The sequence below is a fragment of the Salvelinus fontinalis genome, chromosome 26, assembly GCF_029448725.1.
Source record: "Salvelinus fontinalis isolate EN_2023a chromosome 26, ASM2944872v1, whole genome shotgun sequence".
NCBI lineage: Eukaryota > Metazoa > Chordata > Actinopteri > Salmoniformes > Salmonidae > Salvelinus > Salvelinus fontinalis.
In genome coordinates this window covers 35,010,123-35,154,301 of record NC_074690.1, presented here as the reverse complement: position 1 = coordinate 35,154,301, position 144,179 = coordinate 35,010,123, and the positions used below count along the sequence as shown (strand labels likewise).

Genomic DNA, 144,179 nt, shown 5'->3' with positions numbered 1-144,179 from the left:
TGTTCCTCGACGTTTCCACTTCACAATAACAGGACTTATAGTTGACCGGGGCAGCTCTAGCAAGGCAGAAATTTGACGAATTGACTTGTTGGAAAGGTGGAATCCTATGACGGTGCCACGTTGAAAGTCACTGAGTTATTCAGTAAGGTCATTCTACTGCCTTTGTTTTATGGAGATTGCATGGCTGTGTGCTTGATTTTATACACCTGTCAGAAATGGGTTTGGCTGAATCCACTAACTTGAAGGGGTGTCCACATACTTTTGTATATATAGTGCATATTATCCATGTCCTTGTTCAGCCACGACATAGGATATTACAGTTCTTTAGGTCCTGTTGATATGATAGTCCCAAACAGAGCTTGTCCAGTTTGTTGTCCAGTGATTGAACATTCACCAATAGGGTAGAGGCGATTTACAGTGCATTCAGAAATATTGATACCCCTTGACTTATTCCACATTTTGTTATGCTACACCCATCTACACACAATACCCCTTAATGACGAAGTGAAAACATGTTTTTAGAATTTTTTGCAAATTTATTGAAAATTAAATACAGAAATATATTTGACATACCTATTCACACCCCTTTGCTATGAGCTCAGGTCCATCCAATTTCCTTTGATCATCCTTGAGTTGTCACTGCAACCTTCTGTGGCCAATTCAATTGTTTTGACATTAATTAGAAAGAAACACACCTTGTCCTTATAGGGTCCCTCAGATGACAGTGCATGTTAGTGCATAAACTATACCATGAAGTTCAAGGAACTGTCCGTAGATCCCCGAGTTAGAATTGTGATGATGTCATCTATAACCTTATGTTTTGCTTTATAAAGAGTTCATAAATTTGTCATAATGGAGGTTACATAACGACCAATGTCAAATGTGACATAACCCACTATGTCAAATATGACATAAACCTGTGCTTTATACTGGGTGGTATAAGCACCGCTTAATAAAGGCCTCATAGGTCATATTAAACAAAGCATTCATAACCCTGTCATGCAGCTTGGTAGAGCATTGCAATGCCAGGATATTGGGTTCGATTCCTGGGACCACCCATACGTAAAAATGTATTCACGCATGACTGTAGGTCATTTTGGATTAAAGCGTCTGTTAACCTGTCTAGGATGAGGGTGCCGCTAGCGGCACTCCCCCCCCACCCCCACTGAAAGGCAGAGCCGCGAAATTCAAAAAAAATATTTTTTAAAAATATTTTACTTTCACACATTAAAGTCCAATACAGCTAATGAAAGACACAGATCTTGTGAATCCAGCCAACATGTCCGATTTTTAAAATGTTTTACAGGGAAGACACAATATGTAAAGATGTAAATCTATTACCTAAAAACACATTAGCATAATCCACCATCTTTTATTTGTCCACCAACACCAGTAGCTATCACCAATTCGGCTAAACTAAGATATTTATAGCCCCTAACCAAGAAAAAAACTCATCAGATGACAGTCTGATAACATATTTATGGTATGGGATAGGTTTTGTTAGAAAAATGTGCATATTTCAGGTAGATGGCATAGGTTACAATTGCACCCACCGTCACAAATGGACTAGAATAACTACATAGAGCAACGTGTTTACCTCTTTACTAATCATCAAACATTTCGTAAAAATACACAGCATACACTAATCGAAAGACACAGATCCTGTGAATACAGACAATATTTCAGATTTTCTAAGTGTCTTACAGCGAAAACACAATAAATCGTTATATTAGCATAGCACATGTGCAAACATTACCCCAGCATTAATTCTAGCCAAAGTGAGCGATAACGTAAACATCGCCAAAATATATTATTTTTTTCACTAACCTTCTCAGAATTCTTCAGATGACACCCCTGTAACATCACATTACAACATGCATATACAGTTTGTTCGAAAATGTGCATATTTAGCCACCAAAATCATGGTTAGACAATGGGGAAAGTAGCCCAGCTGGTGAGAAAATGTCCGTGCGCCATATTAGACAGTGATCTACTCGTATACATAAATACTCATAAACGTGACTAAAAAATATAGGGTGGACAGCGATTGATAGACAATTTAATTCTTAATACAATCGCGGAATTACATTTTTTAAATTATCCTTACTTTTCAATACAGTTTGCGCCAAGCGAAGCTACGTCAAAAAACATGGCGTCCTAAGCCACTAACATTTTTCGACAGAAACACGATTTATCATAATAAAAATTTCCTACTTTGAGCTGTTCTTCCATCAGTATCTTGGGCAAAGGATCCTTTCTTGGGTCTAATCGTCTTTTGGTGGAAAGCTGTCCTCTTGCCATGTGGAAATGCCAACTGCGTTCAGCATGAACTGGAAGCGTGCCCAGCGATTCACAGCGTTTCAGAAATAAATGTCCCAAAATCGCACTAAACGGATATAAATTACTATAAAACGCTTTAAATTAACTACCTTATGATGTTTTTAACTCCTATAACGAGTCTTAACATGACCGGAGAAAGATTACTCCCAACACTAATGCTTGGAACAGGTGCGGGTCGGTGTCCTCCACGCGCATGACGCAGCTCCAAAAGACTTACTAGCTACAGGGTTTTTTAATTTATAGTGCCTGTGAACGCGCAATCGACCCCATTCAAATCGTCATCACGTAAAGGCATCCAGGGGAAGACGTAAGCAGTGTCCGTATACTCATAGGAATAACATTGGCTTTAAAACTGACTCCAGAACAGTGGCCAAAATTTCTGAAATCTGACTCAATGTCAGGGAAATTGCTGTAGAATGGGTTCTGTTCCACTTAGAGACAAAATTTCAACTCCTATAGAAACTATAGACTGTTTTCTATCCAATAATAATAATAATATGCATATTGTACGATCAAGAATTTTGTAGGAAGCCGTTTCAAAAATTACACGATTACCATAAATAGTGACAACAGCGCCCCCAGCCTCAACAGGTTAATTGTATATATTACATTTCACTCAAAATATTTCTAGGACGGCCAAATCGCTTTCCCTTACTGGACCTGACCTCAACTTTCCCCCAAATGCTATGCTACAGGATGACACACATGCCAAAGTGCAGTCATGCAGAGCAAAAAACATTGGTAGGACATTTTTCAAATGCATTTGTATTTTTTGCCTACTTTTTCTTTTCCAAAATTCCATTGTATTGGTTTTGTTTTTCCAGGTTTCGGATTTCCCCAAATTGTTTGTTTTCTATCGTTATTTTCATAGTTTTTGCTAGAAAAACAACATAGGATTTTCTGTGTTCACAACATCGCTTAAACCACACCAGGGGATGACTTTTGAGGTCTGGAAAAAATCTAATAAACTTACATTTTTTTGTGTAGTCGCCCTTTAAATTAGTGAGAATGCCCTGCACTTTTATTTGGTTAGCTGGTTTTCTTTAGTGCAATAAGTGCACATGATTCAACCACCAATGAAATGGGTGGAGTAAAATGCCAGCAACACCCTGTATTAGTCAGAGCCCCATAAAATGACACCATATATACATTCTACAGACCCTGATGAGTATTCCGTACAATACTTTTACTGCGGCACCCAGAATAGTTCTTGCTCTAAGGCAATATGTAGTGTATCCCGTATACAGTGATTCGAATAACGGGCATTTATATTAACTGTCACGGCTCTTGTCGGAATGCATGGACCAAAACGCAGTAAGTCCATGGTAAGTCAAAAAGAAAGGAGGACCAAGGCACTCTTCATGTAATTTTTTTTAAAACCGCCGCGTTTCGGCTGCATGGCCTTCGTCAGGGAGTACGATGAAGCGTGGTAAGTGTTCATGATGTTATATTAATCAAAAAACACTCGAACAAAATAACAAAGAGAAAAAAATGAAAAAACGTTCTGTCAGGTGCTAAACTGAAAATAACTACCCACAAAACCCACATGAAAAAGGACAACTTATATATGATCCCCAATCAGAGACAACGATAGACAGCTACCTCTGATTGGGAACCACACCAACATAGAAATAAAGAAACTAGAATGCCCACCCTAGTCACACCCTGGCCTAACCAAAATAGAGAATAAAAAGCTCTCTATGGCCAGGGCGTGACATTAACACCAAAAATTTAATGCGAATGTCACTTAAATATAAACAAATATGAACCACTGTTAATGTTAGATTACATACCGTAGCTACAGTTGAAGTCGGAAGTTTACATAGACTTAAGTTGGAGTCATTAAAACTAGTTTTTCAACCACTCCACAAATTTCTTGTTAACAAACTATAGTTTTGGCAAATCGGTTAGGACATCTACTTTGTTGTTGACATAAGTAATTTTCCCAAAAATTCTTTACAGACAAATTATTTCACTTGTAATTCACTGTATCACAATTCCAGTGGGTCAGAAACTTACATACACTAAGTTGACTGTGCCTTTAAACAGCTTGGAAAAATCCTGAAAATGATGTCATGGCATTAGAAGCTTCTGATAGCCTAATTGAAATCATTTGAATAAATTGTAGGTGTACCTGTGGATGTATTTCAAGGTCTACCTTCAAACTCAGTGCCTCTTTGCTTGACATCATGGGAAAATCAAGAGAAATCAGCCAAGAGACTCAGAAAAAAAAATGTAAAAAAATTGTAGACCTCCACAAGTCTGATTCATCCTTGGGAGCAATTTCCAAATGCCTGAAGGTACCCCGTTCATCTGTACAAACAATGGTACGCAAGCATAAACACCATGGGACCACGCAGCTGTCATACCGCTCAGGAAGGAGACGCGTTCTGTCTCCTAGAGATGAAGGTACGTTGGTGCAAAAAGTGCAAATCAATCCCAGAACAACAGCAAAGGACCCTGTGAAGATGCTGGAGGAAACAGGTACAAAAACATCTATATCCACAGTAAAATGAGTCCTATATCGACATAACCTGAAAGGCCGCTCAGCAAGGAAAAAGCCACTGCTCCAAAACCGCCATAAAAAAGCCAGTTTGCAACTGCACATGGGGACAAAGATCGTACTTTTTGGAGAAATGTCCTCTGGTCTGATGAAACCAAAATAGAACTGTTTGGCCATAATGACCATCATTATGTTTGGAGGAAAAAGGGGTACGCTTGCAAGCTGAAGAACACCATCCCAACTGTGAAGCACGGGGGTGGCAGCATCATGTTGTGGGGTGCTTTGCTGCAGGAGGGACTGGTGCACTTCACAAAGTAGATGGCGTCATGAGGAAGGGAAAATGACGTGGACTTATTGAAACAACATCTCAAGACATCAGTCAGGAAGTTAAAGCTTGGTCGCAAATGGGTCTTCTACATCGACAATGACCCCAAGCATACTTCCAAAGTTGTGGCAAAATGGCTTAAGGACAACAAAGTCAAGGTATTGGAGTGGCCATCGCAAAGCCCTGATCTCAATCCTATAGAAAATGTGTGGGCAGAACTGAAAAAGAATGTGCGAGCCAGGAGGCCTACAAACCTGACTCAGTTACACCAGCTCTGTCAGGAGGAATGGGCCAAATTCACCCAACTTATTGTGGGAGGCTTGTGGAAGGCTACCCAAAACGTGTGACCCAAGTAAAACTATTTAAAGGCAATGCTACCAAATACTAATTGAGTGTATGTAAACTTCTGACCCACTGGGAATGTGATGAAAGAAAGAAAATCTTAAATAAATCATTCTATGTACTATTATTCTGACATTTCACATTCTTAAAATAAAGTGGTGATCCTAACTGACCTAAGACAGGGAATTTTTACTACTAGGATTAAATGTCAGGAATTGTGAAAAACTGAGTTTAAATGTATTTGGCTAAGGTGTATGTAAACTTCCGACTTCAACTGTACATAACAATAAAGAGGATATATACAGAGAGTAGGGTACCGAGTCAATATGTGGGGATACACGTTAATCTAGGTCATTTGTAAGTGACTATGCATAGATAATAAACAGCGAGTAGCAGCAGTGTAAAAACAAAGGAGGGGGGTCAATGTAAATAGTACGGGTGGCCATTTGATTAATTGTTCAGCAGTCTTATGGCTTGGGGGTAGAAGCTATTAAGGAGCCTTTTGGTCCTAGACTTGGCGCTCCGGTACCGCTTGCCGTGCCGTAGCTGAGAGAATAGTCGAGTGACTGGAGTCTTTGACAATTTTTGGGCCTTCCTCTGACACCACCTAGTATATAGGTCCTGGATGTCAGGAAGCTAAGCCCCAGTGACGTACTGGGCCGTGCGCACAACCTTCTGTAGCGCCTTCCGGTCAGATGCTGAGCAGTTGCCATACCAGGCGGTAATGCAACCGGTCAGGATGCTCTCAATGGTGCAGCTGTAGAACCTTTTGAGGATCTAGGGACCCATGCCAAATCTTTTCAGTCTCCTGAGGGGGAAAAGGTGTTGTTTTACTCTCTTCACAACTGTCTTGTTTTGTTAGGACCATGACAGTTTGTTCGTGATGTGGACACAAAGGAACTTGAAACTCTCGACCCGCTCCACTTCAGTCCCATTGATGTTAATGGGGGCCTGTTCGGCCCTCATTTTCCTATAGCCCACAATCAGCTCCTTTGTCTTGCTCACATTGAGACAGAGGTTGTTGTTCTGGCACCACACTGCCAGGTCTCTGACCTCTTCCCTATAGGCTGTCTCATCGTTGTCCATGAAAAGGCCTACCACTGTTGTGTCATCAGCAAACTTAATGAAGGTGCTGGAGTCGTGCCTGGCCACGTAGTCGTGGGTGAACAGGGTGTACAGGATGGGACTAAGCATGCACCCCTGAGGGGCCCCCGTGTTGAGGATCAGCATGGCAGATGTGTTGTTTTCTACCCTCACCACCTGGGGTTGGCCCGTCAGGAAGTCCAGTATCCAGTTGCAAAGTGAGGTGTTTAGTCCCAGGGTCCTTAGCTTAGTGATGAGCTTTGTGGGCACTATGGTGTTGAACGCTGAGCTGCAGTCAATGAACAACATTATCACATAGGTGTTCCTTTTGTCCAGGTGGGAAAGGGCAGTGTGGATCTGTTGGGGTGGTATGTGGTATGCAAATTGGAGTGGGTCCAAAGTTTCTGCCCTGTTGGTGTTGATGTGAGCCATGACCAGCCTTTCAAAGCACTTCATGGCTAACAACGTGAGTGCTACGGGGCGGTAATCATTTAGGCACGTTACCTTGGGCACAGGGACTATGATGGTCTTTTTGAAACATGTAGGTATTAAAGAATCGGCCAGGGACAGGTTGAAAATGTCAGTGAAGACACTTGCCTGTTGGTCCGCCATGCTTTTAGTGCACGTCCTGATAATCCAACTGGCCCCTCGGCTTTGTGAATGTTTCCCTGTTTAAAAGTCTTGCTCACATCGGCTACGGAGAGCGTGATCACACAGTCTTCCGGAACAGCTGGTGCTCTCATGCATGCTTCAGTGTTTCTTGCCTCAAAGGGAGAATAAAAGGCATTTAGCTCGTTTGGTAGGTTCACGTCACTGGGCAGCTCGCGGCTGGGTTTCCCTTTGTAGTCGGTAATAGTTTTCAAGCCCTGCCACATACGACGAGCGTCAGAGCCGATGTAGTAGGATTCAATCTTAGTCCTGTATTGATGCTTTGCCTGTTTGATCGTTCGTCACAGTGCATAGCGGGATTTCTTATAAGCTTCCTAATTAGTGTTCTGCTCCTTGAATGCGGCAGCTCTAGCCTTCAGCTCGGTGCAGCTGTTGCCTGTAATCCATGGCTTCTAGTTGGGAAATGTATGTACCGTCAGTGTGGAGACGACGTCGTAGATGCACTTATTGATGAAGCCGGTGACTGAGGTGGTATACTCCTCAATGCCATTGAATGAATTCCGGAACATATTCCAGTCTGTGCTAGCAAAACAGTCCTGTAACGTAGCATCCGCGTCATCTGACCACTTCTGCATTGAGCGAATCACAGGTACTTCCTGCTTTAGGTTTAGCTTGTAAGCAGGAATCAGGATAGAATTATGGTCAGATTTGCCAAATGGAGGATGAGGGAAAGCTTTGTATATGTCTCTGTGTGTGGAGTAAAGGTGGTCTAGAGTATTTTTTACCTCTGGTTGCACATGTGACATGCCGGTAGAAATGAAGTAAAACGGATTTAAGTTTGCCTGCATTAAAGTCCCCGGCCACTAAGAGAGCTGCTTCTGGATGAGCATTTTCTTGTTTGCTTATGGCATTATACAGCTCGTTGAGCGCGGTCTTAGTTCCAGTATCTGTTTGTGGTGGTAAATAGACGGCTATGAATAATATTGATGTGAACTCTCTTGGTAGATAGTGGTTTACAGCTTATCATGAGGCATTCTACCTCAGGCGTTCTACCTCAGGTAATATCACGAGAAGTCTTTAATATTAGACATCGCACAACAGCAGTTATTTACAAATAGACGCACACCCCCGCCTCTCATCTTACCAGATGTAGCTGCTCTGTCCTGCCAAAAAACGTGCGTGGTCAGCTCATGGCACTCTGCCAGAGCCCTGACTCAAAGAGCCCTCATTCCCCCCTCCTTCACAGTAGAAGCATCAAACATGGTTCTAAAGACTGTTGACATCTAGTGGAAGCCTTAGGACGTGCAAAATGACCAATATCCCACTGTGTATTCGATAGGCGATGAGTTGAAAAACTACAAACCTCAGATTTCCCACTTCCTGGTTGGATTTTTTCTCAGGTTTTTGCCTGCCATACTCACAGACATCATTCAAACAGTTTTAGAAATGTTCTATCCAAATCTACTAATAATATGCATATATTAGCAACTGGGTCTGAGTAGCTGGTAGTTTACTCTGGGCACCTTATTCATCCAAGCTACTCAATACTGCCCCCAGCCATAAGAAGTTAAGTATCACAAGTAAATGTAATTGCTAAAATTTAATTAAGTATCAAAAGTAAAAGTATACATTTCAAATTCCTTATATTAAGAAAACCAGACGGCACCATAAAAGCTCCAACACTCAGACTCATTTATAAATGAAGCATCTGTTTAGTGAGTCCGCCAGATCAGGCAGTAGGGCTGACCAAGGATGTTCCCTTGATAAGTGTGTGAATTAGATCATTTTCCTTTCCTGCTAAGTCTTCCAAATGTAACGAGTACTTTTGGGTGTCAGGGAAAATGTATGGAGTAAAACATACATTATTGTCTTTAGGAATATAGTAAAGTAAAAAGTGTCAAAAATGTAAATAGTAAAGTACAGATACCCCAAACTACTTAAGTAGTGCTTTTAAGTATTTTTTACTTAGGTTCTTTACACAACTGCTCCTTTCAAAAGTACTGGCTGAAATTATACAAAACTTCCGGAGAATCTTTTTAACTGTGTGTTCTTTGGTCAACAGATGGCTGAGACAAGGACTGCCAGACCCTCAGACAAAAGAGCACAGTCAGTGCAAATTAAGTCAGCACATACAAATCCGTTGATGGAAAGCTACAGGTGGAAATCTTCAAATTCCTCTGAGTACACATCATTGACAAACTGAAATGGTCCACCCACACAGACAGTGTGGTGAAGAAGGGGCAACAGCGCCTTTTCAACCTCAGTAGGCTGAAGAAATGTAGCTTGGCACCAAAAATCCTCACAAACTTTTACAGATGCACAATTGAGAGCATCCTGTCGGGCTGCATCACTGCCTAGTATGGCAACTGCACCACTCGCAACCGCAGGACCCTCCAGAGGGTGGTGTGGTCTGCCCAATACATCACCGGGGGCAAACTACCCTGCTCTCCAGGACACCTACAGCACCCGATGTCACAGGAAAATCAAAAAGATCATCAAGGACAACAACCACCCGAGCTAATGCCTATTCACCCCGTTATCATCCAGATGGCGAGGTCAGTACAGGTGCGTCAAAGCTGGGACCGAGAGATTCAAAAACAGCTTCTATCTCAAGGCCATCAGACTGTTAAACAGCCATCACTAGCACCTTAGAGGCTGCTGCCCTATATACATAGACTTGGAATCACTGGCCACTTTAATAATGGAACACTAGTCACTTTAATAATGTTTACATATTTTGCATTACTCATCTCATCTGTATATACCTTATTATATTCTATTCTACTGTATTTTAGTCTATGCTGCTCTGACATTGCTCGTCCAAATATTTATATATTTTTAATTCCATTCCTTTACTTTAGATTTGTGTGTATTGTGTGTGCTGTTGTGAAATTGTTAGATATTACTTGTTAGATATTACTGCACTGTTGGAGCAGAAACACAAGCATTTCGCTATACCCGCAATGACATCTGCTAAACATGTGTATGTTTAATACAATTTGATTTGATTTCAGCAGGTTCATTGAACAGCTATCTACACATTTATGGGGAATTGAAGTCACAGCAGTTTAGCTAACTATCCCCTCAGGTGCTAAATGTCACGTTCCTGACCTGTTTTCTGGTGTTTTTTATGTGTGTGATGGTCAGGGCGTGAGTTTTGGGTGGGCAGTCTATGTTTTCCGTTTCTATGTTGGTTTTGGGTTGCCTGGTATGGCTCTTGATTAGAGGCAGGTGTTTTGCGTTTTCCTCTAATTGAGAGTCATATTTAGGTAGGGTGTTCTCACTGTTTGTTTGTGGGTGATTGTTACCTGTCTCTGTGTTTGTGTTCTGCACCAGATAGGTCTGTATCGGTTTTGCACATTTGTTATTTTGTAGGTTGTTTGTAGTGTTTCACTTGTGTTTGTATTAAACATGTTTAACACTAGCCGCGCTGCATTTTGGTCCTCTCCTTCACCCCTGGAAGAAAACCTTTACACTAAAGATCACATCACGTTACAGATCTTCATCATGCACTGTACTGTATTTGCCCAAATGAGCCAACAATTGGAAAAGATCCACTCAATTAATTGTTTTAATCAATCTTAGTCGCTAATAGCAGATGGTAATGATGGCACTCCATCCCTGTGGTTTGGTAGATATTACTTCAGAAAATATTATTATTCATATTCTTGGTAATTGCCTGGGTTGCATGGGCAGGTGTAATTATATTGATAGAGGAACCAGCAGCCTAGTTAGTTGGATTTGGAGTAGCAACAGTTGAGATGGAGTATTTGTTCAGGTACAAATATGGTGGAATTTTTTATAAAACGTTTACACAGTTCCTAAAGAAACTAATTGTACAATAATAAACTTGGCCAATAGCAAAAGATTCGGCCTAGCAATAGAAATAGATAGGCCGCCAATATATAACTCACACATCTGAGTGCCTTCAGAAACTATTTATACCCCTTGACTTATTCCACATTTTGTTGTGTATCAGCCTGAATTAAGATTTTTTTGCAAATGTATTGAAAAAGAAATACTGAATTATCTCATTTACATAAATATTCACAGGGCGGCAGGTAGCCTAGTGGTTAGAGTGTTGGCCCAGCAACCGAAAGCTTGCTAGATTGAATTCCCGAGCTGACAAGATAAAAATCTGTTGTTCTGCCCCTGAACAAGCAGTTAACCCACTGTTCCTAGGCTGTCATTGTAAATAAGAATTTGTTCTTTACTGACCTGCCTAGTTAAAATAAAGGTAAAATAAATTCACACACCTGAGTCAATACATGTTAGAATCATCTTTGGCAGTGATTACTGCTGTGCCTTTCTCTGGGTAAGAATATTTGTATTCTCTATAGTGTTCCCTCTTTTCACTCTGTCATTTAGGTTCGTAGTGTGGAGTAACTACAATGTCGCTGATCCATCCTCAGTTTTCTATCACAGCCATTGGTGAAAATTCCTGATTGGTTTCCTTTATCTCCGGCAACTGAGTTAGGAAGGACGCCTGTGTCTTTGTAGTGACTGGGTGTATTGATACATCATCCAAAGTGTAAGTTACTTCACCATGCTCAAAGGGATATTCAATGTCTGCTTCTTTTCAAGGCATTGTAAAACCTCCCTGGTCTTTGTGGTTGAATCTGTTTGAAATTCACTGCTCAACTGAAGGACCTTACAGATAATTGTATGCGTGGGGTAGAGAGATGAGGTAGTCATTTGAAAATCATATTAAACACTATTATTGCACACATGGTGAGTCAATGCAACTGATGATGTGACTTGTTAAGCACATTTTTACTCCTAAACTTGTTTAGTCTTGACATAACAAAGGGGTTGAATACTTATTGACTTATACACTAAAACACAATTCCACTTTGAAATTATGGTGTATTGTGTGGCCAGTGACACAAAATTACAATTTATTCAATTTTAAATTCAGGCTGTAACACAACAACATTTTGAAAAAGTCAATGGGTGTGGATACTTTCTGAAGGCACTGTATCTGGCAGAACTAGTATAAATGTTACCTGAACAAGCAGCCCTCCCTGAACGATGAAAACGGGCATCTTGAAAATGTACAAACATGTATGCACTCACTACTGTAAGTTGCTCTGGATAAGAGTGTCTGCTAAATTACTAAAATGTAAATAAAAAGATGTGCCGTAACCTGGCATAATTTTTCAATCGGGGTTGGTTGTGTCACAGTGCAAATTACTCCCAATCTAAATGGTATAATGTATATTCATTTTAAGGTTAAAATGTGTGAACTATTTGAAAGAACTCATCCACCTGGTCAATTCATGTCAGCATGTCAACATTGAGGTGAGGGGAATTTGTGGTTTTCATAGGTGAAAGCGAAAAAAAAAGATATATTGGTATTTTCTTTGTAAATGTTTGAATTATGTGAGTATCAATTAATAATGATGTGTGTTGAAAATAGGAAATGGAGAGCTATATTTCAAACCATTTGGTCAGGGAGGTGAACAAGAACCCAATGGTCACTCTGACAGAGCTCCAGAGTTCCTTATCGCTGCAGCACTCCACCAATCAGGCCTTTATGGTAGAATGGCCAGATGGAAGCCACTCCTCAGTAAAAAGCACATGACAGCCCACTTGGAGTTTGCCAAAAGGCACCTAAAGGACTCTCAGACCATGGGAAACAAGATTCTCTGGTCTGATGAAAAATAGACTGAACTCTTTGGCCTGAATGCCAAGTGTCATGTCTGGAGGAAACCTGGCACGTTCCCTAGGGTGAAGCATAGTGGTGGCAGCATCATGATGTGGGGATGTTTTTCAGTGGCAGGGACTGGGAGAATAGTCAGGATCAAGGCAAAGAAGAACAGAGCAAAGTACAGAGAGATTCTTGATGATCATCTGCTCCAGAGCGCCCAGGACCTCAAACTCGGGTGAAGGTTCACCTTCCAACAGGACAACGACCCTAAGCACACAGCCAAGACAACACAGGAGTGGCTTCGGGTCAATGTCTGAATGTCCTTGAGTGGCCCAGCAAGAGCCCGGTCTTGAACCCGATCGAACATCTCTGGAGAGACCTGAAAATAGCTGTGCAGTGATGCTCCCCATCCAACCTGACAGAGCTTGAGAGGATCTGCAGAGAAGAATGGAGAAACTCCCAAAATACAGCTGTGCCAAGCTTGTAGCGTCATACCCAAGAAGACTCGAGTCTGTAATCGCTGCCGAAGGTGCTTTAACAAAGTACTGAGTAAAGGGTCTGAATGCTTATGTAAATGTACTATTTCAGGTATTTACATTTTTCAGACATTTGCAGAAATTTCTAAAAACCTGTTTTTGCTTTGTCTTAATGGGGTATTGTGTGTAGATTGATTAAGGGAAAAACGATTTAATCAATTTTAGAATAAGGCTGTAACGTAACAAAGTGTGGAAGAAGTCAAGAGGTCTAAATACTTTCCGAATGCTCTGTACCCGTTGATTCTCGAAGAATATACCTTAGAAATGCCTCATGAGCTTAGTTCAACTGTCTAACCCTATCAGAACCCAAAATATAAGCTTGTTGTACTCCACTGTTTGTAAACAATGCAATTGTAAACAAACACGGAATAGCCTCAAAATATGGTTAAAGGGGTACTGAACTTCCTTATTTAGCCTCTCTTTCAATTCTCCTCATTAGGAAATTTGACTGAAAATGAGATTTGGGTCTTGATGGCATACTTTGATGTGGGTGTCACGCCCTGACCTTAGTTATCTATGTTTTCTTTATTATTTTGGTGGGTATGCTTCTTTTGTATTGTCTAGGGTTTTTGTATGTCTAGGGGTGTTCGTAAGTCTTGGCATATGGAGGTCTATGGTGGTCTGAATTGGTTCCCAATCAGAGGCAGCTGTTTATCGTTGTCTCTGATTGGGGATCATATTTAGGTTGCCATTTCCCTTGGGTATTTGTGGGTTCTTGTCTATGTGTAGTTGCCTGTTCAGCACTCTTTGTATAGCTTCACGGTCCGTTTTGTTGTTTTGTTCAGTGTTCATTCTAATAAAATAAGAATGTACGCATACCACGCTGCGCCTTGGTCTCCTCCCTACGACGGCCGTGACAGTGGGTGTCTCTTGTGTGTGTGTTCGAACCTTTGTACTTTCACTCTGCCAAAACAGTACACAGTTACAGTCACCCACCTTTCTAGATAACTTGAAACAATCTAACCAGGTCTTGTGTCTGGAAGTAGTCTATAAGCTAGCCAACTTATTTTGCCAGTTAGCTTCTGCCGGCCGGTGTGCATCAGTAGCAAAATTGTTTTGACTTTGGATAGCCTATCTCTGGGTCTAGTCAGTGTAATTTATTGACAGTTCCTATGTAAATGGGACATTTTCATGTTTCACATCTTTTAGTTCTCGTTAGATGCTTTCAATATTCATATATGAATTTCTACAATTCATAGTTGGTTTGAGGTTTTTAAGTCATAGAAATTTTGAGCTATTGACATTTTAAAACATTGTCCCATGTAGAGTACATTGTATAATTTGAACCCTAATTGGCCCCATAGGGATATCGGGTCGCATGCAGCTGTGTTCACGAATTGATGATTACTTGGGTGCTGCCAGCTGTGGGCATGTGGGTAGGATTGAAATAAACTCAACCCAAAGAAAACTAATTTCTTTAGTATGTACCCTTCATTCTGTGACATACCATTTTTTCCTAATTCTCATAAATCTCAGTTTTTGGACGAGACAAAATGATCTTATTTACACTTTCTAGTACTTTTTGATTATACAATAAATGTTTCTGACTAATATCACATAAGTGGTTTTCCATCAGAGAAGTTGTCTATTGCCTTCAGTTGCTCTTTAAACATGATTTGATGTCATTCACAATTTGTTTAGTGTGATTACAACATTTAGGTGGGTCTCGAGTCTCTAATCATGGTTTGTTCGTCTGTATGTTGTTACAAGACAAAAATCTTACAACCTTATATAATGTCCCACTTTGTAGCTCTACAATGTGACCTATTGAAACAGTTTCTAGTGAGATTCTTCCACTGGTGTAGTAGTAATGGATTGTATTACAAAATCAAACCCTAATCCTTAAACCCAGATTAGTTTATCCACTTCAGCTGCTCACCACTAGAGTTATTAATCACTCTGAAACACACACACACACACACACACACACACACACACACACACACACACACACACACACACACACACACACACACACACACACACACACACACACACACACACACACACACACACACACACACACACACACACACACACACACACACACACACACAAACACTGGAGGCTAAAAAATTGTGTGCTGGACTTTGGAATGTAGTCTTTGGCAGAATGTCCCAAGACCAGCTGATCACTGAGTGGTAGGTGAAAGCTGGGAGAAATGGGAGAGAACTATTTGGCCTCACCAGTTCTGATGGTCCCATTACACTAGAGCTTATTTTTTTCCCAAGGATTTACTGTCTCTGCTATTACTTTCTGTTAGCTCTGCTCTGCTCCATGTCTGAGATAACAATGTTTATTTCCGTTTTTTAGAAGCCAGTTAGATCAGATTCTGATTCCTGACAGAGAGTACATGGCGGCATGAGGACATGCATTTTTCTACAGTTATAATCTCAGTCTTTTGGTTGATCTTTTCTCATCTTTTATTTGTCCCTCTCTGTCTATGATACAATTGAGCTTTCTTTCATTGAGAAGTAAGTGATTCAGATTTGAGGAAAATGTGAAATATGGGTTGGTTGTGACATAGACCATGGAAGATCTGCCTCTCTTTTTGGATTATGACATCTCCTGACATGATTTCAGCATCAACATGAATGCTGCACATATTTTGTTACTTCTGATACTGTTGTATGTGAGTATTTCAACACTTTCTTAACTTAACTTTCCTGGGAGTTAAGAAATATTGTGTGTATTTCAAGACTTACACTTTATTTGAAATTAAGCTTTTACCTTGACTGAAGGAGTACAAAAATGCCTTGGAATTATTTGACCCTTCTTCATTGCATTCCATTCCTCCTACCTTAAGATTCTAAATTGCTAAACACACATACAGTACTTGAAAACAAACCAGGTACATGTTGAAGGACCACATGGATCACCATCTGACAATTCACTGCCTGACCCTCTACTTCAGAGTAAGATCTTCTACTTCAGAATGTGACTTTAATTTCCATGTCCTTAGTTTATCTATTCTACCTGCATGGCATGCAATTCTGTTTGAGTTTGGAGAAGTATACTTTTGTGAGACAGCATGCTGTCCAGATATTATTAAACGAAACCCAACTTCATGTTTGAATCAGATCGAAATTGAATATACGTTATAGACCTACATACATGTATGGGTTTAATTCTTACTAATTATGAAATGTTTTAAAGAACTGTAACTTACAGTAACTATAACATACAGTAACATATGCAAACCTCACAATGATTGCGCTATCACGGACACGTGCAGATACACACACACACAAACACACGCACGTCATGGAAAATAAAATTAAAGTGTTCCCTAAGGAACTGTGTGGGAAGGTTTTCTAGAATTTATGGGGCATATCGTGGACATTTCCTACATCATTTTGCAGGTGGAGTAGAATATTTTTTAAAAGGGGACATTTTTCCAATGCACTTTTAAAGTACAGGTCCAATCAGCTCCTTGTTCATAAAATTATTTTGTGGGCTTCAGCTGAAAAGGTAAATATTATAATTAGATAACATAAGTGAAACCTGTGCATGGCTAATTAGTCTTTAACAGTGTGTTCCAGATCCAGGTAATGATTTAAAATGTAGTGAAACCATTATGAAACGCTAGTGCAAACCGTATCTAAAAATACAACATTGCCTTTTCTTTTCTTGACACTTTTGACAGCAGCAGCAGAGTCAATTGAGCATTCTAATTGGGATAGCTGTGCTGTTTCTTGCAATCCCTTAAAACCTCTTAAAGATCCGCCCCTTTTTTAAAAATGTTTGTCTAAAATGACATACCCAAATCTAACTGCCTGAAGCAAGGATATGCATATTCTTGATAAAATTTGAAAGGAAACACTTTGAAGTTTGTGGAAATGTGAAATGAAGGTAGGAGAATATAGCACATTAGATCTGGTAAAAGCTAATACAAAGAAAAAACAATTGTTTTTTGTACCATCATCTTTGAAATGCAAGAGAAAGGCCATAATGTATTATTCCAGCCTAGGTGCAATTTAGATTTTGGCCACTAGGTGGCAGTAGTGTATGTGCAAAGTTTTAGACTGATCCAATGAACCATTGTATTTCTGTACAAAAGTTTGTATCAAGACTGCCCGAATGTGCCTAATTGGTTTATTAATAACTTTTCAAGTTCATAAATGTGCACTCTCCTCAAACAATAGCATGGTATTCTATCACTGTAATAGCTACTGTAAATTGGACAGTGCAGTTAGATTAACAAGAATTGAAGCTTTCTGCTAATACCAGATATGTCTATGTCTGGGAAATGTTCTTGTTACTTACAACCTCATGCCAATCGCATTGGCCTATGTTAGCTCAACTGTCCCGTGTGGGGCCCACTAATCCTGAAGAAGTGTTAATGTGACAAAGAAAGACTGTAAACTATGATGACTCAACTACGTGTGAAACAGCCCTGGCCTGCACTGTAGTAGACCCTGTAGACAGAGTCTTTAGAATGGCTTCCTCCTCCACTACCCCCCAGAGGTCTCATTCTAACCCCAGAGGAACTCCGCAGCTGCCCTCCTACCATCAGCTTCCTCTGTGCCCCAGCCTGTCCTGTCCCCCGCTCCCTCCAAAAAGGCCATTCATCGTACAGGACACAGCTGGCCCTCCAGCTATAAAATTAGGGCTTCCCTTGCCCACTGTCTTATCTGAGCATTAGGTCAGTGCCTGTCAAAGAGGGATGGATAGAGGAGAGGTTGATGTTGCTTTGGCACAAACACAAATGCAACCATCTGTAATTGCTGCCACAGTTGTCACACTGTCATATCTGACCACCATTGGTCAGAGATCAGGGTTGGGGAGTAACAGATTACATGTAATCCGTCACATGTAAGCGATTACAAAAAAACAGTAACTGTAATACGTTACGTTACCAGCAAAAATATTGTAATCAGATTAGATACTTTTGAAAAAGTAGATGATTACTTTGAGGACTACTTTTAAATTCCGAAAGGATGCTTGCGGAAAAAAATCTTTGGCTCTTCTCTGTTCTCAATGACATTCAAATCAGCAGTGAAAAAGGTGCAAGTTTAAGTTTGTTCCACCTGAGCGAGTCTGACCACAAGTCAGAGACCACTATGATGACACACCAAATTGGTTTGATGGATCACAGGAACAGAGCAGGAGTAAGCTACAGTCCAAGCTATGTCTTCCAATTGTGCGACTGCTGTTGGCATCAAAAGATTATCCAACTTGAATAAATGCTTGGAGGTAAGGATGACAGCAGTGGTGTAGTCTACAGCGATACAGATATCACTTATTAATGATATTTACATAGTGCATTGATGTGAATCTCACTGCTGCTCTCTCATTCAGCTATCTGCGCCTTACGGATTGTGGTTGTTGTGGATGCCTGTTCACAAATCTAAAGGTGTATTTGAACCCAATAATGGTTGAATTCAAGAAGTTTAACCCTTGTGTTGTGTTCATGTTTTTGTTATTCACCCAATGTTTGTGGGCCGTAACAATTTCCGTAAAAATACTTAATACTTAAATGTTGACTTATATTAATTACAAGCAATATAGACAGCATACATGGTTAATATTTGCCATTTACCTCTGCGAGATCACATTTATCAATAAATAAAATCAAGACATGGGTGGAATATTTCATGTTTATCTTGAACAAATATAAATGAAACAAGGTTTTCATCACTATTGATGTTTATTGCTTTGCATTGAACAAATTGGAAGGACACATTTTACATACATTATTTTATGGAAATTATAAATGAGCCCCATGTAACATAAATTAAGGCTGGTTTACAAACAACATGAGGGACGGTGTTTCACTGTGTGTGTTACAAATGTATTTCTTCCACTTGATGCATGTGTACTCTGTATTCCTGTCCTTCTTGGGTCAACATTTTACTAACATCTCACTGACTCAGTCACATATATAAACTCAGCAAAAAAAGAAACGCCCCTTTTTCAGGACCCTGTTTTTCAAAGATAATTTGTAAAAATCCAAAGAACTTCACAGATCTTTATTGTAAAGGGTTTATTAAACACTGTTTCCCATGCATGTTTAATGAACCATAAACAATGAATCAACATGCACCTGTGGAACGGTCGTTAAGACACTAACAGCTTACAGATGGTAGGCAATTATAAGGTCACAGTTATGAAAACTTAGGACACTAAAAAGAAAGATGCCCAGGGTCCCTGCTCATCTGCGTGAACGTGCCTTAGGCCTGCTGCAAGGAGGCATGAGGACTGCCAGGGCAATAAATTGCAATGTCCATACTGTGAGACGCCTAAGACAGCGCTACAGGGAGACAGGATGGACAGGTAATCATCCTCGCAGTGGCAGACGATGTGTAACAACACCTGCACAGGATCGGTACATCCTAACATCACACCTGCGGGACAGGTACAGGATGGCAACAACAATTGCCCGAGTTACACCAAAAACGCAGTGCTCAGACTGTCCGCAATAGGCTGAGAGAGGCTGGACTGAGGGCGTGTAGGCCTGTTGTAAGGAAGGTCCTCACCAGACATCACCGGCAACTACTTCCCCTATGGGCACAAACCCACCGTAGCTGGACCAGACAGGACTGGCAAAAAGTGCTCTTCACTGACGAGTCGCGGTTTTGTCTCACCAGGGGTGATGGTCAGATTCGTGTTAATCGTCGAAGGTATGAGCGTTACACTGAGGCCTGTACTCTGGAGCAGGATCGATTTGGAGGTAGAGGGTCCATCATGGTCTGGGGCGGTGTGTCACAGCATCATCGGTCTGAGTTTGTTGTCATTGCAGGCAATCTCAACGCTGTGCGTTACAGGGAAGACATCCTCCTCCCTCATGTGGTACCCTTCCTGCAGGCTCATCCTGACATGAGCCTGCAGGAAAACAATGCCACCAGCCATACTGCTCGTTCTGTGCGTGTTTTCCTGCAAGACAGGAATGTCAGTGTTCTGCTATGGCCAGCGAAGATCCAGGATCTCAATCCCATTGAGCACGTCTGGGACCTGTTGGATCATAGGGTGAGGACTAGGGCCATTCCCCCCAGAAATGTCCAGGAACTTGCAGGTGCCTTGATGGAAGAGTGGAGTAACATCTCACAGCAAGAACAGGCAAATCTGGTGCAGTCCATGAGGAGGAGATGCACTGCAGTACTTAATGCAGCTTGTGGCCACACCAGATACTGACAGTTACTTTTGATTTTGATCCCACCCTTTGTTCAGGGACACATTATTCCATTTCTGTCAGTCACATGTCTGTGGAACTTGTTCAGTTTATGTCTCAGTTGTTGAATCTTGTTATGTTCATACAAATATGTACACATGTTAAGTTTGCTGAAAATAAATGCAGTTGACAGTGAGAGGACATTTCTTTTGTTGCTGAGTTTAGTTACTTACAGCAGGCCAAGGTAGGAGAGTCAGACACACACACATGCAATATCACTCACACTTACTTCCGGTATTGGAGTTGTTGGTTCTGTGTATCGGTCGGATGGGGCACCAGCATCCTCCTCCTGAATCCAACTCACGATGGATGCAGAAGCTGGGGTTCTTGAGATTTGTTGCCTCCTCTGGATTTGAGGTCTAACCAATCCCTTGCCCAGCTCCTCAAGAAAGAGCCGTCTTCTCTGGAGCTTCCCTCTGTTCCAGTCTGGGTTCAACACCCTCCAGATGACAAAGGTGATGTACGCCGAGATGTCCAAGATGAGATGTCACCAGATTGTCTAAATTGTCCACCCCTCATTTTGTGAAATTGTAATCCATTATGATTTCTGTTTTTTGTGTTCCTGGCCACAGATTATCCCATCCCTATGCATCATACTCATGAGTACTACATTTTTGCCTTTCTTTGGCACGTAGGTCACTAGGGACATGTCGGGCGTGAACACAAACTTAGACGAATTGATAGGCCTGTTCCGTGTATTCAACAGCTGAGGTGGGAGCTCTGGCTTGTTTTTGATACTGTTCATACCATCTTCAGCTTACTCTTGAGGAGCTCCTGTCCCAGCTTGTGCGAAGTTAAAAAGTTATTGCATGTGACGTTGTAACCCCGGAGTCCCTGTGTCACGTCCAGGATAACCCGCATCCCTTGGTTCTTCTCAGGGGCTCCTCCATCTGGCTTTCCCGTATACACTTGCAAGTTCCACTCATATGATGAAGCAGCATCACAGGCAGCCCAGATCTTGATTCCATATTTTGCGGGTTTAGACGGTATGTAGTGCCTGAAGGGGCAGCAGCCCCTAAATGGCATAATGTGCGCATCAAAAGAAACGTTGGGCCCAGGGTTGTAAAACAGGGGAAGGCGGTCCACCCACTCCCATACTGACCTGATTGCAGCTACTGTAGCTTGTCTCTCTGCCGCCGAGCTGGTCTAGTGTCTCAGTTATCGAAGAGGATTATCCTGGAAATCATGTGGAAGTTTTCAAGAGACATTGTTGCACGGAAAAGTTATCTGCCAGTTTCCGCATCTCACAGGGATTCTGTAGATTCCCCATTGGATCTGAATACACCAGCAAGGATAAGAACACCAAAGTATGCATGTAAATGAGTTTGGTCCATCTCCTTCCATGTCTCTCCAAAAACAAGCCTTCCCTCCAAATTAGTGCAGTCCAGAATGATTTTCTGGAGTTGAAAAGAAGACGTTATGTCCTGCACATGAGTAACCGCCATCCACGTCGGCCATGGTTGCATCTTTATCACATTGGCAGCCATGCGGGGTGGCTCATTACTTGGGCAAGAAGACCATTCAATTTCACAATTGTTTGACATCCATATTTCTCCTCCTGCAGGCTGTTGATAAGCTGGTTGCTGATGGGTTGGTCCTGGGACTGGCTGCTGACGGGCTGGTCCTCGGGTCAATCTCAACCTCTTCTTCCAACTCACTGTCAGACTCCAAATTTACAGAGACATGATCCTCATATTTTGAAAATTCTTAATCTTCCAAAGTGGAAGACGTCCTTCCACACTAGCCTCTCTCTCTAAGGCCCTCTGAGCAGAGATAATTTTTGAATATTGATTGATTGTGGTAAGGAGCCACACATGTAAAGATATTTATGTGTTGTGTCCATCCCCCAATTTGCACCTGCCTGGTGTAGAGTGTGGGAAAATACAGCCTTTTTAAAATTTTTACAATGTGTCAAAATAATGTATCAAAATAATTTATTGTAATCTTATTTGTGCAGGTTCCCGCAAGACATTGAGTAGCTTCACATACTACAAAGGGTAAAGACTGCAAGAAAAGCAGGAGACAGGCAGACAGGCAGGGAGACAGACCGGTTCTTGGTGCTATGTTGAAACAGCAGGCTCAGTGAGGAGGAAGACAGAGTGAGGCACACAGCAAACCTTTTTGTTTCATTTTTACTTGTTTTCACCTACACACTCACTTTTCCACACTTTTATTACTCTTGGGTCCAGTGGACCCGAACACCACATATGTAAAATAAATGTGTAGGGGGGATTCATAGTGTGCACTCAATGAAAATGTGTTATTTGACATGTTCTACACAGAAAATGAGTCTCAGGTTGAATAAATAATTCATTGTATAATTTTTCTTTTAGTAAACATTGAAAAGCAGGAGTCATTGCATTACATGGGGACAGGAGGGACACCACTGCTTAATTAACCTTCAGGCCTAACTATCCTTACGGAAAAACACATGATTTCATATGTGGATAATCACATTACTTCACAGGTGATGCCCTGCATAACAAATTGTCCTTAGGATGTCACCGGAATGTCACACAATAGTCGCAGTGTTTTCAACATACATTTTTACATATGTAACATGATAACATTGCGTATGTTCAAGACAAAAATCTAAATTGGATTTGTCACATGCGCCGAAAACAACTGGTTTAGACTTTACGGATAAATGATTGCTTATGAGCCCTTTCTAACAATGTAGTTTAAAAATAAAATATATATTAACACAAGAGGAATAAAATAAAATATATATTAACACAAGAGGAATAAAATTAAATATATATTAACACAAGAGGAATAAAATAAAATATATATTAACACAAGAGGAATAAAATAAAATACACAAGAATAGAGCTACAGTATATACAGGGCATACCAGTACCATATCAATGTGGAGAGGTTTTGAGGGATTTTAGGTAAATATGTACAAGAAGGCAAGATAAAATGAGTAGGCATCAGGATAGATAATAATAAGAGTCAAATAAAGAACAGAGCAGCAAATGATGAGTGTAAAAGTGTGTCAGTCTGCATTATGTGAGTCCAAATGGGTTGATGTGGTTTGTATATATAGTCTAATGAGTGTTGCATGTATGTTTATACAATAATTTTTATTCAACATGTCCTCACCTGGGATTTGAACAAACAACCTATCGGTTCACTGCATTCTGATCTTCCTGCTATGCCACCACGTCTGTGACAATGACTGATTTCACCTGTATTCTACACTGGACTTCAAAGTAAACGCCAGCCTTGTTAAAAATACCCTCAAGAAAAAGTATTATATTTATTTATCATAGTGATTCAGGAGTAACATTAAAACAGAATAATATCCCCCACCAAGTTTAGACATCTATACAGAAAACCCTCAATTTTCTGAAATAACTAAATTAAATCAATGAGAGAATAGTCAGATTAACTGATGACTAAAATATCAGTGCAGATATCACTCTTTTGCTAATTGCAAATCAAATCAAATCTAATTTTATTGGTCACATACATATGGTTAGTAGATGTTAATGCGAGTGTAGCGAAATGCTTGTGCTTCTAGTTCCGACCGTGCAATAATATCTAACACGTAATCTAACAATTTCACAGCAACTACCTTATACACACAAGTGTAAAGAAATTATTAAGAATATGTACATACCTGTATAAATATATGGATGAGCGATGGCCGAACGGCATGGGCAAGATGCAGTAGATGGTATAGTATATAGTAGATGGTATAGTACAGTATATACATATGAGATGAGTAATGTAGGGTATGTAAACATTATATAAGTGGCTTTGTTTAAGTGACTAGTGATACATTTATTACATCCAAATGTTAAATATAAAAGTGTCTAGAGATTGCAGAAGCCACTCAATGTTAGTGATGGCTGTTTTCTGATGGCCTTGAGATAGAAGCTGTTTTTCAGTCTCTCGGTCCTAGCTTTGATGTACCTGTACTGACCTCGCCTTCTGGATGATAACGGGGTGAAAAGGCAGTGGCTCGGGTGGTTGTTCTCCTTGATGATCTTTTTGGCCTTCCTGAGACATCAGGTGGTGTAGATGTCCTGGAGGGCATGTAGCTTGCCCACAGTGATGCGTTGTGCAGACCTCACTACCCTCTGGAGAGCCTTACGGTTGTGGGTGGAGCAGTTGCCGTACCAGGTGGTGATACAGCCTGACAGGATGCTCTCGATTGTGCATCTGTAAAAGTTGAGGGTTTATGGTGACAAGCAACATTTCTTCAGCCTCCTGAGGTTGAAGAGGCTCTGTTGCGCCTTCTTCACCATGCTGTCGGTGTGGGTGGACCATTTCAGTTTGTCCGTGATGTGTACGCAGAGGAACTTAAAACTTTCCACCTTCTCCACTACTGTCCCGTCAATGTGGATAGGGGGGTGCTCCCTCTGCTGTTTCCTGAAGTCCACAATCATCTCCTCTGTTGTTGATGTTGAGTGTGAGGTTATTTTCCTGACACCACACTCCGAGGGCCCTCACCTCCTCCCTGTAGGCCGTCTCGTCGTTGTTGGTAATCAAGCGTACCACTGTAGTGTCGTCTGCAAACTTGATGATTGAGTTGGAGACGTGCATGGCCACGCAGTCATGGGTGAACAGGGAGTACAGGAAAGGGCTGAGAACATACCCTTGTGGGGCCCCGGTGTTGAGGATCAGCAGGGTGGAGATGTTGTTTCCTACCCTCACCACCTGGGGGCGGCCCGTCAAATTCCAGGACCCAGTTGCACAGGGCGGGGTCGAGACCCAGGGTCTCGAGCTTAATGACGAGTTTGGAGGGTACTATGGTGTTAAATGCTGAGCTGTAGTCGATGAACAGCATTCTTACATAGGTATTCCTCTTGTCCAGATGGGTTAGGGCAGTGTGCAGCGTGGTTGCGATTGCGTTGTCTGTGGACCTCTTGGGACGGTAAGCAAATTGGAGTGGGTCTAGGGTGTCAGGTAGGGTGGAGGTGATATGATCCTTGACTAGTCTCTCAAGCACTTCATGATGACGGAAGTCAGTGCTACGGGACGATTGTCGTTTAGCTCAATTACCTTAGATTTGTTGGGAACAGGAACAATGGTGGCCCTCTTGAAGCATGTGGGAACAGCAGACTGGGATAGGGATTGATTGAATATGTTTGTAAACACACCAGCCAGCTGGTCTGCGCATGCTCTGAGGACGCGGCTAGGGATGCCGTCTGGGCCGGCAGCCTTGCGAGGCTTAGCATGTTTAAATGTTTACTCACGTTGGCTGCGGTGAAGGAGATTCCGCAGGTTTTGGTAGTAGGCCGTGTCAGTGGCACTGTATTGTCCTCAAAGCGAGCAAAGAAGTTGTTTAGTTTGTCTGGGAGCAAGACATCGGTGTCCGCGACGGGGCTGGTTTTCTTTTTGTCGTCCGTGATTGACTGTAGACCCTGCCACATACGTGTCGTGTCTGAGCCGTTGAATTGTGACTATACTTTGTCTCTATACTGACGCTAAGCTTGTTTGATTGCCTTGCGGAGGGAATAGCTACACTGTTTGTATTCGGTCATGTTTCTGGTCGCCTTGCCATGATTAAAAGCAGTGGTTCGCGCTTTCAGTTTTGCACGAATGCTGCCATCAATCCATGGTTTCTGGTTGGGGAAGGATTTAATAGTGGGTACCACATCACCAATGCACTTGCTAATAAACTCGCTCACTTCGTAAATTCAGAGAACGTAAATTCAAATCCCATTTGGGGTTATATTGAATGGTCAGAACTAAGTGATAAAGATTTTAACACTCTTTTAGGTGAACAGCGTACCACTTACCTTAATTCCCCCATACCATATCAATACTTCCCTTACAAAAACACATGTGAAATCACATTTTCACATGTAAAATAGCTGTTTTCACATGTTGAACTGACATTTTCACATGTGAAAACAAGAGACGTGAAATTCACTGTTCATATGTTAAACCACTTTTTCACATGTGAGGAGAATAACATGTTTTCACCTCACATGTGAATTGCAGATTCACATGAAAGGTGCAGTTTGACATGAACATTTTTTATTTGCATTTTCACATTTGAAAATCTAACTCGCATGTGGAATTAGCATTTTCACGTGAAAATCAAAATTGCAGTTTTACTTGTGATAACGTCCAAATGAAAAGGTCCAAATGTCCACGTGTAGTTTCACATGTTGAAATTTTGCATCCCCATTTATTTCACATGTGCTCAAATGTTTTCACATGTGTAGTTTCTTGTCACCACATGTTGCTATTACACGTTGCCACATAAACATGTAAACTTCACATAAGTAAACTTCACACATCTGTTTGGTTATTTACCATGGCTAGGTATCTATCACAACTCAGGATATGACCCAGATGCAGACACAGGAGGCGGATAGTGCGATTCTCTGAATTTTTATTACAACAAAGGGCAGGACGAGGGCAGGCAGAGTTTCGTAATCCAAGGCAGAGTCAATTAGGGACAGAACGGCAGCCGGGCTCAGGGTCAGGACAGGCAGAAAGTTCAAACCGTGAAGACTAGAAAACAAAACATGAGAACAGGAGAAACGGGGAAAATGCTGGTAAAACCTGACATAAGACGAACGAGAAAACAGGAGACAAAGGGCTGTGAGACAGAGGTTTAATCCTAGACACATGGAAAGTGGGATGTATACGGCGGGTGCTGGGCAACAGAAGACGAACAGCAGTGGGGCTAAGGACATTAGAGATGGGGAAAAGGCCAATAAAGCGGGGTGAAAGTTTACGGGATTCCACCAGGAAGGGCAGATCCTGAGTGGAGAGCCATACACTCTGCCCGAGACGATAGTGGGGAGCTGGGGTCAGGTGGCGGGCTCTCTTCCAGGTACACCGACAGACGAACAACTGGGTGTATGTTGACCTCTTCATCTTGCTTATGGAAAAGTGGGGGGTGATAACCCACGGAGCACTCAAAAGGCGAGAGACCAGTGGCCGAGCAGGGAAATGTGTTCCGGGTGTACTCCACCCACACAAGTTGCTGGCTCCAGGTGGTGGGTTTGGCCGAGACGAGGCACCGAAGAGTTGACTCCAGGTCGAGATTGGCACGCTCCGACAGGCCGTTAGATTGAGGATGAAACCCGGAGAACATGCTGGCAGACAACCCAATGAGTGTGCAGAACGCCTTCCAGAACCGGGACAGGAACTGGAAGGCGTCGGAAGACGTGCTGTACCATGAGTTGGGCCGTCTCCTTGACTGAGGGTAACTTGGGAAGGGGGAGGAAATGGGCAACTTTGGAAAACCTATCTACCATTGTAAGGATGGTGGTGTTGCATCAGATGGAGAGAGACCAGTGACAAAGTCCAGGGACATATGGGACCAGGGGCGATGAGGAAGAGGGAGTGGTTGAAGGAAGCCGGCCGGAGCTTGCGGCGGAGTCTTATTCTGGGACGAATGCAGATACATCAGAAACCATAGCGGGCCAACAAAAAACGTTATCAGAGGAAGGCCAGGGTCCGGCAGGAGCCTGGATGATAGGTTAGCTTAGCGGAATGAGCCCATTCCAGGACCGGGAACAATCTGGGACACCCCCGGGGTCCGGCTGGGAATGCTGTGCTTTGCGGACCAGGCCCTCAATACCCCATATGAGTGTAGCTGCTAGACTGGAGGTAGGGAGTATTGTCTCTGGGTCAGATGTAATAGCAGCGGAGCTATGCAAGCGAGAGAGGGCGTTAGGCTTCACATTCTCGGACCCAGGGCAGTAGGAGATGGTGAAATTGAAACGAGTGAACAACAGAGCCCAGCGAGCCTGCCTTGAGTTGAGGTGCTTGGAGGTGCGGAGATATTCCAGATTCTTGTGGTCGGTCCACACTAGGAATGGATGTTCCGCCCCTTCTAGCCAGTCTCTCCATTCCTCCAGTGCCATCTTGATTGCAAGAAGTTCCCGGTTACAAATGTCATAGTTCCTTTCCGCGGGATTAAGACGATGGGAAAGGAAAGCGCAGGGATGCAGTTTTTGGTTCTCGGTAGAACGCTGGGACAGGACGGCCCCCACTCCAACATTCGAGGCATCAACCTCCACCACAAACTGACTGGACGGGTCCAGATGGGTTAAGATGGGGGCTGTAGTGAACCGATGCTTAAAATCCGAAAACACCCGGTCAGCAGCTGGGGATCACGTGAACGCAAGCTTGGGTGAGGTGAGTGCAGAGACGGAGGAAGCCAGGGTGCTGTAGCTCCGGATGAAGCGGCGGTAGAAATGAGTAAATCCCAGGAAACGTTGCAGCTGCACGTTGGGGACACTCCACCACCGTTTTCAACATGTCTGGATCCATCTGAATGTTCCTGGCAGCGATGACGTAATCCAGAAAGGAGATAGTGGAGCAATGAAATTCACACTTCTCCACCTTGACAAACAACTGGTTCTCCAGGAGGCACTGGAGGACATGTCGGACGTGGAGCATATGCTCCTAAACCAAACGGGAAAAGAGAAGGATGTCGTCAAGGTAGACAAACACGAACCGGTTCAACACGTCATTGACCAGAGCCTGGAACACCGCGGGAGCGTTGGTCAGTCTGAATAGCATAACCAGAAACTCGTAGTACCCGCTAGCTATGTCGGCTGTGTCTTCCATTTGTCTCCTTCCCGTATCCAAACAAGATGGTAGGCGTTCCGAAGGTCCAACTCTGAGAATATAGTCGCACCCTGGAGAGGCTCGAAAGCCGAGGAGTGGTAGCGGGTAACGGTTCTTTACCGTGATGTCATTAAGGCCCCTGTAGTCCATACACGGGTGCAGGGTCTTGTCCTTCTTCTTCACAAATAAGAAACCTGCACCGGCAGTGGACGAAAAAGGACAAATAAACCCTGCCCCCAGAGAGTCCTCAATGGTCTCCGGACCAGACAGGGAATAAAACCACCCCCGAGGCAGTGTAGTACCAGGGAGGAGGTCAATGGCACATTCATAGGGTCGATGTGGAGGAAGAGATGTGGTGCGGAGGTCCTAATACTCCGCAGGAACAGTGGAGAGATCAAAGTCTGCGCCGCCTTGAGGCAATGCACGTGGCAGGATAGAACCCCTAGCCCAGTTGGTCAGGGGAATGTGCCTCTGAAGTCCCTACAATCCCAAAACAAAGGGTGCATGAGGAGATTCAATGAGCAGGAACCGCATGGACTGTGATTCCTTGACACTCAAGTTGATAGGAATCGTACTGCAAGCGACCTTGACAATTGCTCTGGCGCCCATGGGAACGGAAAGGAGTTGTGTGGAGATACCCAGCTCCGACACCAGGGTAGTATCCATAAAGCTTTCGTCAGCACCAGAGGCCATGAGCACCTGAAGAGATTTAGACCGGTCACCCCACAACAGGATAGCATGGAGAGGAGTATGAGTAATGGGAGCTGGGAGACTCCCTGTATGGCTCTCTAGCATACTCGTACCTACTGATGAGCCGGCGCTTTTTACTGGACAGGTGGAAATGTAATGTCCTGAAGTTCCACAATACAGACAGCTTTTAGAGCTCAGTCTGCGTAAAGGATCCTCAGGGGACAATCTAGCCCTGCCCAGTTGCATGTGCGCCAGAGGCAAGTCAACAGTCCTCAATGATTTCTGAGGGAATGCAGGCGTTGGGGATGTACGGGGTTCTTCGGAGGCAAGGGGAAAACTGTGGACAGGCACGTCCCTCCCTACTGGGTTCCCATAGTTGCTCATCAATCCTTATGGTCAAGGCTATGAGAGAGTCAAGGTCCAAAGGCAGCTCCCAGGCTGCGAGCTTGTCCTTAATTCCCTCCGATTATGCATGAAGGAACATGTCGAACAGAGATTCTGGGTTCCAGGCCATCTCGGCGACTAAAGTGCGAAAGTCTACTGCGTAGTCTGCCACACTATGGGAGTCTTGACGCAGTTGAAGTAGCTTCTCTCCCAGACAACGGAAAGTCGGACATCTTCCTTACTTACCCTACAAAATCCTCCAGACTAAGGCAAACAGTGGATTGTTGTTCCCACAGCGCCGTAGTCCAGGCGAATGCCCGACCCGGACATCAGCGTTATAAGATACGCTATCGGTCCGAAGGAAACGAAGAAGGCTGCAGCTGGAAAATGAGGGAGCACGGGAAACTGCCTGCCGTTTCTCTCCCAGTCGGGCATTCTCTTCCCGGTCGGGCATTCGCCTGGACTACGGCGCTGTGGGAACAACAATGCACCGTTTGCCTTAGTCTGGAGGATTTTCTGGGGGAAGTAAGGAAGATGTCCGACTTTCGGCGTAGCACTACGGAGTTTCACAACGGCGTAGCACTACGGAGGAGGTAAGCAGGGTTCTCAGGAAGCAGGGGTAGGTTGGAGAGAAGCACCGTTGGTAGCTGGGTTACTGAGTCTGGGAGGTTTCCGTTGTGGCTTGCTGCCTAATAGATAGTCAGTGGAATTGTTCCAACGATATACTGACAGCATGGTCATGGTGTTCCGCCAAGGTGTGGAATCCTTCCATAAGGCTATGTAGTAACTCCTCATGTCTTCCAATGGTTGCTCCTTGTGAGGAGACAGCGTTGCAGAGCTGGTCCGAATCTGCTGGGTCAGTCATGGCCAGTTCGTACTATCATGACTCAGGATATGACCCAGATGCAAACACAGGAGGCAGATAATAAATATTCTGTGAATCGTACTATAACAAAATGGGCATGCAGAGGGTCGTAATCCAAGGCAGAGTCGGGGACAGAACGGCAGGCGGGCTCAGGGTCAGGACAGGCAGAAAGGTCAAAACCAGGAAGACGAAAACAAAACTTAAGAACAGGAGAAATGGGGAAAATGCTGGTAAGACCTGACATAACAAGACAAACAGAAAACGCAGGTATAAATACACACCTGGTGGGGGGTGGAGACAAGCACAAGGCAGGTGAAACAGATCAGTGTGTGACAGTATCACTTTGTTAACATTGTTCATGTAATAGCAGATTTGATGCCAGATTTGAAATAAACAAAAATAAGAATTCCGCATTTAGCTGATTAAAGAAGCCTATTTGCATCATTATTCAAATTGCTGACATTGCTCTCTAAAATACTTTTTTCTTCTTCCATCCAGCCCAGTACATTGTCTGAGCAGCTCTCCCAGCTCTCTCTGCTTGCACTTCTACAGAAATACTGTGAGGCTCTATCCACTCTCTACAATGTCACAGGTAATGTGAAATACGAATGAAAGTGAGGAACATAATGAGTGTTTGTTCTTTCCAGCCTGTTAATTACTTTATTTATTTATTGAAGAATTAGAGTGCTGCTCAGTCAGAGTACATACCAAAATGTAGCTTCATCATGCAACCAGACAAAAGTAACACTCATTTGTGTGCACAATGGGCTGATATTGAATGACAAGCACTGCTTAAGCCAAAGCAGATACAGTAACTGAACTAGAGGATGTGTATTGGCATAATTAATCACATCCACTTTCTCAGTCATACCCATTAAAACTTCTACTTCATCACAATCCCGGATCCGGGAGCACCCCCATCAGTAAAAAAGCTGACTAGCATAGCCTAGCATAGCATCACAAGTAAATACTAGCATCTAAATATCATTAAATCACAAGTCCAAGACACCAGATGAACGATACACATCTTGTGAATCCAGCCATCATTTCTGATTTTTAAATGTTTTACAGGGAAGACACAATATGTATTTCTATTAGCTAACCACGATAGCAAAAGACAACTTTTTTTTCACACCATTTTTTTCCTGCATAGGTAGCTATCACAATTTTGACCAAATAAAGATATAAATAGTCACTAACCAAGAAACAACTTCATCAGATGACAGTCTGATAACATATTTATTGTATAGCATATGTTCTGTTAGAAAAAATGTGCATATTTCAGGTATAAATCATAGTTTTACATTGCAGCCACCATCACAACTCTCACCAAAGCAACTAGAATAACTACAGAGACCAACGTGAATTGCCTAAATACTCATCATAAAACATTTATGAAAAATACACAGCATACAGCAAATGAAAGACAAAGATCTTGTGAATCCAGCCAATATTTCAGATTTTTTAAGTGTTTTACAGCGAAAACACAATATAGCATTATATTAGCTTACTACAATAGCCAACTACACAACAGCATTGATTCAAGCCAACAATAGCGATAACGAATAAACCAGCAAAAGATATAAATTTTTTCACTAACCTTCTCAAACTTCATCAGATGACAGTCCTATAACATCATATTACACAATACATAGAGTTTGTTAGAAAATGTGCATATTTAGCGGCAAAAATCGTGGTTATACAATATGAATAGTAGCCAAAATGCAAACAAAATGTCGGGAGAAATCTTGGGAGAGGCACCTAATCTAATCAGTAACTAATCATAAACTTGACTAAAAAATACAGGTTGGACAGCAAATTAAAGATACATTAGTTCTTAATGCAACCGCTGTGTTAGATTTTTAAAATTAACGTTACTACGACGTACAGCGTGCGTTAAAGCGAGACTGCACCGAAATTAATGGCGGAATAGTAGTTTCACATTTTTCAACAGAACAAGGAATTAACATCATAAATACTTCTTACTTTTTGATGTGCTTCCATCAGAATCTTGGGCAAGTTGTCCTTTGTCCAGAAGAATCGTTGCTCCGGTTGTAGATTGTCGCCTTCAACTTTGGAATTAGCAGTAAACATTAGCCATGTGGCCCAGACGTGTCCAACTCACTATAACGCAGCACAAATAAATATCCGAAAATCGCAATATACTGATATAAACTGATATAACTCGGTTTAAAATAACAATATTATGATGTCGTTAACACCTTTATCGAATAAAATCAGAGCCGGATATATCTAACTCCTATAACGAGAGCTTTCTAGAACGCCATCCTGAGGTCTGTCTTGCGTCATGGCGAAAGATGAAAAGACTGGACCCCACGTTCCAAAACCCTTTATATGGCCTCAGATCTGCCTAGCAACTCCATTCCAATTCTCCCTATTTGCTGACATCTAGAGGAAGGCGTATGCAGTGCATCTCGACCAATAGAAGACAAGCAGAACAGCCTGCCTTATTTCAGATTTCTCACTTCCTCACAGGAAAATTGCTCCAACTCAAGTTCTGTTTTACTCACAGATATAATTCAAACAGTTTTAGAAAGAAGAGTGTTTTCTATCCAATAGTAATAATAATATGCATATTGTACGAGCAATAATTGAGTACGAGGCAGTTTAAATTGGGAACAACATTTTTACAATGTGAAAACAGCACCCCTAAATTGAGCAGCACTTACTCCAAAGCATTGGATGTGTGAGGTTTTACATTCGACAAGCTCCATAATGATGTGAGGATACTCCAACAACTCTATTGTGTGATAAACACATTTTCTTTGAACAGCGGAAATAATAGGTGCAGCTGCAGCATTCTTTAAGGGAATAGTCTGGCTTCCTTGCACAACATGTAAGGGATAATCAACGAGGGGCTATGCGTTCTATGGAAAATAATGAACGATGTGGAAGGTGTGTTCTAAAGCTAGAATAGTTGCCATGGTAACCAAACAAACAGATTTGTTGGTTTAGCTAACCAAACCATCAGTCCAACATGCTATTGTCACGCCCTGACCATAGAGAGCCTGTTATTCTCTATGTTGGTTAGGTCGGGGTGTGACTAGAGTGGGTCATCTAGGTAATCATACATCTATGTTGGCCTGGTATGATTTCCAATCAGAGGCAGTTGTTTATCGTTGTCTCTGATTGGGGATCATATTTAGGCAGCCATTTCCCCTTTGTGCTTTGTGGGATCTTGTCTATGTATAGTTGCCTGTGAGCATTATTATTTAGCTTCAAGTTTAGTTTGTTCGTTTAAGTTTTCTATTCCAAAATAAAGGATGGAAACATACTACGCTGCATCTTGGTCTACTCCTTATAACGATCGTGACAGCTATTATGAAAAGCGAACTCAACAACACCAATACTGTTTTCAATTTGACTTTTGCTTTCACAAGCACCTCAAAACAAAACAGGTAAAAAGGAACTATAGCCATTGAATTCTACTGTGCAAAATAACCATGCGTTATAGGGAAATATACACTAGAATACCCTCCAAGCCAATCAGAAAGGAATATTCAACAATGCCACATAAGTTGTCATATTTTCCAATGTACAGTGCCTTCGGAAAGAATTCAGACCCCTTGACTTTTTCCAAATTTTGTTACGTTACAGCCTTCTAAAATGGATTAAATATATAAAATCCTCAGCAATCTACACACAATACCCCATAATGAAAAAGCGAAAAGAGGTTTTTAGACATTTTTGCACATGACAGCCCGCTTGGAGTTTGCCAAAAAGCACAAAGATTCTCAGACCATGAGAAACAAGATTCTCTGCTCTGATGAAACCAAGATTGAACTCTTTGGCCTTAATACCAAGCGTCACATCTGGAAGAAACCTGGCACCATCCCTACAGTGAAGCATGGTGGTGGCAGCATCATTTTTCAGCGGCAGGGACTGGGAGACTAGTAAGGATTGACGGAAAGATGAATGGAGAAAAGTACAGAGAGATCCTTGATGAAAACCTGTTGCAGAGTGCTCAGGACCTAAGACTGGGGTGAAGGTTCACCTTCAACAAAGGGCAGCAGTCTCTAAGGTTCAGGGCAGGGTGCTGGGCGAAGGCCGGCTAGTGGTGAGTGTTTAACAGTCCGATGGCCTGGCGATCGAAACTTTTATCAATCTCCCGGTCTCAGCTTTGAAAGTTATTTAGTTCAGTCACCTTCGCTTTCTTGGGTACAGGAAATGGTGGACATTTTAAAACAAGCGGAGACAACAGCCAGCTGGTCTGCACATACTCTTCGGACGTGGCTTGGGATGCTGTCTGGGTCGGCAGCTTTGCGAGGCTTAACATGCTTAATTGTCTTACTTACATTGGCCATGGAGATCGTGAACACACAGTCCGCCTGAACAGCGGGGGCCCACGTCTGCAGCTTGGTGTTGTTTTCCTTGAAGCAGGTGACGAAGGTGTTTAGCTTGTCCGGGAGCGAGAAGTCGGTGTCCGCAGCATGGCTGGCTTTCCCTTTATAATCCATTATTGTCTGGAGTCCCTGCCACATGCATCTCGTGTCTGAGCTGTAGAATCGTGACTCCACTTTGTCTCTGTACTATCGTTATGCCTCTGATTGCCTTTCGGGGTCATAGCTGGTCTTAGTGTACATGTCCATGTTCCCAGTTACCTTGCCGTCATTAAATGCAGTGGTTTGCACTAATGCTGACATTTATCCACAGTTTTTGGTTTGGATAAGTTCACATTTTACAATTCCCAGAGGCGACATGGAACATTTCCCAGTCCCCGTGATCAAAACAATCTTTAAGCATAGATTCCGATTGGTCAGACCAATGTTGAACAGTCCTTACCACAGGTGCTTCCTGCTTAAGTTTCTGCTTATAGGCGGAAAGAAGCAGGATGGAGGCATGATTTGAATTGCCCAAAGGAGTGCCTTGTAGCTGTCCCGGAAGGGATAGTAACAATGGTCAAGTGTGTTTTCTCTGCGTATAGCACAGGAGATATGTTGCTAGATTTCAGGAGCATTTTCTTCAGATTTCCTTTATTAAAGTCCCCAGCTACAATAAATGCTTTCTTAGGATATGCGGTTTACAGTTTGCACAAAGTCCAGTCCAGTAGTGCCTTGTGAGCGCTGTCGGCTTGGGGGGGGAATGTACACGGCAGTAACAATAATGTCAGGTGGTAATGCGGTTGACATTTGATGGTGAGGTATTCCAGATTGGGAGAACAAAAGGACTTGAGTTCCTGTACTTTGCCACACTCACACCATGAGTTATTAATCATGAGTCATACCCCTCTACCTCTGTTTCCCAGATAGTTCCTTCTTCCTGTCAGTGCAATGAACTGAGAACCACTCTGGCTGTATGGACAGGGACAATATGTCCAGAGAGAGCCATGATTCCGTAAACCAGAGTATGTTACAGTCCATTATGTCTCTCTGGAAGGAGAGCCTTGCCCTGAGTTTGTCTACTTTATTGTACAGGGACTGAATGTTAGCTTCTCTCAAATTACATGTGTTATGAAAGAACAATCTTTTTCCCTTCACATAGGGTGACCAAATATCCCAAATTGTGTGTCCCGCATTTTGGCCCTTTGTCTTGCAACCAAAAATGTAAGGGAAGACAAGTCTGTGATGGAGCATAGGTACAATTTATTGAAGTTACTTTTTGTTATTAAATAGAGACGGCTAGAAGGGCCATATTGGATTGTGTAGAAATGCAGGAAATTAGCATTAGATGCCCCCACTTGGTTTTAGAAGTGGGTGGGGACACCAGGGGGTCTGAGGGTCCTCCCCCAGATTTTTTTGGGGCATCTAAAGCTAATTTCCTGCATTTCTACACAATCCAATGCCACCAGTCTTCATGCTAGGCAAGAGATCATTGTTAAATATGTTTAAGTGATTGATAAGACTCAACTCGATCAAAGCCAGCCGAGCTGCCTGCACACCCGACCCCACCAGTCTAGTCAATACCTCAACTTTGTCCCCCATTTTTATTCCCAAGGGAAAGGTTTTGTAACAGAAGTAAAAAATACAAAGAAACACATAATGTATCAATATAACTAATCTCATAGGCCTAATTGTATTGTAGAGCTCTTTTTACTTGCACACAATATAGCTGGGTTGCCCCTTCCTGCCCCAAGGGGTCTACCCCCCTTCAGTGCCCCAACCCAACACATCCCACTCAGCTTTAGGATCTTGGTGAAACATTCATTATTGGTCATGGGTGTGTTATGCCATGGCCAGAGTGATAACAAAGAAGGACTGAAGACCTACAGGGCCAAGACTGAGCAGCCCAGCAGCTAGGGACTGCCTAAATAGTTCTCCCCTGACCTGGGCATGTTTTCAATACATTCCTTTTGTCATACTGCATTCCATATAATACATCCAGACCTTATGAAAGTTGCCCAGTATACCCTTAATCTTTTAATAAATCAAATCTAGTGATACACAACTTGACATTTCTGCATTGTGACATTGTGTGAGTATTATTTTTTTATTTAACTAGGCAAGTCAGTTAAGAACAAATTCTTATTTACAATGACGGCCTACCAAAGTTCTAATTAATGGCAATGTTTTTCTTAGATGCTTGGTTACACAGTTTTGTTTGATAACAGTCTCCAGTATCAACATTTAGAAGCAAGCAAAAACAAGGAGAAAGGATCATCTGTAGACATGCTGAGATCAAATACATATTCTACCAGAATCCAGCCAGCCTTCACAAGACCATAACATATGCAAATATGTCCCCTTTTGTGTTTTACACCTCAAGTGTCATGTTCCTGACCTGTTTTCCCTTGTTTTGTATTTATTTAGTATGGTCAGGGCGTGAGTTGGGTGGGTTGTCTATGTGTGATTTTCTATGTTGGGATTTTGTGTTCGGCCTGGTATGATTCTCAATCAGAGGCAGCTGTCAATCGTTGTCCCTGATTGAGAATCATACTTAGGCAGCCTGGCTTTCACGTGGTTTTTGTGGGTGTTTGTTGCCGTGTTAGTGTTTTTTCACCACACGGTACTGTTTCGGTTTTCTGCACATCGTTTATTGTTTTTGTATTTCAGTGTTCAGTTCGGTTTTAATAAATCATCATGAGCACTTACCACTCTGCATATTGGTCCAATGAGGAGGACGAAATAGACAATCGTAACATCAAGCAGAGGAATGACATTTCTGAGTGCATGATATTCAGTTTCACTGGCATATAGTACATTCTATAGATGGTCTTATACTGCAGTAATTTATGTCTGAGATTATATGAACATGACTGGGCATTCAAACACATCTGTATCCATTCATCATCAATAGCTTCTACCAGGTCTCCCTTGCATTTTTGTTTTACATGCTTTATGTTATCTGGAAAAGCGCCTATCAACCCTTGATAAGGTTTGCCAGACTACCTTAAAATAGTTTCCATCTTTGAAGCATCTGGCTTGTCCAGTGTTCGCTGCACTGAGAGAATAAAGTGTTGGATCTGCAAAAATGTACCTATGCTCCGTCACAGACTAGTCTTCCCTGGCTGGCTGACCCTGCTGAGACCCGTCAACATCTGATCCTCCGAAGTACATCCACCGGACCGTCGCGCCGCCACTTCTCACAACTGTGCCTGTTTAGTAAAGTTAGATCAAAGGTTAATGAATGTCTTGGAAGAACTCATGATTCATTCGTATTCTACATAACCAAATATAATAGTATGGTATAACATTACTATTAGACAAAAATATAACCTAATTTCCATTTGACAATGGTTAGTTGAATAGTAAAAAACAAAAAAGATCATGTAACGACAGCGTGCACCACTGGGCATAATGTGTTTGGACTGAAACTAAATACAGGAAGGCTATATAGTTTGTTAACACCACCTGTTCTAATTGGCTCAGGAAAAAGTAATTCAAGAATATCTATATCCATATTCCTATGAAATCCATTGACATCAAATGATTGGCATGCAGATGCAGTTTGGAAGTTTCACCGGTAAAATGTGTTTAATTATAATTTACGACTGACAGTGGCCTATTTTGAAATGACGTTTTCCTAACCTGGTGTTTGAGGGTATTAAAAATCTAACCTTTGAGACAATATGTGTGGGCATAGACAAACATTGCAATTGGAGGATTAATATCAATAGGCTACACTTGTGGGCAAAAACCACCGGTACAAATGATGAGAAATCATGACAGCGTTTCAATGTGTATTGCGCTCCAGTACTTGGGGTATTTTACATGTGGTCACCCTAGCTACAGAATATTTAATTATCACTCCTGCATCGAAGCAATTATTTGAAACAGTGAGAATACAGGAGCAGAAGCTACCTATCATGTCAAACTAACAGCTCCTGCTCCCTGCTTATTTCAGATCAAGTCTAAAAACGTAAGACCAGATGCATCATGAAAAAACTAAATCTTGCTTTCAGAGAGATTCTACCAGTAGATGTTCATTACAAAAGAGATTAAGGACTGTGAAGCAAACAATAAAGTAACATACGGCAGGAAATAAATAGAGCATTTTCCAATTATAGTATCTGACATTAAGCCAAGCGATACCAAACAAAGACAATAACTCCTTCAGCTGCTTCTTCTTCTTACTTCCTGCATGCTCCCACTCTTTTTTCCACAATCTGTTTTTCCAGTTCCTTGTGCCATTGCTCTGAGCAACACCTTACTGAGGGAGAGTCTACAGATTGCCCGGCAGACAGGGAACAGACTCAGTCTGTCATTCAGACAATTAAAGCAAATTTGTCTCTTTGAACCAGCACAAACAAGGTTGAACTGGGCTTGCAGAAATGACAGTCAGTGATTAAAATTAGGCCAGACAAGTTGACTTCAGAAGGAAGAATATATTGCTAATATATTTTGTTGTCCTCACTATTATGATGACATATAAAGAGTAACCAGGAAGACCTGTTATGAGGATAAAAAAAGTTACCAGAAAGTCAACACATTCAAGTCACCTGTTGTAGATTGTCCATCTGAAAATATGATGCTATGACCAAAAAAGACAACATAACAGGATGTGCTACAATCTCTCATATCACATCAGTTCTCATCTGGCAAAGCAAACCAGATCGAACTGCACTAATTCACATGCAGTCAATACTTATCAGCAAAAATACTGCATCAATAAGCAATTCTAGAGGTCCGATAGCTATCATCAGAGAGAAAGCTGCCAGCTTCAGTACATGAGTGGTGAAAGCCTTACTGTCAGATGGTGAGTGTAGCTGGTGCATGAAGTCAGGCGCAGGACAGCAGAATGAGTGAGCAACGTACTTTACTCAATAAGGCACAAGGTAACAATTACACTTAACCAAAACGGTAAAGATAACGCACAGGTGAACACAGCACCCATCAAAAAACAGCCATCAAAATAAACCTAACTGAACATAAAATCCCACACAACACCATGTGGGAAACAGAGGGTTTAAATACAGGAACAAATCATTATGAAATAGAAAACAGGTGTGTAAAAACAAAGACAAAACCAAAGGAAAAAGAAAAGTGGATCGGCGATGGCTAGTAGACCGGCGACGCCGAGCGCCGCCCGAACAGGGAGAGGCACCGACCTCGGTGGAAGTCGTGACACTTACAGGCCCGGTTGAGAGCCTTGGGGTCTCAAGACGACTCTGGGATCCATTGGTCTCCTATTTGCAAGTCTTTTGATCCACGTTGCAACCCTGATGTGATGTCCCTCATCTTCACTTCAAGACTTCTGAAACAGAAAGCCCAGGATGGGTTTACCTTTACCGTACTTCAGTAGGAACAAACATTTGTAGAAGGTAGGCTTCTAAAGGTACTGCTGTAAACTATGCCACCAAACACCATTAGAGCACAGATCATTAATATTTTATTGGACCTGCATAGCCTACATTAAGGATGCAAAGAAGTGATGACTGCAGGTCTAGCCTATGGTCCCAAAGTTTACAGACCAAAATCCTTTTGAGGCGACCGATGTTCAAAACTAATTATTTTTACTCCAACATGCTCTTGAAAAAGCAATCAAATGCATTGGTATTAGTTTAATTAAAAATGAAAGATAATTGTCTTATGCCACAGCCACTTTATTTTCTGTAAAGCCATATCAGTCAATATGCATAAAGTCTTCTTGATTCACTGTTTTGCATTCAGGGAATAACGCTGTCGAACTCAAATTAGTGCTCGCTTGGCAGTTAAATTACTCTCAAGGAAATGTCTAGGAAATAGCAGGCCATTATTAAGTCTCCCATGTAGTTAACTGATATGTGATGCCCCTACTGTGCAAACAATTGAGAGCGGAGTGTAAAGATTAAGCCAAAGTTCAGCATCATTAAGCCAAAGTTCAGCATCTTAAAGACTATCTTCTTTCTGAATTTTAAAGACTTCCTTTACAACCAGTCTGAACCTTCCACAGCAGAAGCACATGATATAGTATCAGAGTCAACATGTGATTACAGTCCCATCGGTCTATAAATTGGATGTGCAGTGAGCACAATTCTGTTCTTTACCGATTTGTTTACTTATCGGCTTCCTTCATCAGCCAAATGGAATATGGAGCGTAACATGTAAATTAATAATAATAATCATCATCATCATGGTGATAATGATACGCCAGTCTAATTCCATAGCTGGTAGGCTTTAAAAGATTAGCACAGAGTCCTGCTCTAGGGTAATACATTAAACTTTAGCCTCGCCCCGCTGCGTACAGAACGTCGGCATTTATCCCTTACTAAATCCCCTTTCTAGAATGCCCTTCTAGCCAATCAGAAATGAGTATTCAACAACGCTGTGGGCTAGATTTTGATAAAGGTCAGGAGTCTAATTGAACAAATAAACAGATCACTAGAGTCTGTGAGGACAGAATAGGGATACATACATGGGTATCACAGAAAGCATTGGAAAAAGTGTGGCTTTACAGGACATTTATCAAAAGCTATCAAAAACTATATCACGGTTATATCAAAAGTGACGTGTTAAAAAGTTTGTTTGAGGTACATTTTTCATACAATTTAATAACCGTTTTTTAAAATAATGTTATGGCCTGGGTATAGGCTATACCATTTACTTTATCAACCTCACAGCTTCTTCATCCACCAAAAAATAGATAGGCCAACTTTCCCTTTTTCCATCCAGATGGATAACATTATATTAGGGAATTCCTGCCATAACTCAGGGGTATGGAAAAGTTATTATGATAAATGTCTGACCAACTACTGTTAGAAAAAGTATCTCATTTGTGATTCGACATGGTCCCTTTGAGGATTCGACATGGTCCCTTTGAGGAGGTGCTGAGAGGAAACCCGACTGTAGGTACTTTAAAACCATTGTCCTCAATTTCCATTTGTAAAACACATTAGAAATGTTAAATGCTCTGTGTTTTGGATGTAGCCTACATACAGTGTGTATTTATATACTGTATTATCTAGGCTACATGCCACTGAAGGCTATTTAAAGCCACATTTTAGTCACTCAGCAAGTCTCAGATGTATGGCACGTTCTCACGTGCTAGTCACAACTAGGAAATGTTCAACTTGCTAACTGGTTGAACTTGGCACGTGTATAACTACAAACAGTTAGCATGTAGGACATTTCAAAGTTTCCTAGTTCCAACTAGCACGTAAACGTAGCAGTAGGCTATCTATAACCCGTTTTAATCTCCCTCTCTGTAGCTCTCTCCCTACCTACCTACAGAAAACAACAAATATTTTTACTTCAACATTTGAGGAAAAAAAATAAAACTATTGTTTCCAACCCTCATTGGTCTCAACAGTACATTGGATCAGTAGTTTGCTTACCAGATTGTTATTCTCAAAATTAGATATGTCTCAATAACTCACAACGGCTGCAAGAGACAGAACAGATGGACAGTTGTTAAATTAAGGTATTTTTGGTATTAATTTGACTCACTTTCACAATTTTTGTATAATGCCATAGCGGGATGATAAATGTGTGTAAATGAGGCTCGGTGTGTCAATCTGATTGTACAGGGAGGGGTGCGAGTAGGAGAGAGAGAGAAGCGCTCGAGCGCTTGGAGTCACTTCTGAGTGCACCAATTGGACGAGACGTTTTCCATGGGTTTGAAAGGGCACACTCTTTCATGCGTTTATAGCTTGGATGAAACACATGCACATACTGTAGTGGGCTTCGTGTAGGGAACCTCTTGGACTTCAATCCCAGTTTAAAATTATTTGATTTAACGTATCAATTAACCATGGATGCTACGATTTACCAAATCATCTTTGGGGAGTTTGGAGACCCAAACTGCAGTGTGATGGATTCATTTCAAGACAGTTTCTATGAAAACGCATCGTTCTCTTTGATGGATTTTGACGGTACGGTTTGGGGTGATTTTGACACGGTCATCAATGGTTAGGCTAATGCTATTTCTTGAGGACTTGGACGAATAATGATCATTATTTAAACGTCTTTTTATTTATTTAAAGGTTTGTATTGCAATGCCACAACGGATGAGATTGGAACATGTTGGCCAAAGAGCAACACCGGACGGATGGTGGAGAGACCCTGTCCCGAGTACATCAATGGGGTGAAGTACAACACAACAAGTAAGAAATTAAACCATTTAATTCTGTTAACGTTTTTTTCCCACCGTGTATGTTTATGGGGTTTGTCGCTGTCCATGCGTATTTGGTTGGCGATACTTTTCTGGTGGTAATGTTGCAGATCATAAATTAAGCAAAAACAGTTTAGAGTTATCTAAACTGCAATCGAAACCAATCTTCTAGTACTAGCTACAGTAATAATATCATATTTAGTTTGCGCGTGGGTTGCTGGAATAGAGTCAGAAGACTCGCGCACCATTTTTGCAAATGCGAATACATGCAGTTTTCTCCAATTGCTCTACCAAGATGTGTGATGATATAGTAACACATTTTTTTAACAGGAAACACTGTAATGAAATGAATTGTCATATACTCATCATTTTGTAATACACCCAGTATACATTTGAACGGAAATCTGAAATCAAATCCAGTGTAATTTGATCCAATTGATGTTATTTTTATATTGAATACTGAGTCAAGTTATGTCTACAATAACCATCCTGTTATGACACATGATCAACAATGTCAAAATAAGCAACACTATCTTTCCTCTCTGTTTTGGCTCTCTGACCTGCCCTGTGCTTTTGGTGGACTTGGTTTTCATCACCATACCTAACCTGCCAACATTCATTCATTCATTCATTCATTCATTCATTCATTCACCTTTCATTAATTTCTCAAGATAGATTACTACACATGGGCGAGCAGCAACACCCTGATTGATAATGTAGAGAAACACCTGTGTCACTCGATGCATCATTGTTCACATCCAGAAGAGTAGTTATTGATGAGAATCGCTAATTAAATAATAGTGACAAGATGTAATAATGAAAATAATAGATCACCGTTGATGGTGGAGCTGTCAACTCCAGAGATGGGCATAGAGATAGACATATTGTTTATTTATGAAGTCTGACAGGGCGATTTGAGATAACGAATGCAGAAAACAACATATTTGAACTGTACTTGTGCACGTGACAATAAAACTTAAAACTTGGATCTTATCTGTCATATGGTGACTGCCAATAACTTCAGATCAAAGTTGACAACAAATACAAAGTTCCCAATAGGCCTATTTCATTCATATTGAAATACATTTCATGTTTAAACAATTGAGCTCTATTTTGCAACTGTCTATACTTTTTCTCAATATGTAGCCTAACATGAGTGCAATGCATTGCCAAATCTGTGATTTAGTGTATTTTTATTGGGTAAGCATTGGTAATATACAGTGCATTCGGAAAGTTTTCAGACTCCACATTTTGTTACGTTACAGCCTTATTCTAAAATGGATAACATCAAATAAATCCCTTATCAATCTACACAGAAGTCCAACCCCATAATGACAAAGCGAAAACAGTTTTTTAGAAATGTTAATTAACAAATGTATAAAAATAAAAACAGAAATACCTTATTTACAAAAGTATTCAGACCCTTTGCTATGAGACTCGAAATTGAGCTCAGATGCATCCTGTTTCCATTTATCATCCTTGAGATGTTTATACAGCTTGATTGGAGTCCACCTGTGGTAAATTCAATTGATTGGACATGATTTGGAAAGGCACACCTTTCAATATAAGCTCCCACGTTTGAAAGTGCATGTCTTTCAAAAACCAAGCCATGAGGTCGAAGGAATTGTTCATAGAAGTCCAAGACAGGATTGTGTCAAGGCACAAATCTGGGGAAGGTTACCAAAAAATGTCTGCAGCATTGAAGGTCCCCAAAAACACAGGGGCCTCCATCATTCTTAAATGGAAAAAGTTTGGAACTACCAATACTCTTCCTAGAGCTGGCCTCCCAGCCAAACTGAGCAATCGAGGGAGAAGGGCCTTGGTCAGGGAGGTGACCAAGAACACGATGGTCACTCTGACAGAGCTCCAGTGTTCCTTTGTAGAGATGGGAGAACCTGCTAGATGGACAACCATCTCTGCAGCACTCCACCAATCAGGACTTTGTGGTAGAGCGGCCAGACGGAAGCCACTCCTCAGTAAAAGGCACATGACAGCCCACTTGGTGTTTACCAAAAGGCAACTAAAGACTCTCAGACCATGAGAAATAAGATTCTTTGGTCTGATGAAACCAAGATTGAACTCTTTGGACTGAATGCCAAGTGTCATGTCTGGACGAAACCTGGCACGATCCCTTCGGTGAAGCATGGTAGCGATAGCATCCTGCTGTGGGAATGTTTTTCAGCAGCAAGGACTGGGAGACTGGTCAGGATCAAGGGAAAGATGAACGGAGCAAAGTACAGAGATCCTTGATGCTCCAGAGTGCTCAAGACCTCATACTGAGGTGAACGTTCACATTCCAACAGGACAACAACCTAAGCATACAGCCAAGACAACACAGGAGTGGTTTCGGGACAAGTCTCTGAACTTCATTGAGTGGCCCAGCCAGAGCCCAGCAATGCTCCCCATCAAACCTGACAGAGCTTGAGAGGATCTGCAGAGAAGAATGGGAGAAACTAGTGTGCCAAACTTGGTGTGCCAAACTTGTAGTGTCATACTCAAGAAGACTTGAGGCTGTAATCGGTGCCAAAGGTGCTTCAACAAAGTACTGAGTAAATGGTCTGAATGCTTGTGTAATTGTGATACTTAAATTTTTTATTTTTCAAACATTTGCAAAAATGTTTAAAAAGCTGTTTTACTTTGTCATTATGGGGTATTGTGTGTATATTGATGAGGTAAAATACTATTTTATCCATTTTAGAATGGGACTGTAACACAACAAAATGTGGAAAAGGTCAAAGGGTCTGAAAACTTTCCGAATGCACTGTATCTCTTCACCATCCGACGGACGAAACTGCGTTTGGCGATTTCCAGAGCGCTACCGGCCCGAATGCATTGTACGAGCTGTAAAGTTTGGTGGATGAGGAATAATGGTCTGAGGCGGTTTTTCATTGTTCAGGCTCCTGAGTTCCAGTGAAGGGAAATCTTAACGCTACAGCATACGATGACAATTTAGACGATTTTGTGCTTCCAACTTTGTGGCAACAGTTTGGGGAAGGCCCTTTCGTGTTTCAAAATGACAATGCCCCCGTGCACAAAGCGAGATTTATAAAGAAATGGTTTGTTAAGATCGGTGTGGAAGAACTTGACTGGCCTGCACAGAGCCCTTATCTGAACCCCATCGAACACCTTTAAGATGAATTTGAACACTTACTGTGAGCCAGGCCTAATCGACCAAAATCTGTGAGAGACCTCATTAATGCTCTTGTCGTTGAATGGAAGCAAGTCCCCGCATCAATGTTCCAACTAGAGGTCGACCGATTAATCGGAATGTCCGAAAAAATAAAGGGAACACTTAAACAACACAATGTAACTCCAAGTCAATCACACTTCTGTGAAATCAAACTGTCCACTTAGGAAGCAACACTGATTGACAATAAATTTCACATGCTGTTGTGCAATTAGAATAGACAACAGGTGGAAATTATAGGCAATTAGCAAGACAACCCCAATAAAGGAGGGGTTCTGCAGGTGGTGACCACAGACCACTTCTCAGTTCCTATGCTTCCTGGCTGATGTTTTGGTCACTTTTGAATGCTGGCTGATGTTTTGGTCACTTTTGAATGCTGGCGGTGCTTTCACTCTAGTGGTAGCATGATACGGAGTCTACAACCCACACAAGTGGCTCAGGTAGTGCAGCTCATCCAGGATGGCACATCAATGCGAGCTGTGGCAAAAAGGTTTGCTGTGTCTGTCAGCGTAGTGTCCAGAGCATGGAGGCGCTACCAGGAGACAGGCCAGTACATCAGGAGACGTGGAGGAGGCTGTAGGAGGGCAACAATCCAGCAGCAGGACCGCTACCTCCGCCTTTGTGCAAGGAGGAGCAGGAGGAGCACTGCCAAAGCCCTGCAAAATGACTTCCAGCAGGCCACAAATGTGCATGTGTCTGCTCAAACGGTCAGAAACAGACTCCATGAGGGCCCGACGTCCACAGGTGGGGGTTGTGCTTACAGCCCAACACTGTGCAGGACGTTTGGCATTTGCCAGAGAACACCAAGATTGGCAAATTCGCCACTGGCGCCCTGTGCTCTTCACAGATGAAAGCAGGTTCACAATGAGCACGTAACAGAGTCTGGAGACGCCGGGGAGAACATTCTGCTGCCTGCAACATCCTCCAGCATGACCGGTTAGGCGGTGGGTCAGTCATGGTGTGGGGTGGCATTTCTTTGGGGGGCCGCACAGCCCTCCATGTGCTCGCCAGAGGTAGCCTGACTGCCATTAGGTACCGAGATGAGATCCTCAGACCCCTTGTGAGACCATATGCTGGTGCGGTTGGCCCTGGGTTTCTCCTAATGCAAGACAATGCTAGACCTCATGTGGCTGGAGTGTGTCAGCAGTTCCTGCAAGAGGAAGGCATTGATGCTATGGCGTGGCCCGCTCGTTCCCCAGACCTGAATCCAATTGAGCACATCTGGGACATCATGTCTCGCTCCATCCACCAACGCCAAGTTGCACCACAGACTGTCCAGGAGTTGGCGGATGCTTTAGTCCAGGTCTGGGAGGAGATCCCTCAGGAGACCATCCGCCACCTCATCAGGAGCATACCCAGGCATTGTAGGGAGGTCATACAGGCACGTGGAGGCCACACACACTACTGAGCCTCATTTTGACTTGTTTTAAGGACATTACATCAAAGTTGGATCAGCCTGTAGTGTGGTTTTCCACTTTAATTTTGAGTGTGACTCCAAATCCAGACCTCCATGGGTTGATAAATTTGATTTCCATTGATCAATTTTGTGTGATTTTGTTGTCAGCACATTCAACTATGTCAAGAAAAAAGTATTTAATAAGAATATTTCATTCATTCAGATCTAGGATGTGTTATTTTAGTGTTCCCTTTATTTTTTTGAGCAGTGTATATATAGATTTTTTACGCCTTTATTTAATCTTTATTTAACTAGGCAAGTCAGTTAAGAACACATTCTTATTTTCAATGACGGCCTAGGAACTGAGGCAGAACGACAGATTTTTAACCTTGTCGGCTCGGGGGATTCAATCTTGCAACCTTACAGTTAACTAGTCCAATGCTCTAACACCTGATTACATTGCACTCCACGAGGAGCCTTCCTGTTACGCGAATGCAGTAAGCTAAGGTAAGTTGCTAGCTAGCATTAAACTTATCTTATAAAAAACAATCAATCAATGACTGTCATTGCTCCAATGTGTACTTAACCATAAACATCAATGCCTTTCTTAAAATGAATACACAAGTATATATTCTTAAACCTGCATATTTAGCTAAAAGAAATCCAGGTTAGCAGGCAATATTAACCTGGTGAAATTGTGTAATTTCTCTTGCGTTTATTGCACGCAGAGTCAGGGTATATGCAATAGTTTGGGCCGCCTGGCTCTTTGCGAACTAATTTGCCAGAATTTTACGTAAAATTATGACATAACATTGAAGGTTGTGCAATGTAACAGAAATATTTAGACTCATGGATGCCACCCGTTAGATAAAATACGGAACGGAATGTACATTTTTTGTTTGAGGTGATAGTTTCCGGATAGTCGATGCTTTATAATTCCTGTAATAACTTGCGGCTGAACTTGAAAGGGGTTCCTTCGTTATTTTACCGTTCATGTCTTCCATAGAGAATGTCTTGATCTACTTCAAATAAGGTCTGTGTTTCGCGGAGGAGCAGACTGACAGGGGACCATGCAGACGAGCTCTGCTCATGTTATTTGAGACTAAATTGATTTTATTTATGTATTATATTAAGTTAAAATAAAAGTGTTCATTTTTCATTCAGTATTGTTGCAATTGTCATTATTACAAAAATGTGTGTGTGTGTATGATATATATATATATAAGTACATTATTTTTTAAATTCTTTTTTAAAATCTGCCGATTAATCGGTATTGGCTTTTTTGTCCTCCAATAATCGGTATCGGCGTTGAAAAATCGTAATCGGTCGACCTCTAGTTCCAACATCTAGTGGAAAGCCTTCCCAGAAGAGTGGAGGCTGTTACAGCAGCAAAGGGGGACCAACTCCATATTAATGCCCATGATTTTGGAATGAGATGTTCAATGAGCAGGTGTCCACATACTTTTTGTCATGTTGTTTTAATAGTCTACAGTATAGGCTATATAGGCCTATATCATTCAGTACTATTTATATCAATTTGACATTCATTCAGTTGAGTAAAAATGTTGCTTTTGTAAGCTAATGTCTGTAATTTTACCTCAATATCCACCGGGAAAAAAATATACATGCAACATACAAAGTGTTGGTGCCACGTTTCATGAGCTGAAATAAAAGATCCCAGAAATGTCCATACGCACAAAAAGCTTATTTCTCTCAAACGTTGTGCACATTTGTTTACATCCCTGTCAGTGAGCATTTCTCTGCTGCCAAGATAATCCATCCACCTGACAGGTGTGGCATATCAAGAAGCTGATTAAACAGCATGATCATTACACAGGTGCACCTTGTGCTGAGGACAATAAAAGGCCACTCTAAAATGTAAAGTTTTGTCACAAAACACAATGGCACAGATGTCTCAAGTTTTGAGGGAGCGTGCAGTTGGCATGCTGACTGCAGGAATGTCCACCAGAGCTGTTGCCAGATCATTTAATGTTAATTTCTCTACCATAAGCCGCTTCCAACGTCATTTTAGAGAAATAGGCAGTACGACCAACCGGCCTCACAACCACAGACCACGTGTAACCACTCCAGCCCAGGACCTCCACATCTGGCTTTTTTACCTGTGGTATCGCCTCAGAACAGACACCCTGACAGCTGATAAAACTGTGGCTTTGCACAACCGAAGAATTTCTGAACTGCCAAAAACTGCCTCAGGGAAGCTCATCTGCGTGCCCGTCGTCCTCACCAAGGCTGTTCCAGGCAGATGGCAGACTGCGTGTATGGCGTCGTGTGGGCGAGCGATTTACTGATGTCAACGTTATGAACAGAGTGTCCCATGGTGGTGGTGGGGTATGGGCAGGCATAAGCTACGGACAATGAACACAATTGGCAATTTGAATGCACGGAGAAACCATGACGAGATCCTGAGGCACATTGTTGTGCCATTCTTCTGCCTCCATCACCCCATGTTTCCGCATGATAATGCATGGCCCCATGTTGCAAGGATCTGTAAACATTTCCTGGAAGCTGAAAATGTCCCGGTTCTTCCATGGCCTGCATACTCACCAGACATGTCACCCATTGAGCATGTTTTGGACTGAGTAAAACCTTTGAAATTGTTGCATGTTACATTCATATTTTTGTTCAGAGTATTTCATGATGTGTTATAACATGTGCGCAATAAGGTGCCAAATCTTGATTTAGTGCATTATTATAGAGTAAGCATTATAATAACCAGCCTCAATATTTGCAGCCATAGGTGAGGATTTCTTTTTAGGAGCTGATCCGTCGTCAGTATTGTGGAATAATTCTAATCTTAAGGTACGATTTGAATGGAGAAAGCTGTTCCGAGAGCAGTGCTGGCTTTCTTTCGATCCTATCAGTATCAACACATGCCTGAACGACGCACTTGGCAAACATTCTCTCTGCGTGGTGTTTTGGAAAACGCATGTTACGTCTTCGGCCGTTGTAGGAAAGATGCATCTTTGAAACACTCATAAGCCTAAATTCCGTCGCTATCGGGAAACCGGGCCCAGTATATCTTGTTCTATCTCTGCAAGCTAATGTCTAAGTTTTGGATCTGCAGGTTAAATATCTTTGTGGTGTGCAGGAAACCAATATCTGAATCCAGTCCATCACATTAGCCCCTCTATTGAAATGAACACAATGGTGTTTTGGGAGTCGCTTGAAGTCGGTGCAACCAATCTGCTAACTTCTGTCTGTAGTGTCCGAACAGTTTAGGCAAGATTTGAATGGAATAAGCTCATGCGAGAGTAGTGCTGCTTTTCTTTCAATTATCTCAGTATCGACATGTGGTCTAACGATGCACTTAGCAAATGTTATTTCTACGTGCTTGTTTTGGAAACACTCATAAGCAACGATGCATCTGATAAAATTATCGTAATTTTTAAGTTAAATCCAACTGGGCAACAAGGCCCAGACCATTTCAATAATCAACAGATAATCAATAGATATTTGCTCGTCATTGAGATATAACTAGTCATCCCTGAATGTTTAGCTATGAGGAATATGTGTGTGAAATCCCAGGGGTCAGGATAATACATTTCTTTCCCACAGTGCTTCAGGGCATATACATAAAACATTTTTAAAAAGCAGCACACTGCAAAAGATACCACCAACATTTTAACTTGCAATCGCTGGTAATATTGACAGTTCATGTGTTAAATGAAATTGTATTCGTCACATACACATGGTTAGCAGATGTTAATGCGAGTGTAGTGAAATTCTTGTGCTTCTAGTTCAGACAATATAGTAATATCTAACAAGTAATCTAACAAATTCACAACAACTACCTTATACACACAACTGTAAAGGGATGAATAAGAATATGTACATAGAAATATTTTGGTTGAGCGATGGTAGATCGGCATAGGCAAGATGCAGTGACATCGCTCGTCACTTTTTTATGTCTCTTTTTGGTTTGGTCAGGGTGTGATTTGGGTGGGCATTCTATGTCCTTTATTTCTATGATTTGTGTTTCTATGTTCTGGCCGGGAATGGTTCTCAATCATGGACAGCTGTCTATCGTTGTCACTGATTGGGAATCATACTTAGGCAGCCTTTTCCCACCTGTGATTGTGGGTAGTTGACTTTGTTAGTGGCACTATAGCCCTCGGAAGCTTCACGGTCGTTTCTTTTGTTTCTTGTTTTGTTGGCGACATTCTATAATAAAAGGAAATGTACGCTCACCACGCTGCACTTTGGTCCACTTCTTTCGACGGCCGTGACAGAACTACCCACCACAAAAGGACCAAGCAGCGTGGCCAGGAGGAGCAGGGATCCTGGGCCCGGGAGAAGAGAGAGTGGAGAACATCTTGGACATGGAAGCAGGTTATGGCAGGGGACAAGACCCTACCATGGAAACAGGAGGAAGTAGCGAGGGAGGAACGACAACGATACCAGGAGTCACAGCAACAAAGCAGGCACGAGATGCAGCCCCCCCTCACATTTTTTTTGGGGGGGGGGAACGAGGAGATTGGCTGAGTCAGGTTGGAGATCTGAGCAAACTCCTCATGCTTACCGAAGGGAGCGTGGTACTGGTCAGGCACCATGTTATGCGGTGGAGCGCACGGTGTCTCCAGTGCGCGTTCACAGCCCGGTGTGCTACATTCCAGCTCCCCGCATCGGCCGGAGTAGAGTGGGCATCCAACCAGGACGGATGGTGCTGGGTCAGTGCATCTGGCCGCCAGTGCGTCTCTACGGCCCAGGATATCCTGCGCCGGCTCTGCGCACTGTGTCTCCGGTGCGCCTACACAGCCCAGTGTGTCCTGTGCTAGCGCCCCGCATTTGCCGGGCGAAAGTAACCATCCAGCCATGACGGGTTGTGCCAGCTCTGCGCTTGAGACCTCCAGTGCGCCTCCAAGGCCCAGTGTATCCGGTGCCCGCCCCATGCACCAGGCCTCCAGTGTGTCTCTCCAGCCCGGTGAGTCCTGTGCCTGCTTCAAGGACCAGGCCTCCTGTGTGTCTCCCCAGCCTGGTGAGTCCTGTGCCTGCTCCACGGACAAGGCCTCCTGTGTGTCTCCCCAGCCTGGTGACTCCTGTGCCTGCTGCACGAACGAAGCCTCCAGTGATGATCCATGGCACGAAGCCTCCAGTGATGATCCATGGCACGAAGCCTCCAGTGGTGATCCATGGCACGAAGCCTCCAGTGGTGATCCATGGCACGAAGCCTCCAGTGATGATCCATGGCGCGAAGCCTCCAGTGATGATCCATGGCGCGAAGCCTCCAGTGATGATCCATGGCACGAAGCCTCCAGCAATGATCCATGGCACGAAGCCTCCAGCAATGATCCATGGCACGGAGCCTCCAGCAACGGCCTCCAGTTCAGAGCCTCCAACGACGGTCTCCAGTCTGGAGCCTCCAGCGACGATCCCCAGTCCGGAGCCTACAGCGACGACCTTCAGTCCGGAGCCTCCAACGACGGTCTCCAGTCCGGAGCCTCCAGCGACGATCCCCAGTCCGGAGCCTCCAGCGACAGTCCCCAGTCCGGAGCCTCCAGCGACGGTCCCCAGTTCGGGGCCCACAACGAGGGTCCCCAGTCCGGGGCCGGCAGTGAGAGTCCCCAGTCCGGGGTCCGCAACGAGGGTCTCCAGTTCGGGGCCTGCAACGAGGGTCCCCAGTCCGGGGCCCGGAGCGAGGGTCCCCAGTCCGGGGCCCGGAACGAGGGTCCCCAGCCCGAGGCCCGCAACGAGGGTCCCCAGTCCGGGGCCCGCAACGAGGGTCCCCAGTCCGAGGCCCGCAACGAGGGTCCCCAGTCCGGGGCCCGCAACGAGGGTCCCCAGTCCGGGGCCCGCAACGAGGGTCCCCAGTCCGGGGCCCGCAACGAGGGTCCCCAGTCCGGGGCCCGCAACGAGGGTCCCCAGTCCGGGGCCCGCAACGAGGGTCCCCAGTCCGGGGCCCGCAACGAGGGTCCCCAGTCCGGGGTCGGCGACGAGGGTCCCCGCACCAGAGGGGCCACCAAAGTGGGGTGAGCCAGAGGTGGAGCGGGGTCCACGGCCCGCACCAGCGCCGCCACCGCGGATAGACGCCCACCCAGACCCTCCTCTATAGGTTCAGGTTTTGCAGCCGGAGTCCGCACCTTTGGGGGGTACTGTCACGCCCTGACCTTAGAGAGCCTTTTTTATGTCTCTTTTTGGTTTGGTCAGGGTGTGATTTGGGTGGGCATTCTATGTCCTTTATTTCTATGATTTGTGTTTCTATGTTTTCGCCGGGTGTGGTTCTCAATCAGGGACAGCTGTCTATCGTTGTTTCGGATTGGGAATCATACTTAGGCAGCCCTTTTTCCCACCTGTGATTGTGGGTAGTTGACTGTGTTAGTGGCACTATAGCCCTCGGAAGATTCACGGTCGTTTATTTTGTTTCTTATTTTGTTTATCGACATTTTATAATAAAAGGAAATGTACTCTCACCACGCTGCACTTTGGTCCACTTCTTTCGACGGCCGTGACAAGTGATACCTTTATTAATTCCATTTATTAAAGTGACCAGAGATTTGAGTCTGAATGTTGGCAGTAGCCTCTATGTTAATGATGGCTGTTTAACAGTCTGATGACCTTGAGATAGAAGCTGTTTTTCAGTCTCTTGAGCCCAGCTTTGATGCACCTGTACTGACCTCGCCTTCTGGATGATAGCGGGGTGAACAGGCAGTGGCTCGGGTGGTTGTTGTCCTTGATGATCTTTTTGGCCTTCCTGTGACATCGGGTGCTGTAGGTGTCCTGGTGGGCAGATAGTTTGCCCCCAGTGATGCGTTGTGCAGACCGCATCACCCTCTGGAGAGCCTTGCGGTTGAGGGCGGTGCAGTTGCCGTACCAGGCAGTGATACAGCCCGACAGGATGCTCTCGATTGTGCATCTGTAAAAGTTTGTGAGTGTTTTAGGTGACAAGCCACATTTCTTCAGCCTCCTGAGGTTGAAAAGGCACTGTTGCGCCTTCTTCACCACGCTGCCTGTGTGGGTGGACCATTTCAGTTTGCCCGTGTTGTGTATGCCGAGGAACTTCAAATGTTCCACCATCTCCACTACTGTCCCGTCGATGTGGAGGTGCTGCCTCTGCTGTTTCCTGAAGTCCACAATCATCTCCTTTGTTTTGTTGACATTGAGTGAGAGGTTATTTTCCTGACACCACACTCCGAGGGCCCTCACCTCGTCCATGTAGGCCGTCTCATCGTTTTCTTTTCATTTAACCTTTATTTAACTAGACAAGTCAGTTAAGAACAAATTATTATTTACAATGCGGGCATAGGAACAGTGGGTTAACTGCGTTGTTCAGGGGCAGAACGACAGATTTTTACATTGTCAGCTCAAGGATTCGATCTAGCAACCTTTTCGCTCTATTTTCCACCATAATTTGCAAATAAATTAATTAAAAATCCTACAATGTGATTTTCTGGATTTTTTTCCCTCCTTTTGTCTGTCATAGTTGAAGTGTACCTATGATGAAAATTACAGGCCTCTCTCATATTTTTAAGTGGGAGAACTTGCACAATTGGTAGCTGACTAAATACTTTTTTGCCCCACTGTATGCGTCAGTATTTCTGTTAGACGCATTGTGCAGACCAATAACAACTTCGACACTCCTAGGTGTTAACTTTATGTGAATGCACCCCGTTAACACACTTCTTATATAAGTGTACCTGGCTTTAAATAGGTCAACATTAAGCAAAAATTGCCATGATATAAACTATACATATTCTGTCACTGTAGACGCTCCATACACACATCTGGCATATGGAAGTCATAATGATTTCTATTCACTGAGAGAGTATCTCCTTGAGATTACAGTACTTTGAACAATATCAGACACGGAGTTACTGTAGGCCTGCATAGTCGAATTTGGGTTCAAATTCAGGTCATTGAATTGTTACGTGGAAGATTGAATCGAATCAAGTTTATTTGTCACATTCTTCTAAACAACAGGTTTAGACTAACAGTGAAATGCTTACTTGAATAGTAAGCCCGGCCTCACATAATGTATGCCCGGCCTCACATAATGCCAGGCCTCACATAATCCTTTCCAGTTCTAAAGACACTAGTGTGACTGTCAAGTCTTGAGTTTGACCTTATTGCACTCAAATGAACAGTTTAGTGGGCCCAATGCCAGGGTTACGTGAGTTGGTTTTGGCAACAATTTAACACAAATCAGATGTTTCCCTCGGCACACTGTACTGCACACGTACGGCACGGCACTGCTGTCCTTCCTTTACTTTCAAAATGTATAAATATTAATGTCAACTCTTTAAGAGGTTTATACATTTTTAAAATTCCTCTGTACCTTCCTTTCTGTGAGTATTCATCCAATTCCATGGCTGATTTAAAACACGCTTCACCTGGCTGTTTGGAAGGAGTTGTTGAGTGTGCTCAAAGGTCCTTCATTGTCTGTCCCTTGCGTGTCACAACCGTGTCATTCAGTAGCTGGTCAGCCTCTAGGGCACTGGATGTTCCCGTGACCTCTAGAGAGACAAATATATGAACACTTTGGTGTCACAATCGTGTGACCTCCCCCAGGAGCCCCATTTACTTTCAGACCACTCCTTTGTTGCCTCATGGGCTTTGTCAAATTCAGTGAAATCAAAACTGGAATGTGTGTAACTGATTAGTTAGAGTGAATAATTTTTCCTCTCCCCTGCCAAACCATCGTTCCACCCAACACTTTGCCCCATTTATTTGTGTCCAGTGAGGCAAAGAATCTGCTGTGTCTTAAAGGGTTCATACCTTTTTAAAGAGCAAATCCAAACTCTCAAGATTGTACCAATGAAGTGCTGCTCATGTCTTCAGCTGCTAGCAATTAAGAGTCAGCTTGAACAAAATGAGTTTTGATCATGGAAGTAAAAGTTCAGAAAACACATTTGCTCACCATTTAAAAATAAATAGAACAGGTTAAAGTATGAGAAATAACAGCATTTTGGCTCAGATACTGTCATCTAGCTAGCTAACATTAACTACATCGTTTTTTTTGTATGGATCGATGCTTGGAGTCAGAATATCGATATAAAAATCGGCAACAATAATATTGTGATACTCTACTGTAGTGATTTTTCCTCAATCCCTATTAATAACCTGGTATGCTAAATATTCAAGTCAATTACAATAATAATTTTTAGCATTTGGTATATTGCAAATGTGATGGAGACTTGTGTCCTCAAAAAACTGACTGGAATCTATAGTTTGCCATGCATTACATTTGAATTAATGTGAATTGATGTAAACCTACATTGGACCATTCTACCTCATAGGTACCAACAAGGCATGTCTCAATTGGGTGGCTGTTTAATCTTTTGCCACTGAAGCAAATGAGTTACTATAAATTTGACACTTAGTGTGACTGTACTCCAAATGTACCCTGTTCTCCTCTCTCTCCTTCCACTTGTCAGTGAGTAAATCCGGGTCGAGGTGTGTTGTAACACTTCACGGGCTTCCCTGGCCGCACAATCTGCTTTAAGGGACTGGCTGTCTAATCAGCACCAGTCTCCCTGTGCTGACCGCTGAACACGGAATTCTGAATACTTCCAGTTTCACTGTACTTAAACAGTAAACACTGAATACTAAACACTGCCACAGTCTCCATGTACATTAACACTGCCAGCACCCTGTACTTCAACACTGAACACTGACATAGTGAGTGCTGACAATCCACCGAAGTGTCAGGAATCCACAGGCTGATGAGGTTTACCAAATCCTCCTTCAGCACTCAGCAAACACGGAGATCTCCCAAATAATAGTATTACTCCTGGAGGAAGAAACTTTCATATACTAAATGAATCTTTTTTCTCCCCAATAATGAATGAAGAGATGCTAGTCTCAAATGAAATTATTTTCTGCGATTGTTTTTTATTTTTATCCCCAAATGTAATGGAGAAATCCTTTTGTGTTGCAAACAGAAATGAATGCATCTTTTATTAATGTCATTATAACAGATTTTGGACATAGGGGGGCAGGACCGAGTTTGGGAAAACCCATGATAAGACTATGCAATTAATTTGATAAAGTCTATTAAAAAGTACATCTGATAAGATAGTGTAAATAAGAATATGCAAGAGACTACAGTTGAGTTACACTAATAGGTCGTCGAGAAATGTTTGTGAATGGAATTCTAAATGCAAGTGTTATTTAATAACTTTGGAACATGAATGGATTCACATACAAGGCATACAGCTTTAGTTACAAACCATTAACAAGGTTTACAAGGCATTATTCTGAGCATGATCAGAGAGGGAGAGAGAGAGACAAAGAAACCGTGGCTTGAGCCAAGGCCCATAGCTCATTGGAACGGGAGAAACAAAGAAAGAGAGAGTGAGTATCTGACCACAGCAGTTCAGGAACAAAAGAGAGAGAGAGAGAGACAATGAACATAAGAGCCATTTACAACATCTGAGTTGTTTGGATTCAACATCTGGATTGTTGAAAAGTAGCATTGTAAAGTTATCCTCCAGTCAGATATCAGACCTGCAGACCTGTAAAGACAACAGAACCTCTGCTTCTCAGAGGTGTGACAATGAGGGTTGGAGAGATGATGAGACAGTCCTAAAACAACACAGAGGAATCCTTGCATACAGTTGATGAGAGTCGCTTCGGGGGCTGGGTCGCCCTACAGTCCTTGTTGCCAACTGAATAAAAAGTATAAAAAGCAGCATGCTAAGTATTAACTCTCTCAATAAACAATGTCCTCGACATAGACACATTGCCTAGACTGTCTGCTTTGCATCACCATTAGTGTGTTTTTATTGCCCTTGTGATTGTAGGATTATTTTATGCGAGTTATTCTTTTCTAAGCCACTGTTGGAATTTGAATGATAATTGATTATCTACCTTGCAACTACTTTGCTCTATTCTGATTGGTTAGATGTGTGTTAATTGTTGGAAGAGAACAGGAAGTAGGGTAGTTTATGCATGGATGTTTTAGTGGTCAGTTGATAATTACATCTACAAAAGAGTAATCAGTCTCGATCCAGTTTGTATCCACATAGAGAGTCATCCACCATTGAAATAACCCTCAAACTACACGGTGACAGCGGCAATGATATTTTTTGGTAGTTTGTGTTTTTTATGGTTATTTTCCATGGACATTGTGGATACCCTAACCAGCTAGCACACTGATAAAGGACTTGTCTGGACAGCTGGTAAGAGCTACAGTAACTACTAGCTTTTTCTGAGACCTTTTGAGGATTACTGGAGTTTTTTGTTTTCTGAACTTGTTGTTACTTTCTTGGAACAACATATCTGAAACTGAATCTCTGAACAATGCTAACAATAACCCCAAACCTCTGGCTAATGCTAATCAAGCTGGATCTTTGAACAATGCTAATGACTCTTTAGTCCCACAAATCTTCTCAGGGCGCCTGAAAGTTGACCTACCACCAGCTTTTCAGGGAGATGGCACTGAGTCGTTTGCTGGTCTCGTCACTTTGAAGTGACTGTGCAGACTATGTGAAATCTGCCATATATGGAGTTGGACCCTGTGCTAGCCTTCGTTTTTCCCACACATCTAGCTGATGCAACATTCATCTACTGAGACAGCCTTTCGCCAATGGTTCAGAAGACCTACTCCATTGTAAAGACGAAACTCTCTTCCATTTTTTCAGACACATGTAAACGCTTGCCCTAGGATCCTGGTAAGAACTTGGATGTGTACAGTGCTGACATCACTTCAGGATTTCTGGAGGTCTTCCCAAACTGTGACCACAAAGCACAGGAGGGGGAGAAGTTCTGCCACCTCGTGTACTGTTGTTCTGCGTTTTTGACACAAATATCAGACGTGCAGTACCTCTCCCCAGCTTCTCAACAACTTTGTAAATATGACTTGACCATGATTACGAACCATTCAATTTTACTCATAGGAGTTTAGCTTCTTCAATTTGTTCTATGGTCACACCCTTTATGCACAACTCCAGTTGAGGTTAATGTCTAAGAGAATTCTTTGAACCAAATACAATGCTTTTGGTTTTTAGATGAATTTAAGGCCAGTTTATTGTAAGACCCATTCTGACACTGACTGTAACTCAGCGAGTGCACTGACTGTAAGTGATGATGTGTAGAGTGTGCAATCATCAGCATACATAGTCATTTTAGCTTCTTGTAAAACAAGTAGCAAATTATTTGTAAAAATAGAGACGAGTAACGGCCCAAGGCAACTGGCCTAAGAGATACCGCACTGTACATATCTGATGTGAGAGAAGCTTCCTTTGAAGAATACCATGTGATGGCAGGTGATTTAAAGCCATAACGAGTTTTTTTCAATAACAAATCATGAACAATAACACCAGTCTGCACTGAAATCTAACAATACAGCTGTAACTATCATCATGTTTTCCATTTATTTTAGCCAATCATCAGTCATCTGAGGCAGTGCATTACAAGTTAAGTGTCCTTCCTATATGCATGCTGAAAATCAACAGTTAACGTGTTCTTTGAAAAATAGCAATGTATTTGTTTAAACACAATTTTCTCCACCGGTTTACTAAGAACAGGCAGAAAACAGATTGGGTGGCTGTTAGAGTCGACAAAGGGTGCTTCAGGGGGTTTCTAGGTAGTGGAATTACTTTAGCTTCCATCCACGCCTGTGGGGACACACTCCTTTAGGCTTTGGTTAAAGACATGGCAAATAGGGGTGGCAATACAGTCTGCTACCACTCTCAATAGTTTCTCATCTAGGTTGTATATACACCTGGTGGCTTATCATTATTGATGGATAACAATCGTTTTCCCACCTCTTCCACACAAATTGACCAAATTCAAAACAGCAATTTTTTTCATTATTAGATCTTCGATATGCAAATATGATGTTTCACTGTTCAATGTTGTCATTTCACTTTGCAGTTTCTTAAAGACTCGCTGTCTTTAAGGAGCAAACTTCAGCTAGTGCACCAGAGCTCCCTGTTGACACCCCGCAATAAAAAATGTTAAGTGACAAGATGGCTTCCACAGAAGGTGTTTTGGCTAACATTATTGGCATCCTTGAGGGAATTGAAGTGTCTGCACTTCTTGACACAGGATCGACCATTTCCATCATCAGTGAGGATTGCAGAACTTTACATCCAGCTCTGAAAAAGTTCCCCATGGAGACATCCTTTGTGCTCGCTCGCTCTGTCAATGGAAAATGTTTGGACATTCTTAGGACTTTGTCAGTAGTCATTCGCTTTGGGAAAGAACTACTCCAGTATGAGTTTTAAGTTGTCACAGGGGGCCACCATCCAGTGATACTGGTCTGAAATTTACTGTGACAGCACCATGCCCTACTGAATATCAGCAATGACTTCACCACTCGGGGCTCCCGGGTGGCGCAGCGGTCTACGGCACTGCATCTCAGTGTAAGAGGCATCATTGCATTCCCTGGTTCGAATCTAGGCTGCATCACATCTGGTTGTGAATGGGAGTCCCATAGGGCAGCGCACAATTGGCCTGGCCTAGCATCGTCCGGGGAAGGCCGTCATTGTAAATAAGAATTTGTCCTTAAATGACTTGCCTAGTTTAAAAACTTTTTTTTTTTTTAAATGGGTGGCTGTTCTTGTGGAACATGGAGCTCCCTCTACTCCCAAAAGGACATTGTTGCTGCTTGCTGCAATGTCTCAGTGCTGACTTCAATCCGGATTCCTGCTAGCAGTAAGAGCATCATCACAGCTATATATGGCTGCATCTCCTGTGCCAACGGACTATGTTGGTGTCCTCGTGCCCAACACAAACTGTGATGGTGTTGTGGCCCACACACTAAGCAAAGTTCAAAATGGCAGGACTGAGGTGCGTGTGGTGAACTCAACGGAGGACGACATTGAGCTACATTCTGGCCAACACCTGGGGCAGTTTCAACACCTTCATGCAGTTTCAAACAGCATCTCTTGAAACCTCAGTTGTGGAAGACATACTGTACCACATCACCTTCCCTGGATGATGCTGCACCTCCTGTGAAGATAGATGTGACTAACCTGTCTTCCGCTCAAGCGTAGTCCCCGAAATTGCTTCTCACAAGTATCAGAAGACCAGGGTCAAACAGGCATAATCAAACATCGTATTTGCACAGGCGGTGCAATGCCATCAAACAGCGTGCCTAGTGTGTGTCAACAAACTAAAGGCAAGAATTACAAAATCAAGTTGAAGGCAGAAAGTTACAGTCCTTGAGCATTCTCAATTTCAACAAAAATGCAACTTGACATCAATGTCAGGCACATTCCCTACAACCCAGGAGATCTTGTGTGGCTTAACAACCCTACGGCAGCACGTCTGAAGCTTTCACCACACTGGAAGGGTTCCTTTGAGGTAATGGAGTGCCTTGGATCTACAGAAGAGGAACCTGGTGTAAAATGCAGGATCAGGTACCTACTGGACCAATCTAAGTGATCCACTACAACCTTTTAAGGCCGTAAACATCACCTGTACCCTGACATGGAATGAATGAGCCTGTGGAACACTTCCTTGACCTCCAACCCTGACAGCCTTATGAGGTTCCTTACCCTTCAAGCCCTCAAGGCCCTGTGAGACACGGGAACGCTACTTACATGAGCCACCCCTGGAGCCGCCTGTGCCTCACAAGGCCCCTCGCCAGGACCCATCTGCCCGGCTCTGGCCATTGGACATTGACCAACCTGACCCCTCAGTAGGCCGGATGTCTACACCCCCAACCAGCAGAACTGGAGCAGTATTTTTAGGGAGGGGGTAAGAAATATAGGATTATTTTATGAGTTGTTTTCTAAGCCACTGTTATTAGTTCTAAAATATGGTGAATCAGTTTGAAATGATAGTTGATGATCTACCGAGCAACTACTTTGCTCTATTCTGATTGGTCAGATGTTTGTTAATGTTGGAAGAGAACAGGAAGTAGGGCTGCTCATGTATGGCCGTATCAGTGGTCAGTTGACGATTACATCTACAAAATAATAATTGGTCTCCATCCAGTTTGTATCCACATAGAAAGTCACCCATCCACCATTGAAAGAACCCTCACACCACATGATTGTAGTTTTAGGATGACATTGTTATAATCTCGATCATGTAGCCTATTGATATCTGAAAACAAAAAATATGTGTATGTCGGCTTGTTTCCTTGAATTAGAGGTTGTCTCAAATCAGCTATTGATTTCTTTGGGTTAACAGACAAATGATCTCTAGCGCCTGGACACAAAAAGATCTGAAAGGATTTGATATAGGTTCAAGCAATATGGTAATAGCCCCCTGATAGGCTAGGGGTTGTTTTTGGACAGTGTTGTCAGAAACAGTTGGTATCAATAATTTCCCCTTCTAAATCTACTCAGTGACTGAATTAAGAAATCCCAACATAAACATTGTTTAAAGGGACATGTGCCACCCACATTCTTCAAATTGATCTGCTAGTTAAAAAAGAAATATGACAGGGTTTATCTTAATAAGCTCGACAGTACAGTACATTCAAGACGATTAAATGACCTTGTCCAAGTATAGAATTTGTCTTTGAGGATTTAATCAAATATTTCTGCATTTTTCCCAAAGGTAATTTCAATCTGATTAATTGAATTAAATAAATGATTAAACAATAGTGCTGGTCAAGACCCCTTAGATAACATACATTACATTTTCATCTTCCAGATTTCCACATCTTTGACTTTGTCTTAGTTTCATGTGAAAGTATGGAGGCTTCTCTGAGAATGCTGCTCTCCAACTGGGAGGCTTCAATGGATTCTGGTGATACTTTGAGGCCATGATTTATTCAGGTCAATAACAGCTTGTTCATAATAAAATAATCCACCATATTTAAATTGCTCTCGGTGGAATGGCTAAATGAAAGTATTCCGACAGAGACGCTACACAAATAAATGAATTATTTACAAAGGAGGAAAAGGCAAGCAGTTATTTCTCAAGTGAATGCGTTGATAGAATAGATGGAACAGAAGCCTAGCAACGGAACATGTACTGTGGGTGTAAGACAAAGAATAGAGTAGAATTTTGACAATTATGGTAGACTCTGTTTCTATTGGAACTACTGATTACTTGGAACATCTCAGCTTTTGAATGGTCACCCATGGTGCTTGAGGCCTGGTAAACCTCCTAAAAAGTTTGTCCCAGATACGGACATAATCTCAGCTGTGGTCAACCCTGGCCCTGTGTTCGTTTCAAGCCCGAGGTGGGAGCTTTAGACAACACACATGAGGATATTTGAATCCTTGCCCAAGTGTAATCGTCTTTCTTAATGTGCTTTGGGAACATGAAGGGGAATGGGAAGCGTATAAGACACAGTTGTGAAACAGCTTAGTTTTGCCAAACACTTCTCCAGGCTCTCAAGGTTTGTCCATTTTTTTTTAGTGGCCATCACAAGGCAGGAACTTTGTAAAGATACGCTCCAGTACTTTCGTGACTAAGGAATTATGTTTTTTTAAACCTCTCGCTTTGGGCTGGATGTGTCAATGTGTAGTTCATATATGCATCATTTATGAGCGGAATTACTGTATTACCTCAATTAGCCACAGCATCCCTAGTTTGAAAGTGGCTTATCTTGAAGCTCTGTCGCTCCATTTTCCCTCCATTTCCCCCCCACGTGGGCCAGCCCCTAAGAATTTAAATTCTAACCAATGAGCTTCAGCCCCTTGCATTTGAGTGACACCTAGCAAGAGGCCTGCCAGCGTTATCCAATTAGGTTGCAGGGCCCAACGATTCAGTGGACATACCAGAGAGCGAGAGCAATGACGTGGTGAACATATCTCCACATACAGTACCAGTCAAATGTTTGGAGACACCTACTCATTCAAGGGTTTTTGTTTATTTTTTACTATATTCTACATTGCAGATAAATAGTGAAGACATCAAAACTATGAAATAATACATATGGAATCATGTTATAACCAAAAAAGTGTTAAACAAATCAAAATATATTTAATATTTGAGATTCTTCAAAGTAGCCACCCTTTGCCTTGATGACAGCTTTGCACAGTCTTGGCATTCTCTCAACCAGCTTCATGAGGTAGTCACCTGGAATGCATTTCAATTAACAGGTGTGCCTAGTTCATTTGTGGAATTTCCTTCCTTCCTTAATGCGTTTGAGCCAATCAGTTGTGTTGTGACAAGATAGGGGGGTGTACAGAAGATAGCCCTATTTGGTAAAAGATCAAGTCTATGTTATGGCAAGAACAGTCAAATATGCAAAGAGAAACAACAGTCCATCATCACCGAAGACACGCAGAGTAGGTTCCCACTGTGAAGCATAAAGGAGGAGGTGTGTTCATTTGGGTTGTGCTTTGATGGTGACACTGTCAGTGATGTATTTGAATGCAAGGCATACTTAAAAACTTCTTAGGGTGTCACGTTCCTGACCTGTTTTCCTTGTTTTTGTATGTGTTTAGTTGGTCAGGGCGTGAGTTGGGGTGGGCATTCTATGTTATGTGTTTCTATGTTTAGGTTCATTGTCTATTAGCCTGATATGGTTCTCAATCAGGGACAGGTGTATTATGTTTCCTCTGATTGAGAACCATATTAAAGTAGGTTGTTCACACTGTTTGTTTGTGGGTGATTGTTCCTGTGTCTGTGGCACCACACGGGACTGTTTCGTTTTCGTTCGTTTGGTTAGTCTGTTCGTGCGTTCTTCGTGTTTATGTAAGTTCACATGATCAGGTCTGTCTACGTCGTTTTGTTGTTTTGTAATCTATTCAAGTGTTCTTTTGTGTTTTCGTCTTGTTTAAATAAATTCATTATGTCTGCATACAACGCTGCGTTTTGGTCCGATCCCTACTCCTTCTCCTCATCCGAGGAGGAGGAATATGACAAACGTTACATAGGGATAGGAGTCCCGCTAGCGGGAAAACCTCAGATGAAACTGGAGGGCGTGCAATTCAAATAGATAATCATAAATATTATGGATTTTAAACATTTATGTACATATGTGTCTTATATCGGCTGAAAGCTTAAATTCTTGTTCATCTAACCGCACTGTTCGATTTACAGTAGCTTTTACAGCAAAAACATGCCATGCGATTGTTTGAGGACGGCGCCCCACATCAAAATATTTTTCCACCAGCACAGGTTTCATACATTCACAAATAAGGATTAAATATTCACTGACTTTTTGAAAATGTTCCTCTGGTTTGTCATCCAAAAGGTCCCAGCTATAACATATAGTGTCATTTCATTCGATAAAATCCTTCTTTATCCCAAAAAGTCAATTTAGTTGGCGCCATCGATTTCAGTAATCTACTCGTTCAACATGCAGAGAAAGGATTTCCGACAATCTACCCCTAAACTTTGTTTCAACAAGTCAAAATACGTTTCTATTCACTCCTCAGATACTATGATATTTCTTACGGAAAGAAGTATGTTCAACAGAAAACTGATTTTAGCTGGTGCGTAATGTCTTCATGGCGTGCAAACACAAATTTCCAAGACTGTCCTTCTGCTAAAACGGATATTTCTTATTCGTTTTTGAAGTTACAAGCCTGAAACCTTGAACATGGACTGCTGACACGCTGTGGAAGCCCTGAATTGAAAATTAGCTCCCTGGATGCAATATGACCTTTCTCTTGCCTTTCTAAGAGGATGGTCTCTCTCCCCAAAAAATTCTGGTTGGTTGTCTTTGGATTTTCTCCTACCATATCTATTGTGTTATATTCTCCTACATTATTTTAACATTTCTACAAACTTCAAAGTGTTTTCTTTCCAATGGTACCAATTATATGCATATCATGGCTTCAGGGCCTGAGCTACAGGCAGTTACTTTGGGAACGTTTACTTTGGGCACGTTTTTTACAAGAAGAAAGTTTGAGTTAGATAAATTTGTATTTTTCGGCAGGGAAATATACAGGATGCTACCCTCCAAATCAACTCCAAACCAACAACCTACATTATGGACAGACCAGATACAACTTCAATTAGCACTGAGGCGTGAAGTGAAAGGTGTCAAAGTCTTTGATCCCAACACATGGCAGGAATCTCACAGGCTACCCCTCCAAAATCCAGAGGTCTTGAAGCACCCTCCTGCTGTTCATGGCCTGCCTCCAGAAATAAAGCTTCTCCCAAGTGGGTGTGACAGTTACCCCCGCTGACTGCTGCACTGCTGCTTGGATTCCACCTGGCGATCTGTTCACCTTCTGCCCTGGCTTGTCTCCCCCTGTCTGGTGCAGGTACCCCCACCACACCACACCCCTCTCTACCAAGCTTTCACTCGCCTCCAGCACACAGGCACTGTTGGGGCGAGTGACTCTGAACTTAGTGGCTAACCCCAAGTCATTTTCTTTCCTTGTGCATTTTGCTATTTGCCTCATGACTCCTGCATGCTTTGTTGACTATGAACTTTCTTGTTTACCATACCATGGGACAGACTACGTTGGTTCCCACATCGGGACTCTGACTCTCTGTTGGTTACACAGACTTTTGGCCCGCCATCCTATTCTAACCACCTCTCGCCGGCTTTGTATTCATGTTACCTGATGAAATTGCAGTATAATAGGATCCTGTTGCCATCTAATGCACACTCAAATGTCATAAATCAACACTGCAGAGCTCTCACTGTCCTATGTTGTACCTTGATTGTAATTACTGTTGATGATATCTGTAAATGTGCATGTACACCCTGGCCGATCTACTGTTGCTAGCCCCAATTCTGACTTCTGCTCTCTCTGTTTCACTGATTTCTGCTCTCGTAAAAGCCTGGGTTTTCTGCAATTTAACACTAAAAGCTTACTACCTAAAATGGATCAATTGAAAGTGTGGGTTCACAGCTCCAATCCAGATGTGTTGGTCATTACTGAGACGTGGTTAAGAAAGAGTGTTTTGAATACTGATGTTAACCTTTCTGGTTATAACCTTTTTCTGCAAGACAGACCTTCCAAAGATGGGGGAGTGGCAATCTTTACCAAGGATCACCTTCAGTGCTCGGTTGTCTCCACCAATTTGATTTGCTGTTTTTAAGCATTAAACTTTCAAATAGCTCTTTGTTTACTGTTGCGGGGTGTTATCGGCTTGTACCCTACCTGCCCTAAGCTCTCTCCTGGCCCATTACACTAAGTCTGAATTTGTCCTGCTAGGTGACCTAAACTGGGACATGCTTACACCACCAGACCAAGTCCTAAAGCAATGGGACTCTCTAAATCTTCCTCAGATTGTTAACAATCCCACAAGGTATGACTCCAAAAACCCAGAAAAGGCTACTCTCCTCGATGTTATCCTCACAAATAATCCTGATTGGTACCAGTCTGGTGTTTTCTGTAATGACCTTAGTGATCACTGTTTTACAGCCTGTGTTCGTAATGGCTGCTCAGTGAAATGTCCGGTCCTGATTTGTCATAGATGTTTGCTAAAACACTTGAATGAGCAAGCCTTCCTTCATGACCTGGCCTCTGTAAATTGGTATAGAATCAGCTTGATCCCCTCTGTCGAAGAAGCTTGGACCATCTTTTTTGATATCTTCAGTGATATTGTTAACAAACAAGCCCCCATAAAGATAATGACAATTATAAACAGGTTCAGCCCCTGGTTCGACCGTGATCTTGCAGAGTTACTCCACCTCAAGAATTGAAATTTGGCGCCAGGCTCGGCACACGCATATTCAGGCTGCCTGGCTCTCGTTCAGGTAAATGAGAAATAAGTGCACTCGGAAGACCAAAGTTAGTTACTTTTTAATGAGCAGTTCTCTCTCTGTGGGTCTATCCCCAAGGATGTTCTGGGAACGGTTAAAGACCTGGAGAATAAACTCTCCTCCTCAGTTTGCCATGTCCCTTAAAGTTGATGATGTGGTTGTTACTGACAAGAAGCACATGGCTGAGCTCTTTAATCACCACTTTATTACGTCAGGATTCCTATTTAACAGCCATGCTTCCTTGCCCATCCAACATTTCCTCATCTCCCACCACTTCTAATGCGACTAGCCCCGATGCTCCTCCCTCTTTTCCCCCTGCCCAGCTACCAAGTTTCTCCCTGCAGGCGGTCACTGAGTCCGAGGTGCTAAAGGAGCTTAAATCTGACCCCAAAAAACAATCTGGGTCAGATGGTTTAGACCCTTTCTTCTTTAAGGTTGCTGCTCCTATAATCACCAAGCCTATCTCTCCTCTCTGGGGAGGTTCCCATTTCTTGGAAGGCAGCCACGGTTAGTCCTCTATTTAAAGGGGGAGATCAAGCTAACTGTTATAGGCCTATTTCTATTTTGCCCTGTTTATCAAGTGTTGGAAAATCTTGTCAATAATCAACTGACTGGCTTTCTTGTTGTCTATAGTATTCTCTCTGGTATGTAATCTGGATTCCGCTCAGGTTATGGATGTGTCCCTGCAATCTTGAAGGTACTCAATGATATTACCATTGCCCTTGACTCTAATCAATGTTGTGCTGCTATTTTTATTGACTTGGCCAAAGCTTTTGATATGGTAGACCATTCCATTCTTGTGGGCCTGCAAAGGAGTATTGGTGTCTGAGGGGTCTTTGGCCTGGTTTACTAACTACCTCTCTCAAAAAGTGCAGTGTATAAAGTCAGAACATCTGCTGTTTCAGGCACTGCCTGTCACCAAGGGTGTACCCCAAGGCTCAATCCTAGGCCCCATGCTCTTCTCAATTTACATCATCAACATAGCTCAGGCATAGCTAGCTAAAGTTAACCAAATAGGTTCAATGTTAGCTAGTTAGCTAACATTAGGCTATAATTAGTAATGCAAAATGTTATTCTGAGATAATATTACTACACACAGATCATAAATGTAATGTTAGCAAGCGAGCCAGCCATCTAACATCAGCTAGCTAGCTAACAGTAAGTTTTAACTTGCAATGAAAACATTTTAAGCTTTAGCCCCCACCCAAACTTTGACCTTTTTACTCAACCTAGCAGAGCTGGTTAGGCTGTTTTCATGTTATCCAGAGCGTTGGTGACCAACTGTGCTTCTGGCAACAATTTAATTACGGTGTTGAGCATTTGTAAATTCATCAGTGATTCTGTGCACACTAAGATGAGAGTGCTCTGAAACAGTTGTTGCAGTGACATTCTATTGAAATGGATACTTGCATAGTGGAGCCTTTTAAGTTATGCTACGCAACACTGACCAACTCAAATAGACAGAAGTGTGCTATATGGCAGACCAATCCAAACTTATATCTCGGCATGTCCAACCCACTCATTATCTCAGCCAATCATGGCTAGCGGGAAGGTTGCTCACCTATTCTGTGGCTTAACCAACTAGGCTCTTAATTTTACAATGTTATTTGTATTTACAGATGGCATACACGTTTGTTGTTAAGGCACATGAAAGTTCACATGTTGGAGAAGGAATTTCTGACCAAAAAAACGAATTTAGATTTTTTTTAAAGTTTCCGTTCAAACGGATCTCCTGTGAAGTAGTGACCCGTGACATACGCCTAGTTTCCTGAAACGGGTCACATATGTGGTAACACCTTCGAGACTGTTGGAAAAGCATTCCAGGTGAAGCTGGTTGAGAAAACGCCAAGAGTGTGCAAAGCTGTCATCAAGGCAAAGGGTTCTAAAATCTCAAATATGTTTTGTTTAACATATTTTTTGGTTAATACTTGATTCCATATGTGTTATTTCATAGTTTTGATGTCTTCACTATTATTCTACAATGTAAAGAAAAGCCCTTGAATGAGTAGGTTTGTCCAAACTTTTGACTGGTACTGTATGTGACGTAGTATGCAATTTACAGGGAACACTTTTGGCTCATGAGTGCTACTTTTATAACTACTGTCTAAAAAGTATACAAAAGTACCGGGGGCTCTGGTGTGAAGTTGTTTTTGGACGACTTTAAATTGGGGCTTTGTATATTGACTGTGTGGTTCACAGTGTGCCTATTGTGGTGTTGTTTAGCTATTTGAAACTCAAAGTAAAGCAATCACATGCAGTGAGACTCCCAACACCTTCCCTGAAATGCTCCAAGTCATTCTGCTGAAATGTAATCTCTTTGCCATTGATTTCACAAATACAAACATCTCAGAATGACAAGGACCGAGAACATTTCTATTTCAAGACTAAAACTAATCGTGTTGATGTCACTGGATGTCTTACAGAGCATTTGACTTTGTCTGCCCTTACGGAACTACACTGAACAAAAATATAAATGCAGCAATTTCAAAGATTTGACTGAGTTAGAGTTCATAAGGAAATCAGTCACTTATAATAAATGCATTATTAATCTATGGATTTCACATGACTGGGAATACAAATATGCAGATACCTTAAACAATAAAAAGTAGGGGTGTGGATCAGAAAAAATGGTGTCTGGTGTGACCAACATTTGCCCCATACAGCACGACACATCTCCTTCGCATAGAGTTGATCAGGCTGTTGATTGTGACCTGTGGATTGTTGTCCCACTCTTATTCAACGGCTGTGCAAAGTTGCTGGATATTGGCGTTAACTGGAACACGCAGTCATACAAGTCAATCCAGAGCATCCCAAACAGCTCAATGGGTGACATGTCTGGTGAGTATGCAGGCCATGGAAGAACTGGGAAATGTTCAGCTTCCAGGAATTGTGTACAGATGCATTACAATGCGAAAACATTATCATGCTGGACGTATTGCCAACTTCTATAAAACGACGGAGGTGGCTTTTGGTGGAGAAATTAACATTCTATTCTCTGGCAACAGCTCTAGTGGACATTCTTGCAGTCAGCATGCCAATTGCACACTCCCTCAAAACGTGAGACTTATGTGGCATTGTGTTGTGTGACACAACTCCACATTTTAGAGTGGCCTTTTATTGTCCCCCAGCACAAGGTGCACCTGTGTAATGACCATGCTGTTTAATCAGCTTCTTGATATGCCAAACCTGTCACTTGGATGGATTATCTTGGTAAAGGAGAAATGCTCACTTACAGGGATGTAAACAAATGTATGTACACCATTTGAGAGAGTAAGCTTTTTGTGTATGGAACATTTCTGGGATATTTTAATTCAACTCATGAAACATGGGACCAACACTTTACATGTTGCAATTATATTTTTGTTCAGTATAACATAGCCCATCTCTGAACGAGCTGAGGAGAGTTTGGTCATTGAAACACCGTATGAGATAATGAATCAACGCTAGCTCTTACTCGAACATAAATGCATTTTTCTGTATTGGATATAGGTTTGGGGCAAAACAAGTCTGACTCATTACTTTATAGCCCTCCATGATGTGGTATTTCCTTTATTACATTGTGCAATAGCTCATTTTATTAGGATATGTGTTTTCACGCACGAAAGTATTTAATTATTTTAAAATCTTCACACCAACGGAATACTTTTTGTTGTGAGTTTTCGTTCTGGAAATATGGTTGAATGCACATGATCTCTACAAAGCAACAGTTTTTTGGGGGCATCAATTGGACCCGAAACATGCTGATGTTTTTTAAACAGTGCTTTCATGTTGCACTGAGAGGAATGCCTTGGGGGAATTGGAAGTGGAGCGATCACACTGAATACGTACATCTGTGTTTTCATGACAATGCATTCTCCAAAGACCAATTCGTAGGGTCAGTGGACACAAGACAGTAAGAACTTCAAAACATTTTATTTCATCTCTCCGTTTTTATCTCTCCGTTTTTATTCAGTGTCCAAGGACGCCTAGACACTATATTCTGGCATCCCATTGTGACATAGCTACGCTGCTCTGAGACCACGGTCTGCTGGTTACGCACATCCCGACCACGCACCTCCCCAAAATTCCCAACCAATGTGTCTACTGATTTGAATGTGTTGACAGTTGTCGAAATTGCTTGAGCCACGCTGAGAATTTGAAAAATATGAAAGCCAATGGTCCACTATTCTAGACCACTGCTGTGCGTACACGTACACATTGTGGACTCTAATAGGCGTCTAAGGGATCTATATTTGAATCTTATTGCATCACCAAGTCAAGCCAATACATAACCTGTGAGGGTATACAGTTTGTCCCTTACTATCAGATGTATTTTATTTAGAAGAAGAAAGCAAAGACTTTTAAGGGTGGGGGTTCACAAAATATGGTGTGTGTATGTACAGTGACTTCTTGCAGTGGCTCTAGACTATGTTGATCATGCTGTGAGCCTATAGTTCTCACAACTGTATGAATATCAGCATGTTGTCTGTGCAAATCTATACATGACAGACTCATCTTGACCTCAATAATGGAAGGAGAATTCTTGTGTGCTACACTATAAATAAAGTATAAATATACAAAATGCAGGTTAGTGAGGGCTCGGTATAACCTGAACCCTCGTGAGAGAACCCTCGCGTGAGAGCCCAGAGGTTCCACGGATGGACCTACAGGGATGACGAATCACCTAGAGGACAAGCGTTCCAGTTAGTCCGCCTAGTGAAAGGCTGGCTGGGGTCTGCCCGGTCCGTAGCGGAACTACTGGAGACAATCGAGGTCGACAAGTGCTTGAGAGAGCTGCCGCCGACCTTACTAAGAACAGTAAGCCAGAGCAACCCCCAAACAATGGATGCCCTAGTCAAGGCTATTGAGACCTGTAGGGCTACAGAGTCCCTTGTAGAGGCCGGTAGGCGTTCGGAAGCCGGCACAAGAAGCCCTACTACGAGTGGCGAGGAAGAGAGAGAAGCTGCCACCAGAGAGGGAGAGAACGAGACATGAACCTGTTCCCCTCACGGTCTGGTGTTTTAAATGTCAAACCCTAGGACACATCTCACAACACTGCCCGAAAACGGATGAGCCCATGCCCACCGAGTCCCCTAACCCGAGCCCCGGTTCCACTCAGGCAAGGGACATTCCTTGTCAAGCGCCCTGCTGGCAGGCAGAGACGGCCCCAGCCCGGCATGTTCCGGTGAAAATAGGTGGAACTGAAACATTTCCTGGACTCCGGCAGCATGGTCTCCCTCAGTCAAAGGGATATACAGGACGACTGGACAATGCTTGAAGGGGAAGTGAAGGTATCATGCATACACGGCGATGTCCAGGAGTACCCCCGGGCCCGAGTAAAGATGACCACACCTGTGGGAAAGGTCACTATGGTTATGAGCCTGTCATCGAACTTGTCAGTTCCCGTCCTCCTCGGTCGTGACTGCCCACTCTTCCACTGGTTGTGGGCCAATGCGGAGAAGCATGAGAGGGTCCGACAAGAGAAGAGGAGCTCACAGCACCGCATGGACCTGGCACATAACCTGGTTGCCCGCCATAAACTCTGGGGAAAGAAAACCACACGGGGTGACTAGACGGTCTACTAGGGGAACAGGAGAAGCTGGAGGAGGAATCCACACGACTGCTGTGGGGGGTCTTCGAAGAGATGTGCCAGGGAATCGAGAGCCGAGGCGAAGAGGGATCCAGCCAGGCAGACGAGGATAGGAAGGCAGGAGGAAAGAGAACGGCTTCAACAGATCTTCGCTGAGTCCACACCAGAGGAGTCCTGGTCGTGGTTTGACACGAAGACCAACGACGGCGACATAGATCGCCACCCACCCCGTCTGATGGCTACAGCAGTGTCCCTTTCCGAAGACCTTATGGGTCAGTTTGGCACGGCCCAACAGCGAGATCCGGAGGTAAGGCTTATGGTCAAAGTGGCAGTTATTGATGGGAAGAGGCTACAGGATGAGGGTGAGTTACGTTTCCCATATTTTGCGATATGTATGCCTATTATATTGGGTATGTAGGAGAAGGGAGGGGGAGTTTGAACTATTGGTAGTACCAAAGTCATGTCAAGACACTGTGCTGCACTTTGCCCACTCCCATGTCTTGGGCGCACATTTAGGATGGGAGAAAACGGCTGAGAGGGTATTTATCTGGTGACCAGAGATGTAGCCAAATATTGCAGGTCATGCGACAGGTGTCAATGTACGGCCCCCAAGGCCCATTTTTGCAATCCCCTGATACCTCTTCCCATTATAGAAACGCCATTCGAACGGATTGCCATGGACCTAGTGGGGCCGCTGCCATGGTCAGCCCGAGGACACAAATACATCCTCGTAGTAGTGGACTACGCGACAAAATATCTAGAGGCTATTCCATTACGCACCATGGCGGCGAAAGGCATAGCCAAGGAGCTGGTCATGTTGTTTTCTCGAGTAGGATTACCCTCGACTATTTTAACAGATAAAGGCACTCCCTTTATGTCGTGGCTCATGAAAGACCTTTGTAAGCTATACAGTGTAGAGCAGATTAGAACAAGACGGACTGTGCGAGAGGCTGAATAAAACCATTGTCGTGTCTTTGCTATCGTTAAATTGAAGACTTATAGTTTTTATCATAGATTCCTGTAATTAGGGCTTACGCCCTTCACTTGAGTAATAACGTAACTAATTAACTATGAATTCGAGGGCACCAGGGAAAGTTATTAGATTACAAAGTTAGAATTTCCCAATATAACCTTTCAGATATTTTCATATCTGATCAATAGTCTTCTGATTAATGATTTATTTACTGTACCTCACGTCAGTCTCATTCCAAACGTCGTAAATCGTTGATTATCTGCACGAACCCAGTCTTCACTATGAGTCAACCATACATCAATTGTCTTAAATCATTTATTTATTACTAACTAATTAATTCACAGAAATGCATAAACAAACAAATAAACTTAAAATAGTTACATGAAATGATGGGAGCAATATGCCCTAGTGGGCTGAACCGGCATGGCGGCTTGTTAGACAAAAGGGATGGATGGGGGGGTCGATTCAGAAGTCACTACAGAGTATACTCTTTATAACAATTGACATGCTAATCCTTACACATGAACGCTCACTCATTCGGGAACAATTGCAATCAATATATATATATTTACGCTCATTGTTTGTGTCGTCTTGATCGTCGGAGAGAAGTTCGTTTTGTTGGAGCTCCTTCTGTCGTAGTTATTGTGGATTGTTCAGAGTGACATTCGTTATAGAATTCTTGTTTTGGCGGTTGTCTTTCTTCGCGTTCAATGATACCGAATTCCTAGCTGCAGACTAGTAGTCAATATCAAAACTTGTCCTTATTAGTAAAAGAGTTTTAACCACGTGGTATGGTTACATTCAACCTTCGTTCTCCCCATTGAGGATAAACATGGTCTAAATGGTAATTTCTTAAAGTTGACTTTTATTCAGATAGCAGAGAGGGGTGGTACCATGGTCTCTGGCCCAACTGGCTCAGGGGCGGTCCTTGGATTTAGTTCAAATACAACAGGGAGTTGTATTTTCCTTCCTGAAACAGTTCAAAATCATATTACACAATTATACAAACAGTATCATACTCACTCATTCATTTTATACAACACACAGATGTAAACCTCATATCTGAGGTTATTATATAAACAGCGGTATGGTAATGTGGTCCCACAGTCTCACATGAGTTTCCCACGTGGTGACAAATGGACCGGTTCATAGCTGGACTGTCCACCGATATTTCATACTTTTGCAGGAATATGAAATATATTTGTACCCCAAGTTCTCTGAGGTGGAAGAGAATTCCGTTGTCCTGAAAGTTTACCCTCTTAATACTGTTTGTGGTGGGGGGATTCTCAGGAATTTAATACATCTCTCTGTGATCGCCGCATGGGTTGTGGTGGAAAGGGAGAGGCAGGGAGAGGGGGATGGGGTTTGCAGTACCCAAGCAGGCAACATCATGACACCATCAAGAGCATGAGAAGACGTGTAGTGGATAAGGACGGGAAAAATTGGGACATGCTGTTGCCCCACCTCATGTTTGCCCTGCGCGAAGTTCCTCAAGCCTCCTACCGGGTTCTACCCCCTTCAAGTTGTTGTACGGGCAACCATGCAGAGGAATTTTGGATTTAGCAAAAGAGCCTGGGAGAACCAACCATGTCCATACCGCTCGTTCATTGATTACGTAGTCCTGATGCGGGATAGGATGGCCGCTATATGGCCGGTGGTTAACGAGCCCATGGGGCGAGCCCAGGCTGCGCAGTCACTGTCCTACAACTGAACAACTCAACACCACTCTTTCAAAACAGGGGACAAGGTCCTCTTGTTAGTGCCAACTCCGCAACACAAACTCCTAGCACAATGGCAGGGTCCCTATGAGGTGTTAGATCAGGTGTCCCCGGTGACCTACCCGGTTAGGAGGCCGGGCGGCACCGAGCCGTGCAGATTTGAAACGTCAACTGTTGAAGTTGTACACGAGAGGGAGGCGCTGGTATTATATGGGGGAAAGGGGAAGGACGAGGCGAAGCCAGTGGAAGTCCCCATGGGAACCAAGTTAATGGCACAACAGGAACAGGACTTAACGGCGTTGGTCAGACAAAGCAGGAGAGTTCTCGCCCATTCCAGGTAGCACTAACCTGATCCAGCACCATATCAGGACAGACCCCAGGGCCAAAGTATGTTTAAGGCCGTATAGAATCCCCGAAGCTAGGAGCAAGATGGCACATGCCGCAGTGGGAGAAATGGTACAACTAGGTGTGGTGGAGCCGTTCACAAGTGCCTGGTCTAGCCCAATCGTGTTGGTGCCAGAATCTGATGGGTCAACACGGTGTTGTAAGGACTTCAGGGCCCTAAATGCTATTTCCCGATTCTATGCCTACCCCATGCCACGCGTCGACAAGCCCATAGAGCAGTTAGGGAAAGCCAAGTACATTTCCACCTTAGACCTAACGAAGGGCTATTGGAAAGTTCCATTAGCCCCGGAGGATCGTCACAAGACCGCCTTTGCCACGCCGGAGGAGCTTTTCCAATACGTCCGGATGCCGTTCGGTCTACATGGAGTGGCAGCAACGTTCCAATGACTGATGGATACCCTGCTTAGACACCATTAAGCTTCGCAACCGCCTCATACACACGGAGGACTGGGACATCCACCTAAATAAGGTACGAGCTGTGTTGGCGAGCCTGGAGGTGGCCGGGCTTACGGACAATCCTAAAAAGTGCCACCTAGGCTTAAACGAAGCTGAATACTTGTTGTACACTATCGGCAGTGGCCTCATCTAACCCCAGAAGGAGAAAACACAAGCGCTGCGGGAGTGGCCCAGACCCGCTAATAAGAAGGTGGTGCGTGCCTTCCGGGGACTGACAGGATACTATCGACACTTCATACCAAACTATTCCACCATATCAGCGCCACTGACCGACCTGACCCGAAAATCAGAACCAGTGCGGGTGGTATGGACCGACAGGGCCGGAAAAGCTTTAAATGAACTTAAGACTGTGTTATTCATTAACCCTGTTTTGAGGATGCCAGACTTTAACATGCCTTTTACTGTATTCACAGACACATCAGACACAGGGATAGGGGCCGTGTTGTTGCAGGGGGAGGGGGAGGAGGAACACCCCCTTGTGTATATCAGCCGTAAGCTGTCCCCAAGGGAGTGAAACTACGCTACTCTGGAGGGAGAGGCCCTGGCGATTAAATGGGCGCTAGGGTATCTGAGGTACTACCTCCTGGGGAGAAGTTTCCGCCTGGTCACCAACCACACCCCCTCAAGTGGATGGCGGGACAGCAGGACAACAATAGCCGTATAACCAGGTGGTTCCTAGCACTGCAGCCGTTTAAATTCGAGGTGGTTCACAAGCCCGGAAAACTACACGGTAACGCGGATGCTCTTTCTCGCCGAGACCTAGTATGTCAGGCTGGCGCGATCCCCCCTGGGTCTGGCTTGGGGGGGGGGGGGGGGGGGGGGGGGGGGAGAGAAATCAGCCGGCTCAAGTGATCCGACTGCGCCCTCTCCTGGAGGTGGGCCGTTGTATAGCCACTACTGATGGGCTCACCTGAGGCTAATTGACTGATTATTGATGGCGCTATCTTAAGGACCTGACTGAATTGGCAGAAGGGGGAGAGTGATTATGAGCCGGAGACTATGGTGAATTCAAGGACAGTAGGATGCCCAGTAGGATGCCCGGTTCGGCTCAAGCTGTTGGATTGGCGTGTGGTACCAACTGTTAGGTTTTTTGGGGGGGTTTTGTTTGATAGCCATTACCCTGGCCTTTGTTTGTACGGTCCCGGGGAGAGTTGAAAGAAGAACTCCCAATACAGTTTCCTTCTTTTTGTTGAAGTTACGTCTCTGCGTCTCATTTTGTGCTGTCCCGCCCAGGTTTTCGTCAGTGAATAGGTACAGCCTTTCACAGTACTTAAGAAGTACAGTCTGGATTGGCCGTTTTTGTAGACACTGATAATTCTCCTTCCAGTTCAGTTTGTTGTCCACTATTACACCCAGGTACTTATAAGAGTCAACACTGCCAATTTCTTCACAATTAATAGAAGTGGGATTAAAAACAGCTTTATTTTTCCTAAAATCTACCACTAGCTCCTTGGTTTTCAGTGCATACAGGTCTAAGTAATTGGCTTCAAACCATTTCACAAATGACTCTGTTATATCCCTGTGATGCGCATCTCATGACACAGGTAGTGAGCAAGTACATTGTACCAATCACCCTGCAAGAAAGAAACACAGAACCAACAGGTGGAGTCTTGGGTGGTGTTGGATGCAAAAAAAATGCAACCCCTTAGTATCGAGTAACCAACAACAGCAGAGGCAGCAGAGAATGAGTGAGTAAAACTGATCCGCTAAAAAGACCGCCATATTAATGTAGGAAGTGTTTGTAGAATATGGTTGGTGTGACGTCAGCTGATGCATCGCTGAAGCCAATACTAGGGTTGCCTGTATGAACTAGCGCTGCACTTGATTGTTTTCTGTGTTAACTGAGTAATTGGATGCTAGTTAGTTATCCTGACTGATCAGTTAATATGAGAAGTAACAAAAAAATATATATGCTGTTCATGTCTATTATTGTGCCCATTTTGCATTTTACACCCGTAGAATGTGTGAGTGAATTTGCTGTAGAATATGCTTTTTCATCCCTACAGTGAAATCCATAGTCCCTGTCCACTTTTGTTTAACCAAAGAGAGATTTTGGTATTTTGTCAGCGGAACAATCTCTTCACACCATTTTGTACACTCTAAAATTATTTCCTGTCGACTTCCACACAGAGGCATTGCATTTTTACTTTTACGATACCCCCAGTAGCCTTAGTGTGTTCACAAGTGAAAAGTAGGTCAATTCTGATTCTCCTTTCTTCTCAAAATGGTATCCTACTGGCTCAAATTGTCACTTTTCATTTAGATTGCACCTGACAGAGAAACAAAGTCTCCAAATGCCATATTCATCCACCCAACTGTTCCTGAAACCCAAATAACTAGGGGTTTAGGCTATTTATTTGGGCTAATCTCTGAACAGATGAGTTCCTTTTTCCTTTGCGATATAATGTCAACATGACAGTGGTTACTCTGAAATCTGGGCTTAGCCTTGAGTTCAATTGCAATTCACAGTTCCGTCTGGGAGATGTTTTGTTGGTTTTAAAAGATTACCCTTATCCCGTTCACAAAATTACAAACTGTCAGAGATGACTGATATATTGATGTAGAAGGGATGTGCAATGTTCACTCAAAATAACCTTTTTCAATAATCTTTTTTTAGTGGGTCAGCCAGCCAGCCTAGCCTGAGTGACAGTGTGATTGTCCCCCAGCCATCTCTCTACAGGAGTTAGACTGTACGAAGCACCTCAAATGAACCTGTAATTTATTACAATTATGTTCATTAAAAAGGCATTCAGCAGTTGAAATATTCATTTTTCGACTTCTAAATGAATGATATGTACCCATTGATTCTTGAAGAATATAATTTCATTTAGTTCAACTGCCGTACCCATCAGAACCCAAAATATAAGCTTGCTTTACTCCGATGTTTGCAAACAAAATATATATAAACAAACACTATATAGCCTCATAACATGGTTAAAACTGTACTTTTTAAACCATGGATGCTCAGTCCTTGCATCATAGCTCTGTCTATCAATTTAAGAGTGGTTACATTTCTCCAGCCTCATACCAAAATAAGGGAGTATGCTTTCTTATTGTTTCTACTGCTGATTGTCACATTAACTATAAATCAGCTACTGCAAGACTAGATTCAATATAACTAGATGTATGTGGCATAGTCAGTAGTCTTATCAATTTATGTCCATACAGACATACAACCTTTACTTAATGCAGCGGTCTAACAGTGTTTGCAATTCATTCACTACTCCACATGCACCGGCGCATGTGGAGCAACATGAAGTGATTTGATGTGTCATCTTATAGAGACTGATGTTAAGACAGATTGACAGTCAGCTCTCACCAAGTAAATTAGATTTACTGTTCATTTGGCAGTGTTAATGTACAGATTGTGTTCAACTGCATACATTGTGTTTGTCACTGTACAGTATGGCTCACATACCTTTTTAATACCTACAAGACCTCTCAATTATTCATTTTTTACTTCCAGGTACAGTCTGGAATAGCAAATGTTTCTTAATGCCCTCAGTGTTTTATCCATCCTTTATGTATACAGGCTTTCCTTACTTCTTTATTCTCATACAAATATCAAATCATAATTTTATTAGTCACATGCGCCGAATACAACAGGTGTAGTAGAGCTTACAGTGAAATGCTTACTTACAAGCCCCTAACCAACAGTTCAGTTAAACTTTAAAAAAAACATGAATAAGAGATAAAAGTAACAAGTAATTAAAGAGCAGAAGTAAAAAATAACAATATATACAAGGGGGTGTCCCGGTACAGAGTCAATGTGCGGGGGCACCGGTTAGTTGAGGTAGTATGTACATGTAGGTAGAGTTATTAATGATTAAGATAACAGACAGTGGCAGTGATATGGAGGGGGGCAATGCAAATAGTCTGGGTAGGCATTTGACTAGATTTTCAGGAGTCTTATGGCTTAGAGGTAGACGCTGTTTAGAAGCCTCTTCGACCAAGACATGGCGCTCCGATACCGCTTGCCGTGCAGTAGCAGAGAGAACAGTCTATGACTAGGGTGGCTGGAGTCTTTGACAATTTTTAGGGCCTTCCTATGACACCGCCTGGTATAGAGGTCCTGGATGTCAGGAAGCTTGGCCCCAGTGATGTACTGGGCCGTTCTGTAGCGCCTTGCAGTCGGAGGCCAAACAGTTGCTTTACCAGGCAGTGATGCAACCTGCCAGGATGCTCTCGATGGTGCAGCTGTAGAATATTTTGAGGATCTGTGGACCCATGGCAAATCTCCTGAGGGGAAATAGGTTTCGTTGTGCCTGCTTCATGACTGTCTTGGTGTGCTTGGACCATTTTAGTTTGTTGGTGATGTGGACACCAAGGAACTTGAAGCTCTCAACCTGCTCCACTGCAGCCCCGTCGATGAGAATGGGGGCGTGCTCAGTCCTTTTTTCCTGTAGTCCACAATCATCTCCTTAGTCTTCGTTATGTTGAGGGAGAGGTTGTTGTCCTGGCACCACACGGCCAGGTCTCTGACCTACTCACTATAGGCCGTCTCATTATTGTCGGTGATCAGGCCTACCACTGTTGTGTCATCGGCAAATTTTGTGTTGGAATTGTGCCTGGCTGTGCAGTCATAAGTGAACAGGGAGTACAGGAGGGGGTTGAGCACACATCCCTGAGAGCCCCCAGTGTTGAGGATCAGACATGTAGTTGCCTACCCTTACCACCTGGGGGTGGCCCGTCAGGAAGTCCAGGATCCAGTTGCAGAGGGAGGTGTTTAGTCCCAGGGTCCTTAGCTTATTGATGAGCTTTGAGGGCACAATGGTGTTGAACTCTGACCAGTATGTGTAAATAGTATTAACCTAGTTGTGCTAATATCCAGGACAAGGCAGGAATAACATATGCACCAATGGCAAATAGTACAGTCACATTCAATGTGCCTGTCTAGCAGTGGTTCTTGACTAAACAGTGATCGAGCAATGCTCTCATTTAGTACAGTAGAACATCATCTCATGGGAGATCACATCTTGTCAAATAAGATGATAATATGCAGGGGAATTATTTAATACATTCACTCAAATGACCACAGTCACGACTGCACTAGATAGATAAGTACAGTGGCAAGAAAAATTGTGAACCCTTTGGAATGATCTGGACTTCTGCATAAATTGGTCATACAATTTGATCTAATCTTCATCTAAGTCACAACAATAGACAAACAGTCTGCTTAAACTAATAACACACAAACAATAATACGTTTTCATGTCTTTATTGAACACACAGTGTCAATATTCACAGTGTAGGGTGGGAAAAGTATGTGAACCCTTGGTTTTAATAACTGGTTGACCCTACTTTGGCAGCAATAACCTCAACCAAACGTTTTCTGTAGTTGTGGATCAGACTTGCACAATTGTTTCAGTTCAGAAATATTCTTGGGATGTCTGGTGTAAACTGCTCTCTTGAGGTTACCACAGCATCTCATGGTCAGGTTGAGGTCAAGACTCTAACTGGGCCACTCCAGAAGGCGTATTTTCTTCTGTTGATGCCATTCTGTTGTTTATTTACTTCTATGTTTTGGGTCGTTGTACTGTTGCATCACCCACCTTCTGTTGAGCTTCAATTGGCAGACAAATAGCCTTACATTCCCCTACAAAATGTCTTGATAAACTTGGGAATTAAGATTTCCTTTCGATGGTGGCAAGCTGTCCAGGCCCTGAGGCAGCAAAGCAGCTCCAAACCATGATGCTTCCTTCACCATACTTTACAGTTGGGATGAGGTTTTGATACTGGTGTGCTGTGCCTTTTTTCCCCCACACATAGTGTTGTGTGTTCCTTCCAAACTCAACTTTAGTTTCATCTGTCCACAGAATATTTTGCCAGTAGCGCTGTGGAACATCCAGATGCTGTTTTGCGAACTTCAGACTTGCATCAATGTTTTTTGTTTGTACAGCAGTGGCTTCTTCCGTGGTGTCCTCCCATGAACACCATTTTTGTTCAGTGTTTTACGTGTCGTTGACTCTTCAACAGAGACGTTAGCATGTTCCAGGGAAGTCTTTAGCTGACGCTCTAAGATTCTTCTTAAAACCTCATTGAGCATTCTGAGCTGTGCTCTTGCAGTCGTCTTTGCAGGACGGCCACTCCTAGGGAGAGTAGCAACAGTGCTGAACTTTCTCCATTTATAGACAGTTTGTCTTACCGTGGACTGATGAACATCAAAGCTTTTAGAGTTACTTTTGTAACCCTTTCTAGCATTATACAAATCAACAATTCTTAATCTTGGGTCTTCTGAGATCTCTTTTGTTCAAGGCATGGATCACATCAGGCAATGCTTCTTGTGAATAGCAAACTCAAATTGTGAGTTTTTTTTTTTATACGGCACGGCAGCTCTAACCAACATCTCCAATCTCATCTCATTGATTGTACTCCAGGTTAACTTACTCCTGACTCCAATTAGCTTTTGTAGAAGTCATTAGCCTAGGAGTTCACATACTTTTCCCAACCTACACTGAATGTTTCAATTATGTATTCAATATAGACAAGAAAAATACAATAATTTGTGTGATTATTAGTTGAAATTCTTTATGGCTGCATCCCGCTACCGGGATCGATATGACAACAGCCAGTGAAAGTGCAGTGCGCCAAATTCAAACAGAAATCTCATAATTAAAATTCCTCAAACATACATGTGTCTTATATCATTTTAAAGGTAATATTCTTTTTAATCCCACTAAAGTGTCCGATTTCAAATATGCTTTTCAGCAAAAGCACTACAAACAATTATGTTAGGTCACCACCAAACCACAATAAGCACAGCCATTTTTCCAGCGAAAGATAGCTTTCACAAAAAGCAGAAATAGAGAAAATGAATCACTAACCTTTGATTATCTTCATCAGATGACACTCATAGGACTTCATCTTACACAATACATGCATGTTTGTTTGATAAAGTTCATATTTTTAACAAAGAATCTGAGTTTACATTGACGCGTTACATTCACTAGTTCCAAAAACATAAAGTGATTTTGCATAGCCACGTCGTTTCAACAGAAATACTCATCATAAATGTAGATCATAATACAAGTTATACACATGGAATTATAGATATACCTCTCCTTAATGCAACCAATGTGTCAGATTTCAAAAAAACTTTACAGAAAAAGCAAATCATGCAATAATCTGAGATGGAGCTCAGAACAATAGCCAAATTAGCCGCCATGTTGGGGTCAATAGAAACCAGAAAATATGATAAATGTTTCCTTAACTTTGATGAACTTCATCAGAATGCAGTCCTAGGAATCCCAGGATCCACAAGGATGAGCTGCACTACCTGAGCCACTTGTGTGGGTTGTAGACTCCATCTCATGCTACCACTAGAGTGAAAGCACCACCAGCATTCAAAAGTGACCAAAACATCAGCCAGGAAGCATAGGAACTGAGAAGTGGTCTGTGGCCACCACCTGCAGAACCACTCCTTTATTGGGGTGTGTCTTGCTAATTGCCTATAATTTCCACCTTTTGTCTATTCCATTTGCACAACAGCATGTGAAATTTATTGTCAATCAGTGTTGCTTCCTAAGTGGACAGTTTGATTTCACAGAAGTGTGATTGACTTGGAGTTACATTGTGTTGTTTAAGTGTTCCCTTTATTTTTTTGAGCAGTGTATTAGAAACTGGGACTGAGGAGCAGGCAGTTTACTAATGGGCACCTCTGTGCACCTTTCATCCAAGCTACTCAATACTGCCCCTGCAGCCAAAGGAAGTTATACCTCTACGGGATCTGTGTCCCCCACACGGGACGGTTGAGCTAATGTGATTAGCAAGAGGTTGTAAGTGTTTCATGTAAGTAAAAATTCTCAGGACATAGAGATATCTGATATGGGCAGAAAGCTTAAATTCTTGTTAATCAAACTGCACTGTCCAATTTACACTAGCTATTACAGTTAAATAATACCATGCTATTGTTTGAGGAGAGTGCACAATTATGAACCAATTAGGCACATTTGGGCAGTCTTGAAGCAACATTTTGAACAGAAATACAATGGTTCATTGGATCAGTCTAAAACTTTGCACATACACTTCTGTCATCTAGTGGCCAACATCTAAATTGCACCTGAGGTAGAATAATACATTATGGCCTTTCTCTTGCACTTCAAAGATGATGGTACAAAAACTTTAAAAAACATTTTTTTCTTTGTATTATATTTAACCAAATCTAATGTGTTATATTCTCCTACATTTCACATTTCCACAAACTTCAAAGTGTTTCCTTTCAAATGGTATCAAGAAAATGCATATCCCTGCTTCAGGTCCTGAGCTACAGGCAGTTAGATTTGGGTATGTAATTTTAGGTAAAAATTGAAAAAAAGGTTACGATCCTAAAGAAGTTAAGCAGACTGTGTTTGTCTGTTTTTGTGACTTAGATGAAGATCAAATCTAATTTTATGACCAATTTATGTAGAAATTCAGATAATTCCACAGGGCTCCCATACCTTTTCTTACCACTGTACATATACCCTTACAATTTACTTTGCATTTAGTAGTCCAACAGCACAAGGAACGAATGAATGTTTGAACACATTCTTCTTGGCCATGGGCATTCTGAAGCGCCGGCCAGAGGGAAGCCTCTCAAACTGAGGGTATAGAGGGTGGGAGGGGTCGCCAACGACAACCAGTGTCTTCTTTTTGGTTGCCTTGTGGAACAGGATGCTCAAATGTGCCTGTGGTCGACCAATTATTTTGCTGGCTGTGTTTACTATTCTGTTCAGTGTGCTTTTGCTCCTCATGCTCAGATTACCATACCAGACTTTCATTTTGAACGTGAGGATGCTCTCCACCAAGCTGCTGTTCACAGCAGCGAATGTCATTTTGGAGGAACTTTTAGATTAGATATAATATAATGCAGTAGTTACTAGCCTTTGAAGTAACTTTCCAGATTTCTATGGAATATTACCTATAATAATTACAATAAGAGTGAAATACGGCATACATTTGCTCATCCATTTGCACATTTATGAGTGTATTGAATTGCAGTGGGGTATACCTATCTATATGTATACAAGTGCTATATTTCTCCAGAATTTTACAGCTACCCCTTTAAGAATCTCATTCGTCATGTCATCACGGTGAAGCGTCTGGGTCAGAGGATGAAGAAGTCAATTCGATCACCAAATGCACTCACTCTGGGCACTTTTCCTAAGAGACAAATGCTTTTTGTGTGTTGCTCAGTGACCGAAGATGAAAAGGGCCTACCCTATTGCGTTGTGGCCTCAAATATACTATGTCTTGCTATGAGCCTCACTTTAACTACCTCAATTGGCCCGACCAACCAGTGCCCCCGGACATTCGGGACCTGTTCACCGGACGTTTTACCTATCCCAGACCTGCTGTTTTCAACTCTAGGTAGAGATACTCTGAATGATCGGCTATGAAAATCCAACATTTACTCCTGAGGTGCTGACCTGTTGCACCCTTGCACCCTCCACTGTGATAATTATTATTTGACCCTGCTGGTCATCTATGAACATCTTGGCCTTGTTCTGTTATCTCCACCTGGCACAGCCAGAAGAGGACTGGCCACCCCTCATAGCCTGGTTCCACTCTAGGTGTCACGCCCTGACTTTAGAGATCCTTTTTATGTCTTCTATGTTCTTTAGTTCTATTATTTGTATTTTTATGTTTTGGCCAGATAGGGTTCTCAATCAGGGACAGCTGTCTATCATTGTCTCTGAGAACCATACTTAGGTAGCCTTTTTCCCCCACCTGTCTTGGTGGGAGGTTGTCTTTGTTTGTGGCACTATTGCCTTAAGCTTCACAGTCGTTTTTGTATTGTTTTTGTCGGCGTCTTCCTAATAAAAAGGAATATGAAGGCTTACCACGCTGCGCTTTGGTCCAGTTCTTTCGACGGCCGTGACACTAGGTTTTCCTAGCCACCGTGCTTTTACACCTGCATTGCTTGCTGTTTTGGGGTTTTAGGCTGTGTTTCTGCACATCACTTTGAGATCAGCTGATGTAAGAAGGGCTTAATAAATATGATTTGATTGGCTAACCGGGCTATCTGCATTGTGTCCCGCTACCCACCACCCGCCAAACCCTCTTACGCTAATGCATAGTCACTATAACCATATCTACATGCACATACTACCTCAATCAGCCCGACTAACTGGTGCCTGTATAAGCCTCGCTACTGTTATAGCCTCGCTACTGTTATAGCCTCGCTACTGTTATAGCCACTGTTATAGCCTCGCTACTGTTAGTTTTCACTGTCTTTTTACTGTTTTTATTTCTTTACTTACCTATTGTTCGCCTAATACCTTTTTTTGCATTGTTGGTTAGTTGTTGGTAAGTAAGCACGTGACAAATAAACATTGATGTTGTTTTTGTGTACGTATTTTTAGAGTTTCTTCAATAAGCTGAAATCAGTGTCTCCTGTATTTCAGTAGATGCCTACTGAAATTAAACCAACAAAATATAATGCTGAGAAAATAAACTTGAATGTTCCAGTGCTCTACCAAGTGTGTCCTTAGGCTGTTCCTTTTTTAGAACTCATGAGTCAATGTCAAAGATACTATTGCGTTAGACACTGGCCAAAGTACAGCGAAGTCATGCGAAGGACTGATACAAATGTGAAAAAACACTCACTTGCTATTGTATGAACAGTATACATATTTTATAGTTTAATCCCAAAAATGGTAAAACATTTTGTGATTAAACTATAAAATATACTTTCACGGTGTATTGAGTACACTATTTGTATTATTGTAAACAAACATTTGCCCTGTCCTGTGTATCAAACACAAAACTCTTTGATAGCCATCAGACATCGGCTGTGGGGCAGGAATCAAGAACTGTTTGACGTTGAATCTGCACACTGATCATACTGAGGTACTGGCAGAATTATACCTTTTTATTAGAGATTATTATGTTTTCATTCGTTTTTGATCACTAGCAGTTAAAAGGGGGTATGGAATTCTACAACCTGCTGTTGTCTCTTCAAACTTTGCCTAACCTCCAACACTATAAACAACATACACAATATATACACAAAAGTATGTGGACACCCCTTCAAATTAGTGGATTCGGCTATTTCAGCCACACCCGATGCTGACAAGTGTATAAATTCCAGCACACTGCCATGGAATCGCCATAGTCAAACATTGGCAGTAGAATAGCATTACTGAAGAGCTCAGTGACTTTTAATGTGGCACCGTCATAGGATGCCACCTTTCCAACAAGTCAGTTCATCAAATTTCTGCCCTGCTAGAGCTGCCTCTGTCCAATCAAATCAGTCAACTGTAAGTGCTGTTATTGTGAAGTGGAAACAACTAGGAGCAACAACGGCTCTGCTGCGAAGTAGTAGGGCACGCAAGCTCACAGAACGGGACCGCCGAGTACTGAAGCGTGTAAAAATCGTCTTTCCTCGTTTGCAACACTTTCCTTATTTCCAAACTGCCTCTGGAAGGCACGTCAGCATAAGAACTGTTAGTCGGGAGCTTCATGAAATGGGTTTCAGGGGACAAGTAGCCGCACACAAGCCTAAGATCACCATGCGCAATGCCAACCGTCGGCTGGAGTGATATAAAGCTTGGACTCCGGAGCAGTGGAATCGCGTTCTCTGGAGTGATTATTCACGCTTCACAATCTGGCAGTCCGACAGACAAATCTGGGTTTGGCGGATGCCAGGAGAACACTACCTGCCCAAATCTATAGTGCCAACTGTACAGTTTGGTGGAGTAGGAATAATGTTCTCGGGCTGTTTTTCATGGTTCAGACTAGGCCCGTTAGTTCCAGTGAAGGGAAATCTTAACGCTACAGAATACAATGACATTCAAGATGATTCTGTGCTTCCAACTTTGTGGCAACAGTTTGGGGAAGGCCCTTTCCTGTTACAGCATGACAATGCCCACGTGCACAAAGCGAGGTCCATACAGAAATGGTTTGTCGAGATCGGTGTGGAAGAACTTGACTGGCCTGCACAGAGCTCTGACCTCAACCCCATCGAACACCTTTGGGATGAATTGGAACACTGACTGCGAGCCAGGCCTAATCACTCAACATCAGTGCCCGACCTCACTAAAGCTCTTGTGGCTGAGTGGAAGCAAGTCCCCGCATCAATGCTCCAACATCTAGTGGAAAGCCTTCCCAGAAGAGTGGAAGCTGTTAGAGCAGCAAAGGGGGGACCAACTCCATATTAATGCCCATGACTTTGAAATTAGTCGTTCGACAAGTAGGTGTCCACATACTTTTAATCATGTAGTAGTGTATACACAGACATCTTAGTTCCCCCTTACCAAGCTGAATGGAAGCACTGAAACGACCTCTAGTACCATGGTTTGGAAAGAGAAACAGATATCTGATTAACTTTGCTTCATCATGCGTAATGTACAGATGGTTAGTCAGAGATCTGTACTCTTTCCCTGCACCAATGCTTCAAATTACTGCTGACTCAGTGGAATAGCTCACAGGCACAAGCATCTGAACCTGCTCCCCAGCCCTCATTTGTTCACTGAAAGAGCATACTTTACAAAGACAGTTACTATTTCTCTGTGTTAATATCATACTATCTGGGAAAATTCTCCTTGTCTTACAAGTGTAGGACTGGGGGTGTTTGAGCTACCGTACAAGGCTGCCTGTATTGCTGGGAAAGTATTAGACTATTCCCAGAGTGCCACCCAATTAATTTGGATGTACTTTGTCAACTCTCGAGTTTCTAAGTACAGAGGAGGATGAATCTTTAGGGAGAGTCAATATCCTGAAATTATACTCAAAATGTATTCAGTCAAGCTGTCCCCTACAGTACATTACTTGGCCTTAGATGTGAGTAGCAGCATCAGAAGCTGCTGTTAAAAATGTCTCTGTCAGTGGATCAATGAACTTGTCCAGGTAGTTTTGTTGAAAAAGGGTCAAATGAACAGGCTCAATGGCTCAATGTGTTTGGTTTGGTCATGTCATTGATTGTTTTGCCTTGTCTCATGGGACTCATGTTGTCTGTTTGTTCCAAATGATTTAACTGAAGGTGTCCTCTGCATTCAATCAAACCACATTTCTTGTTGATTCTTTATTGTTAAATATACATTCACTGCTAAATACATTTTTTTACTTACTGTTGATTAGGAAATACCATTGAACTCAGACCAATTTTATTTAACCTGGGCTAACTAATAGTGTGATACCTGGTTTTGCATACATGTTAGCTATATGCATAATCAGGTGTTGAAAGGTAATTCACCAGATTGCATGGTACTTCTGATTGTCCCTATTCATCCCCATTGCCACTCTTGTCCACTTACTCATTTAACCCTGCTCCTTTAATCTATCATCTTGCCAATATTTTTATAAAAAGGTCAGTGAATATTCCCCATTTTTGCATTTTTCATTCATTACCATACGAATATGTTAGTTGTATACATCATGATTTTGTATAACTTGTTATACAAAAGAGATACAATCACACAGTAGCACAATGTTGAAAAGAAACATGGTTCATTTGAAATTTACAGATACTTTTTCATTAAATGGACATGCAAATCATTAAAGATACACTATGCAGAAATCACTAAAGCCATTTCATGGTTGCTAATATTCTAATAGCTTGCCCTAATTTCTTTTTATGTGACAAAACAAACAAGTATAGTGTAGAGAACCATTGTACCATCTCCCATCGCTGTGGAAACATAGTATTTTCAGCTGTTTGAAGCTGGTGTACAAAACCGAAAGGAAAAGACTAAAAACAAAACTTAACGGGCAGCATAGAAATAGTGCACATAGAACAGATCTACAGCTTTTTAAGACTTGCTTTCAATGAGCATGACAGATCTATACCACACATTTCTATGTGAATTTGGTCCAGTTACCAAAAAAGGTTACACATTGCAGCTTTAAGAGGATTATAAAAATAAATAAAATGCATGAAGTATCAAGGATATAAAAAAAGTACATTGAAATGTAGAAATGCAGAAGGAAAACATGTAGTTCAAAGTCAATTAGCTACAGTAAGAGGTTTTAAAGATATGCTAATGTGTTAACTGGAGGCTTTGCAAAGCCCCTTTCATGAATGAACATTGTTATTCATAAAGTGTCAAGAGTGGCAGAATTGTTTTGAAGTGGTAAACTTTGAACTGAGGGATGAGGTAACAATCTTTTCTCGGCTCACAGGACAGCGCTAAGTGAAAGACTTGTGTAACTATAATCAACTTGCATAGCATTATGCCACTTGTAGTAGTTAAGATCTATTATTTACCTAATAAATGAAGTATTATTGTTGTATCACTATTATAAAACTTACTTCACAACTGCTACTACACCTGAATGATAGTTGTGTTACAATTATCTACTTAACTTAAATAGAGCACATGATTATTATGTAATATTGAACTCACCACAGATGGCAAGACTAAATTCAAAGAATCAAATCAAATTGTAATTCTCACATGCTTCGTAAACAACCGGTGTAGACCAACAGTGAAATGCTTATTTGCGGGCACTTCCCAGCAATGTAGTAGTCCTGTGTAGCTCAGTTGGTAGAGCATGGTGCTTGCAATGCCAGGGTTGAGGGTTTGATTCCCATGGGGACCAGTATGAAAATGTATGCACTCACTACTGTAAGTTGCTCTGGATGAGAGTGTCTGCTAAAATAATACAAGGATAAAAATGTGAGGAATCAATGAGTCATGATGGCTATATAGATGGTTACCAGTATTGAGTTGAGGTACAAGGTAATTTAAATAGTTAATGTGCAGAGGTACAAGGTAATTGAGGTAGATATGTACATATAGGTAGGGGTAAAGTGACTAGGCAACAGGATAGATAAACAGCAAGTCAAAATAGTTTTTAGGGCCTTCCTCTGACACTGCCTGGTATAGAGGTCCTGGATGGCAGGAAACTCGGCCCCAGTGATTTACTGGGCCGTACGATCTACCCTTTGTAGCGCCTTGAGGTCGGATGCCAAGCAGTCAAGAAGCTCTCAATGATGCAGCTGTGGAACTTTTTGAGGATCTGAGGGCCACAAAAAAAAAAATCCCCATAAGAATCCATCAGTGTAAGTTAGAGATATCTGGGGGGGGGGGGGTTGCATTGGATGCATCTCAATCCACTTACTCTGCCAGTGTCGCACTTCCGCATCCGCTGTGAAAAGTGGCAGAGCTAGAGCAGTGTTTGACAGACCATGAGACATCCCGAAAATCTTGTCACGTAAACGACTGTAGTGTCCGAACGGTTTGACCTAGAAATTCTCAGAAACACGATGGTGTTCTCCGCTTTGCTCTCCGTCCCCCACAAGTGTCAGAAGACTCGTCTTAAGTCGGTACCGTCGATGTGACAACTTCTGTTTGATAGCGTCCAAACCGTTTGGGCCAGAAACTAATGTGGAAAGGGGAGATTTTCACAGACATGACGGTGTTCTCCGTTTTTCTCTACAACCCCCCTCAAGTGTCACGGGACTCGTCTGAAGGTAACCGGTACCGGTTTAAAAAACAAATGAAAGTATGAAGGGAGTTTTGTGCCTACCCAAGAAAATGGTTTAATGTGTAAAAACATAATATTTTTTCCCAGAGTTTTTTTAATATCTCCTAGATATAGGACATCAACTTCAAAACCTTGTTTCTTATGATATATTTTTTGACTGTCCTTTTTTGCCATTTTATGAATGTTTTATTGATTGTGTTTCTATAGACTTTAGTAGCAAATGACCAAATCAATATTTTTTTATCAAATATTTTTTTATATACCTAAAGGGGTCCTAAAATTCAAAATCAAACAGCTAAATGATCCATAGTATGACCATCTTAAAACAATTCCATATGTTATCTTAAGGTTCTTCCTAGAATCGTCTATGAAGGGTTTTACTGAGAACCCTTCATTCTTTGGAGTTCTTCCTAGAACCCTATATGAACGGGTAGAACCCACCTTATTAGCCTTACCTTTAAAATGTCATTATTTATGACAATTCATTACATATATCATAAGGCCTTCCTTTGAGGGCCTAGTTACTATATACCTACACAGTGGTGTTAGGAGTCTCCTAGTTTATAGGCCACATCAGGCCTGCAAGTCACATTATGCTGGCTTGCAAAGTGATGTGTAATTCCTGTTGGAATCCAGCCAGAGTATACTAAGACTACCTCTGTCATCTAAACTGGAGCAACCATCTCAGTAACAGGTGCAGTAAATCCAATTACAAACAGATTGGATTAGATTAATCAATGTACATGCAAAAATACAGATATTACATTAAAACAAATATTCTGAAAATCTCCCTGCAATAGAGCATGCTGGGAAATATTATCTATGGTTCTATGTAGATCCCTTCTTGCCTTCCAAATAATACTTTTTGCCTTCCAATGAATCATCAAAGAACCCTTTCTTCCAAAAATGTTTATTCTGATCAAAACGGTTCTTGGTGGAACCCTATTCCTCCGCAAATAACCCTTTTTTTGTAAGAGTGAACTGTACCACCGTCGTCAACAAACTTAATGACAGTGTTGGAGTCGTGCACGACCACACAGTTGTGGGTGAACAGGAAGTACAGGAGGGGACTAAACACACACCCCTGGGGGGGCCCTGTGTTGAGGGTCAGCGTGGCAGATTTGTTGTCTACTTTCACCACCTAGGGGCAGCGCATCAGGAAGTCTTGGCTCTAGTTGCAGAGGGAGGTGTTCAGTCCCAGGGTCCTGAGTTTTGTGATGAGGGCAATATGGTGTTGAAAGCTGAACTGTAATTACTGAACAACATACTCACATAGGTGTTTCTCTTATCCAGGTGGGAGGGCAGTGTGGAGAGCAATAGAGATTGTGTGACCTGTTGGGGTGGTATGCAATTTGGAGTGGGTCCAGGGTGTCTGGGATGATGGTGTTGATGTGATCCATGACCAGCCTTTCAACGCATTTCATGGCTACAGATGTGAGTGCTACGGGGCGATAGTCATTTAGACAGGTTACCTTGCCATTCCTGGGCATAGGGACTATTGTGGTCTGTTTAAAACATGTAGGTATTACAGACATAGATCATGCATTTGATCTTCGGCCTATTGGAGCGCAGTAGCATGTATTTATGCATGCCAATGGAAGCCAGCATTCCCCAAAAAATTAAACATTGAAATGTCTCTTTCATCTCTTTGTTTAATAATTTCCCTTACATTTGAGCCACCTGCAAATGTATCTCAACGGAGAAATTATCCGAGCGAGGGAAACCGCACCATGTATCTGAACCGGTCTGGCCAAAAAGAGTATGACATGTTGCCATCCTTAGAATTGAATTCAATAGCATGGAAAGCCAGCTAGAATTTGGCCTCCCTTGATAATTTTAATAGCCAATCAGCATTGAGCTGAGCGAGCTCAACTGTGAATGGTCCTTGCATTTTCCTGCACTAGCTAGCTATAGATGGAGATCTAGAGTTCCTAGTTCAAAACATTTAGTAAAACTGTAATTTGTGCACCAGCTGAAAAATCAAGGGGAATGGAAGGCCGATTCCAAAATTGGATATTGTGCAGGGGAGAGGAGCACCTGCTCGGATCAAATCTTTCAACACTGAGAATTACAATAGGACAGCTGGGAGTGCTAGGCTAAGGAAGCTGTTTTGCTGGCTTTGCCTTCTATTTGACAAGAGCACATGTTCGGTCAGGCTCAACAGCCTGAAACTAAAGCTTTAGGGTAGAGTCCGGATCAACAATGCTCTCGACCAGGCCGCAGTGATCAGTGTCCAGAGGCACAATGATCAGGTCAAGAAAAACAGAGACATTCTGAAGAAACTGTTCATCACAGTAATCTACATGGGATGACAGGAGCAAACCTTCAGGGGGCACGATGATTGAACAACAAGCCTTAACAGATGTAATTGTGGAACTCAATGCATTTGCGGAGTTCGATACTGCCATGGCTGAACACCTTCGGAGAAGGACTGTATTTACAGGTATGTCAAACACCATACAGAATGACAGCATTCAGAGCATCGCAGACGTGATACCAAGTGAGATTGACAGTGAGTCATGTCTTAAGTGTAAAACTAACAATGACTCAATAATCCATGCCTTCTGGGAATGCTAGAAAGTCCAGAAGTTATGAGAGAAGTTAGAAAGTTGGCAGTTAGAATTATTACAATGTAAATGTACTTTTCGCTCTAACTGCGTATTTCAAGACATGGCATACGTGTATCAGGGTGCAGTGAGAAACCCAATAAGTTGGACACTGCTTTTGTCAATCATCTTGAAAAACGCCTACTTAAACTGGAAATCAACCAATCCTCTATCGTTAACACAATGGAAAGGTCAAACGCTTTATCTAAATGTTGAAAGTGCATGGGCGATTGAGAGAAACAAAATGGTAGAGTTTGAGCAATTTGATGGTCAGTGATGAGGGCGCTGGAGATGGGGGTGTGAGCAGGTGGGTCTGGGAAGGTTGATGATGTTTGTGTGTGTTTGTATGCTTTTGTTTTTATGTGTATATTTTGTATTGTTTTACAATACTAATGTTTTACAAAAAAAGACAGTGAGATTAGTTCAGCACACTTCATAGAAGTCCAGGTGGATGACACCGCAGTCATATCCTGCAAATGTCAATAAACAATCATAGCACGCTATGTCAATGATAAAGGTGTTATGCGAGAAATTCCTGTTTCTTTTTGTTTATGAGCGCAGAGAGAAACGCAGAGGCGATCACTGATGTTGTAATACAAACTGGCTGCAGGGTTGTATTTGCCAACAAACTCATCTGCCAGACTTACGACGGGGCAAGCCGCATGGGCTCCCGAGTGGTGCAGCGTTCTAAGGCACTGCATCTCAGTGTTAGAAGTCATCGCTACAGCCCTGGTTCAATAAAAAAAAAAAGAGGTCAGACGACGCAGATGCTAAGCTACAGGACTGTTTTGCTATCACAGACTGGAAAATGTTCCGGGATTCCTCCGATGGCATTAGGGAGAACACTACATCATTCATTGGCTTTATCAATAAGTGCATCGATGACATCGTCCCTACAGTGACCGTACGTACATACCCCAACCAGAAGCCATGGATTACAGGCAGCATCCGCACTGAGCTAAAAGCTAGAGCTGCCGCTTTCAAGGTGTGGGAGTCTAACCCGGAAGCTTATAAGAAATCCCGCTAAGCCCTCCGATGAACCATCAAACAGGAAAAGCATCAATACAGGACTAAGATCGAATTGTACTACACCGGCTCTGACGCTCGCCGGATGTGGCAGGGCTTGCAAACCATTACAGACTACAAAAGGGAAGCCCAGCCGAGAGCTGCCCAGTGACACGAGCCTACCAGACAAGTTAAACTACTTCTATGCTCGCTTCGAGGCAAATAACACTGAAACATGTATAAGAGAACCAGCTGTTCCAGAAGACTGTGTGATCATGCTGTCCGCAGCCGATGTGAAGACCTTTTCAAACAGGTCAACATTCACGGATTACCAGGATGTGTACTGTGAGCATGCACTGACCAACTGATAAGTGTCTTCACTGACATTTTCAACCTCTCCCTGTCCGAGTCTGTAATTCCAACATGTTTTAAGCAGACCACCATAGTCCCTGTGCCCAGGAACACTAAGGTAACCTGTCTAAATGACTACCGACCCGTTGCACTCACGTCTGTAGCCATGAAGTGCTTTGAATGGCTGGTCATGGCTCACATCAACACCATTATCCCAGAAACCCTAGACACACTCCAATTTGCATACCGCCCAAACAGATCCACAGATGATGCAATCTCTATTGCACTCCACACAGCCCTTTCCCACCTGGACAAAAGGAACACCTATGTGAGAATGCTATTCATTGACTACAGCTCAGAGTTCAACACCATAGTGCCCTCAAAGCTCATCAATAAGCTAAGGACCCTGGGACTAAACACCACCCTCAGCAACTGGATTCTGGACTTCCTGAAGTGCCGCCCCCAGGTGGTAAGGGTAGATAACAACACATCCTCCATGGTGATCCTCAACACAGGGGCCCCTCAGGGGTGCGTGCTCAGTCCCCTCTTGTACTCCCTGTTCACTTATGACTGCACGGCCAGGCACACTCCAACACCATCATTACATTTGCCGATGACACAACAGTGACAGGCCTGATCACCGACAACGACGAGACGACCTATAGTGAGTAGGTCAGAGACCTGGCCGTGTTGTGCCAGGACAACAACCTCTCCCTCAACGTGATCAAGACAAAGGAGATGATTGTGAACTACAGGAAAAAAAGGACCGAGCACACCCCCATTCTCATCGACGGGGTTGCAGTGGAGCAGGTTGAGAGCTTCAAGTTCCTTGGTGTCCACATCACCAACAAACTAAAATGGTCCAAGCACACCAAGACATTTGTGAAGAGAGCATGACAAAACCTACTCCCCCTCAGGAGACTGAAAAGATTTGGTATGTGTCCTCAGATCCTCAAAAGGTTCTACAGCTGCACCATCAAGAGCATCCTGACTGGTTACATCACTGCCTGGTATGGCAACTGCTTGGCCTCCGACCTCAAGGCATTACAGAGGGTTGTGCGAACGGCCCAGTACATCACTGGAGCCAAGCTTCCTGCCATAAAATTGTCAGACTCTAGCCACCCTAGTCCTAGACTGTTCTCTCTGCTACCGCACGGCAAGCGGTACCGGCGCGCCAAGTCTAGGTCCAAGAGGCTTTTAAACCGCTTCTATCCCCAAGCCATAAGACTCCTGAACGTCTAGTCAAATGGCTACACAGACTATTTGCATTGCTCCCCCCTCCCCTTTACACCACTGCTACTCTCTGTTGTCATCTATGCATAGTCACTTTAATAACTCTACCTACATCTACATAGTACCTCAACTAACCGGTGCCAACGCACATTGACTCTGTATCGGTACCCCCCCTATATATAGTCTCGCTATTGGTATTTTACTGCTGTTCTTTAATTACTTGTTACTTTTATCTTTGATTCTTATCCATATTTTTTTGAAAGTGCACTGTTGATTAGGGGCTCGTAAGTAAGCATTTCAATGTAAGGTCTACACCTGTTGTATTCGGCGCATGTGACTAATACCATTTGATTTGGTTCGATTCCAGGCTGTATCACAACCGGCCGTGATTGGGAGTCCCATAGGGCAGTGCACAATTGGCCCAGTTTTGTCCGGGTTAGGGTTTGGCCGGGGTAGGCTGTCATTGCAAATAATAATTTGTTCTTAACTGACTAGCCTAGTTCAATAAAAAATACAAATGTATAGTGGGCAGCGAGGTGTGGTTCAGATGCTCGTTAAAACCCACTGTCAATATGCCCTATTCATTCATTGTTATGCTCACAAACTAAACTTGGTTTAAGCACCGGGGACAACCAGTATTCAAGACTAAATGTTTTTTTTTTTTTATATATCTATTGACAGTTTTTACCCGGTCATGCAAAAATACATCCATGATTACTGAGGTTGACAATACCATTCGGGAACCGGGATTAGAGCAGTGCATGCTGTGCACGAAGGCCTGAGATCATTGTTTTTGATCGACTCATACAGTAACTGAGCCCTTTTGGGATAAAGATTAAATTGCTCAGAGCAATGCTCTGAAACATGTATTTAAAAAGAATTGGACTCACAGAACCACTGTTTCAGACCCTACAGAGCAAATCTCTTGATGTAAGGCATTCATGTGTACGGGTTGATAGTACACGGAATCCATCAAAAGCCATTAGAAGTGATGTGAAGTATCAAGGGATATACAGTATGACAAATGGGATGACTGTGGCTGTGATGACTGAGCAGGGACAACGCTGACAATGACCCAGGCCTCCTGAACAGATACTGACGACTGTACTTGGAAATACTTGATGGAATCATACTACACATGACCCAGAGGTGTGCTGACATGACAAGCCTTGACTTCTTTTGTGTTCTTGATCATGGGTAATTTCCCAAGTACTCACAGCAAGAGGGGTTTCCTGACAGAGATTTCACACAGCTGATCCAAACATACCCTTTCTTTGACCAGAGGTTGAAAAATGAGCTGCAGGTAGTCTATGCTGATACCTACTTCCACAAACCACCAGGTGAGCAGCTGCAATTATTAGTGAAAAATTACCTGACCACCACTTTACCCGAGATATGCAAGCACCTGAAACAGATGATCACCATCCGTGTTACAAGTACATCAGCTGAAAGGTCATTTTCCATTCTGAAAAGCATTCAAACCTACCTACGCAGAGATGCACTGTCCAGCTGGTGGTGCTGACGAATAGCGGAGGTGGGAGACCACGCTCTCCGGTAACTCTCCGTGGTCCTGAATCAATAGTTAGTGTGCCTTGTTTTAATGAACATCTTGGGGTTACCACAGGTTAACATCAAATCAAGCTTTATTTATTTACACAGCACATTTCAGACATAGAATGCAACAGTGTGCTTCACAAGAAAAAATAAATGAAAACAAAATGTAATATTTACTATACAATAAACAAGAGGATAAAAAGCAAAATTATGATTTTTTTTTTTAAATGACAAAAAAGCACCCTAAGGAAAAGCAAAGCTAAAAAGGTAAGATAAGTTTTATTTTGAAAATGTCCACTGTTGGCCCCCCTCAGGTTCTCTGGCAGGAAATTCCTGGCAGAATTGTAACTAAAGGCTGCCTCTCCATGCATCTTGGTCCTAGATTTTTGGATAGTTAAAAGGCCAGTGCCAGAGGACCTGACGGACCTACTAGGCACACAAATTAAAAGCATGTCTGACATGTTGCACAATGTGGATTGATTTAAAAACCAATAGAATAACCTTAAAATAAATTCTAAAACTCACAGGCAACCAGTGCAGAGACCTTAAAACCAATGCCATGTGTGCTCTCCGTCTGGTCTTGGTCAGTACCCATGCTGCAGCATTCTGTATGTTTTGCAGTTGACCAAAGGCTTTCTTGATATCACTTTCCTGAGCATGTCTATGTCAACCAAGAAGAGTAGGGCACATATCAAACTTCTCATCAGGTCTTGCTTGACTGGTACCCAGCATAATGTTTGTTACCTTATCTCTGGAATATGCCGCAAACTCATCACATTTAGATGTGGAGGAAAGTTCACATAGGCTTGTGGGGGTAGGATTTATCAGGCCATCAATGGTCGAGAAGAGCACTCTAATTCTTCTGATTATTAGTGATCAAGTGAGAAAAATGCCAAGTTGCCAAGTTGCTCTCAGAATATCAAAATGGACCTGCAACTTGGACTTTCTCCACTTCCTCTCTGTAATTTCCGTTTAATTTATTAGTTTCCTCACTCATCCAAGGGGCTCCCCGTTTGGATTTGGCCTTTTTTAACTTTACTGGAGCTATAGCATCAATGTTTGCCCTCCATTTTCTATTAAAGTTATCAACTAAATCATCACAAGAGGAAGGCAGAATAGCTGATGGAGTATTGTTCATACACTCAATAAAATCTGTCGCAACTTCAGAGGTAAGATAGTGTTTCTTAATAATGTGTTCAGTATTACCCTGTGCTATGGCAACAAGGTAGTAGGAAATACAGTGGTGATCAGATAAAGCAACATCAACAATAGTGGATATTTCAGTAGAAAGTGCTTTTGGGCCCAGTAACATGTTGGATAAAGTCCATAGAGCTCAAAATATTCAGAAATTAAATTGCCTTTTAGTCAGTCAGTCTCTTTGTCAACAGGTATATTAAAATCGCAATGATTTTATCATAGTTTTCAAAGACAATAGACAATAGTTCAGATAAATCAGTATAGAAAGTGGGGCAGTGCTTTGGAGGCCTATACATGGTTATGGCCAGCACTGGTGGCTGACATTTAAACAGTATACCATGATGCTTAAAAGACACAAAGTTGGCAAATTAAATAATGTCCTTACAGCTGAGAGCATTAGGAAAAATACAGGCTGTCCCCCCACCCTTTTCCCATTTTCTGATAGAGTATGAAAAGCTGTAGTCCAGGGGGAGGCGTCAATAAGAGCGATACTATAGTCGGAAGGCAGCCATGTTTCAGTGAGAAACATGCAATCATTTCGAGAAAGGTTTTACGAGGGATTGCTCTAACATTGAAAAGTGCCATATTCAATGAGTGTGGGCCACTCTGCCTCGAGGTAACCAATGAAATAACTAAATTAACGTGACAACCACATTTTCTGACAGTCTCCAATCTATCAGAATGGTAGGAGATGACAGTTTGTATAAACTCACTAGAAGGTGGAGTTAAAAGAACATCAATTAGGTTACTCACGATAACCATAGTGTCATTTGTATAGGAGTTGATATGGTTTCCAAGTCCCCTGTTGCTTATTTTTACAGGGAGAACTGGAGCACTACCATATCCTGTCTAACAGTCTCTAAAACAGTTTGTGATGTTGCTGGAAATAATCCTGGAACTCCGGTGGTTAGGGTGAATCCGTCTCTTTTAAAAAGTGCTGGTTGCTCCCACAGCAAATCAAGTTGTCACAAAAATCATTGCAAAGTTTCTTCAGGCACTTGTTTAGGGCAAATAGTAAGGCTGAAATGTCCAGAGTCCCTTCGGTAGCACGGGAGGGGGCCAGAGATAATTATTATCTTACCTGTGCTAGCGAGGGCCTTTAAAAATGTGTTGTGGTCCTCCTTCAGATCACCTCAAATGAAGGTTGTTAAAACCTATGTGAGTGACGATGGTGTCAATATTGGAGTAGTTGGCCAGAACCGTGGGCAGGAGAGAGCTCACATCATTGACACTGCTTCTGGGTGACAGTGGACCTGTCGGTCCACAGACCGTAGGCAGGCCAAAACCTCTCACCATCGAGCTGCCCACAGTGATGGAATCTGATAGGGAAATGACCTGCTAAACTGTGGTGGACACGTGCTGTTGGTATACATCCAGGATCTGTGCTGATTCCTGGGGCTGGTAGGTCCGTCTCAAGCGAGGCAAAGCTGTTTGATAGCCGGATCGGATCTTCTCGGATAGATGGGTGGCCAGACTGCCTCCCCGAACTCCTACGCCTTGCGAGCGTCCAGTCTCCCATGGGCCACAGAGTTGTCTGTTGGATTGGGACAGATCAACACCGCCCGACTTAGAGTTGTTTAAAACTGAGATTCGATTTGCCTGGGATACAGCAAGGTCGGTGTACTTTGAAAGCAGGTTTTTTTCTCTCAGCCGAGCTAACAGCCAGAGGATCTCTTCCCTAAGACACTAGATGGTGGTGCATTTAGAGCAGACAAATCCATGTCCAATTTCCAGTACCACCTTATCGTTATCTTGTGATTGTGTGAAAATCGTCTCACACCTGAGGCATTTGTGCTCAGCTGTGGATAAAAACACCAGTGGGCTAGCACTGCTAGTGTTAGCCCGCTCCATTTTCTTGATGTCTAGCAGCTAACTGCTACTTAAATGTACTTAACAGGAAACCGGGACACAAACTTGCAGTCCCAGCAGTAAAGGCTGACCACGTCACTGAATCAGTAGCAATACAAACTTTAGCTACTACTACAAGCAATTTAATGAACATTATTTCATTTAAACAAACCGAGTGTAGGCAGTACACTGCTCTGTTGCGCGCTCTTCCGGGGGCTTCTACCTATAGTTAGCCTACAAATTTCGCATTAGGCTATTTTAATATTGCTGCTCCGGAAAACTCTTTTAGAACATTATTACATTTTGAGGATACCGATGGTGATTTGAACTTCGCCAACTAACTTTAACTTACATTGGACCATGCTGTGTTGGTCATTTAAGTGTTTGTTACATTTTTATTTGTGTACTTAAACAGGACATACACTACATGACCAAAAGTATGTGGACACCTGCTCGTCTAACATCTAATTCCAAAATCATGTGGAGTTGGTCCCGCCTTTGCTGTTATAACAGCCTCCACTCTTCTTGAAAGGCTTTCCACTTATGTTGGTACATTGCTGCGGGGATTTCCATTTAGCCACAAGAGCATTAGTGAGGTCGGGCACTGATGTTGGGCGATTAAGCCTGGCTCGCATTCGTCATTACAATTCATCCCACAGGTGTTCGATAGGGTTGAGATCAGGGCTCTGTCAAGTTCCTCCACACCTATCTTGACAAAGCATTTCTGTACGGACCTCACATTGTGCACGGGGGCACTGTCATGCTGAAACAGGAAATCGTCTAGAATGTTGTATGCTGGAGCGTTAAGATTTCCCTTGACTGGAACTAAGGGACCTAGGCCAAACCATGAAAAACAGCCTCAGACCATTATTCCTACTTTTTGCATGCTACGCGCTTCAGGATTCTTGTATGGCCTACCACTTCGCAGCTGAGCCGTTGTTGGTCATAGATGTTTCCACTAGACCGGGGAAGCTCTAGCAGAGCAGAAATGTTATGAACTGACTTGTTGAAAAGGTGGCATCCTATGACGATGCCATGTTGAGCTCTTCAGTAAGGCCATTCTATTGGCAGTGTTTGTCTATGGAGATTGCATGGCGGTGTGCTGGATTTTATACACCTGTCAGCAATGGGTTGTGGCTGAAATAGCCAAATCCACTAATTTGAAGGGTGTCCACATACATTTGTGTATATATAGTGTGTGTCCAGTTTTAAATCTGATAATTTGGCAAACGTCTGTGTTTGAATTTATTCTGGCGCTGTGTGACACTTGTCTTTTGGAACTGTGTCTGAAACGATGTAGGCTATGGTTTATCGGTCTTATACTGGCTACTACGATGCCCTATAAAAGCATTTCTAATGGCTTATAGAACAAACAATGCAATTATCACAACATAGGTTGTGATAATTGGGGAAGCCCTCCCGTGGCTTCCCCATTGATTTTAACCACACACCCACACTCTTTCTGTTAACTCCGTTGAATGTACTTTTACTTACATTGTATCCCATAAGTAATGTGACCATAAGTTTACGATCCTCTCGCTCCTCTTTTCGCAGGGAGCGCATACAGAGAATGCATAGATAATGGAACGTGGGCTCTGAAGAGCAACTACTCCAGTTGTGAACCCATTTTGGAGGAGAAGGTTGGTAGGACTTGTGTATTCAGATCAAGGTCTCCATGTTTTTTTCCTGAGGTTTAGGCTGATTTCTTTTGATTTTTCCACAATGTCAAACAAAGAGGCACGGAGTTTGAAAGTAGGCCTTGAAATACATCCACAGGTACACCTCCAATTGACTCAAATGATGTCAATTAGCCTATCAGAAGCTTCTAAATCCATGACATCGTTTTCTGGAATTGTCCATGCTGTTTAAAGGCACAGTCAACTTAGTGTATGTAAACTTCTGACCCACTGGAATTGTGATACAGTGAGTTATAAGTGAAATAATCTGTCTGTAGACAATTGTTGTAAAAATGACTTGTGTCATGCACAAAGTAGATGTCCTAACTGACTTGACAAAACTATAGTTTGTGGAGTGGTTGAAAAACGAGTTTTAATGACTCCAACCTAAGTGTATGTAAACTTCAACTGTGTATGTATGTATGTATGTATGTATGTATGTATGTATGTATGTATGTATGTATGTATGTATGTATGCAGTACCAGTCAAAAGTAAATTTTTTACTATTTTCTCATTGTATAATAATAGTGAAGACATCGAAACTATGAAATAACACATATGAAATAATGTAGTACCAAAAAAGTGTTAACTCAAATTTAAAATATATTTTGATTTGTTTTTCTTCAAAGTTGCCACCCTTTGCCTTGATGACAGGTTTGCAAACTCTTGGTGTTCTCTTGGCATTCTCTCAACCAGCTTCACCTGGAATGCTTTTCCAACAGTCTTGCAGGTGTTCCCACATATGCTGAGCACATCTTGGCCTCTTTTCCTTCACTCTGTGGTCAAACTCCAATAATATAATTGGGTTGAGATCAGGTGATTATGGAGGCTTGGTCATCTGATGCAGCGTTCCATCACTCTTCATCTTGGTCAAATAGCCCTTACACAGGTGTGTTGGGTCATTGTCCTGTTGAAAAACACATGACTGTCCCACTATCGCAAACCAGATGGGATGGCATATCGCTGCAGAATGCTGTGGTAGCCATGCTGATTAAGTGTGCCTTGAATTCTAAATAAATCACACACAGTGTCACCAGCAAAGTACCCCGACACCATCACACCTCCTCCTCCATGCTTCACGGTGGGAACCACGCATGCAGAGATCATCCATTCCCCTACTCTGCGTCTCAAAAAGACCTCATCAGACCAAAGGATAGATTTCCTTATTATTGGTGTCCTTTAGTAGTGGTTTCTTGAATCAGGCCTTCATTTGACCATGAAGGCCTGATTCACACAGTCTCCTCTGAACAGTTGATGTTGAGATGTGTCTCTTACTTCAACTGTGTGAAGCATTTATTTGGGCTGCAATTTCTGTGGTGCAGTTAACTCGAATGAACTTATTCTCTGCAGCAGAGGTAACTCTGGGTCTTCCTTTCCTGTGGCGGTCCTCATGAGAGCCAGTTTCGTCATAGCACTTGGTGTTTTTTTGCGACTGCACTTGAAGAAACTTTCAAAGTTCTTGACATTTTCCACATTGACTGACCTTAAACCATGCCTTAAAGTAATGATGGACTGTTGTTTCTCTTTGCTTATTTGAGCTGTTCTTGCCATTATATGGACTTGGTCTTTTACCAAAAAGAGCTATCTTCTGCATACCATCCCTACCTTGTCACAACACAACTGATTGGCTCAAACACATTAAGAAGGATAGAAATTCCACAAATTAACTTTTAAGAATGCACACCTGTTATTTGAAATGCGTTCCAGGTGACAAGCTCATGAAGCTGGTTGAGAGAATGCCAAGAGTGTGTAAAGCTGTCATCAAGGCAAAGGGTGGCAATTTGAAGAATTTCAAATATACAATATATTTTGATTTGGTTATCACTTTTTTGGTTACTACATGATTCCATGTGTGTTATTTCATAGTTTTGATGTCTTCACTATTATTCTACAATGTAGAAATTAGTAAAAATAAAGAACATCCTTGAATGAGTAGGTGTGTCCAAACTTTTGACTGGTACTGTACACTAACGTTCAAAAGTTTGGGGTCATTTAGAAATATCCTTGTTTTTGAAAGAAAAGCTATTTTTTTGTCCATTAAAATAACATCAAATTGATCAGAAATACAATGTAGATATTGTTAATGTTGTAAATGACTATTGTAGCTGGAAACGGCAGATTTTTTTTTAATGGAATGTCTACATAGGAGTACAGAGGCCCATTATCAGCAACCATCACTCCTGTGTTCCAATGGCACGTTGTGTTAGTTAATCCAAGTTGATCATTTTAAAAGGCTAATTGATCATTATAAAACCCTTCTGCAATTATGTTAGCACAGCTGAAAACTGTTGTTCTGATTAAAGAAGCAATAAAACTGGCCTTCTTTAGACTAGTTGAGTATCTGGAGCATTAGCATTTGTGGGTTTGATTACAGGCTCAAAATGGCCAGAAACAAATAACTTTCTTCTGAAACTCGTACGTCTATTCTTGTTCTGAGTAATGAAGGCTATTCCATGCGAGAAATTGCCAAGAAACTGAAGATCTCGTACAACGCTGTGTACTACTCCCTTCACAGAACAGTGCAAACTGTCTCTAACCAGAATAGAAAGAGGAGTGGAAGGCCCTGGTGCACAACTGAGCAAGAGCACAAGTACATTAGAGTCTCTAGTTTGAGAAACAGACACCTCACAAGTCCTCAACTGGCAGCTTCATTAAATAGTACCCGCAAAACACCAGTCTCAACGTCAACAGTGAGGAGGCGACTCCGGGATGCTGGCCGCCTAGGCAGAGTTGCAAAGAAAAAGCCATATCTCAGACTGGCCAATAAAAAGAAAAGATTAAGATGGGCAAAATAACCCGGACACTGGACAGAGGAAGATTGGAGAAAAGTGTTATAGACAGACAAATCTTTGTTTGAGGTGTTCGGATCACAAAGATGAACATTCGTCAGACGCAGAAAAAATTAAGATGCTGGAGGGAGGAGTGCTTGATGCCATCTGTCAAGCATGGTGGAGGTCTGGGAGTGCTTTGGTGGTGTTAAAGTGGGAGATTTGTACATGGTAAAAGGGATCTTGAAGAAGGATGGCTATCACTCCATTTTGCAACACCATGCCATACCCTGTGGACAGCGCTTAACAGGACAATGGCCCAAAGCACAGTTCCAAACTATACAATAACTATTTAGGGAAGAAGCAGTCTGCTGGTATTCAATCTATAATAGAGTGGCCAGCACAGTCACCGGATCTCAACCCTATTGAGCTGTTGTGGGAGCAGCTTGACTGTAAGGTACGTAAGAAGTGCCCATCAAGCCAATCCAACTTGTGGGAGGCGCTTCAGGAAGCATGGGGTGAAATCTCTTCAGATTACCTCAACAAATTGACAACTAGAATGCCAAAGGTCTGCAAGGCTGTACTTGCTGCAAATGGAGGATTCTTTGACGAATGCAAAGTTTGAAGGACGCAATTATTATTTATAACCTTGTCAACGCCTTGACTATATGTCCTATTCATTTTGCAACTCATTTCATGTATGTGGCGGCAGGTAGCCTAGTGGTTAGAGCGTTGGGCCAGTAACTGAAAGGTTAATGGATTGAATCCCCGAGCAGACAAGGTAATCTGTCGTTCTGCCTCTGAACAAGGTAGTTAACACACTGTTCCCCGGGAGGCTGTCATTGTAAATAAGAATTCTCAACTGACTTTCCTAGTTAAAACCAGGATAAATAAGTGTTTTCATGGAAAATAAGGACATTTCTAAGTGACCCCAAACTTTTGAACGGTAGTGTATACAGTGGGGCAAAAAAGTATTTAGTCAGCCACCAATTGTGCAAGTTCTCCCACTTAAAAAGATGAGAGAGGCCTGTAATTTTCATCATAGGTACACTTCAACTATGACAGACAAAATGAGAAAAGAAAATGCAGAAAATCACATTGTAGGATTTTTTATGAATTTATTTGCAAATTATGGTGGAAAATAAGTATTTGGTCAATAACAAAAGTTTATCTCAATACTTTGTTATATAGCCTTTGTTGGCAATGACAGAGGTCAAACGTTTTCTGTAAGTCTTCACAAGGTTTTCACACACTATTGCTGGTATTTTGGCCCATTCCTCCATGCAGATCTCCTCTAGAGCGGTGATGTTTTGGGGCTGTTGATGGGCAACACGGATGTTCAACTACATCCAAAGATTTTCTATGGGGTTGAGATCTGGAGACTGGCTAGGCCACTCCGGGACCTTGAAATGCTTCTTACGAAGCCACTCCTTCGTTGCCCGGGCAGTGTGTTTGGGATCATTGTCATGCTGAAAGACCCAGCCACGTTTCATCTTCAATGCCCTTGCTGATGGTAGGCTTTGTTACTTTGGTCCCAGCTCTCTGCAGGTCATTCACTAGGTCTCCCCGTGTGGTTCTGGGATTTTTGATCTTGTGATCATTTTGACCCCACGGGGTGAGATCTTGCGTGGAGCCCCAGATCGAGGGAGATTATCAGTGGTCTTGTATGTCTTCCATTTCCTAATAATTGCTCCCACAGTTGATTTCTTCAAACCAAGCTGCTTACCTATTGCAGATTCAGTCTTCCCAGCCTGGTGCAGGTCTACAATTTGGTTTCTGGTGTCCTTTGACAGCTCTTTGGTCTTGGCCATAGTGGAGTTTGGAGTGTGACTGTTTGAGGTTGTGGACAGGTGTCTTTTATACTATAACAAGTTCAAACAGGTGCCATTAATACAGGTAACGAGTGGAGGACAGAGGAGCCTCTTAAAGAAGAAGTTACAGGTCTGTGAGAGCCAGAAATCTTGCTTGTTTGTAGGTGACCAAATACTTATTTTCCACCATAATTTGCAAATAAATTCATTAAAAATCCTACTATGTGATTTTCAGGATTTTTTTTCTCATTTTGTCTGTCATAGTTGAAGTGTACCTATGATGAAAATTACAGGCCTCTCTCATCTTTTTAAATGGGAGAACTTGCACAATTGGTGGCTGACTAAATACATTTTTGCCCCACTGTATATAATCTAATTAAGTTACATCTATAAACTTTTTTTATATATATACTGTAGTTATTCCATCGGGGGAGCCTAAAGATAAATAATCCACTTGTTTAGAGACAAAAATGTCCATCAGTTTTTAATAATACAGTCAAATTTAAGGTTAGTGTGTACAGGGCAACTGGCTCTAGACTGCTCCCCCCCCCCCCCCCCCTCCAAATCAGTTAATGACATTAGCAGCTACTTTCTTTTTATGTTTCAAAAGCAGCTACTTCAAATATTAGCTCAACATACAAAGCTCTGATTTCTGAAATTCACAAGAAAATTGGAAACAAATAAAATCCTAGCTTTTTGTAATGTTTGTTCATTGTTACTAATCCAGTCAGCTAAAGTAGGTAATTTATCAGAATGTTCCACATTTCCATGTTTAGTTTTATTGATATCTTTTGAAGGTGAATTCTGCATTGCAAATGCATGTCTCTGTCAACGTGTATGTACAGGTAACTGCCAAAATAATGGAAACCCAAGTAAATGAGGTATATAAAGTACATTGAAAGCTGGTGCTTCCACACAGGTGTGGTTCCTAAATTAATCACGCAATTAACATCCCATCATGCTTTGGGTTATGTATAAAAATGCTGGGCAGGCAATTACTTCGGGCATTATTTTTGCTACCATGGCTATTCCCCCATAGGATGACAATGCCCCCATCCACAGGGCATGAGTGGTCACTGAATGGTTTGATGAGCATAAAAACGATGTAAACCATATGCCATGGCCATCTCAGTCACCAGTGCCTGAGACAGCGTTTTCCACCACCATCAACAAAACACAGAATTATGGAATTTCTCGTGGAAGTACGGTGTTGCATCCCTCCAATAGAGTCTCAGACACTTGTAGAATCTATGCCAAGGTGCAGTTACCTGTATAATTTTGTGTTAATCATTTTGTGTCTTTCGAGATTTTGAAGTAGAACTTGTGATATTCTCTCCTCAGAGGAAATATCCAATGCACTATAAGGTTGCTCTGATCATCAACTACCTAGGGCACTGTATTTCTGTGGGAGCTCTTGTCGTGGCCTTCGTTCTCTTCTTATGCTTAAGGCAAGTACAGCCATAGTACCCTTCTAAATTAATTTGCGGTACATGTGACCTCTTACAAAACAATGAGCAACATTTATTTGAACTGCAGGATTGCCCCCCATTAACACATTTAATGTAAAATGAAGAGGTCCCTCTCAGTTGAAAACACACGTATGTTGAGTATATCTCAAAACCTTCACTAATCATATATTTCATCTAGATTATAGATGATTTTTTGGTGTCTTTGTATGTAAACTGTGTTTTGATGCTTGTTAATCTAAAAAAGGTCAAATATAATATCAAGTAAATTGTACCCAAGAATAAAATGTTGTCGCCTACTTTAGGAATATGTTTTTGATTGGAATATTGTAATTTTAGGTATATAAAACATTGTTGTTTTTTCAAATTTCTAATGTTCTGTATATTTCTAGGAGCATAAGATGCCTTCGAAACATAATCCACTGGAACTTGATAACAACCTTCATTTTGAGGAATGTTATGTGGTTCCTACTTCAGCTGATTGACCACAATATACATGAGAGCAATGAGGTAACATTCGTTACATATTTTTTTTTTTTTTTTTTTTTACAATTCACATGAATGTTAAGCTTTTCATTGCACTAATACCTAACTCATTTTATGTCTTTCTACAGCCTTGGTGTCGCCTTATAACAACGATATATAACTATTTTGTGGTGACCAATTTTTTCTGGATGTTTGTTGAAGGATGCTACCTTCACACAGCCATTGTGATGACTTATTCTACGGACAAGCTAAAGAAATGGGTCTTCTTGTTCATTGGCTGGTGTAAGTACTGCACATGTCAGACTGTGACATGTGACTGATAAGAAACACAAGCTAGGAACACACGAATTTCACTACACTCGCAATAACATCTGCTAAATATGTGTATGTGACCAAGAAAATTTGATTTGATTTAATATCAATCATAAAACCCTAGATAGCAGCCATACACACAGCAGCATTAACACTGTCTAAATATGAAACATGAAATGGTAAATGTTTTTTTTCCCTATTTTGTCAATCTGTCAATCATATATGAGCCATTATGACAGTCTGTTAAAAAAATAAATTTTGTTATGTTAGTCTTATTCTAAAATTGATTAAATAAAAAAAATCCACATCAATCTACACACAATACCCCATAATGACAAAGCGAAAACAGGTTTTTATAAATGTTTGCACATTTCTTAAAAATACAAAACAGAAATACCTTATTTACATACGTATTCAGACCCTTTGCTATGAGACTCGAAATTGAGCTCAGGTGCATCCGGTTTCCATTGATCATCCTTGAGCTGTTTCTACAACTTGATTGGAGTCCACCTATGGTAAATTAAATTGATTGGACATGATTTGGAAAGGCACACACCTGTCTATATAAGGTCACACAGGTGAAAGTGCATGTCAGAGTAAAAACCAAGCCATATGGTCGAAGGAATTGTCCGTAGAGCTCCGAGACAGGCTTTTGTCGAAGCACAGATCTGGGGAAGGTTACCAAAACATTACTTCAGAATTGAAGGTCCCCAAGAACATCATTCTTAAATGGAAGAAGTTTGAAAGCCCACAGACTCTTCCTATAACTGGTCGCCCGGCCAAACTGAGCAATCGGTAGAGAACGGCCTTGGTCAGGGAGGTGACCAAGAACCTGATGGTCACTCTGACAGAGCTCCAGAGTTCCTCTGTGTAGATGGGAGAACCTTCCCGAAGGACAACACTCTCCACCAATCTGGCCTTTATGGTACAGTGGCCAGACGGAACCCACTCCTCAGTAAAAGGCGCATAACAGCTCGCTTGGAGCTTGCCAAAAGGCACCTAAAGGACTCTCAGACCATGAGAAACAAGATTCTTTGGACTGACGAAACCAAGATATAACTATTTGGCCTGAATGCCAAGTGTCACGTCTGGAGGAAACCTGGCACTATCCCTAGGGTGAAGCTGTCACGCATACTCCCACTCTCCCTCTCTGGCGCTCGAATGCGCCAGGCTGCCCTTCATTACGCACACCTGACATCATCATTACGCACGGCAGCGCTCATTGGACTCACCTGGACTCCTTCCCTTTGTTGATTGCCCCATCTATAACTGTCTGCTCCCCTGTTTGTTCCCTGTGTCTGCATTAATGTCGTTATGTGTTCATGTCCAGACGCTGTGCTGTCCTGTTCCATGTCTGTTGCCATTAAATGTTCACTCCCTGTACCTGCTTCTCGTCTCTACCAGCGTCAATCCTTACAGAAGCATGGTACCACAAAGCAAAAACCAGATGGGATGGCATATCGCTGCAGAAAGCTGTGGTAGTTATTTTTTTGTACACTGGCCCCTTAATAACTCAAGGGTTTTATGAAAGTTGTTGATCTATGGAGTGATCTACACTAGTTTGTGTAGTGTTTTTATTAATTCACTCCACATCACAAAGCGTGAATGCTACAGTACATGCTTGAGTAGACAAGCTTAGACAATGCAGCTAAATATTAGCAAAACATTCCCCACAAAGCATTTTGTGAGATTAACAGAAGTGTCTAATTTCAAGAAAAGAGAAAATGCTATTGGAGTGCGCGGAAGTTCGAGGTGGTTGTACATCAGTTCAGGCCTGCGATTGAGCGAGAGCTTAATGGGACAGGCAGCAGATGCCCCCAGTCATCACCACATAATTATCCACACTCACCTAGAGCTGAAGTGGTAGTGAAAGCACATTGCATGTTAGAAACCAACTCCCACAATGGAGAGGCTCCTGAAACTGCACTGGAGCACGCTTCAGTCATTCAGCTCAGCTCAGCTCACTGCTGAGCCATTTTGACATTTTCTTTATATGACATGTAATGTAGGACTATGTATGCAATGGGATAAAACATAGATCTGGATGGATCTGTAAATAGGTCGCATTTATGTGAATCCTTTGAACATATTGTACGTTAGGGTATAGGATATAGTACAGTATAGTAAAACACAGAATAGTTATTAGGGTATAGGATATAGTACAGTATAGTAACACACCCAGTATAGTTATTAGGGTATAGGATATAGTACAGTATAGTAACACACCAGTATAGTTATTGGGGTATAGGATACAGTACAGTATAGTAACACACCAGTATAGTTATTGGGGTATAGGATATAGTACAGTATAGTAACACACCCAGTATAGTTATTAGGGTATAGGATATAGTACAGTATAGTAACACACCAGTATAGTTATTAGGGTATAGGATATAGTACAGTATAGTAACACACCAGTATAGTTATTGGGGTATAGGATACAGTACAGTATAGTAACACACCAGTATAGTTATTAGGGTATAGGATATAGTACAGTATAGTAACACACCCAGTATAGTTATTAGGGTATAGGATATAGTACAGTATAGTAACATACCAGTATAGTTATTAGGGTATAGGATATAGTACAGTATAGTAACACACCCAGTATAGTTATTAGGGTATAGGATATAGTACAGTATAGTAACACACCCAGTATAGTTATTGGGGTATAGGATATAGTACAGTATAGTAACACACCAGTATAGTTATTAGGGTATAGGATATAGTACAGTATAGTAACACACCCAGTATAGTTATTAGGGTATAGGATATAGTACAGTATAGTAACACACCAGTATAGTTATTAGGGTATAGGATATAGTACAGTATAGTTACACACCCTGTCACGCCCTGGCCTTATTATTCTTTGTTTTCTTTATTATTTTAGTTAGGTCAGGGTGTGACATGGGGAATGTTTATGTTTTGTTGGTTTTGGGTGTTTATTTGGTAAAGGGGTTATGGGGTGTAGTAGATGGTTTTGTGTTGAGTGTATATGTCTAGCGTTGTCTATGTTGGTTAGTTATCTAGGAGAGTCTATGGTTACCTCAATGAGTTCCCAATTAGAGACAGCTGATTTCGGTTGTCTCTGATTGGGAGCCTTATTTAGGGTAGCCATAGGCTCTCATTGGTTGTGGGTAATTGTCTATGTAAGAACGTTAGTAGCCTGTATGTTTGTGCACAACGTTTGTAGCTTCACGGTTATTTTGTTGTTTTGTTAAAGTGTTTTTGTGTCGTGTTCATCTTCGTGTTAAAATAAAAGAAGATGGCATATTTTCCAACTGCTGCATTTTGGTCCGTTAATCCGCCACACGATCGTGACACACCCAGTATAGTTATTAGGGTATAGGATATAGTACAGTATAGTAACACACCCAGTGTAGTTATTAGAAATCTCATCTTGGCCTCAAAATGGAATTAACCAAAGGTTGTTCACTCACACTTGTTAATTCAGGTGTGTAGTGGAGGGGATGTGGAATTGTTACAGTCCATTGGTTTCACAAGTGGGAGGTACATAGATTTCAGCAGTGGGATGTATTGGTGTCAGCAGTGGGATGACAGAAGGAATTGATTTTGTAGCTTCAAGAAGATGTCTTTATTGTGTATAAGTAAATAACCTTGCACAGTCAGTTGGTGCTATCTACACAATGTAGAACATCTTCCAAATATTGAGTTTACCCTCAGTCCATCACAGTTCCACTGATGATCAAGTGGTTTTCAAGCGCAGGTCTCAGCTTTGAAGTAGAATCCTATTTCCAACATTGAAGTATGATCTCTCAATTCAGACATTACAGTGACTAGACTTGGTTCTTACTCTCGGGCATCATCAGTTCTAATAAGTATGTCTGGCATGGGGGTAACCTTAACATAGACTATCTTCTCTTTTTTGTTGATTAAAGCAACTATCCGTTGTCTAGGTCAGTTGGTGCAAAGACCGACTTGTCATGCGTTTCATGTAGTCTTTTCGCATCATAGTATTATTTTTGTTCTCGAGAGGTTCATTTTAAAGTGAATTTGAAACTCATTACTGCCATCCTCTTAATCAGTAAATTAAGTAAACAAAAAGCAAATTAAATATTTTCTCCTTCACAGAGAGGAATCGCTTTGGTGGATTTTGTTACTTCCTTTCTACTAACAAATATTTTAAACACTTTGTTTTGAGTAGTCAGGGTGGTTAGTTTAAGTTAAATACTAATTGGGTCATGTAGTTTACCTGTTGGTCTTCAAGGAGATAATGAACACATAATAACATTTTTAAACACGTTGATTTAGTAGATCCACTCCAGCCAGTTATAAAAGTTATCAATGTCATCAGTGCCCAGCTTCTTCAGATCCTTAATGATCACTTATTAAGAAATGTAGGAAGTAGAACAGATTTCACTTTATCTGTCCAACACTGGGGACCAGCAAGATAAGAAGTCCTTAAGCCAGATCAAAGTAGAACTGGAAGGATCCAACTGGCCTCAATGGATCCCTTTATTTCATCTCTGTAATAGCTTCTAAATGCAGCAGTCTGATTCTAATTAGCCTAGTTTTTACTGCACTTAGCTCAGGGCTAACAGCCTCTTTATCCCTGGGCTAAGATACATCGCTCTGGAGCAGGGTTAGCACCAACTTTCACAATATTGGCAAATAAAAATTCATTTTTGTATTTCTTTCAGGTATTCCATGTCCTATTATTGTTGCTTGGGCCATTGGGAAGCTTTATAATGAAAATGAACAGTAAGTGCACAATTTCAATTTAAACAACAACAATGAAATCTCAAGCATTAATACATTGTTTGTGTTGTAGGTATTTCGTTGTATCTGACTAACCATTTTATAAGCTGAGGGTCCATCAAAGGTGAAGGTTAATGACCTTTGATAGATTGCAAAGAAACCTATACAGACGTAGGATCTTAATTTGAGCAGAAAAATGATCCTTTAGCGACAAGAAATGTTAATTATTATGTGGATTATAATTCCTTGACATTTCTGTACAGATTGATACAGTTTTCATAAGGAAGTCTGACATTTCAAAGTGGAAATGAAAACTACACATTCAAAATGTCCTGCATTGCAGGAAAGTTCTGCTGCAACAGGGTGATCAGATTAAGATCCTACACCTCTACATGAATGCCATTGTACATTTGTTAGTCACAGATAAACCTTGAAAGATGTCTTATATCCTTTGTAGTACAGTGTAGTACTTGAATCCTTTTAGTATTGTGGAGCCACTACCAGTACGGATTCAAGGTGAATCAGCAATTTACTGTATTATAGGTGTCAAAGGGGCATTCACTGTAGCATTTACAAGAGGATCATTAATGTAATCTAAAGAGGTTATGAAAGGCAATTGATAGCTCAGTTTATTTGAAAATGCAATTGCTGTCCTTTTTAATAGAATAAAGTCAGACTGCAGTTCAATAGTTAGAGGTCATGTTGTATATGTTTTGACTGTGATGTTTATGCTACAATTATCAAGGCACTTCTTGGCTAACCAAAAGAGTACATTTCATCTCCAATTTTATTTCAATTATAGCAATTTCTAACTTGGAAACTCTGGAAAGTAATGGAATATAGATTGATTCAAAGGATGTTGTTTTATATGCAACACTTCAAAAAGCCATTATTTTAATGTGTGTCAACAGATGCTGGTTTGGGAAAGAACCTGGAAAGTATATTGACTACATTTATCAAGGGCCGGTCATCCTTGTGCTTTTGGTAGGTAACAAGACTATTGTCTCTCACTGTTTAATTTCTTTGCTGCCCTAATGCAACTGCAACAAATTTCACTTCCTTTAGTTATTTTTTCATTACTAAAACATCATGTTCTACATAATGAACTCCTAATGAAAGTTTTCCATCTGTGTTCTCTGCTAGATAAACTTCGTTTTCCTCTTCAACATAGTAAGAATCCTTATGACCAAGTTGAGAGCTTCTACCACGTCAGAAACTATACAGTACAGGTGAGTCACTACTCCTGTGGGGTTGTTATTTGAAATATCGCATGCCATATTAAGATTACTTGACCTCCATTTAATATTCACTCGGGGGGGCTCCCGAGTGGCGCCGCGGTCTAAGTCACTGCTTCTCAGTTTGATTCCAGGCTTTGAGTCCCATAGGGCGACGCACAAGTTTGATTCCAGTTTGAGTCCCATAGGGCGGCGCAATTGACCCAGCGTTGTCCGGGTGTAGGCCGTCATTGTAAATAAGAATTTGTTCTTAACTGACTTGCCTAGTTAAATAAACGTTAAATAAAAAAATATTATATTCTGCATTTTGCCTCCATTGCTTCCCGCAGTGTTTTTCAGTGAGACAGTGGAAGTGTTCGTTAACGTTGAACCATTGAGTTTTAACCGATGCTTTTTTTGCCCTGTAGAAACTCAAAGAGATTCTCTATAGCAAGTTTGAGGAGTTATAAGAGTTAATTATTCAAACCAAACTCATTTAGACCTCAGAAGGAATCCACCCTAATGCCAAAGGAGGATTCTTAAATACATTTTGACTGTCCCAAAATGTTGCAAATATAAAGTCATCCAGAAGTGACATTTTGCTGAGAGGAACAATCTCTTCCTATCATTTCAGCAGAAAGGCTATGTGACTGAATGGGAGAGAGGCACGGGTCTTTCCAAGAGCGTTATCACCACAGAACACCCGTATCTGGTTTCCTAACATTTTGTTATTCCCTCTGATGCTGGTGCCTTGAAGACAGTCAGGGGAAGAAAAAAGAAACACCTGACAAACCAATGCCGTACACTATAGGATTTGCCAAGAGTTACACTAATTCATAGAGAATAAGGGAACGTCCGCTCACTTTTTGGTTGCTTCATACGCAAACGTTTTAATAAAGGTGACACAATAACATTTCAAACAACATGGTCTTTGTCCTAACATGGTCTTCGTCCTTAGTCTGATACATTGTATCGTGATGTGAGACTGCCAACCCACAGTTATTGCAGTTATTACAACCTCCCCTCAACATTCACAGTTTATGGAGCAATTAATGGGGCATTTGTTTAACAAATCCCTCCTACTCAACGAAGTGATAATAAGGTCAGCTGCTTTATAAGGGGTGAATCACTTCAATCTGTAATCAACTTGCACGCATCATTACATAACATTCCTGTAAAGATATGGCCCCACACACACACACACACACACACACACAACATTTTCCATGATGATCGTTTCTGTTTGAAATAGAACCCCTCTTTTTATTTACAAATGATCTGCTGATGTTGCGCAGTGAGAATAGCCTTTTGCATATTATTCCCGGAACAACTTTCATTGTCCTCGATTCACATTGAACCTTTTATTCCTAGTGGATTATTTGAAAACTCAAAAGGGGGCATCTCAATTCCCAGCAAAGTCTACAGACCTCTGTCCTGTAGAATAGACCTCTGTTACTCCAATGCTGATATTGCTGACATTGGGTTCCCTACTCAAAGTCAAACAGTGGATTTATATCATACAATAGGTGCTATTTGATGTGTTAACAGGGCCATCAACTACTTCACTGCTTAGGTAGATTACCTAAAATCACACCGTAATTTGAGGAAATTAAGAATGAAAGACTGTCTCCCATAGAGATTCTCCATTTTCAACCTGATACTCAAATGGACCTCTTATATTGTCAGATGTTTGTTCTGGCCACAAAACCCTAAGCAATTTTGTCACGGCCGATGCTGGAAGAAGACCAAGGTGCAGAGTGGTGAGCATACGTAATTATTTTTATTTGAATGTCGCCAACAAAACAATACGACCGTGAAGCTTAACAGGGCTATGAAGCCTCTAACAAAGTTAACTACCCACCCTGAAAGAAGGGAAAATGGGCTACCTAAGTATGACTCCCAATCAGAGACAACGATAGACAGCTGTCCCTGATTGAGAACCATACCCGGCCAAAACATAGAAATAAAGAAACATAGAAAACAAAACATAGAACGCCCACCCCAAATCACACCCTGACCAAACCAACTAGAGACATAAAAAGGCTCTCTAAGGTCAGGGCGTGACCCCTTTCTATCATCAACCTGCTGGAGTCAAGCCCAGTTTTAAGAAATTTGCATTTTTATTTTATTAATCACATTTTCACTCTGAAACAAATACCTATTGCTAGCAATCCTTGAGTGGCAATCGGATTATGTGGACTCACTATAAAATATCTGACCAATAGGTGATATTTTCCAATATTGTACATCTCCCTCCTAGTTGATCTGATAGGAGCCTAGTGAGGAAGTAGTCTCATAGGAGACTTTACTAACTTTACTAGCTATGAATATGTATCTCTGATATTCATTATTTGGGGTCATTTATCAACATCCTTTGTGAGAAATGGTAAGTAGCAAACAATCTCCCAAAATAAATTTGAGGTCTTGGAGTGCTTTTTTGTATTGACATACACTACTGGTCCAAAGTCTTAGAACACCTTCTCATCCTACTCATCATTTTCATTATTTTTACTATTTTCGACATTGTAGAATAATAGTGAAGACATCAAACTATGAAAACACACATATGGAATCATGTAGTAACCAAAAAAGTGTTAAACAAATCAATTTTATATTTGAGATTCTTCAAATAGCCACCCTTTGCGTTGATGACAGCTTTGCACACTCTTGGCCATCTCTCAACCAGCTTCACCTGGAATGCTTTTCCAACAGTCTTGAAGGAGTTCACACATATGCTGAGCACTTGTTGCCTGCTTTTCCTTCACTCTGCGGTCCGACTCATTCTTAACCACCTCAGTTTGGTTGAGGTTGGGGATTTTGGAGGCCAGGTCATCTGATGCAGCACTCCATCACTCTCCTTCTTGGTAAAATACCCCTTACACAGCCTGGAGGTGTGTTGGGTCATTGTCTTGTTGAAAAACAAATGATAGTACCACTAAGCCCAAACCAGATGGGATGGCGTATTGCTGAAAAATACTGTGGTAGCCATGCTGTTTAAGTGTGCCTTGAAAGTAAATCACAGACAGTGTCACCAGCAAAGCACCCCCACACCATAACACCCCCTCTTCCATGCTTTACGGTGGGAAATACACATGCGGAGATCATCCGTTCACCCAAGTCTCACAAAGACACGGCGATTGGAACCAAAAATCTCCAATTTGGACTCCTGTAAGGGCACAGGGCGAGACCCAGATGCAGACACGGGAGGCAGATGGTTTGCGTCTCTGATATTTATTATAATCCAAGGGGCAGGCAAGAGAATGGTCATGGACAGGCAAAAGATCATAAACAAGGTCAGAGTCCAGGAGGTACAGAGTGGCAGGCAGGCTCGTGGTCAGGGCAGGCAGTATGGTCAGACCAGTAGGTTCAGAGTCAAGACAGGCAAGGGTCAAAACCAGGAGGACTAGCAAAAGAGAGATAAGAAAAGCAGGAGCAGGGAAAAACACACTGGTTGACTTGACAAGACGAGAAAAACTGGCAACAGACAAACACGGAACACCGGAATAAATATCCAGGGACTAATGGGGAAAACAGGTGACACCTGGAGGTGGGTGAAGACAATCACAAAGACAGGTGAAACAGATCAGGGCGTGACAGACTCCAGACCAAAGGAGAACTTTCCACCAGACGAATGTCCATTGTTTGTGTTTCTTGGCCCAAGCAAGTATCTGCTTATTATTGGTGTCCTTTAGTAGTGGTTTCTTTGCAGAAATTCACCCATGAAGGCCTGATTCACACAGTCTCCTCTGAACAGTTGATGTTGATATGTCTGTTACTTGAACTCTGTGAAGCATTTATTTAACCTGTTGGGGATGGGGGCGCTGTTTAGACTATTTATGCTAATTTGGCTAATTTTTGAAACGGCTTCCCACAAAATCCTTGATCGTACAATATGCATATTATTATTATTATTGGATAGAAAACAGTCTATAGTTTCTATAGGAGTTGAAATTTTGTCTCTAAGTGGAACAGAGCCCATTCTACAGCAATTTCCCTGACATGGATTCAGATTTCAGAAATGTTGGCCACTGTTCTGAAGTCAGTTAAAAGGGCACTGATTTTGCTATGACTATATGGACACTTCTTACGTCTTCCCCTGGATGCCTTTACGTGATGACGATTCCAATGGGGTCGATTGCGCGTTCACAGGCACTACAAATGAAAAAACCCTGTAGCTAGCAAGTCTTTTCTTGCTGCGTAACGCGCGTGGAGGACACCGACCCTCTCCTGTTCCAAGCGTTAGTTTAGCCTGTTATATTTCTCCGGTCATCTTTTCACTCATTATAGGAGTTAAAAACATCATAAGGTAGTTAATTTAAAGCGTTTTATAGCAATTTATATCCGTTTAGTGCGATTTTGGGACATTTATTTCTTTAACGCTGTGAATAGGTGGGCACGCTTTCAGTTCATCCGAACGCAGTTGGCATTTTCACATGGCAAGAGGACAGCTTTCCACCAAAAGACGATTCCTCCCAAGAAAGGATCCTTTGCCCAAGATACTGATGGAAGAACAGCTCAAGGTAGGACATTTTTATTATGATAAATCGTGTTTCTGTCGAAACATTTTAGTGGCTTAGGACGCCATGTTTTTTGACGTAGCTTCGCTTGGCGCAAACTGTATTGAAAAGTAAGGATAAATTAAAAAATGTAATAATGCAATTGTATTAAGAATTAAATTGTCTATCAATCCCTGTCCACACTATATTTTTTAGTCACGTTTATGAGTATTTATGTATAAGAGTAGATCACTGTCTAAGTGGCGCAAGGAAATTTTCTGACCAACTGAGCTACATTTCACATTGTCTAACCATGATTTTGGTGGCTAAATATAAACATTTTCGATCAAACTGTATATGCATGTTGTAATGTGATGTTACAGGAGTGTCATCGGAAGAATTCTGAGAAGGTTAGTGAAAAAATTAATATCTTTTGGCGATGTTGACTTTTATCGCTCACTTTGGCTAGAATCAATGCTGGGCTGCTAATTGCTATGTGCTGAGCTAATATAACGATTTATTGTGTTTTCGCTGTAAGACACTTAGAAAATCTGAAATATTGTCTGTATTCACAGGATCTGTGTCTTTCGATTCGTGTATGCTGTGTATTTTTACGAAATGTTTGATGATTAGTAAGTAGGTAAACACGTTGCTCTAAGTAGTTTTTCTATTCCATTTGTGACGGTGGGTGCAATTGTAACCTATGCCATCTACCTGAAATATGCACTTTTTTCTAACAAAACCTATCCCATACCATAAATATGTTATCAGACTGTCATCTAATGAGTTTTTTTGTTGGTTAGGGGCTATAAATATCTTAGTTTAGCCGAATTGGTGATGGCTACTGGTGTTGGTGGACAAATAAAAGATGGTGGATTATGCTAATGTGTTTTTAGGTAATAGATGTACATCTTTACATATTGTGTCTTCCCTGTAAAACATTTTAAAAATCGGAAATGTTGACTGGATTCACAAGATCTGTGTCTTTCATTAGCTGTATTGGACTTTAATGTGTGAAAGTTAAATATTTAAAAAAAATATTTTTTTTGAATTTCGCGGCACTGGTTTTTCAGTGGCGGGGGGGGGGTGTGCCGCTAGCGCCACGCTGATCCTAGACAGGTTAAGCTGCAATTTCTGAGACTGGTAACTCTAATGAACTTAACCTTTGCAGCAGAGGTAACTCTGGGTCTTCCATTCCTGTGGCGGTCCTCATGAGAGCCAGTTTCATCATAGTGCTTGATGGTTTTTGCGACTACACTTGAAGAAACTTTCAAAGTTCTTGAAATGTTCTGTATTGACTGACCTTCATGTCTTAAAGTGATGATGGACTGTCGTTTCTCTTTGCTTATTTGAGCTGTTCTTGCCATAATGTGGACTTGGTCTTTTACCAAATAGGGCTATCTTCTGTACCCCCTACCTTGTCACAACACAACTGATTGGCTCAAACACATTAAGAAGGAAAGAAATTCCACAAATTAACTTTTAAGAAGGCACACCTGTTAATTGAAATGCATTTCAGGTGACAACCTCATGAAGCTGGTTGAGAGAATGGCTAGAGTGTGCAAAGCTGTCATCAACGCAAAGGGTGGCTATCTGAAGAATCTCAAATATAAAATATATTTTGATTTGTTTAACACTTTTTTCGTTACTACTTGATTGCATATGTGTAATTTCATAGTTTTGATGTCTTCACTATTATTCTACAATGTAGAAAAAGGTAAAAATAAAGAAACACCCTTGAATGAGTAGGTGTTCCAAAACTTTGGAAGTGTACGTACATTGAAACATTTACACATCTTCCCTGTAGACGCAACCACTTTCACCAATTACTTTGGTAACTAAATTGGAGTACTGCTGTTTTTCTGTTATTTCCTTCACAGAAAAGCAGTAAAAGCGACATTAGTGCTACTGCCTCTGTTGGGGATCACCTACATGCTGTTTTTTGTGAATCCCGGGGAGGACGACATCTCGCAAATAGTTTTTATTTATTTCAATTCATTTCTACAATCATTTCAGGTAAGATCATGGAGTCTTTTTTTTCTTTACCAAGTTGCTCCTTCCCAAGAACACACAACTCTTGAACCTTTTAAATCTTTATAATTTTCTTTAGCTTTAATATGCTGTTCATTTGAGGTTTTATAGCCTGTGGAAGAAGGACCCGTTGTACTATTGTAAGGCTTTGTAAACCTGTCCCCCGTTGCTTTACTATCAAGTGTTCTGAGCTGTCAGGAGAATGTATGTGGGCGTGAGTTTGTCCACATTGAGTATTCTCGGTGTAAACCTTTGCTCCACAATGCAAGGCTGAGTGGGTGGGGAGACTGTACTATATGTGTTAATGGTGCTCAGTGAAGGTGTGTAGAGAATAGGGGTCAGTTTTAGACTATTCTTAAAAGGCTGTTCCATCATGAATCAGTACTTCTATTATTGCTATGTTGAAATGTGAAATACAGACTGCCCTGAATGTGAAGTGAAGTGCCGAATTGTTCTTATACGTTTGTGAATCATTGATTCAATTGCTTTTTTTTTTCATATCTTTACAAGTTACTCATTGGGGCAAAGAATATGTCGTAAACACCAGTTTACTGACTGTACACTGTAACGTTACTGCATGATTGTAGCGTGTTTACTAACGCGTTAGTTCTATATGCTATGTTGACTTTACATTAGCTAATATGTTGACAACTACTTTAGGCTGTGTGTAGCAGTTATGATATAGTTTGGCTTGGAAAGCTTTTTTAGCCTAATGTGTTGAAGTCCACAAGCGAAGGGAAATGGTGAGAGGAGAGAGCATAGATGCGAGAAGGAATAGAATGTGGCTGCTATGAAAGTGAATTGTGTTTACGGGTGATCAGGTGTGTATTCATTCCGCCGATTCTGTTGAAAAACTTTTCTTAAGCGCAAGCAAAAGGAACAAAACAGGGATAAACATACCTGAATTTGTCCAATTGAAACTCTCATTTGCAACTGTTGTACTAATGATTACACCCTACAGTATATCATCTGTCACCTCAAGTGGTCTCTCAACCTGTGTGCACCTACTGTACATTGTAAACGTTGATTCATAGGCTAAGTTATAGCAACCTCATGATGGGTATAAGGAAAATTAGAGTACTATTATTATGTAGTAGCCTAAACCTATCACTGTTACATTGAACTGGAAAAATGGATATGAATGACAGTCATCCAATATGCTTTCATAGAAATAAGGCCATGCTCATGAAAAATGAAAAACATCACTGACCGCCACTGGTAACACTTTGCAGAAAGTGGCATTTTTATTACATGAATCACATTTTCACTCTAAAAAAAAAAGCCTATTGCTAGCCCACCTTGAGTGGCCATCTGATTACTTGGACTCACTATAAAATATCTGACCAATAGGTGATTATTGTCCAATATTGTACATCCCTATTTGAGTGACTTCACCCGTATTTGAGTGAATTGATTATTGTACATCCTTATTTGAGTGAATGAATAAAGATCTATGAAAACAGATTTTACATATGAAGTTACATTCTGTACATTCTAACGTTGTTCTGTCTTGTTTTCCAGGGGTTCTTTGTGTCAGTATTCTACTGCTTTCTTAATGGAGAGGTTAGTCAACAATGGTCTTTTCACGCGTGGGCTTCGCTATGTGGCGGACCGTTATGAGAGGCTGTGGACAAAAAGTCCTGAGACCCTACTTTTACCATCGTTATCCTGCAGGCTATTTTCTTTTGCAAACTTTAAAGAAGATGCTCTCTATTTTTCTAGACCAATTTCCCCCTTACTTTAGTGGTCCATCATTGCTGAAATTCAAAGTGCCATAAAAAGGGTTGTGAAAAATCTGGCTCCCTCCTGCTTCTGCTGTTCTCAACTGCATCTATGAAGCTTTCATTGATATATACACATGGGAAAAAAGACACTGATTGAAGTCTACTGTGGATACTTTTGAAGCTATTCACTGTATATGGTTCTGTACCATTTTGTAAAGATTGTTTGTGGCGTAGCGGTCTAAGGCACTGCATCGCAGTGCTAGAGGCATTACTACTGTCACAGCCGGCCGTGATCGGGAGCCCCATAAGGCGGCGCACAAGTTGCCCAGCGTCGTCCGTGTTAGGGGAGGGTTTGGCCTGGGTAGGCCGTCATTGTAAATAAGATTTTGTTCTTATTAACTGACTTACCTAGTTAAATAAAGGTTAAATAAAATATGTTAATTGAAGTTCAAGAGATTTCCTGTGCCCTAGATATTGTGTGTCCTACCAGATAGACTGGCTGCCCACCACTAATACAATATTTAATTGTCATCTTCCAGGTGCGCTCAGCAGCCAGGAAAAGATGGCATCGTTGGCAGGACAACCATGCCCTGAGAGTGCGCGTGGCACGTGCCATGTCCCTCCCCACCTCACCCACCAGGATCAGCTTCCATAGTATAAAACAGACCACAGCCGTTTGACCAAATCCAAAGGTCACCTTTGGAAATGTCATTTTTCTAGGGAAGAGACTTGTCTTGAAGCACCTCTCCATACGTTGTCTATTTCCTTTATTTCTTACCCCAGCTGCATAAGGACAGATATAGAGAGCTTTGAGGAAGAGACCATTAGGATTTCCGAAATACAATACTGTAACACAACCTCCTTGGACGTGTGGCAAAGAAGTAAATTCAGAACAGATGGGCAAAGCCGCCTCTCCAAATGAACATTGTGAAGTGATCGCAGAGTCAAAGTCTTACTGGCAATGCATTAATAGCTGTTTTCATACTGTATTACACCAGGTTGGATTTGAATAGGTCAGGAATGTCGACCTGTCAAGGACCAGTCCTGACGAGGCAAAAAAAGCTGTGGTAATGTCAAAAGAAACCCTAATCACTCTCAGTACTCTACTGTACTTGTAGCAGCATTTATTTCCATAACCCTTAATTGTTTCATGTCTATGAGAGTGCAGGGATAAGCAGGAATGTGTATAAACAGAGCAGACATGGGATGAAAAGAGAGAGATCAAATGATACTGTTAATCACCAAGGAAAGAAGGAACGTGCAGACTCAAAGTGATATCGTTTGGTTTGTCATCAGCATCCCTTTTTTGCTTGTCAAAATGTCACCCTAAGAGCTATTCAATTGTATAATTGTTTTCAGGCTAATTTATTTGAAGATTGTTCCCTGCCACTCATTCTCAAATGCTTTTGAGCAGCACATCGTCAATGATGTGTTTTTCTCTCTTCTGTATAAAAAAACCCTAAGGCTGCTCTTATTTGGATGAGTAATCATAGATCAAAGCTATCATTCACTGGGTTTGAGTTCAGATTATATCCATTATCTTATTATGTAAATAATGGAGATAGGACTGTGATTCTTAGACTTTTACATAACACTTACTTAAACACTGAACCGACGCTGATTTCAGTCCACGCAATGCCACAGCTGTCCCAAGTCAAGAGAAATAGGAGTAATTTAAAGGTACAGTACATTGTGCATACATTAAATCCTTTTTACATAGTTATTTTCTCTCTTTCAAATCCCAATGTGCCATACTTAATCAGTGTCAGCACTAAACTGTTGGGTCCAGGAGCCAGAGAGAGATAGAGCCTGATAAGTGAGAGCTTCCTTTGGCTTCCTTAATGTTTGCTCAGGTCAACATGCCAAGCACTGTGCCAGTGACTGACCGACGGTCTGACCTGCATGGGTGTTAGCCTCCTCTCCCTCCAGGCCCCCCCTGTATTATAATACAAATTCAGCAAAATACAACAGTAGAACCCATGCACCGAGGGAATTAAGTTCTTAAAATGTGGAATTGTAGAAATTATGCAATTAGACGGGTTTTGAGTACAAGCTCACTGATCTGGGGTATTTGTTTAATGCATTGTATACATCTATTTAGGTTTATAAGCAACCATGTACATCATAGTTTAGTTACTTTGGGAGTATACAGCGCTCCCGAGTGGCGCAGCGGTCTAAGACACTGCATCGCAGTGCTTGAGGCATCACTACAGCCCCGAGTTCGGTCCCTGACTCTGTCACAGCTGGCCTTGAGTCGGAGGAAACATTATCCAGCTGGCGACTAATGTCACCTTGCTGACAATGGTCGCCAGCTGGATGATCTTTCCTCCGACTCATTGGTGCAGCTGGCTTCCGGGTTAAGCGAGCAGTGTGTCAAGAAGCAGTCCGGCTTGGCATGGTCATGTTTCAGAGTGTAACGCTCGTCTTCCTCCTCGTCTGAAGAGGAGCAAGGATCGGACCAAAGCACAGCGTAGTGTGATTACATAATGATTTATTTGATAAAGACGAACACAAAGAACACTTGACAAAATACAAAATAACAAACCGACGTGAACAGACCTGTACTTCAGAACATAAAACATGAACGCACGAACAGGAAGGAACACACGAATGAAACGAAACAATACTGTGTGGCGAACAAACACAGACACAGCAACAATCACCCGCAAACAAACAGTGAAAACAGCCTACCTTAATATGATTCCCAATCAGAGGAAACGTAAAACACCTGCCCCTGATTGAGAACCATATCAGGCTAGATCAACCCAACATAGAAACACATAACATAGAATGCCCACCCAGCTCACGTCCTGACCAACTAAACAATACTAAACAAAGGAAATAAGGTCAGGAACGTGACACAGAGGATGCATGGCTCCCGACCTTCGCCTTTCCTGAGTCTGTAGGGGAGTTGCAGCGATCGGACAAGACTGTAACCACCAATTGGGGAGAAAAAGGGGTAAAAGTACAAAAAATATTCTTTGGGAGTATATAGTAAGCAAGATGCTCAAATTAAACTATATAACATCTGTTGAGAGTTGCTGTTTTTTAAAATAACGTAGGTACAGCTCAGTGACTAAGTCAGAATTAATTATTGCTTTACACATTTTCCTGGCATTGAAATTGGACTAGAACCACATTTATGTTGTACAACAGCCAATTATATTTTATCAAATTGCTTGTAATGAAAGATGTACTCCTGGAAGGTCAGTTATTTTTCTCTTCATCATTCGGTAATTACTGTGAAAATAATATGGTACCATAGAATAAAGGATGAACCTGTCATGTTCATTAGAGTTTACACCCCTTGACTTGCTTATGAAAGAGTTGACTTTGTACCAGTTTCCTGTGTTATATTTTCATAAATGTGACTCACTCCATATGTGCAATTCCTCTCTTGAATACCACCAACTTTTCAAGCAAATAGTTTTCACGCAAACAGTCCCAAGATCTAAATAAATTGCCAATAAACTACTGTATGTGAAAAACTGTAAATATTTTAGCTATTTTCTTGTCCTAAAACACTAAACCCTGTTGGTTGAACATAATTTTGTTATTTATGTTTGGGAGGTGCCTCCAAGTTGAATGTTTATATTGGAGCAGTTTTAATCATATCTAGGGGTTCTAGTTGAGAAGGTCTAAAAATAAGATACAATTTTCAAAGAGTGCGATAAAACATGTATAACAAAAGTGTTTTGCTGTACTGTACATCAACTAGTTTAAAGTTTGTTGTATATTGTAATTAATACAGTATTTGTACACATTTTATGAAGTAAATATGTTTTTTTCTCTTTTACTGTTAGTGACCGTAGTAATTCATTAAGAAAATTCAGAGCATTCAGGTTACATGAATAACTACAACCATAGTAAGCAATCATAGAAAGGTATGAATATGTTATTTTACTTGTTTGTATCACCATCTCTCATTTTACAGTTTAAATTGTACTTTCCATGATGTGTTGAGTCTATTGAATCCATCACAATTCTGGACATACAGCACTCCCATGAATGTTAATAAAAAGTAAGCAGAGTTTTAAATTCACCAATGGAAATCCAACTAAAACTTGAGATTGAAAGTTGTATTTTTCTTTATGAGTAATTCATTCAAAATGACATATTCACCAAAGATGTGAAACATGTTTACCTGCATATGTTTACTTGTTGTCAGTGCACTTTTTCCAACCTTTTTCATATTTTGTATAGCTTCACCATTCTCTTATGTAGGTTTGAATTAATGACGTATTAATGTACATAAATGCATTTTGGCTTTTTGTTGAAATACCAATGTTGCCTTATAGAAAAACATTGTGTAAAGAGCAAAAACTATGTTTCTATATTAATTGTTGTACTGATATGTGTGATTGATATGCATTTATACAAGTACATGTGGTAAAATCTTCAGATTGAAATAAATATTCTCTCTGGTTTGTAAGGCTGCTACCTACAATCTTGTCCAGTATTTCCAGACTTAGTCAGACTCATTCAATAATCAGTATTCACTGAGGAGACAATGAGGAGAAGGATTGCATGTTGTGCATTGTATTCATTCTATTTCATTATACCAGTGCTCTGGATTAGAATCTCTTTGACCCAATAAGGGCTTAATAAGTGCTTAACATCTCTAACCACAGACTGCCATTAAAACTATTGAATAGAATAAATATTTGCATGATGAAGGATGCTGGCTACACTGACTCCATGGCATGCTAACCTTACATGCAGATGCTAGACTCATTGGAGTATCTGAAGATGGCCTAAGGAAGAAAAAATAGACTGTACATGTGGATTGGGTTTCCTACTATTCTCACTGTAGTTGGATGGAATGAGGTGTAGCAGCACTTTCACTGTACTCGCTGTGAGTTATATAGCCCTAACAATTATCTGCATCTCTGATTCAAGCCAATAAAGGCTTGTTGTGACAATTACATGTGGAAAAATATTCAGATTGAAATAAATATTCTCTCTGGTTTGTAAGGCTGCTACCTACAATCTTGTCCAGCATTTCCAGACTTATTTCCAGCATTTCCAGACAATTTATGCTTCTGTTGCTTGACAGATGAATAAAATGTGTTTGTGGATCTGATGTGCCTCTCGGGCTATGGCTGCATATCCTTCTGAGTCCTCCTACAACTTGTAATATGTCCCTCAAGTTCCCTGTGACTATTTTCAGTCGCATTTCACCAATCATTAACTTGGCTAATAATAAATGATGACATAACTGCATGGCGAGAAAAAGTTTTGACATACTGTATGTTATGATTAGATTTCTTTACATGAAATATATACTTTACTTAGTCATCATCTGACATTGCTTACCTCACACAAACGGAACTAAATGAATATCACAGGGGTCCTTGTGCTTGCTTGTGTCACGCCCTGATCTGTTTCACCTGTCCCTGTGATTGTCTCCACCCCCTCCTGGTGTCGCTTATTTCCCCCAGTGTAGTTATCCTTGTGTTTCCTGTCTCTCTGTGCCAATTCGTTTTGTATGTTTAGTCAAGTCAACCAGTGTGTTTTTCCCCGTACTCCTTTTCTATTCTCTTTTGCTAGTCTTCCCAGTTTTGACCACTGCCTGACTCTGGACTACTTTCCTGCCTGCCTGATCATCCTGCCTGCCCTGACCTTGATTCTGCCTGCCTGATCATCCTGCCTGCCTGATCATCCTGCCTGCCTGATCATCCTGCCTGTCTGCCCTGACCTTGAATCTGCCATCCCTTTGGTACCTATTGGACTCTGAACTGGTTTTGACCTTTTGCCTGTACACGACCATTCACTTGTCTACCCCTTTTTGGATTAATACAAATTGTAAGACTCCAACCATCTGCCTCCTGTGTCTGCATCTGGGTTTCGCCTCATGCCTTGATAGCTTGACTAAGTCGCGTTCGCTTAAAATGGAGCGAAGGGGCCTCAACAACGCATCTCCATCCAACTTAAACAATCATTTTGGCTACTATTATGAGTTTTGCAGATAGAAAAAGTTGCCCTAAATATCTACATGAATGAAGCTTATCTAAGGATGCCTAGGACCTTCAATCAGCTCAATGTTTTCTGGAGCAACATTTCAGATTAATATGAATGTAGCCTCCTAACATTGGTTATGCAAAAAAACATATACAGTTGAAGTCGGAAGTTTACATACACTTAGGTTGGAGTCATTAAAATGTGTTTTTCATCCACTCCACAAATTTCTTGTTAACAATCTATAGTTTTGGCAAGTTGGTTAGGACATCTACTTTGTGCATGACACAAGTAATTTTTCCAACAATTGTTTACAGACAGATTATTTCACTTATAATTCACTGTATCACAATTCCAGTGGGTCAGAAGTTTACATACACTAAGTTGACAGTTCTTTAAAACAGATTGGAAAACTCCAGAAAATGATGTCATGGCTTTGGAAGCTTCTGATAGCCTAATTGACATCATTTGACTCAATTGGAGGTGTACCTGTGGATGTATTTTAAGGCCTACCTTCAAACTCAATTCCTCTTTGCTTGACATCATGGGAAAATCAAAAGAAAGCCAAGACCTCAGAAAAAAATGGTATACTTCCACAAGTCTGGTTCATCCTTGGGAGCAATTTCCAAATGGCTGAAGGTACCACGTTCATCTGTACAAACAATGGTACGCAAGTATAAACACCATCGGACCACGCAGCCGTCATACCGCAAAGGAAAGAGAGCATTCTGTCTCCTAAAGATTAATGTACTTTGGTGCGAAAAGTGCAAATCAATCCCAGAACAACAGCAAAGGACCTTGTGAAGATGCTGGAGGAAACAGGTACAAAAGTATCTATATCCACAGTAAAACACAGTAAAACTGCCATAAAAAAGCCAGACTACGGATTGCAACTGCACATTGGGACAAAGATTATACTTTTTGGAGAAATGTTCTCTGGTCTGATGAAACAAAAATCGAACTGTTTGGTCATAATGACCACTGTTATGTTTGGAGGAAAATGGGGAAGGCTTGCAAGCCGAAGAACACCATCCCAACCGTGATACACGGGAGTGGCAGCTTCATGTTGTGGGAGTGCTTTGCTGCAGGAGGGACTGGTGCACTTCACAAAATAGATGGCATCATGAGGGAAGAAAATAATGTGGATATATTGAAGCAGCATCTCAGGGCATCAGTCAGGAAGTTAAAGCTTGGTCGCAAATGGGTCTTCCAAATGGACAATGACCCCAAGCATAATTCCAACGTTGTGGAAAAATGTCTTAAGGACAACAAAGTCAAGGTATTGGAGTGGCCATCACAAAGCCCTGACCTCAATCCTATAGAAGATGTGTGGGCAGAACTGAAAAAGTGTGTGCGAGCAAGGAGGCCTACAAACCTGACTCAGTTACACCAGCTCTGTCAGGAGGAATGGGCCAAAATTCACCTAACTTATTGTGGGAAGCTTGTGGACGGTTACCCGAAACGTTTGACCCAAGTGAAACAATTTAAAGGCAATGCTACCAAATACTAATTGAGTGTATTTTAACTTCTGACCCACTGGGAATTTGATGAAAGGAATAATAGCTGAAATAAATCATTCTCTTTACTAATATTTTGATATTTCATATTCATTAAAATAAAGTGGTGATCCTAACTGACCTAAGACAGGGATTTTGTACTAGGATTAAATGTCAGGAATTGTGAAAAACTGAGTTTAAATGTATTTGGCGAAGGTGTATGTAATCTTCAGACTTCAACTGTATGATGCAAGATGCTGGGGAAATGAAATGATGATGGTGATGATCTATAAATGTTTCTCAAGATGAGAGAGGAAGAGATAGCCAAACAAGGTCAGGAGAGGGAGCGAATCAACCTTTTTTGATGGAGCAAAAAGTGGTAAGGGAAGAAAGGGGTATGATACAGTACCTTGCACAAGTATTCATCCCGCTTGATTTTTTTCCTATTTTGTTGCATTACAACCTGTAAATCAAATAGATATTTTATGTTGATTGCATGTAATGGACATACACAAAATAGTCCAAATTGGTGAAGTGAAATGAGAAATATTACTTGTTTCAAAAAAAGGGACAAGTTGTGGTGCATATGTATTCTCCCCCTTTGCTATGAAGCACCTAAATAAAATCTGGTGCAACCAATTACCTTCAGAAGTCACATAATTACTTAAATAAAGTCCACCTGTGTGCAATCTAAGTGTCACATGATCTGTCACATGATCTCAGTATATATACACCTGTTCTGATAGGCCCCAGAGTCTGCAACACCACTAAGCAAGGGGCACCAACAAGCTAGCGGCACCATGAAGACCAAAGACCTCTCCAAACAGGTCAGGGACAAAGTTGTGGAGATGTACAGATCAGGGTTGGGTTATAAAAAATAATCCAAAACTTTGAACATCCCACAGAGCACCATTAAATCCATTATTTAAAAATGGAAAAAATATGACACCACAACAAACCTGCCAAGAGAAGGACTCCTACCAAAACTCATGGACCAGGCAAAGAGGGCATTAATCAGAGAGGCAACAAAGAGACCAAAGATAACTCTGAAGGAACTGCAAAGCTCCGCAGCGGAGATTGGAGTATCTGTCCATAGGACCACTTTAAGTCGTACACTCCACAGAGCTGGGCTTTACGGAAGAGTGGCCAGAAAAAAAGCCATTGCTTGAAGAAAAAAATAAGCAAACACATTTGGTGTTCGCCAAAAAGCATGTGGAAGACTCTCCAAACATATGTAAGAAGATGCTCGTGTCCGATGAGACAAAAATTTAGCTATTTGGCCGTCAAGGAAAACGCTATGTCTGCGCAAACCCAACACCTCTCATCACCCCGAGACACCATCCTCACAGTGAAGCATGGTGTTGGCAGCATCATGCTGTGGGGTTGTTTTTCATGGGCAGGGATTGGGAAACTGGTCAGAATTTAAGGAATGATGCATGGTGCTAAATACAGGGAAATTCTTGAGGGGAAACTGTTTCAGTCTTCCGGAGATTTAAGACTGGGACAGAGGTTCACCTTCCAGCAGGACAATGATCCTAAGCATACTGCTTAAGCAACATTCGAGTGGTTTAAGGGGAAACATTGAAATGTCTTGGAATGGCCTAGGCAAAGCCCAGACCTCAATCCAGTTGCGAATCTGTGGTATGACTTAAAGATTGCTGTACACCAGCGGAACCCATCCAACTTGAAGGAACTGGAGCAGTTTAGCCTTGAAGAATGGGCAAAAATCCCAGTGGCTAGATTGCCAAGCTTATAGAGACATACCCCAAGTGATTTGCAGCTGTAATTGCTGCAAAAGATGGCTCTACAAAGTATTGACTTTGGGGGGTGAATAGTTATGCACGCTCAAGTTCTGTTTTTTTGTCTTATTTCTTGTTTGTTTCACAATAAAACATATGTTGCATCTTCAAAGTGGTAGGCATGTTGTGTAAATAAAGGATACAACCCCCCCCCCAAAAAATGTATTTTAATTCCAGGTTGTAAGACAACAAAATAGGAAAAATGCCAATGGGGTGAATACTTTCGCAAGTCAATGTACTTAATTTTAGACTGTAAATAGGTCCCAATGTTTTCCAAAATCACTTGTTAAATCACATGATGTGTGAATAAGAGTTAATTAACTTACACTGATATTGCTACACATCAAGTCTTCTTCCAGCCTATTCGTGTTACATTTTTCCAAAGCCTTTTCAATTGCAAGGTTGGAGACAATGAAAAGGGAGACAGGGAAAACATTGGAATATAACTTGAAATGTGGGCTGTACAAATCTAACAAATATTTTACTCAACAACATGCTAGTTTTCACCTAAGCCAAATATAATTTGTGGGTACTGTAAAAATGTATGACTAATACTACCAGATAGACTCGCAGGTAAATGGTTCGTCTATCAAGTCATTCAGGCTTAATGAATCTCAATGTTAGTTATTACAGAGAGCAGCATTCACTTTCAGTGTCAGTTAGTACAGAGAGCAGCATTCAGGGGGTCTTCCTGGGGTTGAGCCATGGGGACTGGGGTTAAAACAACATGTCTGAAGTGCTACAGCACATTAGGACAATGAGTTGAGAGACTGCTGTTCACTCTACTCTTCCTAGGAGTCAGATAATCAAAATAGCAAGACATTATCCACATGAAAGGTAAATAAGTTACAATGTATACTGAAATGGAAATATTGAAAAAGAAAAAAGGCCATCATGTGGACACTGGCGACTGATGTAGACCTACTGATCTGTAATCGGACAGTTATCCAATCATCTTAAATCCGATTTGTAATACCAGGTGATTATGGCGTGTTTTCCTACTGGAAACAATCAATTTAACAAACCAAACACAGCCACTGAAAGGTCTCTGGTTTTCAGACCACTGGCTTAATCTATTTGTTGAAGGTAAGAAGCCAATTAATATAATATAATGTAGGCCTATACATCCACTACATTGTAATATTTAGAACAAACTCTTTACTTTTTATAAACTAGATAGATTTTCTTCAGTTTATACTTGAAATTAAGCTGTTATCCATCCTGATAATATATAAATTTGGTATTATTCTGACATATTCATTGTAATTTTTCTTTCAGTACTTGATACATGTCTGCCCTCTTGTGTCTGCAACCAGGAAAATCAAGTGGCATCATTAAATTGGCATAGGTTGTGTGATTTGATCAACCAAAGAAGAGAAGAATGGAGACATAAAAAGGTGTCCTTGTTCCGTGTGGACACTGACAGATTTAATCAGCTCTGACTTTTGCTATAACTTTAAGCGGGGTGTTTCCTTTCAAGTGAAAATGACTTAAGTAAAGCTTGCAAAGATGTCTCGACAGACCAGACAATGGAAGAACAGTGACTTCACTTCTTGGCCACATGATTCATTAAACACGGTGTCTGCCTGGAATGTGAATGTGTGTGATAAAGAGACTACAATGGCTACTGACTGTGTGTGAATGAAATATATTACATTAAAGAGCACACATGTCAAACTGAGTCCATCTCTATAAAGATTTCTTAAGATTGTTCACAAAGCTTAACTTGATGCAGTTAGAAGAATTGTCGAGGTCGATGTATGAATATGAAGGACCTCCATACGGAGTTTGCCTGTTCCTTTTCTGATTTTTTTTTCTCCAGTTTCTTTTCATGTATCACTGTGAGCTGATTGTTTGGTAAAGTATATTAGTTGGACCAATGACACCCTCTATTGGATGTAGGCTACATGAGGCCGCATTGACCTTAGACCCCAATACAGTATACCGTCACATGGCAAGGAAAATCTGACTAAGGAAAATCAGTTACGATAGGTAAAATTCGGAAGTGAAGTATTCTACAATACTATAATAATGAATCATTCTGTTTAATCACAAGTTTTGATTCACAAATGAATAGTACAATCACATTTGTTATTTGAGTGAACAAGATGGGGAGCAAATGAAAACAATGAACAATTAGTTGAAGTTAATTGGTCCTGTCACCTGATGGAATAGTAATCCAATTGGGCACATAGGGATGAGCACATGAGATGAGCACATGGGATCAGGGACATGGTGTGGACTTTCCATAAACGTATGAATAATCACCTGTCTTCAACTATCAGGTGTCTTGGCAGCATTTTTAAGATGCCATGACGTGTTTTACAAAAGCTGCGAGGAAAAATAGACAGGGAATTACATACAGAAATCTTGATTGATTTAAAAGCTATGTTTTGGAATGTTTAGTCAACGATAGCAAGAAGAGGGTATCATTTCTTACCTTCGTAGTTTACACAGCCGTTGGCGTCCTCCTGGTTTGTCATGAGCTGCTCAACCTCATCCTCCTTCATCTTCTCACCTTCAACCAATCAACAATACTGTTCAATTCCCTTTTCTAATACCATTGAAATTGAGTCTGCCCTAAAACCTTTATAGCCTACTTTAGCCTGGTCCCTTAATGAATGTGCTTTAGCCAACTCTTCTAACGTTGTCAACGGTATGACAATAAAGAGTTGGTTACAGCACATACATTGTGGAACCAGGCAAGGTCAAACTATTTTTGTCTGTATTATTGTATGGTGTATGTTAAAGATGTCTGGGGTGTTGGACTCACCCAGTGAAGCCAGGACGTGCCTGAGCTCAGCGCCCATGACCGTGCCATCGCCCAGTTTGTCGAATACCCTCAGACCCTCAACAAAATCTTCATATGTGCCGCGGTCCTTGGCTTTGCAGATGTGTTGGTGGATTGGCAGGAAGCTGTCGAAGTCCATCATCTTTGTTGCCATCTCTGTGTATGAAACAATAAAATCAAATGTCATTGAAACCATCCATACCATCACCAACACAGGGGTTAGAAATGTATAACATTGACTTAGACTGAATTAAAAGAATACATATAAAATATATGATTACCTCTATTAGATTTCAAATATAAAAAGTAATAATAGCTACATGTTAAAAGCTTATTGATGAAACATCGAAGAAAGCAAACTGAGCAGTATGTTTTTATTTTAGAAAAACACAAATATAAAACTGATCATAGATTGTTGCATGGACTTACCCTCAGCCTTGGGCTTTCCAAGGACGTACATGATTTCAGCATTGGTGGGGTTCTGCCCCAGTGCCCTGATCACATCACCACACTGTCCGTATGTGATTTTCATCTCATTGAGTGGTGTCCTGTCGAACAGCTGGAAAGCATCCTTGAAATCTGTGGAGAGAGCAACACGAAAGTATCATTGTGTGTCTAAAAGCTATTCCGCTTAGCTTTCTGAGTGTCTGGCAGGTAGGTCTCACTGCATGCATATCTCAATTTGAGGAGAGGCTGGAAATGCCACAATCTGTGGTGTGCTAACAGTGTGCCACCATGTATTGAAGTGGTGAGGAAATCAAAGGGTGATTGCCTCCTGCTTTCAATATATAACATTTTTCTGTATGTAATATAAGCCATTTAGCAGACACTTTTATCCAAAGCAACTTACAGTCATGCATGGACACATTTTGCATGTGGGTGGTCCTGGGAATTGAACCCACCATCATGGCAACTTAAGCACCGTGCTCTACCACCTGAGCTACAAGGATCCCTTGCTCTTTCAAATACATCTGTCCACTTAAAAACAATACTGTCAATGGAGAAAAGGCATGATTGTTGTCATCTGTCACACAACATTGTAAATGAATGTAAATTGATATTGTTGCACTCAGAACACTTCCACAAACCATTAATTTAATTTGCTAATGACTAGAGAACAAACTCTCAGCCTATCAAATGCCAACAGTCTCTAATTAGTCATCTCAACTGTATGAGGCACTTCTTGGTATTCTCATGTTCAAAAATACTAAAATACAACCTCAAAACAACTTCTATTATAATAAGTGTACCATTCCAGGTCACAACTGTAACTACAATCTCAATCTTACCCTCAATCTGCTCAGGGGTGAATTCAAGCTGAAAGGAAAAACAAAATTAACAATTTGGTTCAGGAGGTGGACACAAAGTAGTGATTTAAAATGGTCAACAACATAGTTAACTGCATGTTGTGAGCAACAGTGAAAATCACTTTTAAAAAACTGAGGTCAAATACATAAGGCATGACTCTTTGGCCTTGATGGTAGTAGTACCCCCACTCTGAACGAACCTAAATGTAAAGTGAATGGAAAATGGAGGAGTATAGGAGGAGAAGGACATGAAAATGTAATTGTGCTTCACCAACCTTTCAGGTTATCTGAAAAACTTCAAAGGTCTAACCTAAAACTGAATTAAAATCCTATTTATATTCATTTGATATCCTTCATGTAATGAGGATAGGAAAGGAACGTCCCTCTTGCACTTGTTCACGATCGTAAACGCTCTTGGCGGTTTTCCTATTGTGTATGTTGTGCAAAACTTTTTCAAATCCCACATTTTTGCATGTTTTAAAATATTTGGCCTTGGTTAGAAATATATGTATTTATCTTTGCACTTTCTTCTTTTTTTTATTCACAAATAAGGCATTCCGATTTGGGTGGTCTGCTATGCATGGCCATAATTACAATCACATTGAGTGGTTTTAACCTCACTACATAATACAGCTGTTCCCTCAACTATGAAAATGTTTACTTATATAGAAGAGGCAGAGTCAGCAAGAAACAAACTTTGTCTGGTGTAAGCCAATATTCTACCAACTTTAAGCTCCATCAAGTTCAAGATACTGTTGCTTAAGTCCAAAATAATGTGACTTGTGATGATGTAAATAGTAGTATGAAGATAAAATGCTCTATAAAGGTCTTGAAATGCATGTAGATATTTGCCTGTCATGTTAATTATCATTGTTCCTCTTCAATCCGTCATGCTACTCATATTATCTTATCTTTAAAGGACCAGTGCGGTCAAAAACTTGATTTTATATATATATTTCCACAATATGAGGTTGGAATAGTACTGTGAAATTGTGACAATTATGATAATGCCCTTTTAGTGTAAGAGCTGTTTGAAATGACTGCCTGAAATGTCATCCTGTTTTGGTGGGATGGAGTTTTGGCCTGACTTTTGACATCACCAGGCAGTAAATTAGTTAATAGACCAATAAGAAAGAGGGTTCCAAACCTCTATACCAATAACAGCTAGTTACATTTTCCCCTACCCACTCCGTCCGACCACTCTTTGCTAAGAAGCATTTAGATGTGTTTTTTTGGCCATTTTAATTGAAAACAGTCACACTAGCTAGGTTTCCATCCAATTGGCGACAGATCTTCATGCGAATATTCATGCGAAATCCGCATGAAGAAAATATGCGGCTTTTCCCAACAGTAGTGTGTTTCCACCAAACTGACTTGTTGCGGGAAAGTCAGTGAGTGATGATGTAGTGCACACAATATGTAATTTTTTGCTTATGTTTTCATGTACCGAATACAAATCTAAAGTTCAATGTGTTTCCATCATATGTTCAACTCTACCGATAGTTTTGTCACAAAAACTGTTGCGTTAAATAGTCAACAGTTCGCAGATATAGGGTGGTCTACATGGTGAGTTTATCATGGATAAGAACAAGAATATCTTCATTTGTCAAATGGCAGTCAAGCATCAATCATCATGTCACCAGAATATGACCCTCGCTATTTATTGAAAATGAGCATCAAGCTCATTACCATGTACTTTCACCACCCCTTGAAGTTCATCATAACTTATCTAATCTGTAGCCTAATAAGCTGCATGGTTTCCCTAGTCATAGTGGTAGGAACACACACTATACCATCGCGTGACTCCAAGTTTATTCGATATGATGTTTATTATATCAATATTTTCACATAAAAGCATTTCCACCACCATTTCTCGCATAATACATTTTACCTACACAAAAAGATCCCACCATGTCAAACAAACAAATGATCTGTCGGCATTTACAAAATTGTACCTTAACTACCTGTTTCCATCATAGCTGTTGTGACTTTTTTTTAAATCTATGGTGACTTCATTCACATAAAAACTGTGGATGGAAACGTGGTTAGTAAGGTACTTAATTGTTACACAGACAGTTTTTGATAGTGACTTAAAAATGGCTGCATTGGACCTTTAATCAAACCATGTCCAAACTGCTGAACTGTAGGACTTCTATTTGCATGCACTGCCCTGTTCACGTCACATGGTGTCTCTAATGTTCTTGAAAAACACAGATGACTATCAATGGAAGACCAAACTGTTATTACCATCTCCTTGAAAGGTCCATTTTGTCCTCAAGTGGATAGACGACTTGATGTTGAGATTAAGAGTATTTCATTTTTCTTATCAATTTGATGAATATGAAAAGAATGGAACCTCACCCAAATGATAGTTAAATGATGTGCTGTATGATAGCCCAGTTACAATTTTAGCATCTAATAAATACATGATTAACACACCTTTTTCATCTTGAATAAATCCCTAATAAACAAATCATTTTAAACACATTCGAAGATAACAAATAATAAAATAAAAACATTGTTATGTTGATGTTTCCCCCATCCAACACCCACATCCAAAGCTCATCATATTTAACCTATTCCCTTCATGCAAACCAGTGAAAATAGGAGTTTTTCTGTACCACGACTTCTGTGGGGTTAAACTCCGGGATCTTGACTGGCTCAGGCTCTGGGGCCTTGGGTTTGGGTGCTTCTTTGGGCTCTTCCTTCTTCTTGGGCGCCATTGTGATGCACGACTATACTCAGTGGACACAGGAGGAAGGACACTGCTAACACACACTGGGTAGAGGTGTTCTGGAGTGGCTGGGGCCCTTTATTCTTTCCTCACCCCCTCCTTGACTGCAATGCTGCCAACAATAGGGGGACTACTATAAAAGGCCATGCTCTGTGCTTCTATTTAAGACACACAACAGGCTGTGGATGCACATCATCAAGAAGGCTACTAGGAAACCAATTTGGATAGAATTCCCCCACCTGGATCCTCAGCCTTGAATCCAGCGATTTCTACTTAGTCCATTGACGTGTTCCGGTCTGTTTAAAAGTCAATCACAGTGTTGTATCTGAAGTGCTTTGATCTACCAGTTAATTGAGCTAAAGGTGTTCACTGAGGGCAGGTGATCATCTGAGAAACAGACGGTGAATGTGACTCAAATTATGCTGCTATAATAATATTGATAATACCCTGCAAATACTCTACACTCAGATTAAATATTGTCTAATGACTGAGTATTGTCTCCCAAGGACAGGACAGGACCGGAGGACGTGTGTGTGGGTAAGCATGGCGGGTCTGTACAGATATGCATCTGTTGGTCACAGATACTGTACATTAAGAAAAAGGTAGGGGCGTGAATTAGAATACCAGTCAGTATCCGGTCTGCAGCTCCTTCGCATAGAGTTGACGAGGCTGTTGATTGTGGCCTGTGGAATGTTGTCCCACTCTTCTTCAATGGCTGTGGGAAGTTTCTGGATATTGGCGGGAACTGGAACACGCTGTCGTACATGTCGATCCAGAGCATCCCAAACAGGCTCAATGGGTGACATGTTTGGTGAGTATGTAGGCCATGGAAGAACTGGGAAATGTTAAACTTCGAAGAATTGTGTACAGATTCTTGTGACATGGGGCCATGTTGAAACATGAGGTGACGGCAGTGGAAGAATGGCACAACAATGAGCCTCAGGATCTCGCCACGGTATCTCCTTGCATTCAAATGGCCATGCTTCATTCTATAGCTAGAGGACTCCTGATATCTCCAGGAGTGATTACTATAATTTTTTTGTCTTTATCTGTTGTGTCCTACTATTGTATTATTGCTAGCTAGGGCTATCTGCTTTAAGTGCGGCCTGTCTTCCCAGTTGTCCACTTGGTGTGTGAACTGCTGACTGCTGATTATTTGCAGATAGTTGTTGACACATCCATCAGGATCAAGGGGCAGGGCAATTTGTGGCTTGTTTTGGTCATCAGTGGCTGTACTGGAGGGGGAGTGGTTTCATCTCTTTTCTGACTGTTTATAACCGGCTTCTCAGGTTCCATCTCAGTGTGCTTCAATCTATAACTAGAAAACTCCTGGTATCTCCAGGAGTGATAACTATCATTTTTTTTGTCTTTATCTGTTGTGGCCTACTATTGTATTTTTGCTAGCTAGGGCCATCTACTTTAAGTGCTGCCTGTCTTCCCAATGGCCAACTTGGTGTGTGAACTGCTGACTGCTCATATACCGCAGATAGTTGTTGACACATCAATCAGGATCAACAGGCAGGGCATTTTGTGACTTGTTTTGGTCATCAGTGGCTGTATCGGGAGGTGGGGGGTGGTTTCACCTCTCCTAGGCAATCAGCAAATAGTACACGGAGGTGCTCTCTCCACCTCTGCTAAGCAATTAGCAATTCGTGTTAGTTTTTCAGCCTCCCCTGGTTTCTCTGCGGCAGCTGTAAGTGGCGGTCGTGTTAGTAGCAGTTTTGTCGCAAAACTATGATGGTCGCCGAAACAAAAACAGTTCTGTGGAGTTGTTCGAATAAGGACAGAGAAGAAGGCTCCACACCACTCTCTCACTTGAGTATCTTACCAAGTTATTAACAGGATTCTCATTTTGCTCTTTTGTATTTTTGTCAATGATGTGTGTGTTTTCTATATCTGTTCGCTCTCCCTGTAGGCTTTACAGACACTCCCCACACATTCTAATTTAGTGTACCCTGTGTACACAACTCATGTGGAATTCCAGGCAGTATTTTGAAATGCCGATCTGCGGTCAAGAATGGGGAGTTCTGAGCAAAAATGGAGGAAAACTAAACTTCCGGAGGATCTATCATTCTTTCACTCCCTCCTCTCTACCTTCTCTTCATCTGTATATGCTGATAAAGCCACCCTCTACCTCTGTAAATGTCAAGCTTCTACCTCTAACCCTAGGAAACTATTTTCCACCTTCTCCCGCCTTAATTCTCCACCCGCTCCCTCCTCCCTCTCTGCAGATGACTTTGTCAACCACTTTGAAAAAATGTTGAAGACACCTGCTACCATTCACTCAGCCTATTGAGTCCACTGATCTCATTCACACAGAACTACCCCACAGTGACTTGCAAAAGTATTCAACCCCCTTGGTGTTTTTCCTATTTTGTTTCATTACAACCTGTAATTTAAATGTATTTTTA

At 41.7% G+C, this 144,179-nt stretch overlaps 2 protein-coding genes across 2 annotated transcripts; one reads left to right on the top strand and one right to left on the bottom strand.

Annotated features, from left to right (window-relative positions):
* Positions 1-43,002: 43,002 nt before the first annotated feature.
* LOC129824178 (corticotropin-releasing factor receptor 2-like) lies at positions 43,003-130,115 on the top strand. The gene is made up of 12 exons (XM_055883610.1): positions 43,003-43,295; positions 43,407-43,526; positions 104,534-104,619; positions 110,577-110,683; positions 111,094-111,211; positions 111,316-111,469; positions 116,161-116,221; positions 117,130-117,202; positions 117,362-117,447; positions 123,809-123,944; positions 125,481-125,522; positions 126,223-130,115. Exons 1-12 carry the CDS (start codon positions 43,175-43,177, stop codon positions 126,361-126,363), a joined length of 1,245 nt encoding a protein of 414 aa, XP_055739585.1. The 5' UTR covers positions 43,003-43,174; the 3' UTR covers positions 126,364-130,115.
* A 6,870-nt stretch (positions 130,116-136,985) lies between these two features.
* LOC129824544 (myosin light chain 1, cardiac muscle-like) lies at positions 136,986-141,803 on the bottom strand. The gene is made up of 6 exons (XM_055884230.1): positions 141,656-141,803; positions 139,017-139,044; positions 138,157-138,306; positions 137,710-137,883; positions 137,377-137,454; positions 136,986-137,267 (listed from the first exon to the last, which is right to left on the bottom strand). The coding sequence occupies exons 1-6, from the start codon at positions 141,755-141,757 to the stop codon at positions 137,239-137,241; spliced, it is 561 nt and encodes a 186-aa protein (XP_055740205.1). The 5' UTR covers positions 141,758-141,803; the 3' UTR covers positions 136,986-137,238.
* Positions 141,804-144,179: the final 2,376 nt, after the last annotated feature.

Bases quoted from the DNA above. Each gene is read 5' to 3' on its own strand.
- LOC129824178 (XM_055883610.1), top strand. From the start codon at position 43,175: ATGGATGCTACGATTTACCAAATCATCTTTGGGGAGTTTGGAGACCCA. The intron at 43,296-43,406 runs GTACGGTTTGGG...ATTTATTTAAAG, and splicing joins CTCTTTGATGGATTTTGACG to GTTTGTATTGCAATGCCACA. The intron at 125,523-126,222 runs GTTAGTCAACAA...GTCATCTTCCAG, and splicing joins ACTGCTTTCTTAATGGAGAG to GTGCGCTCAGCAGCCAGGAA.
- LOC129824544 (XM_055884230.1), bottom strand. From the start codon at position 141,757: ATGGCGCCCAAGAAGAAGGAAGAGCCCAAAGAAGCACCCAAACCCAAG. The intron at 137,884-138,156 runs GTAAGTCCATGC...TTTCATACACAG, and splicing joins TGGAAAGCCCAAGGCTGAGG to AGATGGCAACAAAGATGATG. The intron at 137,268-137,376 runs GTAAGAAATGAT...TTTTCCTCGCAG, and splicing joins CGGCTGTGTAAACTACGAAG to CTTTTGTAAAACACGTCATG.